Below are 144,179 nucleotides of genomic sequence, written 5' to 3'. Positions count from 1 at the left end.
TCCCACCCACTTCTCATCACTGTCTTTGTGCACCACCACCACCACCCCTCATTAGATTGAAAAAGCTAGACTACAACAAGTAGTGGACATAATGCCAATAGAAATCTCATGTAGCATACCATTGATCATAGAGTTCAGGTGCACTTTGAATGATTTCCTCACTTCCATTGGTTCTTATATCTCATCCAGGAAACTTGGACAATGTCTCTACAGTTCCTATGTTACAAAATACTAAGAACAGAGCCCCATTTGCATTCATGCAGGTCACAGTATGACGGGGGAAGGGGGATGGGGGGGGTCGGAAGAGGGAGGTTTTGTTAAAAGAAGGAAAAAAAAAAACCAGAATCCCTTGAATGAACAACCATTAGTCCCAAAGATCCATAATATAAATCACTTGTCCCAAGTGCAAACATTCCACCAATGAAGGCAGCTACAAAGCCTATCTTAATCAGCCTTTTTATGATGGTAGTGGACCAAGGCTTTCTGTCTTTGTCTCTGTGTTTAATCTGACTCTCTAACTTTCTCTTTTCTTTTTCTTATGTCTTTTCTCCTTTCTTCTTTTCCCCTCACTTTTTCCTTCTCTTCCTTCCTTCTTCCTTCCTTCCTTCCTTCCTTCCTTCCTTCCTTCCTTCCTTCCTTCCTTCCTTCCTTCCTTCCTTCCTTCCTTCCTTCCTTCCTTCCTTCCTTCCTTCCTTCCTTTCTTCCTTCCTTTCTTCCTTCCTTCTTTCCTTCCTTGCTTCCTTCCTCCCTTCCTCCATGCCCCCCTCTATTTCTTTTTGTCCTCTTTATCTCCCTCCCTCCAACTCCTTTGTTGCAGATCCTTGGCAAAACCACTTAGCTTTTCAGGCTTTGGGGTGGGAGAAGGGAATAGGGGAACCATCTAATGTTTGTCTGTTGTTGAGTGGTACCAGTCTAATGAAAGGAGTAGAACAAAATCATCAAAATTTTAACTTTTTGTCTGTATGGTACATCCCCTTTCCCTGCTTGGGTTCCTTCTAGGTTCTTTGGGTTATCAGTCCCTCTCTGTTAGCTGCTACTGTTCTCTTAATACACTTATGGAGAAAAAGAGGAGTTATACAACCAACTCTTTAGTATATGACTTGGCTCTGAATCTTGTACTAAAACTTCCTCTTATATCTAGAGTTCAGAATCTAAAGATTAAATGTAGAAAATTTGAGATTTGATGGTCTAACCTAGACTGATACCACTTTTACAGAAGGAGTGACTATGAGGAACTTCATTTGTCAGTTAGGATCTTGATCTAGAAAAGAAACAGACTCAGGAAAGGTTCTTAAAATCCCCCAAGGACAGATCATTAATGATTCACTGAAGAGCTTTGAGGTGATTTAAGAATTGTCTCTGCCCTAAGAAGATAATTTGAAAGATGAAATCCAAGACTCCTTGAAACTATCTTTCTGGCACCCATTAAAGCCAAGATCCAGGCCCAGAAGAAACATGGGGCTGATCTAGGAGATATATTGTTGTTTTCTCAGTGTCTTTTTTTTAACTTATCTTCCATCTTAAAATCAGTGTTGTGTATTGGTTCCAAGGCAGAAAGGTGGTATGGTCTAAATAATCAAAGTTAAGGGACTTGCCTGGGGCCATACAGCTAAGAAGCATCTGAGTCAATATTTGAACCAAGGACCATCTGTCTCTAGGCTTGGCTCTCAATTGTTATTAGATAGTCATCTTGCTATAGATCCAATAGATCACTACCACTGTACAAGAAAAGGTTATTTCATTCTCTGGATCCAGGTCTTTTTTTAGAAGTTTCCACGAGGCCACATACATGTCATGTGGAGATTAGAAGTGATGGTAAGGAAAAAACAAGTGTTCAAGTTTCTCACAAATACAATGGGACCTAAATATTTATTAAATCAACTCTTTAACCAGCTCAAGACTCTGAGGAATCTATGTTAAACTCCTAAGATATTAGATGAAAAAGAGCCAAAATTATGGAGAGAAATAGAGCAGAAATCACCACAACAAAAATTACTTCATAAAGATCTAGAAAATGCACTACTAAATATTGATCGGGAAATCATAGAGAAAAAAATCAGTCATATTTCCATCCAGGTTAGCATAGGAAGACAGGTAAAGAGGTCTGTTTATATTAGTGATGAGGTCTCTCTAGATATGAACTGTAATGGATATCACAGTAAATGATAACACATCTGTATACCATATTTTAAGAAGTTTATCAATAAATTGGAAAGTATCTAGAAGAGAACATCCATGATTAAAAGGACCTCAAGCACAAACTATATGTGGATCAATTGAGGGAAGCTGGGAATTGTTAGCACAGAAAAGAGAATGAGCAGAGGAGATATGATTATCACTAATCAAGTATTTGGAAGACTGCACATCTCTGTGAAGAGAGATTACAATGTGCTTTACTGGATTTCGGAAGACAGAAATAAGAACAATGGGTGGAAGATGGAAAGAAGCAAATTTATATTTGACATATGAAAATACTTTCTGAAAATCAGTTCTCTCCAAAAGGCTTACTTTAGTGAGCAGTGAGTTTCCTCTCATTGGAAATTTTCAAAGCCTGTCTGACCATGTAGAAGAGATTCTAGGTAGAAGTTAACCTAAATGGCCTCATGAATGTATGGGGCCACCAGTTCTATTCCTATGGATTACTAGATTTATAGATCAATACTGTTACTTGTATCAGCAAACCTGTAATAAAAGAAACTGTTCTAGTTGTTCTGACAAGCTATCCACAAATACTCTCTTCTCTGTGACTCATTCCATATAACAGAAAAGATTTTGAAATAATAGGACCATGAATATTTCTTGGCCAGCACAGTGTAGGAAAGAATGATTAACATGTCTTCCTGTTATCTAGATCACTAAACTAAAAAGTGAGGAACCATTCTTCTAGATAGCTATAACATGATCACAAGAGAGCAGGTACTTAGAAGATGGGAAGATGGATTTCATTTTATCCTCCCTATGACAGACATTCATGGGGCTTTCTTTCAACATAACCATATGCCCCTAGTCTATCTCCTGTGTAACTCGCCAATCTCTCCCTTTCTGCCCTAGAATTAGTCTGCTATACTCTACTTTCACTGTCCTCACCTGCTGTCCATTAGCTGCGTGGGTGCTTTTGGGGAAATTCCCCCTCCCACCCTCAGCATGCATTATGATTTCAACTAGCACATTAGACTTTGTGCCCTTTGGCACTGTGTTCTGGGACAGTGACCAATGAATAAAAGCTCCAGTCTAAATACCTTTTTTATTTTCAGCAAGTCACAATAAATTGCACAAGATGATCAAGCATGGATAGGTTATAATCTCTATTTCAGATCTCATTATTAATGAGGTAAAAGTTATAGAGTAAAAGTACTCTATTACTTTTGAGCAAACTACCAATCATGTAGATTTTCAACCTGTCATCCTCGACTTGCTAAAACTTATAGTTTCTCTCTAAATAACATCTCTTGCAACTGTTCCCTTCCCACTATTCATAAAGTCACCATCAAAGTTTAGACCCTCATCACCTTTTGCCTTGACTACTGCAATAATATGCTAATGGGACTCCCTTTGCTGAACCTATCCTCATTACAATCTATCCTCCATTCATCTGTCAAAGTGATTTTCCTAAAGGCAAAGGCTTACCATGGCCATTCAACTAACTAGAGCGACTCTCTATTGGCTTTGGGAATAGATACTATTTCATTTTTTTTGTAATATCTACTTAAGTTTTTAAATATACCTCATTATTACTATGATATATACATATGTGCATTATATGTATATGTGTACAGTAAATACAAATAGCATGTATATATATACACAAATGTATGTAATAAGGAACTAGATATACTCATATAGGATTTTGTTTGCTTTTATATGAGGTATGCAATCAAAGAAAATTCTCTGGATAACATCTGAGCTCTCTTTTGACAATTAAATTATGAAGTTCCATGATTTTATGCATGATTCATACAAGAACTTTTATTTTTTAATAAATTGTGTTATGTGATTATAACCCCTTAGTGACCATTAGTAATTAAAATGTTTAAATATCTGACAAGTCTGGAATTTAGTGGCAGGAATCCAAGCTAAGTTATTACTTTCTCCAAACCAAGAAGATACAGACAAACAAAATAAACATGAACTGTGACTTCAAAATATAAGAACTTGGAAAAATGTTGCCTTTATTTTTTTGCTCTTTTCTATTGTTATAATTTGTCCTGTTAAGACCACATCTTAATATTATATCCAGTTCTGGGCAATCCAGTTTAGAAAGGAAAATTGGCAAGTCGGAGTGTGCCCAGGAGCAAATGATTGCAATGATGAGACATAAAATTGTTCAATGTGAATATTATTAAAGGAAGAACTGAAGATATCTATGTGGAAGAAGATAAGAGATGTAGAAGAGGAACATTAGACACCTATTTACAAGTATTTGAAAGGCTTTCATTTGGAAAGGGGATTTCATTTATTTTATTCACAAAAATCCAAACTCACTCACCTCCAAAATATACTGAGGACCAAGAGGAATAAGTTGCATAAAGGTGGACTTCAATTCAATAGATATGAAATTTCCCTAATACTTAGATATGGTCAAAAAATCAGATGAGCTGACTTAAAGTATAATGAGCTCCGCGATATTAAAGGTCTTCATGAATGGAGTCAATAATTATTTATCTAGGGAATATTAGAAGCAATCCATGATTTCAGTAAAGATCAACCTAAAAGACTTCTAAGATATTGTTTTATGTTGGAAAATCTAGTCAGGATGATTTGAGCTCAAATCCCACCTCTGATGCTTGCTGTTTATTTGACTATGGGTAAGTCATCTAACTACTTACAGCTTTAGATTCTTCATCTGTAAAATGCAAACAACAGTGTCCATTATATAGAGGATAGCTATGATATTCAAAGGAGATAAGCTGTAAAATGTTTCGTGAGCTTTAAAGAGTTCCATAAATACGAGTTATTATGGTTCTATGTGGTTCTATTAGCTGACATAAATACTATATTTGTTATTCACAACATATATATTGTATTTAAAATTTGTAAAAAAAATTATCCTGAGTTTTACCTCTTAACTATAATCCCTTAAAGCAATGCAACTAATAGATTAAATCTACATGTCAATTAATTAATTAATTAACAGGCATACCAACTATGTTCTATGCCCTGTTGTAGACACCATGAAGGATAAGAGAAGATATAATCCATAACTTTGAGGAGCAGACAAAGTTCATGCACAGGGGAAAAAAATCAAGAAAATTAAGTGAATAAAGAAATCATTGTAAAAGTAGAAGTGAATAACCAAAGCTTAATTGAAATTATCTCAAAAGAACAAAAGGGAAGTGAGAGGTAGGATTAATAAGACCTTAATTAGTCAGAGAACTTTTCAGGGTAGAAGATGGAGTTGTAGATGACCTTGAAGAATGGGTAGAGCATGGTTAGATAAAGATGAAATTATTCCATAAAAGGGAAGCAAGCAGAATAGGCAAAGGAGTAATGTTGGATATGGAACTCATGTAGGAAGATTCCAATGATGATCATCATGGTAATGATTGTAATGAAGAAAATGATGAAGATATTTAACATTTTAATAATATTTTCAGATGCTTTATATATATTTCCCCAATTGATTCTCCCAACAGTAGAGTGTAGGTATTCTACTCATTTTATAGAAAAAATATGAGCTGAGAGATTTAGTGACTCTCTGAAAGTCACACACACACACACACACACACACACACACACACACACACACACACACAAATGTCAAATCCAGGATTTGAACTCAGAGTAGAAGATTTGAGTCAGGTAAAATGATGAAATGAAATTAAAGTGAAAGAGACTTTTAAACATCACTTAAAATTGTATCAAATTCAAGGCTGTGAATTCTTCCATCCCATGGGACAAAGAAAGGACCTATTTCCTTTCCCCCTGTGATTTGGAATTTCAATCTAATGCTTCTCAGTAAAAAAAGTCTTACACCCTCCTTCCTCCACCTCAGTTTTGTCCTTTGACATTACAAATCTTTCTGAGCCATCTCATTCACATTGTTCCCTTTGCAACTCCAGCACTTTCAGTAACAATCATTCAGCAAGCATTTATTTACCCCCACTATGTGTCAGGTGGGGCAGCTAAGTATCAGAGAGGATAGAGTGACAGGTCTAAACAGGAAGAGTCACATTCTGAGTTCAAATATGGCCTCAGATCCTATAGAAGCTGTGAGTCCCTGGGCAAGTCACTTAACTCTGTTGCTATCTTTTTCGTCATCTATAAAATGAGCAGGAGAAGGAAATTGCAAACCATTCCAGGAAATTTTCTAAGAAAACCCCAAATGGGGTCAAAAAGAGTCAGACATGAATGAAAATGCCTGAACAACAACAAATGTGTTAAGTACTGTACTGAACACTTAGGATACCAAGAAAGGCAAAATCACAGTCCCTTCCCTCAAGAAGTTCATATTCTAATGGGGTAGAAAATATGCAAACCATCGTGCATGCAAGATATATACAGTGTAAATGCAAGTTTTCTTTTTAATCATCAGAAGGAAGTTATTAGGTATAGAAGAGGGGATAAGGGTAACAATACCTTCTTCATTCTAGAACATCTCACTTCTTCCACTGTTTCTATCTTCTACAGCCTATGAATATCTAGCTTCCTTTGGAAAATACTATAATTTTCTTGTCCTCTCCAGTACTATGTGCTTTTTCTGTCATGCTTCTCTCTACTCTTAACCCACACCAAACACTGCACCAATGAATCATACAGTCATTTTCTTTGCTCGTCATTGTGACATCCAAACCTTCCTTTTTGCCAGCCTCACTCAGCAGCCTTTCCTGATTTGAGGGTCACACCATCTGTCTATTTCACCTGGTCTAGATCATTGCATAATAGTTTACTGGCTTACAGGTCATTCTCTCTCTTCACTCAAATGTTCTATTTCAGGCTTACAGTTTTCCTCATCACCCCAGTTGCTTCTATGTAGGGAGTTTGATATACATATTCATAAACACATAAACTTCCTAACCTCTTAATTCACCATATTCTCAGGCACCATTCTCTTCACCTCAGTCACCCCTAGATTGTTAGTCAGTCAATAAATATTTACTAATTACTTACTACATACTGTACACTGTGCTAAGTGCTGGGGAAAATATGAATAAAAAGCAAATCCCAGCCATTAAGGCACTTTCAATCTATCGGGAAAAGACAAAACACAAATGGAAGCTGGAAAGCGGGAGAAGGTACCCTATTTAGGGATATGACTGAGAAGTAAAAAGAATTTTAAATTCAGTGGGGGGAGTATAGTATAGTGAGAAAGGAGAAAGGTGTATTGGGAAACCTTCTGAAATGTAGGTTTTGGATTCATGGTTCTTCCCTTGAGTCATGGGGTCTAATAAAAGTTGGAGAGGGTATCGATGAAAAATAAGTACCAAAATTGATTTAATCTTAGAGGATAATGACATTTTCCTTTGACAAATTTCTGGTGTTTGAAGGTATGGAGCAGAAATCTAAGGAAGTTCAAAAATAGAGCAATTTATAGGAAAGAATTGGAAGACTATTATGGTTCTCCTCTTTTAATGAAGGTTTTGGAGTTCATGTCTCTGTCCTCAAATTAAAGGGTTACATCTTAGATCTCATCACGCCCAATTATACAAGCTCCTTTATACTGAACATTAGAATTCCTCTTCCTGATCCTCTTCTTTCATTTCTTCATGCCATTCTGTTCCCTTTGCCTCACATATGTAAAAGTTAGTTTCATCTTCAAATCCTTTCCTTTCCTTTCCTTTCCTTTCCTTTCCTTTCCTTTCCTTTCCTTTCCTTTCCTTTCCTTTCCTTTCCTTTCCTTTCCTTTCCTTTCCTTTCCTTTCCTTTCCTTTCCTTTCCTTTCCTTTCCTTTCCTTTCCTTTCCTTTCCTTTCCTTTCCTTTCCTCCTTATTCTTTCAGTCCATCATCCCCCCCCAACAAATTGACACCTACTATACTGAGAAAATGAAGATAATCCACTGTGAGATCCACATTCTCTACTGTAAATTTCAGAATTTCTGATTCTCAAATTCAGAATTCAGAAATATAAATTTCCCTTCATTCTCCCCTCCATTACCACACTCTCTGAAAAAGACATGCTCCTCTTCTTGGCTAAGGTAATCTTCTTTGCTGTTCTCTTAAGTCCTTCTCTCCATTTTCTCAGAAATCTTTCCCTTTTATCTTCTCTTCTCTCCCCATCTTTTCCTTTCAATCTCTCTGTCTATTGGTTCCTTCCTTATTACTAACAAACAGTAAAATGTTCCTGCCATTCATAAAAATTCATTCATTTGACCATGCCAACCCTTCAAGATATCATACTATATTTCTTTTTTCTGTTGTACTGATAAAACAGAAGCCCTAAAAAGTGAGAAATGGGATCTACTATAGACATTCCCAAGAGAAAAATCTAAACTTAATCTATCAAGTCAGCCAACAAACAATTATTAAAATTTAATGAATGGTGAACTTGTATTTGACAAGGGTAAAGATCCAAGTTCTTGGAATAAGAATTTACTCTTTGCTAAAAGCTGTTGGGAAAACTGGAAAGCAATTTGACAGAAAATTGATATAGATAAATATTTTACACCATTGGTCAAGATAAGATAAAAATAGATACATGATCTAGGTATAAAGGGAGATATTATAAGCAAATTAGAACATAGTATATATAAGATTTTTGGATAGGAGAATTTATGAATAAACTAGAGATAGAAAGCATTATGAAATGGAAAATGAATGATACTGAATATATCATATAGAAATTTTTGTACAAATAAAACTAATGGAACTAAGCTTATGAGGAAAGCAGTAATCCTAGAAAGTTTTTATTGACATTTTCTCAGATAACAATCTCAGATCTAAAATGTATAGAGAATTTTGTCAAATATGTAAGAATATGAGCCATTCCCCATATTGATAAATGTCAAAAGATTTTAATAGACAAGTTTTGGATAAAGAAATCAAAACTATATATAATTATATGAAAAATGCTCTTTCATTGATTATAAAAAAAAACAAATCAAAACTGCTCTGAGATATCTCACACCTATCAGATTGGCTACAGTGATAATAGAGAAAAATGACAAATGTTGAAGGGGATGTGGGAAATTGAGACACTAATACATTAGTGGTTGAACTGTAAACTGACCAACCATTTTGGAGAGCAGTCTGGAATTATATTCAGAGTTATAAAACTGTATATACATTTTGACCCAGAAATATATCACTATTAGGTTTATTTCCCAAGATGATTAAGGAAAAAGAAAATAAACTATATGTTCTAAAATATTTTTAGTAGCTCTTTTTATGGTGGCAAGGAACTAGAAACTAAAAAGATATTCATCAGTTGGGGAATGGCTGCACAAGTTGTAGTGTATGTTTGTAATGGAATACTACTGTGCCATAAGAAATGACAAACAAAATGATCACAAAAAACCTGGAAAGACTTATATTATGTGATGCAAAGTGAAGTACACAATAACAACAATTAATATATGAGCAGCTGTGAAAAACAACTATTATCAACAAGACAAAGATCTCAGACAATTCCAAGGGACTCATGATGAAAAAGGATATCTACCACCATAGAAGAAGACAGAGTCCAAATGCAGATTGAAATATACCATTCTTCACTGTATTTCCTCTACAATTTTTTTCTCTAAAGTAGCAATGTGTGACTTGTTTCACAACATGATGAACAGCAAAATATGTATTATGTGATTTAATATATGTGTGTATATAAAACTTATATCTCATTGCCTGCCTTCTTGGGGGCAAGGGTGGGATGGAGGAAGAAAACATGGATTATAAAACATCATAAAACAAATATTAATATTGTAATGTAATTTTTAAAAAACAACATGTGTTGGGCTCTATGCTAAGGGTTAGAATGTGAAGACATACAAAAGAGTAATGGCATGCCCAAGGAGGTAGTAAGTTCTTCTCTTTCATTAAAAGATTGGATTTCTTTTAGTACATTAAATGAGGATGCTTTTTTCAAACAAAGGTTTAATTATTGATAACTTTCAACTATATAATTCTGTATTTCTATGTTCTAGTTCACCTACCATTTCTGATCCTTGTTAGGCATGAAACTTTGGGCAAGTCATTTAATTGCTAACCTCTTAGTTTTGTAATATGAAAAAACCTAGTGTTTTCACCTTACTAGTTACCTCACATGACTGTTGTGATTTGTAAATTCCAAAGCATAGTATTAATATAAGTTTTAGTGTCATTGAAAGTAGATCCTGTGTCTTATTTCCCTGGTCCCTGGTTAATACTATCTTGAACACAGTTGTTTTACAGAGTTTGGGATTGAGTTGAAGGGTAAGGTGAGCAGATTGTGGAAGGCTTTTAATTCTAGTCAGGGTCTGATAGACTTGATCATCTATAAGCAATGGTGACACAATAGAAGTGAAATTGTAGAATCACCTTTACAAATTTCATATTCTTTTCCTCCTTGTTCTTGTTTAGGCTTCCCATGTTATGAAGGTTGCTACTGAGACCCCAAGGGAGCTACATTTTCCATGGAAAAGGCTTGGTGTGAACCAAACCTTGGCTTTTCCCCTCTTTTATATTAAATACTTTACTTGGGTCATTTGTTTTACATGTTAAACTCTGAAAGTAAAAGAAAGTATCAAGCCATCTTTTTACTAATCCACTGGCTGCTCCATATACTAGAAAGAAGGGAAGGCTTGATATCCATTCACACAAAGAAATGCCACTTCTTCATTACAGGAGAGATGGAAGATCATAGTCTACTTTATTATTCTAGCAAAGAAAGACTTCACTGTGGTATTCATCAAAATTCAACAACCAATCTCTACCCTTGTGTAGATTATACTCTAGAAATTTCTCCAGAAACTGTCTCATTCATCTTTGTATCTCACATTATGTTCACTTAATAACTGTCTGATGAGTGGATTACCAAATGACTGTGCCTTTGTTGAATGCCTATTCACAGATATGACCCAAAAGTCAAAGGCTTATAGTACAGTGTGAGGCTTGTCCTGAGGGAACTTAGTAGATTGTGAATAGTTGAAAAATAAGTATAATCTATTTGTAGGAAATCTAGAGGTTACAGGATGACTTTGGCATGAAGTAGAAGAGAAATATCATATAGCCAAAGGAGCCAGGGGCCCATTGAGCCATGAGTCAAGAGGAGTCAACTTCAAATAAAGATTTTCTTACTATTGCCTATGTATGGATGAGCTACAGTACTGCTTTGAACTTAGGTGTCCTCATTTGTAAAATGAGAAGGTTTGGCAAATTGGTTCCCTTTTGCTATGAGTTCTACATTTTAATCAAGAAAATATATGTGGAGAATGTGAGCTTTGAAATATCAGTAGAATTTGAAAAAGTGGGAAATTATAGATGAAAGTGTTTAGGAAAGCAAATTGTATGAATTGAGACAAAGGGGTTGAAACTAGTCAAGTATGTTCATGTGGAGGGAAAATTCAGAGGGGAGATCTCAGCTCTAACTACAGAGATTACTCATTGAATTGAGAGCCAGGTCCAGAGATGGGAGTTTCAAATCAAGTTTCAGATACTTCCTAGCTGTGTGACCGTGGGCAAGTCACTTAATCCCCACTGCCTAACCCTTACAGGTCCTCTGTCATAGAACCAATACACAGTTTTGATTCTAAGACAGAAGGTAAGAGTTTTAAAAAAAGAGAAATATGTTCAGAAAATAACTATACCTGTTTCTGCCATTATCCCCCACCCACAGCAATGTTAACTAGGCAAAAGGAATACATGAGGAGGACAATTTGACCTGGTCATCAAGCTAAAAGAGAGATCTCAAATTAGCCAATGAAGAAATGCCAACCAAGGGGGTGGGGGGAATGGCAACAATTGAATTGCTTTGCCAGGATTAATGTGAAATACATTTATTATATGACATCTATGTTCTTTTTAATAATCAGTGCATTTGCATAGAATCCAAGAAGCTTTTTCAGTAGGGATTGTTCTTTGTATTTTCTTTATGCCCTCAGAGCATAGCAAAGTACCTTGTAAAGAGAAGGTGACTAATAAATGCTTGACAGATTGTACTTCAAAGGCTACTGGTATTGCTTCCCCATTCATTTACTTATATGTGTCCTAGTTTCTTTTAGGTATCTTCATTTAGTTTTCATCATGAATTGGGCTCTCAAAATCTGTAAGTGATATATTTATTTATCACTCTGGACTGTTGAAATTTCCCTGTTAATGAACAAAAGTTTCTTTGGCCCTGTTGTTCTCCCAATGGCTCCTAGTTCTAAGGGTATAGTTTGCTTCCACTGCATTTGTATTGTAATGACTCTGTAAAGAATGTTCAACAAGTGAAATCTTTGATTTATCAACTCATTTTATAATCAAGGATCCAACTCTTTCCAGAGAAGAGTCTTTCTGAATTGACATTCTCCTTTCCTAACCAAAAAGGCTCAAGAGTTGGGGTTCCACAGTCGAAATCCATTGCTCTGCTCTCCATTCTGCCCCTCATCCTTACTTATGTGCTCACTTTCCTTTATATTATGCATCTTAGTCAGTGCTATAGCCTCCCAAACTCCAAACTCCCAATGTATGGCAGTTTTATTGTGCACCAAACATAGAGGGTGAAATGTCATAGCACATTACCCTGCATGAATTTCCTTTCCACTTTTTTCCACATTGCACTATACTTTGAAATCCCCAAGAAATGGGAACCACTTGCTTTCTTTTAATCAATGGCACTCTTTAAGATGCTTAAGTAAAATACTACTTTAAAATGGGCAGTTTTATAGAAAAGGGAAGCAAGAAAGTATGGCAGGAATATTCAGTATATCAAATTGAATTAGTTTTTCATGCCATAAGATGTAAACAAATCTGTTTAATTAGAACACCTTGTTTTTATTGCATTGTGAGCAATTTTTCAATGATGAGAGGGAAAAAGGCAATAGGGAAGAAATTTTGAAAGATTCCAGGGATCTCCTAAGCCCTCCCCACTTCTTTCTAAAGAACTCTATTTTCCATAGAGTTCCCCATCCATATATGACTTCAGAAAAAAAGGGGATCCTCCTTGTCCCCCAAATATAGATCTTTATAAACTTGGATTTCATGAATTATTTAAGCAGAGAATTTGTAAACATAGAGAAAGTCACAGATATGGCATGAGCCATGGAATTCTAAAGCACAGCAAAATAGAGAGACATCCCCCCCCCCCAGATGTCTGCATGAAATGGATAGTGTTCATTCTAATTGTTTTCTATATAGAGAATTAAGGGGAATATTTGTGTTGTCTATATTATTGTAAGGAAACAGATAGTTGCTGTTGTCTGTCTCATAAACCTCATTTCCTAAAGAGTTACTATTATTCTTTCCCTCAGGCACCTCCATAGTTTTCACTTACTGGAAGTTAATAAATACTAATCATATATAGCAATTCTTAGTTCTCTCAGCCTACTATAAATACTTCTCATATCTAAAGCATATATGTTGCTATTTGTTTAATTTCTTTATTAATTCACTTAGTTATCTATTTTATTTGTTATTTATTAATCCATTTATTTATTGATTTATTTATTCATGTTTCTGGTTTGATACCTAATGAACAGAATATTTAAACTTTTAATTCATCTACTGGATATAAAGCAGAACACAATGTAGATGTGTATTTGCAGACTCAATTTGGGAGATGTTTTTTTTCCAAACTAGGGATTTGAGGTGTGGTATTACTGTTGAATGTAATACTGATTTAGCTCTTTTTTCAGCGACTGTTCAAGAGGATACATCTGAGAGAAAAGACATTTAACTAAGAAAAGGCCAGTCTTAATCAAAATAATGAAATTGATTAAGTTTCCATGGCCCTTAGCCTCCATTTTATATGATCTCAGTCACTGCACACCAACTGATTCAGTTAATAAGCATGTATAAAATACCTACTATATATCAGACACTGTACTAAATTCTGAGCATACAGAAAGAGGCAAATAAGAGTTCCTGCCCTCAGAGAACTCATGATCTAATGAGGGAGGAAATCAAACAAATATATACAAGAGAGTTATATACAAGTCAATTAGGAACCCACCTGAAATTATGAAGAATGAAATGAGCAGAATCAAAGGGACATTATATACAGCAACAGAGATAGGTTTAAGAATGTCTTGTGTATGTCTACCTCCAGAGAAAGAACTGATAAATAGAAGTAACATAGTTTTATATGTATATATATATTTATGTATATATATATATATTTTTTTTTTGGTCAAATGATGCCTTCTCTAATGAGGGGAATATATGGAGAGAAGGAATTAATTAGGTATGTTAATGTAACAAATAGATAAATTTAAATAAAAGAAAACAAAGGAGAGACACTACAAATAAAATAAATTAGGAAAGTTTTCTTTAAAAGATAGAATATTAAATGGGACTTGTAAGAAATCCAGGGAAGCCAAGGAATAACAATGAGGAGACAGAGCATTCCAGGCATGAGAGTCAGGCAGAGAAAATTCCTAGAATGAAGAAATAATGTCCCATTCATGGAATAGGAAGGAGATTAGTATCAATCGGTTGAAGATGAATACCTAGCAGAAAATAAGATGTAAGAAGACTGGAAATAGGAGAGGGACATAGATTGCAAAGAGTTGTGAATGCCAAATAAAGGATTTTATAATTGATTCTGTGGTTATAGGAAGACTTTGAAGTTTATTGACAATGAAATTGGAAGTCAGAAGAGATAAGGACAAAATGGGAGATTTGTGAATTATCAGTATAGAGATGATAATTAAATATACATTAGCTGAAGAGATCATCATGTGAAATAGAACACAGGAAGAAGAGAAGAGAGCCTAGGATAGAGCTCTGTGAAGGCAAGACCTAGAAAATAATCTAGCAAAAAAGACTGGAGAGTGGTCTGATAGGCAGGAGAATCCTGAGATAATATTAAAAAAAAAAAAACTAAAGAAAAGAGAGCATCAGAGGAGAGTGATCAATAAGATCAATCAATGACTACAGGGAGGTCAAGAAGAATGAGAACTGAATACATAGGCCATTGGATTTGGCAATTTAGAAATCATTGGTAACTTAGAACAGGGAAGTTTTGGTGGAATGAGATCAGAAGCTAGAGTATAGAGGGCTTAAAACAGAATTACAGGAGAATAAGTAGCGAAACATTCTAGATGATCTTCTTGAGGAATTTAGCTACAAAGGGCAAAATAAAAGGTTCTAGTCCAATTCAGAGTATAATAATATTATCAATCTCTTTCTGTAAAAATATGTTATTAAGAAAGCATTTGAAACCTATTTAGACTGAGGCATAAATCCTAGGATTATAGAGTTAAAATATGAAAGACCCTTAGACATTATTTAGTCTACTTCCATCATTTTATACATATGGAAACTGAGGTTCAAAAAATTAAGCAGCTTGCCTAGGTTCATACAAGTAGGAATAACTCTAAGATATCATTGTGATGTCACCCTAAATCTTCTGTATCTAAAACTTATGCCATTTAATTACCCTTCCCAAGGGGGGTGCATTGGTATTTTTCATAGGCACAAAGTCTTAAGGTAAAGAAATCAAGTTGTAGTTCTGGGATTCCAAGAATAAATTAGCAGTCAGAGGGAGTGTTTTGAGAATATTTTAAATTATATCATATAATTCCTAATCAGCATAGGGCCAGCTTCAGGCTTAGGACATATATCACCATGATTATAAAAGGGATTAGTATCAGTTATGGCAGTAACTCAGTATGTAATCAGCTCCTTTTCCCTCTACTGTTCCATCTGTATTTAAGAGTGCTTGGAATAAAGTGGAATCAGGTGGAAGAAGTCATGTGGTCAGCCTGGAACAACAGAGAATACAAGGGGTCTTGAAGAAGTCTAAAATAGTTGAGTCTCCCAAGAGGTGTTATAGGAGATAAAGGACTACCCAGAAATCATAGGTCATTCTGTAGCACTTAAACAGCAAGCTCATAGTTGGAGTAGCTTCACTATTCTTCCAGTCCAAGTCCTTTATGGAGAAGGAGAAAGTTCCAGAGGGACAGTTTTTGATAAGACTATGAGTCAGAGCTGACTTCTGGGTAATCATGGCTGCAATCTAGACGCCACCGCTTCCTCTCCCTGGCACTGAACGAAATAGACTACATCAAAGGAGCATAAAAATCACCTTTGGAGGAACAGAAGGACTCCCCAGTACTCCCCAGTACCCCACAGAAGCGAAGGCACATGGGGTTTGAACATTTCCATACTATAATAAGGAGGAAAAGCTTGCACAGAAATGTGAACTGAGCCGCCCTTCCCCCCCCCCACCTCCCCCACCAAACCAGAGTGAGCTACCGGAGCACTCACTGGGACAGCGAGTAAGTGGGGAACGTCTCTGTCTGGGGGGGGGGGGCACTCCAGGGTCCTTGGGATCTGGGGACTGCCAGGAAAAAACGTCTCAGGGCAGTTGCACAGGAGAATCCTGCGCTGAACACAGGGGGGCCAGGGAGCTGTACTCGGGGCAGTTGCGCTGAGCATCTGGGTGGAGCTAAACACCAGGGGCAGACCACACACTGATTATCTGGGCGGAGCTGATCAACTGGGTGGTTGCGCTGAGAACAGGGGCCCAATGCTCTAAGAAACCTCAGAGGCAGGGAAGAACTTGTCTGAGGCAACCTAAATTCACAGAAAACCCACCCATATTACCCAGACCCCAGACCAAAAAGGAAAGGAGAATAAAACCACCAAAGGGATGGCTCACATGGCCCAAAATCAAGCCTCCAGGAAGAAAGGGAAAAAGGTGACTATCGAAAACTTTTATGGTGGGAGTACCCAAGGAAAAGAAGAGAATGAGGATGAAATCCAAAAAAAAAAAATCAGAACATGCCTCCCAAAATGGAAACTATGAACAAGCTCTGGAAGATCTCAAACTGGAGCTTACCCAAAAGATGGAAACCTGGAAATAAAAATGGGAGAAAGAGATCAGCAGTCTGACAGATAAGAATGCTCAATTGGAAAAAGAGCTCGAAGCATCCAATAGAAGGGCAGACAAAGCTGAAAAGCAAAACCAGTCCCTAACGACCAGAATTAAGCAACTCGAAGAAAGTGAGATCATAAAACAGCAAGAATCAATAAAGCAAAGCCAAAAAATTAATGAATTAGAAGAAAACATAAAATATCTCACTGACAAGGTCACAGACATGGAAAACAGAGGAAGAAGAGACAACCTCTGAATTATCGGTCTCCCAGAAAAACCAGAGAAAAACAATAAACTCGATGTTATTCTTCAGGAGATTATAAAAGAAAATTGCCCACATGTTCTGGAGCAAGGAGGCAAAATAGAAATAGAAAGGGTTCATAGAACACCCTCTATACTAAATCCCCAAAAGACAACCCTTAGGAATGTAATTGCCAAATTCAAGAGCTTCCAAGAAAAGGAGAAAATCCTACAAGAAGCCAAGAAGAGGAGCTTCAGATATAGGGGGGCTCCCATAAGGATCACATATGACTTAGCGGCTAACACACTAAGAGACTGCAAAGCATGGAACATGATATTTAGAAAGGCAAGAGAGCTGGGTCTCCAACCAAGAATCAACTACCCAGCAAAATTGACTATATACTTCCAGGGGAAAGTATGGGAATTCAACAAAATAGAAGATTTCCAAGCATTTGCTAAGAAAAGACCAGAACTTAGTGGAAAATTTGATATCCAAGCACAGAAAGCAAGAGAAACATGAAAAGGTAAATATGAAAGAAAGGGAAAAGAAGAGAAATCTTATATTTTTCTTTAAGTCAAACTCTCTTCTATAAGGACTACATTTACATCAAATTATATATATTAATATGTGGGGAAAATGTTTTGTGTAACTCTCAAAAATTGTAGCATCATAAGAGTAGTTAGAAGAAACATGCATAGGGAAAGAATGGGGCATTAAGAAGATTTGGGGAAAGTGGGGGCAAAGAAAGGAAAAGGGAGGAGGGATCCATCAATAATACTAAGATTTACTTCAAGAAATAGGGGGGTACTTAATAGAATAATCTTTCCCATATAAAGATACACATGGGAAGGGGAGGGGAAGAACTCTCATATGAGAAGGAGAGGAAGAGAGCGCGAAGTGGTATTATTTGAACCTTACTCTCAGAGAAATCAACTCTGAGAGGGAAGAACATCTAGATCCAGTGGGATCCTGAATTCCATCTTATCCATTAGGGCAAGAAAGAAAGGAAAATTAAGGAGGGGGAGGTGGAAGGGTGTATAAAAAGGGAGGGAAGGAGAGGGGGGAGGGGAAGGGAGCATAAAAAGGGAGGGGCTAGAAAGGGAAGCATATCAAGGGAGGGGACTAGGGGGACTGACCTAAAGTAAATCACTGGTTCAAAAGGAGATAGCTAAAGAAGAAAGGTCAGAACTAGGGGAGGATATAAAAATGCCAGCAAATCCACAAATGACAATCATAACTTTGAACATGAATGTGATGAACTCACCCATAAAACGTAGACAAATAGCAGATTGTATTAGAACCCAAAACCCTACCATTTGTTGTCTTCAAGAAACACATAAGAGGAGGGTTGACACTCACAAGGTTAGAATTAAAGGTTGGAGTAAGACCTTTTGGGCCTCAACTGATAGAAAGAAGGCAGGAGTTGCAATCATGATATCTGACAAAGCCAAAGCAAAAATAGACCTGATCAGAAGGGATAGGGAAGATAAATATATTCTGTTAAAAGGGAGTATAGACAATGAGGAAATATCACTAATCAACATGTATGCACCAAATGGCATAGCATCCAAATTTTTAATAGAGAAACTAGGAGAATTGAAGGAGGAAATAGACAGTAAAACCATATTAGTGGGAGACTTGAACCAACCACTCTCAAATTTAGATAAATCAAACCAAAAAATAAACAAGAAAGAGGTAAAAGAGGTGAATGAGATCTTAGAAAAATTAGAGTTAATAGACATATGGAGAAAATAAATAGGGACAAAAAAGAATACACCTTCTTTTTAGCACCACATGGCACATTCACAAAAATATATCACACACTAGGTCACAGAAACATGGCACTCAAATGCAGAAAAGCAGAAATAATAAATGCAACCTTTTCAGATCACAAGGCAATAAAAATATTGATTGGTAAGGGTATAGGGAGAGCCAATTCAAAAATTAATTGGAAATTAAATAATATGATACTCCAAAATTGGTTAGTTAGAGAAGAAATCATAGAAAAAATTAATAATTTTGTTGAGGAAAATGACAACGGCAAGACATCCTTTCAAACCTTATGGGATGCAGCCAAGGCAGTACTTGGAGGAAAATTCATATCCCTGAGTGCATATATTAACAAATTAGGAAGGACAGAGATCAAAGAATTAGAAATGCAAATAAAAGAACTTGAGAATGAACAAATTAAAAACCCCCAAAAGAAAACCAAACTAGAGATCCTAAAAATTAAGGGAGAAATTAATGAAATCGAAAGTGACAGAACTATTGAGCTAATAAACAAGACTAGAAGCTGGTACTTTGAAAAAACAGACAAAATAGACAAAGTACTGGTCAATCTAATTAAAAAAAGGAAAGAAGAAAGGCAAATTAACAGCATCAAGGATGAAAAGGGGGATCTCACCTCCAATGAAGAGGAAATTAAGGCAATCATTAAAAACTACTTTGCCCAACTATATGGCAATAAATATACCAACCTAGGTGATGTGGATGAATATTTACAAAAATATAAATTGCCTAGACTAACAGAAGAAGAAATAGATTTCTTAAATAATCCCATATCAGAAAAAGAAATCCAACAGGCCATCAAAGAACTTCCTAAGAAAAAATCCCCAGGGCCTGATGGATTCACCAGTGAATTCTATCAAACATTCAAAGAACAGCTAACTCCAATACTATACAAACTATTTGACATAATAAGCAAAGAGGGAGTTCTACCAAACTCCTTTTATGACACAAACATGGTACTATTTTCAAAGCCAGGCAGGCCAAAAACAGAGAAAGAAAATTATAGACCATTCTCCCTAATGAATATAGATGCAAAAATCTTAAATAGGATACTAGCAAAAAGACTCCAGCAAGTGATCAGAAGGGTCATCCACCATGATCAAGTAGGATTCATACCAGGGATGCAGGGATGGTTCAATATTAGGAAAACCATCCACATAATTGAGCACATCAACAAGCAAACCAACAAGAATCACATGATTATTTCAATAGATGCAGAAAAAGCCTTTGATAAAATACAACACCCATTCCTATTAAAAACACTGGAAAGCATAGGAATAGAAGGGCCGTTCCTAAAAATAATAAACAGTATATATCTAAAACCATCAACTAATATCATCTACAATGGGGATAAACTAGATGCATTCCCAATAAGATCAGGAGTGAAACAAGGATGCCCATTATCACCTCTACTATTTGACATTGTACTAGAAACACTAGCAGTAGCAATTAGAGACGAAAAAGAAATTGAAGGCATCAAAATAGGCAAGGAGGAGACCAAGTTATCACTCTTTGCAGATGACATGATGGTCTACTTAAAGAATCCTAGAGATTCAACCAAAAAGCTAATTGAAATAATCAACAACTTTAGCAAAGTTACAGGATACAAAATAAACCCACATAAGTCATCAGCATTTCTATATATCTCTAACACAGCTCAGCAGCAAGAACTAGAAAGAGAAATCCCATTCAAAATCACCTTAGACAAAATAAAATACCTTGGAATCTACCTCCCAAGACAAACACAGGAACTATATGAACACAACTACAAAACACTCTCCACACAACTAAAACTAGACTTGAGCAATTGGAAAAACATTAACTGCTCATGGATAGGACGAGCCAATATAATAAAAATGACCATCCTACCCAAACTTATTTTTCTATTTAGTGCCATACCCATTGAACTACCAAAATACTTCTTCACTGATTTAGAAAAAACCATAACAAAGTTCATTTGGAAGAACAAAAGATCAAGGATATCCAGGGAAATAATGTAAAATAATGACATATGATGGGGGCTTTGCAGTCCCTGACCTTAAACTATATTACAAAGCATCAGTCATCAAAACAATTTGGTACTGGCTAAGAAACAAAAAGGAAGATCAGTGGAATAGACTGGGGGAAAGTGTCCTCAGCAAGACAGTATACGATAAACCCAAAGATCCCACCTTTTGGGACAAAAATCCACTATTCTGATAAAAACTGTTGGGAAAATTGGAAGACAGTGTGGGAGAGACTAGGAATAGATCAACACCTCACAGCCTACACCAAGATAAATTCAAAATGGGTGAGTGACTTAAACATAAAGAAGGAAACCATAAGTAAATTGGGTAAACACAGAATAGTATACATGTCAGACCTTTGGGAGGGGAAAGACTTTAAAACCAAGCAAGACATAGAAAGAATCACAAAATGTAAAATAAATAATTTTGACTACATCAAATTAAAAAGCTTTTGCACAAACAAAACCAATATAACTAAATTCAAAAGGGAAACAACAAACTGGGAAAAAATCTTCATAGAAACCTCTGACAAAGGTTTAATTACTCAAATTTACAAAGAGCTAAATCAATTGTACAAAAAATCAAGCCATTCTCCAATTGATAAATGGGCAAGGGACATGAACAGGCAGTTCTCAGCCAAAGAAATCAAAACTATTAATAAGCACATGAAAAAGTGCTCCACATCTCTTTTAATCAGAGAGATGCAAATCAAAACAACTCTGAGGTATCACCTCACATCTAGCAGATTGGCTAACATGACAGCTATGGAAAGTAATGAATGCTGGAGGGGATGTGGCAAAGTAGGGACACTAATTCATTGCTGGTGGAGTTGTGAATTGATCCAACCATTCTGGAGGGCAATTTGGAACTATGCCCAAAGGGTGATAAAAGACTGTCTGCCCTTTGATCCAGCTATAGCACTGCTGGGTTTGTACCCCAAAAAGATAATAAGGAAAAAGACTTGTACAAGAATATTCATAGCTGCACTCTTTGTGGTGGCCAAAAATTGGAAAATGAGGGGATGCCCATCAATTGGGGAATGGCTGAACAAATTGTGGTATATGTTGGTGATGGAATACTATTGTTCTAAAAGGAATAATAAAGTGAAGGAATTCCATGGAGGCTGGAACAACCTCCAGGAAGTGATGCAGAGCGAAAGGAGCAGAACCAGGAAAACATTGTACACAGAGACTGATACACTGTGGTACAATCGAAAGTAATGGACTTCTCCATTAGTGTCAATGCAACGTCCCTGAACAATCTGCAGGGATCTAAAAAATACTATCCACAAGCAGAGGATAAACTGTGGGAGTAAAAACACCGATGAAAAGCAACTGTTTGACTACAGGGGTTGAGGGGATATGACTGAGGAGAGACTCTAAATGAACACTCTAATGCAAATACCAACAACAGGGAAATGGGTCTGAGTCAAGAACATATGTGATAACCAGTGTAATAGTGCGTTGGCTATGGGAGAGGAAAAGGTGGTGGGAGGGGGGGCGGGGAGGAAAAGAAAATGATCTTTGTTTCCAGTGAATAATGTTTGGAAATGACCAAATAAAATAATGTTTAAAATTAAAAAAAAAGACTATGAGTCAGAAGAGAGCTTCTCCATGTCAAAAACTATCTGCCCCATAGATATAATTTATACTTATATTTTCCTTATTAAATAATCAACAAATTAAACAAATTTAAAAAATCAAAAGTTGTACATACATATATATAATGTATTTAGAGGAATGCTTTTAGTCATTCCCATGATGGTTTTTTTACCATATCATCCTTTTACCACATCAATCTTAATGTCTTCCCTTCCACAGAAAAACAGTAGATGCCCAATCCATGGTAATGAATGCTTACCTGCCTTAGGTCAAGGTTTTCAGTATTAGAGCAAATTTTTTAAAAACTCAGAAAAACCAATATACCAATAAGAAGCATTGCCATCTCCCCTCTAATTAAATGAGGTGGAAGGGTTCCACTTGTAGATGAAAAGGAGCAACAGCAAGTTACAATCAAACATCAGTTCAACACTTCATCTGGCCTGCCTAAACTGACAAACATCTTTCTTGAAATCTCTTCCATCTCTACAGTTATTTATTCTAGCTGATCACAATAAAATGTCTCAGTCATGCAAGAGAATGGGTCAAATTCTGAAATTTGCCCAATTCTGGGAATGGTGGGTTCTGTGTGGGAGTCAAGAGAAGGAAAAGTTCTCTGCCCTTAGGGGTAATCTGGTTACAAAGGCACAAAGTGTGAGCATGAAGCGGAATGATACAAAAACATACATAAGCAAGGACTAAATTGTGTGGCTTGGAATAAAATTGCAGTAAAAATTTTAGAATTAGGAGATCTCTCTCAGAAGCTCATCTACCAATACTTACTTCTCCTGTCCTATGTCTAAAGAAGGGAAAAAAAAAACCCTAGCAAGCTTTTATTTCCCCTAATCCTTGTAACTCAAAATCACCACCTATTGGGGTCAAAACCATCATTTCTTATTACTTTTTTCAGCCTACTTATTCCTACCAAGCTCATATTTACCCACTTCCTAGCCTTTATGTTCCTCTACCATTACCATTCCATTGCACTTTCTGATTTGTCATCAACAAATTATTCTTCCTCCTAGAACTCCAACTCTTATACTTTTATCTTCTCATTCATTCAGAAGTCTGGTATTTTTTGGAAGATCATTCATCATTTTTCACCATCTCAAAGGCCATGAGCTCTTTCTCTCATGCTCCTCTACAATGGATTAGACCACGGAGTCAATATATTCTTTACTTCTCACCACCACTTCCAGACAATCCCTCTGCCACCATCACTTAGTTACTTCTCTATTTTCACTGTCTTTCTTCCTACCTGTGGACTTAAAGTTAATGAGTTTTAAACTAAACTCTCCTCTGCCCTTGAATTCCCTAGCCCTTTTTTTCCTTTTTCTGCTCATGCCTTACCAACCATCAAATCTGAGACTCTTTTTGCCATCTCTTTTACTCTAATTACTAATGAAAGCTTCAGAAAAATTCATGCAATTGTGTGAACAAGATCCATTACAAAAACATTGTCAGTACTACAAAGACAATCCTTTTAGTCTTCCCTAATTGGCCATTTATAATAATCTGGTGACTGTACCAAACCTTCTCTTCTCTCTTCAAGCTCCTAATAGCATCCATATCTGTCTCTTCTTTCAGTGGATCTCACATTCCCCTTTCTTAGTGAGAGAGATAAAGATTATATACAAAAAAAGTCATCTCTGTCCCATGGGTCAAAAGCATTATATCTCTTTATTCACTTTTTCCCCTAAGAAAGAAAAAGTTCATTGCCAAGAATTAAGCTCTTTATCCCATTGTCTCTTAAATTCTCTGGTAACTCCTCACTTTGTTCATTCCCTTTCCTCTGACTGTCAAACTCTTCCTCTCTATTCTTCTCTTCTTACCACCTATAAAGAAGGTAAATTTTCCCAGTTCTTTAAAAAGTCTTCACTTGACCCTGACATTCCCTCAAGCTATCATCCTACTCCTTCTTTTAGAAAGAACCGGTTGCATCAATTGACTCCATGACTGTCCAACAATAAATACACTCTGCTGCTCTTCTCAACCTGGCTCAACACTACCACTGAATTGAGAGTAATCAAAATCAAAGATTACCAGTGATGGCTTAATACATAGTTGAGAATATGGTCTTTTCTTAGGCATAATGCATCTTGACTCTAGATTTTTATATAACTATTCCTTTCCATAAAATCTCTCCTCCACTGGTTTCCCATATACCACACTCTCCTGGCTATTCTAATCGTCTGGCTATTCCTTCACAATCTCTTTTCTGGATCTTCATTTATTCCATCTCTCATTCATGTGTTTCCCACCAACATTTCTGTTTCTAGTATTCTAGTTATCCCAAATTAGCTGGTTCCTAGCACCTTGCATGGTACCTTTTAAACAAATGATTCTGTTGAGTGTAAAAATGGAATTATACTTAAGCTGTACACATATTTTGAATTGTATTCTATAGAAGAATCTAAGCTCCTAGAGGACAATTTTATTTCTGCCTTTGTGTCCCTTATGCCATTCACAGAGTAGATCCTAGGAAAAAAAAAAAACTTTACTGAATTAAATTGAATTTCTTAATTATAATTCAAGAAAACTGTAATAGAGCCAGGAAAGACACCTCAAACTAGCCTCTTCATCCAAGAAGCATGACATTCACCAAATCTGTCTCTTAAAAAAATAACAATTTATTTCCCAGTATTATTGAATAGGGGAAGAAGGTAGGGCAGGCCTTTGTGTTATAAAGGCTGAGCAACTAATTCTCCATCCTTGTTTATGAACTAAGCTAGTGGAGATTTAAATTCTCTATTTTCCATGATCCATGTTTGTGCAACATAGGGATGCATAGGAAATAGCTTTGAGTTCCATATTTAGAAAACAACGAACATCATTGTAACATCATTCCTTGAGTGGAAATATAATAGAAGAAAATGTTAGATAAACACTAATGCTAATGTTGTAGAAGAGACTGCCAATAAGACATTTATTTGATAATTTGACAGGAGAAAATCATAATGTAACAAATATCCCCTAATGGGAGTAAGGAATACCAACATAAAAGCCGGAAATACTTCAGCAGTTCCTTTGGTGACTTCCATCTCTATTGGCCTTCTCATCCCACAGCTTTCCCTCCCCCCATCTTCACTATGGTCAATCTCCTAGAATTGCTTAATAAGAGTAATCCATACCTGAAAGTTGAAACTTAACTCCTTCTTTGACTTGCAGCAAATTTCCTCTTGGCTTTTTTTTTCTTTTTAGATACATAGTTTTCTGAAAGGACCCAGTGTGAAGCATTTCATGTTGAGACATGAGCATGCTTTTAACTGAAATCAACTTGTTTCAAGAATTTTTAAAAATCAATCAACCAATGCTTATTCAATCAATAATTTTTATTGACTACTTGTTATTTACCCAGCTCTGTGTTGTGTGTTGGTAGAAGACAAAGGAAAGGCCATATTCTTTGCCCTAGTTTAGTTGAGAAGATAAGTCCTACACACATAAAATGATTACAGAATAGTCAAGACTGTGAGGTAATTACTGTCTCTACAGCAGGAGTTTTGAGAAGGGAGATATTAGTGTGACTTAAAATAGTGATGGGAAGTTTGGTGAAAAAAGATTAATGTGATGTAGTCCTTGGATGCTGAGACTAAATACTAGTTCTTGAATCCTAGTTCTCAGTCTCATATCCCATTTCCTATCCTCATATTTATACCCCAAATACCTGGAAAGTTTCCCCTTGCTTGCTCTCGTAAAACCACATGCTGATGGCCAATCCCTTCTCTAAAAGGAAGATACAAGCCCAATATTAATAGCTTCCATAGCTCAATTCTAAAAATATACAAGTCATTTTTGTTCTTTATCAAAACAATATCATGATGAGTCACTTATTTTGTAGGAATGTGAATATTCATGAAATAAAACATTTCTGATATTATTGCTGAACTTCATTTTTTAAGAAAACACAATTCAGTATGGTATGTTAAAATCTAAATTACCAACATAGAAAAAGTGGATAAAAGACAATGCATTTTTCCTGAAGGATTCACCACAGGGACCCTTTAAATAGCACAGTTTCCTTTCAGTGAATTTAAGTATGTGTTTATATTGACTTGATTTGACAGAGATGCTTGTAACAATGGCCAGAGAACTAAATGTGAAACTAAAGGGATAACAAACTGAACGAGTCATAGAAGATTAAGCTGAAGATGCCAAAGACCTATGTCATTTGGAAAACAGTATTTCACTTGTACTCTGGGGTCTCTTTTAATAAAGAAAGTAAGGCTCAACTGAATGCCAATGGAGAGGCTCTTGATCTTGACCTTATGAGATGAAGAATTCCGATCTTAGTCCCCATTGACTGTTTCCTACACTTCCCCCATCATGTTAGGGGGTATGATGTTGATGAGGAGCCAGCAAGGGAGATGGAGAAGAAATACTCTAACAGGTAGAAGAAAAAGTAGGACTGTATCAGAAAGGTTGGGATATGTGAGGACTGAGAAAAGATTATTAGATTTGCAGATTAAGAAATCAATAGTAACTTTAGAGAAAGTAATTTCTGATGAGTAATGAGAGTTTTTGAGTGAGTTGGAGAAGAGGAGAGGAAGCAGCAAGTATATTTAAGAATAGTCAATGGTATCATATCCAGAAATTGAGGGTGTCTTTTACAAACATTAATCACTTATTCTTTGATTTCTTTAATTAGCTATTCACATTTATCCTATGTCATTTCGTGTGAAAATAGAATATAGAGTCAAAAGGGATTCTGTGAACCTCATAAACTCCAACAACTTATCCATTGCAACAATAGTTTCTACAACATTTTCAAAGTTGTTGGTTAACCTCTGGTTTAACACCAATGGGACATCACTACTTCATAAAGTGAAACCATCCCACATTGCAGAAATTCTTCATTATTGGGTCAAATATAGGGACAGAATCTGCCTCCATGTATTTTCTGACTAGGGGCATACTCTGGTTTGACTGGAGAACAAGATCTAACAGAAAGATATAATATGAGGTTCACATTAAGATCTTTAATGAAAATCCTTGAGTTTATTACATGGTTCCCTATTCTGAATTTATACAGAAGCCTTCTACCTACACATTGTGCTCATTTTACAAAGCTCTACTGTATTCCTTGTGATTATTATTATTTACTCTATTAGCTGTTCTTCCGAGCTTCATATTATCTGCAAAATTGACAAGCATATCATTTATGCCTTCATTCAAACCCATGATAAAAATGCAGCCTCTATTCTTGTCATGTTATTTGGGTCAGGTTCTTTACTGTATCACTAAATAATATGTTTGTTCTACCCTTGTGTCTTTGTTCAGGTTTCTTCCCCACCTAGAATGATATCTCTTCCCACATCCATTTCTCTGCCAATCCAAACCTGCCCCTACAGGAATCCTTTGCTTATCACCCAGTCCATACCTCCTCTTTATCTTCTAAACTTTTATATTCGAGGGTCTAAACCATGTGCTGGAACATTTGACCACTCACTGGTTTCTTTCTGAGACTTCTCTCTTCAACCGTACTGTGTTTCTGAGATTAAGGACAATTTATTCTCCTTTTTCCTGTCTCCATTATCCCACATTATAGGTTCTCAATAAACACTGGTTGAGCAGGGTTAAATTGGAAGAGCTAGAGTTTAATTAAATTGAGTTATTGACAATTCCCTAGTCTTGCTTTTGAAGGCTGAAATCCCAATTTCCTTCTGAACTTTTTTTTACCAGAGTTAATGAATTATTCAACCCTGGCACAACTTTGGAAAATCATGGTCAATATGATGAGGAAAAAGAAACTTGCATCAATGGCAATGAGATATCTGTATATGGGTGGTTCTGGTAAGAAAGAAATGCCATAAAATCATTGATGCTACTCAGATAGTACAAAAAACATTCTCTATTTTTTGGTTATCTCTGAGGTCTATGTCTCATATGTAGCAGGCTACCTCTGTCATAGAATCTCCTGCCCCTTTTTGGAAAACTTCCATATCCCAGTGGGGAAATTTCTATACCTCATAACTATATAGCCAGGGCTTTGCTGACCAATTTCTATCTTGACCCTGTCTGTAACATAAAAATTGAGAAACCAATCAAGTGGCCCCGAATAAGAATCCACTTTCTTCCCATAAAGCCGAGAGTCCCTCCCTGCCTAAAGAAAGTACCCTAATAGGAAATGAGATCCCAGTTATCTCCCATATAGCCTAGGAGGAGTGATAAATAGCAATCAAACTGGTTGTGTCAAATTCTAAAACAGCCTCTCTTCAGAACCACTATTGACCTACTTTCTTTTTCTTGTTATGTCTTAAAGAATATTGCCCTGGAGATCCACTGACCTTTCTGGTTATATCCTTCCCCAATTCTACCACCACTGGACCAAAGCTCCCACCCCTTCCTTGGGCTTCATCACATTATTAGGCTTTGAAGTTTTCCCTCTTATGTGAATTCCTGTCTTTACTCCTTTGTAAAAGCTTCCTTTAAGTCACTGAATTATGGGGGAAAGACCATGAAAGTAGTGCATTGCGCTTATCCATCAACATTAAAAGCCATTCAGAAACAGAAAAATTCAATTCAATAAACATTCAATCATCTTTCAAAGGATCCTTGTGTTGGTAGAGTTAGAAAGAGAAATAAGGCTCTCATCCTTCAGAAACTAGCATTTTAGTTGGAGATCTAAGATGAATATAACTCTTGGTCATCATGAAATATTGTATTACATTTCCTGTCACATTGTAGATTTGAGTTTGTAGGACAATGTCTTCTCCTTTCCCTAAGTCTTTTGCCTTAGATTAGACTATGTTACTACCTTATTAATGGCTTCATGGTCTAATTCCCAGACCTAAAGTGATGCCTGAGTATTTAGATATAAAACATGGTCTTGCAAACCTTTATAAAGATATAATAAACACACATTAAAACAGGTAGCCAATATGTGTGACAGAGACAACAAATTATGAACAGTTATAAATAAAAGAAACAAGGAGGAGAGGTAGGAGAAGAAGAAGAGAAAAGGGAGAAAGAGGTGGACAGGGAAAGGGAAAGAGAGAAAGGGAGAGATAAGGAGAAGCATCACAGAGGAATTGGGTTTTATTAAATTCTATACATCTCATTCTTGGTGCTCTGCACACAGTAGGTGCTTGATAAATGCTTGTTTAATTAAATTAACTTGACACGTTTAGCTTGAAAGTACTTGAAAGTAGTACTTGAAAGAAGAATAAAGCAGCATCTCTTTTGTAATTCCTTTGATGAAGATACATGTTTTGTGCACTGAACTGCAGCTTATTTCTTATTCATTTGCCTTTGTCCTCTTTATTAGAACATCTTAGATGCTTAATGAAAGAAAACAACAGAGCTGGTTCTATTACTGTAATTACACCATGACTGGTTCCTGATTGAAGAGAAAAATACCTCAGGGCTAAGGAAAGGAGAGACAAATACCACCTGTTTTGCCCAGTCTGCAACAGGGCGAGTTACATTCATCTGCACACAAACAATGGATGTTCTAATATTGAAATTTCTCATCAGTTCATTATAATAGTATCAGAAAAGTTCTTATTTGACAACTAGATTTTTGTTCATCATCTTGTTTGTACCTGAAATTAATCAAGTTACATTTCTTTAACAATGCTTTAAAATTGGCTAGGAACTAACTTATATTGACTTCCCACTGTGGGTGAAGAGTGGGAATGACTGGAAGAGAATGAATTTCTATTTTCTTTCATTCACACTGGAAGATTTGCAACTGCCAAATTCTGTTTTGGATAAAGGTTAGAAGTCACACTAAAATAAGAGCTGTCTAGCCCATCTGATAAAGAATCAGTTAGCAGGAATGAGAAAAGGACACTGAAGAATCAAAATGGAACAAGATGAGAGGGCCCAGAGCCAAAGAAAGTTCCCTGTCTCCCCGAGAATTCTTTCAAATGTCTCATTCCCACTCTTTGTTTTCCATTCATTATGCCTTTACTCTGGCTGAATTCCCTGTCACTGTCCTCTTGGTTTACTGCAAAACCTTCCTACCTAACTCCTTTATTCCATTCTCTCCCAGCTCAAATCTGTGAAGCCCATTATTGACAGATTTAGGTTTTTTATTTTTGTTTTCACTTATGGACCTGCGGTTTCAGAAGCACAGGGAACACTTGAATGAGATAACTCCATCTACCAATATAGATGGACATCTGCTCTGCAATGAATATTTTACAGGGTAGCCTAGATCATTGAGAGGTTAGAAGACTTCTTAGCCAGTACATGTCAGAGGCAAGACTTGAATTCAGATCTTCTTAACTCTGAAACCAGCTTTCTAGCTCTTTTACCATTTTGCCAGATTTATCTTCCTAAAATATAGCATTAATCATGTTAATTTTCTTCTAAAAAAGACTTTTCAATATTTCCTTTATTGCATGCTTTAAAATACAAATTCCCTTATCAAATTTTCAAGATACTTCATTAGTCAATCAATAAATATTAATTAAAGGTCTACAGTTTGCCAAGTACTAGGACTACAGACACATCGATTGACAAAATTCTTTCCAAAACAAGCTTACTAGCACCATCTTCCACTACTACCATATATGAACCGTTCTGTCTGCTCTAGCTTAGACTCATCTTATGCTAAGGAACGGCCTCTTTTCTCTTTTTTAAAAGCATGTATCAATTCCAATCAAACTTCCAATTTTCATGGATCAGTTTAAGACCCACTTCCTCCATGGATTTTTCTCAAGATATGATAGCCTGAATTGATTTCTCTGTCATTTCTACTTGTACAACCATTGCAGTCTGAACTATATCTTCCATTTGCTCAGATACTATTCTGAATTATTCTTTAATTGCCTCTTATATGTAAATCTTGGCTTCTCAGAGATTAGCATTCAAAGCCCCACACAATCTGATTCCACTTTAGCTATCAAATCCAAAGTCCTATTCCTGCACAGCACACATATCCTCTTCTATTGGAAATCTCTTTTCCACAGCCCACTTCAGGAACTGTTAATGTTTAGAGAGAGTCATGCTGAGTCCATTCTGCCCTTCTACCCCAGATTTCTATCTCTCTCTCTGTTTATTAATTCAATATTCCTGATTGCTAATGATTATTATTATTAATTCCATATCCTAAAGACAAAAGTAAATCAATTTGGGCCACAGATCCTTTAAGAAAAATATGCAAAATGGAAAAGCAAAGGCAGGTACTTGTCTGAGCTCTCCCAAACTCCCCTCCAAATTATGATAAAATAATGCTTCATAAAGAATTTTTGGAGGCATTTGAGTGATTCAGTGGATTGAGATCCATACTTAGAGACAGGAGGTCCTAGGTTCAAATCTGACCTCCGATATTTCCTAGCTGTGTGACCCTGCAAGTCACTTAACCCCCATTGCCTAACCCTTACCACTCTTCTGCCTTGTGTAAGAATTGAGCAGAGACCCTGAAATAGAATCTTGCTCTCTGAGGAAGAGTCTGACCTGGGGGGGGGGGGCAGGGAAGGGGAGCTGAGGATGCTGAGAGAACAGGATCTGAGAGAGTTTTGAACCAATGGACAAGAACTTCCAGCCTGGGAAGAACGCTGCCAGGAGCACTTCCTGAGGGTCAGAGAGAGATTCCTGAAGCCAGGAGGACAAAGAACCTGATTTCCACCTTGCTATATACCTGTCTCCTGATAGAAAATCCTCCACAACCCCTCACCATTAGACTCCTGCTACTCAAGACTGACCAAAAGTCAGTAAGACTCTGAGGCAGTGGCCAATCTGCCCTCTCATTTGGGTCTCTCTCCCTTTCCACAATTCCCTGGTTAGATAATAAAGATATTAGTTTAAATTAGTGTAACATTAGGAGATAAGTTGCAGGGTATTTGGCCCAAAGGCTAGGGACACCACACCTCCAGACAAGGACTGTGGATTTCAACGATCTGTTGAGTTTAAATTGTTAGGGCTCTCCTGATCCCTCCATCCTGCTTCCTGATCTCTCTTGCCTTCATTCCCCATCCTTTTCAAGATAAATTTCCATTACTGTCAGAGATTGGTTAGAGTTTTCTAGAAGGATAGAGGTTGGGTGTGTTGGCACAAGACCAAAAAGTGAAACTTTTGTATCATCTGAGACAAGCAAAGAGCCAACTTGTCTCTGAGATTATAGAGAAGGGTCTCACAACAAAGACCCTTACCCCTGAAAGGGACAGTCTGGGATATCACATCCTCCCAGCAGTTTGAACCCACAATCAAGGGAATAGAAGTAGACAGATTCCTTCTCTTTCTCTCTGTATGATCCTTGGCTTTGAGGTCAGCTGACCTTGGGGAAGGACAGACAAAGCCATCTCTCCACAGACTTGCATCTTTCCTCACATCCCTTCATCTCCATATTTCCCTTCAACCCCTCAGTGGAGAAACACCTCCAACCAGTGAGATAAACTCTGTTTACGCCTCACCATCAGTAAGAGAGGAGAGAAACCACCCTCCATTTTCTCTCTCCATTTTCCTCCTCTTTTACCCTTGGAACCAATATACAGTATTGATTATAAGACAGAAGGTAAGGGTTTAAGAAAAATAATTCTGAAGTGTCAGAACCAACATAAGGGTGGGATAAAACCATTTCCAGCCCAATACAACTTAAAAAAATAAGTATGTAGTTGATCCTACTAGAGTGAGAGGAGAGCTCAGTCCAGTGCAAGCCATACACCAGCAAGCCAGCAGTGGGCCTTGAGGATATTTATTCAGCATTAGTGATGACTTTGGGAAGTCTCAGCTGATAGATCATAAAAGAGTTTGACAACTGGTCAAAAGAAGATTACAGAGGACCCTTTGTTGGAACTATGAGCAAAACTTTATTATATTGCCCATATGTGGTTTCAGGTCATAGTTCCAGAACAAAGAAGAGTAATATCAGGAGTAGAGAGCTTGGGCACAATTCCATTACAGAAAAGGATGCTTGTGGGGGTTCACAGATGAGAGCAGAAGCCAGGAGAGCAGTGATCATGACTCTTCTTACATCATACCACCTTGAAAGAACCAAAAAATTACAGACCCTTAGAACTATCTCTGAAAACAACAACACAAGAAAACATGAAGCTTGAAATAGTGGGTCTTCTACCTTTGGAGCAAAGCTCAATTTAAACCTGAAATTAAACATTAACAAATAGGCTGGAAAATGAGTAAACTTAAAAAAAAAGAACCTAATCTTAGAAAATTACTCTGTTGACAAGGAAAATCAAAATACAAATTCAGGAAAAAACAACAAAGTTAAAACAGCTACATACAAAGCCTGAAAAAATATGTTTTGGTCTCAACCCTATCCCCAAACTTTAAAAAAAAAAGAATTCCTAGAAGAGCTTAAAATAGATTTTTAAAGCAAATAAGAGAAGTAAAGGTAAAATTGGGGGGGGGGAAGAGAGTAATGCAAGAAAATTATGAAAAAAAGAGTCAAGAGTTGATAAAGAAGATACAGAATTTAGGGCAAATAATAAAGGAGGCAGAAAAATCCACTTAAGAGAAGAACTCCTTAAAAAGCAGAATTAGCCAAATGGAGAAAGAAGTACAAAAATTCACAGAAGAAAACAATTCCAGAAAAACTAGAATTGGACAAATAGAAGCTAATGACTCTGAAACATTAAGAAATAATAAAACAAAATCAAAAGAATGAAAAAAAGGAGAAAATGGGAAATATATCATTGGAAAGGGAACTGACAGAAAATAGATGGAATAAAAATCATTTTTTATTTGGTCAATTTCTGAATTGTGATCACTTAAGAATTATTGTATTTCAAGTCAGTATAAAAAAAAGAGCCTAGATATTATCTTTCAAGAAATTATCAAGGAAAACTGTCCTAATACCTTGAAACCAAAGAGAAAAATATAAATGGAAAGAATACACTGATAACATCCTGAAAGAGATTCCAAAAGGAAAATTCCCAGTAATATTTTATATATATTCCAGAGTTCCCATATTTAAAAAGAATAAAATTGTAAGAAATCAGAAATAATTCAAATATCATGGAGTTTCAAACAGAATGACATGAGATTTAGTAGTTTCAACATTAAAGTATTAGAGAATTTAGACTAAGATATTCCAGAGGGCAAAGGAACTATTATTTGAACAAAAAAAAATGCTTACCCAGAAAAACTGGGCATAATCCTTCAGAGGAAAAAATAAATATTTAATGAAATTAAGGACTTCCAAGCATTTCTGATGAAAACAGAGAAAAATAGAAAATTTTACTTTCAAATACAAGATTCAAAAGAAGCCTAAAAAGATAAACAGGAAAGAAAAATAATAAAGATTCAAGATTAAACTGTTTATATGACTACAGGAGATGATGATGCCTGTGAGTCCTAAAAACTTTGTCATCATAAGGGCAGTTAGAAGTAGCATACATAGAGAGAGGACATGGATGTGACTTGATTATGATGGTATTATATTAAAAAATAAAATTAAGGGGTGAGAAAGAGGGAAGCACTAGGATAAGGGGGAAAGGAGAGTTATAATGGGGTAAATTATGTGACATAAAAGAGGCACAAAAGAACTTTACAATGATGAGGAAAACGAGGGTGAATGGACAGCATTTGAACTTTATTATCATCAGAATTATTTCAAAGAGGAATAATATACCCATTTAATTGTATATAGAAATCTATCCTACCCTATAGGGAAGAGGGAAGGAAGGAGTATTAAAGAATGAGGAAGCTGATAGAAAAAGGAGGTTTGGGAGAGATGAGGATCAGAAGCAAACCACTTTTGAGGGGAAACTATATGAAAGGAGAGAGAGAAAAAGGATAAATAGGAGAGCAAGCTGGAGAGAAATACAAAGTTAGTAATTGTAACTATGAATGTGAATATTATAAACTCATGCATAAAACAGAAGCAGAAAGCATATTTAAACATAAAAGGTAATATCATAAGTGAATTAGGGGAGCATGGAATAGTTTACCTAACAGTTGTATGAATAAGGGAAAATTTTATGATCAAACAAGAGATAGTGAACATTATGCTATCTAAAATGGACAATTCAGATTACATTAAATTAAAAAGGATTTGCACATACAAAACCAAGAGAATGAAAGCAGAAAACTAGGGAAATATTTTTCAGGAAATTTCTCAGAATAAGACATCATTTCTCAAATATACAAAGAATTGAATCAAATTTATAAGAATATGTGTCATTCACTGATTGATAAATGGTCAAAGGATGTGAACAGGAAGTTTTCTGATGAAAAAATAAAAAGCTATCTCTAGTCATAAATTTTTTTTCTTTTTTATTGATTGGATAAATACAAGTTAAAACAATCCTGAAATGCCACAGCCTACATATCAGATTGGCTAATATGACAGTAAAAAAACAACAACAACAGGTGTTGATGTGGGGGGTTAAATAATTGGGATAATAATGCACTGTTGTTGTAGTTGTGAATTGGTCCAACTATCTTGGAGAGCAATTTGAAACTATACCCAAAGGGCTATAAAACTGTTCATACATTTTAGCCCAGAAACACCATGACTATGTCTATCACTAGTATGTCCATACTCCAAAGAGAGTCAAGAAAAAGGAAAAGAACAAATTTACAAAAATAATTTTAGTTACTTTTAAAAATTAAGTTTATTTAATTAATTTAGATTATTTTTCCATGGTTACATGATTCATGTTCTTTCCCTTCCTTCCTCCCACCCCCCTCTCATAGACAATGAGCAATTCAACTGGGTTTTACAAGTATCATTGATCAAGACCTATTTCCATATTATTAATATTTGCACTATGGTAATCATTTAGGGTTTAAATAACCAATCATATCCCCATCAAATCATGTGGTCAAGCAATTGCTTTTCTTCTCTGTTTCTACTTCCACAGTTCTTTCTCTGGATGTGTTTAGTGTTCTTTCTCAAAAATCCCTCAGAATTGTCCTAGAACATTATATTGCTACTAGAAGAGAAGTCCATTACATTTGATTGTGCCACACTGTATCATTCTCTGCGTACAATGTTCCCCTGCTTCTGTTCCTTTCACTCTGCTTCAATTCCTGGAGATCATTCCAGCTCACATTGAATTCCTCCAGTTCATTATTCCTTTGAGCACAATAGTATTCCATCACCAACAGATAACACAATTTGTCCAGCCATTCCCAATCAGAATCCCTCATTTATCATTTTTTTTGCCACCACAAAGAGCATGGCTATAAATATTTTTATACAAGTCTTTCTCCTTATGATCTCTTTGGGTTATAAACCTAGAAGTGCTATGACTGGATCAAAGGGTAGGCAGTCTTTTGATGCCCTTTGAGCACAGTTCCAAATTGTCTTCCAGAATGTTTGGATCAATTCACAACTCCACCAATAATGCATTAGTGTCCCAGTTTTACCACATCTCCTCCAACATTTATTACTTTCCTTTGCTGTCATGTTAGCCAATCTGCTAGGTATGAGGTGGTACCTCAGAATTGTTTTGATTTGCATTTCTCTGATTATAAGAGATTTAGAACACTTTTTCATGTGCTTATTGATAGTTTTGATTTCTTTATTTGAAAATTGCCTTTTCAAGTACCTTGCCCATTTATGAATTGGGGAATGGCTTAATTTTTTGTACAATTGATTTAGTTTCTTATAAACTTGAGAAATTAGACCTTTGTTGGAAGTTTTTTGTTATAAAGATTTTTCCCAATTTGTTGCTTCCCTTCTAATTTTGGTTACAATGGTTTTGTTTGTACAAAACCTTTTAAATTTATTATAATCAAAATTATTTATTTTACATATTATAATATTCTCTATCTCACTAATAAGGAAAAAGACCTGTACAAGAATATTAATAGCTGTGCTTTTTGTGGGGGCAAAAAATTGGAAAATTAGGGGATGCCCACCAATTGGGGAATGGCTGAAAAAAAATTGTGTTATCTGTTGGTGATGGAATATTATTGTGCTCAAAGGAATAATAAACTGAAGGAATTCCATCTGAACTGGAATGACCTCCAGGAATTGATGCAGAGTGAGAAAAGCAGAAGCAGGAGAACATTATACACAGAGACTGATAACTTTGGTACAATTGAATGTAATGGACTTCTCCATTAGTGGCAATGCAGTGATCCTGAACAATTTGGAGGGATTAACAAGAAAGAACACTATCCACATTCAGAGGGAAAACTCAGGGAGCAGAAACACAGAAGGAAAACAATTGCTTGATTATGTGGGTTGAGAGAGATATGATTGAGGATGTAGATTCTAAATAATCATCATAGTGCAAACATCAATAACATGAAAATAGGATTTGATCAAGGACACATGTAAAACCCAGTGGAACTGCGTGTTGGCTACAGAAAGGGTGGGGGGAGGTAAGGGAAAGAATATGATTCTTGTAACCAAGGTATAATGTTCTAAACTAAATAATTAAAAAAAATTTTCAAAACAAATATTCTCTATCTCTTGGTTGGTATTAAAATCTTCCCTTTCCCATAGATATGACAGGTATCCTATTCTATGTTCACCTAATTTACTTATAGTCTCCTTCTTTATATTTAAGTCATTCACCCATTCTGAATTTATCTTGGTGTAGGGTATGAGATGTTGATCTCTCTAATCTCTCCCATACTGTTTTCCAATTTTCCCAGCAGTTTTTGTCAAATAGTGGGGTTTTGTCCCCAAATCTGGGTTTATCATATACTATCTTGCTGAGGTCATTTTCCCCAAGCATATTCCACTGATCCACCCTTCTATCTCTTAGCCAGTACCATATTTTTTTGATTACCACTGCTTTATAGTAGAGTTCAAGGTCTGGTACAGCTAGGCCCCCATCCTTCACATTTTTTTCATCATTTCCCTTGATATTCTTCATTTTTTGTTCTTCCAGATGAACTTTGTTATAATTTTTTTCTAATTCAGTAAAAAAGTTTCTTGGTAGTTGATATGTATGGCACTAAATTAATTTGGGTAGGATTATCATTTTTATCATGTTAGCTCATACTACCCATGAACAATTAATATTTTTCCAATTGTTTAGATCTACTTTTAATTGTGTGGAAAGTGTTTTGTAGTTGTGTTCATATAATTTCTGTGTTTGTCTTGGCAAATAGATTCCTAAATATTTTATATTGTCTATGGTGATTTTAAATGGAATTTCTCTTTCTAATTCTTGCTGCTGAGTTGTGTTGGAGATATATAAAAATGCTGATGATTTATGTCGGTTTATTTTGTATCCTGCAACTTTGCTAAAGTTGTTGATTATTTCCACTAGTTTCTTATTGATTCTCTAGGATTCTTTAAGTAGGCCATCATATCATCTGCAAGGAGTGATAGTTTAGTCTTCTTATTGCCTACTTTAATTCTTTTGATTTCTTTTTTCTTCTCTGATTGCTACTGCTAGCATTTCTAGTACAATGTTAAATAATAGTGGTGTTAATAGGCATCTTTGCTTCACTCCTGATCTGATTGGGAATGCTTCTAATTTATCCCCATTGCAGATGATGCTTGCTTATAGTTTATTATTTTTCAGAAAGGCCCTTCTATTCCTATACTTTATAATGTTTTCAATAGGAATGAATGTTGTATTTTGTCAAAAGCTTTTTCTGTATCTATTGAGATAATCATGTGATTTCTGTTGGTTTGGTTGTTGATTATATAGATGGTTTTCCTAATATTAAACCATTCTTGCATTCCTGGTATAAATCTCACCTGATCATAGTGAATAATCATTGTGATCACTTGCTGGATTCTTTTTGCTAGTATTGTATTTAAGATTTTTGCATCTATGTTCACGAAGGAGATTGATCTACAGTTTTCTTTCTCTGCTTTTGACCTGCCTGGCTTTGGAATCAGTACCATATTTGTGTCATAAAAGGATTAGCAACTCTTTTTGTAGTAGCAAAGAATTGAAAATTGAGGGGATGCCCATTAATTGGGATCACTGAATAAGTTGTGGTATATGATTGTGATAATTCTATCTATTGTGCTATAAGAAATGATGAACAGGATGCTTTCAGAAAAATCTGGGAAGACATATGAACTGATGTAAAGTGAGCAGAATCAGAATACTGTTCACAGTAACAGCAATATTATAGGATATTTATCTGTGAATGCCTCAGTTGTTCTCAGCAATATAAATATCAAAGATAATTCTGGAAGAATTATGAAAAATGCTATTCATCTTCAGAGAAAGAACTGATGGAATCTGAATGAAGATTGAAACATATTTTTTTTTTGCTGTTCCTTACATACAATACTAGATTTCCCAGGATTCTATTTTTTCACCGGCTGTCCTTTGTGCCTAGAATATCCTCCCTCCTCATCACTACTTTTTGGAATCCCTAGTTTCATTCAAAATTCAGGACTAAAACCCACCTCCTTTCAGTTTTTAGAACAGTGATTAGCACCATTTGATTAACAAAAGTTTTGATTAATAAAAGTATTGCTTAATTAATGCATCGATTATTAATTAAATTGAATATTCATTCAAGTTAATAAAATTATGTATTACCTAATGTTTTTAATATTTGATATTAGATATTGAAATAGAATTGGTGGGATGAACTATTGATATCATTTAGCTTTGGGAGTTGTCAGACAATTTGGATTCTCAGGGTCCAGAACATTCTTTTTCAACTGTCTTCCCAATATCATTCAAGTTTTCTCCCAGTATTCCAATTCCCAGTCTTACAGATAAAGTCCAAAGGAAGGCTCATTGCATTCTGTAAAATATAAATATAAAATTAAGTTTGCCACTTTCTTTTCCATCATCTTCTTCACAATACTTACCCCTAATCATCATTGTCATCACTCATCAGCAATATCATCTTAACTATGATTTCTTAAACCAGCATCACCATGATCCTTATTGGAATAGCCACAGTCACTGACATTGCCATATTCATGATATTTCTCCTCAATGTGACCATATTCACCAATTTTCTCATCATTATCACTGCACCTACCACAACCATTGCCTTCACTATCAATGGGATGATAAGAATGGTTGGCAGCAGCAGCAGCATCACAATCACCACTCTCCAACTTTGACCAAGGCCCATCCATGTGCCTGGTCCTATTCTCAGCATTGTAGAGATTGTCATGTTAAAAATGTATGTATAAGAGACAAACCCTCCCACGCAATAATGCTAGGTTGCTATGTTAAAGTGACCTCTGCAGAAGTCAGTAGGAGGGTCCTTGTGGCCACAAAGGGAAAAGATGACCACAGTCCTCTCCAGAAATATCCAGCAAGCATCTGCCAGAGCATATCCACCCATGCTTTGAACTCTCTGAAATTACCTTTAGTCTCTTCTAAATCCAGGACCTTCTTCATGCAGGGCTTGCTGTTTCCAGATAAATCCTTGGCTCTGGTTCAAAGCCTGGACTATGTCAGGATGTTCTACAGATGCCAGCAGGAAGGCATTGCTAAACGAGCTTTTCCAGCAGGTCCCCCTTCTGTGTGACACGGATTCCAAATCTCAGCCCAGAGTGTCTGTGCTTAGCAATACAATGAGACAGCTGAAATTGCATCCTCATTTCAACTCCCATCTTGAGGGTTTTTTTTTTGTGTTGAGGGTTTTTTTTTCCCTTTCTTGAGATAATCGTCGTCTGATATTTTCTTTCCTGAGGCACTCTATTTTCAGCTTCATATGATATCACGGCCTCTCTTTCCCTATGGAACAAGCTAGTGAAACATTTTACCTTGCCTAAGCATTTACCTCATATCTTACTCAAATCTTTAATCAGGGGAACAAGTAAAGAGCACATGGACCGGACACCAAGGAGAAGACATTCAGCTCTGAGTTCTAATTCATGGACAACTTCCCCTTCCAACTCCTCCTGAGTTGCTATGATATTCGCTGAGCTTTTCCACCCTCTGGTATTCCATCTCTCCATCTATGGAATTGGGAAATAATTATTTTTATTAGTCTGAGAATGATGTAAATGGCTTTTTCCCTAAATGTTTTATTAAAATAGCCCTTAATTTGTATAGAATTTTTTTTGAAGCATTCTCCACATAAATTATTTCACTTAACAGACCAAACAATCCTGTGAATGAAGGAGGAAAGTTATTCTTTTCCTTGTTTCACAGATAAAGAAAATGACTTGCCCAAGGTCACATGAGGTTAATGGTATCGGGAGTTCTTGGTAAATCTGTCTCTTGGAAAGTTCTCTCCCAAAAATTGTTTTGTTCATTTTATTGCAGTCTTAACAAGGACTTGAATTCCCCTCCCTCTCCCTTCCTACCCCCATTTCATGTTACTGTTCCCATTAGCTAATGGGTCTGTTTGAGGAGCCAAGCTGGGCCCAAGTGTAGGCAGAGTAGGCAGCTGCCTCTGTGGTATGGTCAGAGATGAAGAACTCCAAATAAAAATTCTCTACCCACCCCAACCCAAAAAATCTGTCACAGAGTTTCAAATTCTTTCATTTGGAATATGTTCCTTTTGGTTAAGGTACTGGAGGCAGCTATAAAAACACAAAAATATTCCTGGAAAGATAATGTATTCATCGCATTTTAGCTATTCACACTTTAAGGTGAATTGGTTCATCAGAATAGCCTCCTCAAATAGTGGAACCCTAAGAAATACGTAAAGATGGGGTGTCTATTAATACAGAGAAAGGACAATTTTTTTTTTTGCCAGACATGGAGCACTGTCCAAGGAAGGAAACTATAATATGGAGGCTCTGAGCAATAAGCAAGGGCTACATAAAGTCCCTGGATTGGGAATGGAAGAAAGGTAATGTAAGAAAAATGGGGACCAAAAAACAGCTATCCATACTGAGGAATAATAGGAGGTATTCTTACACTTATGACTTAAAGTCTGATTTATTAAAGCTGTTAGTCTATGCACAAGACTGTATAGACACTTCCCCCACAGTAAGGTGGAAAGAATCTTTAGTTCTCCAGAGGGAGACCCAGACTGACCTGATGCATGGGCATGGTCAGCCATCCCAACATACTTTTATTTGAGGGACCCTGGAAGGCTGATTATCTAAAAATATCTCACTTATACTCTTATGTCATTAATGACTATGATAAAACAATCCCTTCCTCACTGTTCGTAGGGATTAGAAATTGTTCTTACTATATATGTAAAGAATTTGAAATATTATAGAATTATAAATTGGCCTTCCAGAAAGGGACAACAATCAAGGTTCGAGAAAGTTAAGGAAAGATTGCTTAGATCAGTTATCAAGTCAATATTTTTTTTTTTTGTCAAGCGTCTACTATTTTCCAGACATTGAACTATTTCCTGGAAATACAAAAGGAGGCAAAAGACAGTCTCTGTGCTCAAAAAGCTCACATTATAATGAATGCAGGAATTATTACAACTCCCCCCCCCCCGTCTTTGATGCTCTATTGGGACCTATGGATCTCTTCTCAGAATGATGTCCTTAAACGAATAAAATAAAATACATAGGGTTACTAAAGAAGTCAATTATATTGGAATATAGTGGTAAAAATTTTTATTTTAAGTTCCTGAACACCAGGTTTAGAAATCTTGGCCAGTCAGGCAGCATGATAAGTGAATTGAGCACTGCCTTTGGAATCATAAAGCGTAGCTTCAAAACTCAACTCTGATATTACCTGTATAAGTTTGGGCAAGGCAGTTTACCTTTCCAGACTTCAGTTTCTTTCTCTGTGAGGTGATGCCTTTGAACTAGGTGGCCGCTAAGATTCTGTCTAGCTCCAGAGCTATGATGCTCTGTGAACCCAGTACATAGCAAAGGGGGCAGAACTAATGGCCTGAACCACAGGGGAAGATGTGAATATGGAGTAAGATCTTGAAAAATGGAAAACATGTAAAATCGGTTTGGGACATGGGCCAGAGTAGGTCACAAATGATGGCCATCTTCAGGATCAATACTGTCTCACCATGTACTAAATTCCAGTCAAGATGCTAGCTAGAACAATTGATGAAGAAGCAAAATTTTACCTAAAGGTAACAATAGTAGTAATTGACTGATAATATTGGCTTAGAGAGAATAAAAAACTAGGCTTAGGTAACATGAAGCCAGTTAACTTCTTAGATTCTATGACAATCATCAATGCATGATCATGAGGAGCCTTAAAGATAAGAATTTTACTATTCATAAATTCTTCATTTCTAAATATCATATGATTGATCTCTCAATCTCTTTCTCCTTCTCCTCTCCCCCCCTTTTTGGAACAAAGTGGTAAAAAGAAGAAAAATGGACACCCCCAAAAATCTGGAAATCTGGGGCATGTCTAGAAGTGACAGACAATATAACAATGATATTTCAAGTTCAGCATAGCTGATTTTTCCTGTCTCTTAAAGTGTTTTATTAGTTTGTTTTATAGTGGGCTATTCAGAGGATTTAAGTATGATAGATTTATAATTGAAAATGTATCTCAAGAAGCCATATGATTCAGTCCCCTTAGTTTAAATAGGAAAGAACAAAAACTCCAGGAAGATAAGTCAGTTAGCAAGTGTCCAATAGGATTTGAACCCAGATCTTCTGATTCCAGAACCAGTATTCTTTTCCACATCACTTCCAGTTAAATTTCAGAGAATTTACACCTTTTTGACATAAATGAATTGTCAGTCTCTAATACCTCCTATAGCAGTACTAGCCAGAATGGGCAGCTAAGAGGTATAATGACTAGAGTACTAGGAAGACCTGAGTTCAGATGTAGCCTCAGATACTTACTAGTTCATATGACCCTGGGCAAGTCACTTAACCTTGTTTTCCTCAGTTTCCTCATCTGTAAAATGTGCTGGAGTAGAAAATGGTAAACCATTCCAGTATCTTTGCCTAGAAAGTCCCAAATAGGATCACAAAGAATCTGACAGACTGAAACAAGAGAAAAACAACTGCCAACCACCAGCACACAGAAAATTCCAAATGCATTTCAAGGAAGAGACTGTTTCAGAGCAGAAAGTACTGCTGATGAAAGGAAAACTCATAGTGAACATTCTATGTGGAGTTAGAGTATGGAGAATATTGAGCTATGGAGTATAGAGAGGTTGGACAGCTGGCAGCATGAGAATATAAGACACCATGGGATGATGAGAGGAAGGAGAGAACCAGGATGAGAGAAAAGAGCAGAAAGAGAATATGGAAAGAATTTGCTAATTTTAGAATTTTGTCTAGGATTGATCATCTTTACTTGGATGAGTGTGATGCTGTGGCACAGGTGTTAGTTAGGTTTGGAAGTAGAATCATGCTTCTAACATTTCATAGCTACGTGTCTGAAAGAGTCTACTGACTTCAATGAACCTTAGTTTCTTATCTGGGAAGTGATAAAAGTGTTTTTGGCTTGGGCTTGTTGTGAGTTTCAAAGGAGATCACATGTGTGTGAACCACTTTTGTCAGGGTTGAAGTACTATGTAAGCATTGTTGTTGTTTTTTAGGGGGTGGTTAATTCAGTATTTGAGGTGTTAAGACTTTCAGTATTGAGAGGGGAAAGAGGAGATCCCCTTTCTCAAAGTGGGGTACAGGGGAGACAGCTGAAGTTTAGTTTTGGCTCAGAGAGAGGAGAGGAGGTTTGAAGATTTTCCCCCTTCTGCCTTCCCTCTTTAGCTAAAGCTGCTCTCCCCAATTTGCTCTTGTCCCTCTTGTCCCCCACCACCACTCACGACCAAAGGGTCTCCCCTTGATCTGTTCACTCACACTCAGCTTAGGAAACAGATAACTTTTAATGTCAACTCAATCAGGTAATACAAAAGGAATAATAGGCAGGGAAGGATAGGAAAGGAATATGGGAAAAAGGGGTCCCTGTCTCTATCTAAACCCTTTTCCTCCCTCCTCAAGTTTGGGGAAACTCAGGCTTTGGCAGTCTGAGCTCCCTGAAAGAAAGTCAGATTGACTCACCCTGGGTTTGGCCTCTTGGCCACAGTTCAGACTCAGGGAAACAGGAGCTAAGGTAAAGTCTGCTCAGGTTTCTCTTCAGAAAGTCCCTTCAATTGGGAAGTATTGGGGGAAAAGAGTTCCAGTCACCAGCAGGAAAAGTGGGTAACTCTCAGGAGAAAGTCTTTTTCCACTTTCTCTTTTCAGCTTCTCAAAACTAAGAGACCAACTCCTCTCCAAGCCAGAGTTTTCTCCTCCTCAAGATTCTAATCTTTTGGGGCCCCTCTCCCATTGAGGTGATCAGTTTCACACACTCTTCAGCCTGGCACTTTTTCTTTAGTGCCAGCCTCTGTCACACTTCTATTTAATCTAGTTTTCATTAGATAATAGCAAATTTTAATTTTATGCTATTTTAAAATGTAGATAAATTATATTTACAATTTTTTTCTTTTTTTGCCAGGGATGAAGTACTATATAAACTTTGCTGTTCAGTCGCTTTTGAGTCCTGGCCAACTCTTCATGACCCCATTTAAGGTTTTCTCGTCAAAGATATTGTAGCATTTTTGCCATTTCCTTTTCTGGTCCATTTTATTAATGAGAAAATTGAGGCAAACAGTTAAGTGACTTGACCAGGCTCATACAGCTAGTAAGCTTCTGAGCCTAGATTTAAACTCAGGAAAATGACTGGCACTAGGTCCAGCACTCCATCCACTGCACAACCTAGCTATGCTGTGTAAGTAACCTCCCTGGGAAATTTATGGAATGTGAGGAGGTTCCTTTTCCCAAATATAGCTCTAGTCAAAGGCTTTTATCAAACTCTATGAAAGCCTGTGTCTGTATTCTGACTCCCCCAGCTCTAGGGTAGAGTTGCCTAGCAACTGTAAATCCTGAAAAGAGAAAATCAGAGAAGTTAAAAGGAAAGAATAGGGGGAAATGAAAAGTAAGAAGTGGTGAGGACTCAGGAGAGGACAGGGAAACCAATCAGGAACAGAGATATGTTTAAGTTTTTACCAGAAAATCTTTCCACTCCTCAAAAAAAAGTAAGCAAAAGCTAATGAGACCAGATAAGATACAAATGGTAATACCTAAAATATCACCCTTCTTGGCTCAAGGCTGTGAAAATGCAAACTGGGATGGAGGAGATTCCTTTACTTAGGAAGGCTAAAGCTTTTACTTGTTATTAGTTACTTAAGCCTCACTATATAGGAACTAATTAGGGTTTTTTTTTTAAGAGCAGATTTTGAAAGGAGAAAAGGGTAAGAACTTTACAATCTAGACAGTTCTATTCTAGTACATTCTTGTCTAGTTGATTCTCCTCTCTGCTCTTGCTCATTTTCTTCCTTTATTTCCCTGAATCTCAGCCTCGGAACTGTAGAGAAAAGTCATGAGTGTGAATTTCTGTGAGTGGGAGAAGTAACACTCAGTCATAGGGAAAAAGGATGGGAGAATGCCTGAAAGGATTACTGCTAATTTCCACATGTTCATCAATGAATGTGTTGGCATTTGTATATATGAACATGATGCCCTAGAACCCCTGCAACATTTTTTCTTTCCCAGTATTAACTGTACATCCACTGAACCATTCATTTCTTTCCATTCTTTCCACTTCCTAAAAGATCTAAAGGAAGATGAAGGAGTCTCTTTAATGTCGGGCCCCTACATTTTCTAAAAATATAAGCCATGGTTTCTTCTTCTATTTTCCCAGGAGCAGAATCTAGCTGAGTCCAAGGTAAGGAGCCCCTCATCCTGGAGAGTTGGGTGAGTATCTAACAAGAGTGCTCTCTAAAGGGTGATAAACAATGAAGGATGCAGGAGAGAGGAGGGAAAGGGCAAGAGAGCTTTTGGTGTCTTCCACATGCTACCTGTTGGGTGTCTGATTAACAATCTCACACATCAGCTAGACCTTGCGTATCCTTTCATTTTCACTCACCAATGAAAGCAGGGCTAACCTCCACCTACATGGGATGCTGATGTCTGGGCACCAGGGTCTCTGCCTCTGTGTGTTGTTTCAGTGAAGGTTGCATATTCAGTGTAGATTGTGCTGGCATGGGGAGGAAGGAGAAGGATTGTTGGATGTTCTCTGCATCCGTTTCAGTAGTGTTTGTACAGTATGTATGCCCAGGATGTGTCTTTTGGCTTGAAGGGGGAGGGCGGGGGCAGTGCTCTGCAAGTGTTTTGAGCTTGCCTGGGGAGCAAGAAGGAGGCTGCATCTGTGTTTGTATAATATGCATATTGTATGTATTTGGCTAGGATGTGGGAGTGTGTGTGTTTACAAAGAGAAAACCATGGTGATAAAAACAAAAATTGACCTGAAAAACTAAAGCCTACTGAAACCTTTTTGAAATAACTGAACAATTAGCATTTTCTCTTTTTACTGGTATATTTTGCATTCTCCCCTCCTTCCCCTATTATGAGTGTCCTGGCTGATCCTATCTGACAGCACAGGCTGGGAAATCATAGAGAAGGATTGCTGGAAGGACTCCTCTCTCCAATCCTTGACTGGTACCTGGGGCTGCCTTGTTACTTCTCACAAGCATCTAGCTGATTGTTGTGATCATACGACACATATAACCTTGTGGGCCTCATCTCTCTGCCAGGGTGACCCACTTTTAAGGCTAAAGCTACACTGTTGTTGTCAGCCTGTACTGCAGCTCAGGGTAGAAAGGGCTGAGAAGCAAATGCTGATCTCCTGGTTTACCTTCTCAGATGAGCCATTTGGTTCCCCAGATGCAACAGGTCCCACAAACACACTCCCCCCTCAGCTTCTAAGGACTAAAGGGATGGAGGGAACAGAAATGGAATACAAGACCTTTTTTCCCTCCTCACTTAAAGAATAATGTTCCTGAGTATTTGAAGATTTCTCACTATCTGGCTCCACCCTAACTATTGGGCTTTACACTTCCAAACCTCTGCTCCAAAACACCTATTATTTGCTTCAGACAGATTGATATCACTGACTCCTGAACTGATGCTGATCTCCAAGATTATGCTTGTCTTCTCTCTTGCAATGCTAGCTTTCGTTTATTTCTCTCCTTAGATAAGAGGTCCTTAGCTTTTTGTGTGTGTCATAGACTCCTCTAGCAGTCTGCTGTGTCTTCTTAGAGTAGCATTTTCATATGTGTGGAGTAAAATACAAAAGATTACAAAAGAAATTGATTTCAAAATAGTTCTCTCTACATATAATATCTATGTACATGTGTATATGTGTATGTGTATATACGTTTATGTATATATATGTGTGTATGTATATCTATCCATCTATTCATTCATCTATCTATATATCTATCTGTCTGTCTGTCTATCTGTCTGTCTATCTGTCTGTCTGTCTATCTATCTATCTGCCTGTATATCTATCTGTCTGTCTATCTATCTGTCTGTCTGTCTGTATATCTATCTATTTGTCTGTCTGTATATCTATCTATCTATCTATCTATATCTATCTATCTATCTATCTCTCTATCTAGTTGGTGGACCACAGGGTAAGGATCCTTGCTCTTCTGCCTACCCTTCAAGTTTCCGCTTAAGTCTTGCCTTCTCCAGAAAATGTTTCCTTACCATACCAGCCCAGAATAATATTAGATGTTAGTGATATTATTATGTTAGAGCTGGAAGAAATATTTCAGAGTAGATGCTATCTAATTCAAATCTGTTTTTGACAGATAAGGAAACTGAAGTCCAAAGAGAAGTTGTGTATATAAGGAAACTAAGTCCTGAGGGACTTGGCCAATCAGTTTAGGTCCTAATAAGTTCAGGTTTCAATTCCACTGTACTTTGTACTGATAAGTTATATTTTTATTACATGTAGGAAAAAACCTTTTATTGTCTTAAGTTGTCTTAAAAATCACTTGATGGAAAGGGGTGAAGCACTGATGCCTGGGCTAAGAGTGGGTAGAGATGAGGGGTACCAGGTTCTGAACTAAAAGTCAGGCATAATGGATCACAAGTTAGGGTGCCTGATATAGCAACTTTGAAGAATGGGGCTGACACTAAGACCTATGTAAAAGCAATTATTTCTTTAATCCAAAACCTTAATACTTATACCAGAATGTTCACAAAAACCTGCTAAATTCATGACTTTTGCCAAGTATTTAGAATTAAAATTATGATTATCTCAAGATTACTAATAACATTAAAATCTAATCTTCAAATAAGGGAGTAGAGGGACTTTTTTCTTACAGGACTCCTTAAAGATGTTCTTGACTTGGGTCTTGGGAACTTCTTCTTTAATCCTTTGATGATGTTATTTCAATATAATTAGTTGATTTTGTGATTATATGTATTTTATTTTATGCATTTCAAAACATGTTTCTGAGAAGGATTCATCAGACAACCCAAGTGGTCTATCACAGGCAGGCACACCAGAGCATGGATGAGGTACACACACACACACACACACACACACACACACGCACGCACGCACGCATGCACGCACGCACGCACTCATGATTTTAGAGCTCCTTCTTGGAGAATGGCAATGTCCAAGGATTTTGGTAAATATTTCCCCACTTGCTCACTCATTCTCTCATATTCCTATAACAGAAGAGAAAGCATTTTACTCCATGACCAGAGGAAAAAAAGAAGACAGTACAATTCACCTACCTTTACTTTTAGATATTTTCCTCTGCCTTGTTATACAAGGGGCCAAGAGCCCAGTCTCTCAGAGGTCCTGCCATATTCCTGCAGTGAATTTTAAATGAATTACCTCTAGCTGAGGGGCATCGTTACTAGTAAGTAAATTCTCAAAAATGCTTAGCTATTGGATTTATTCATGGACTCTTATCCTGGGCATTGGGATAATTCTACCTAGAAGTGAGGGTTGGGTTTATTTATACAATAATGACTACTATACTGGCTTTATAATTGGGCAGTCTGGAAGTTGAGAGAGGAAGAGTAGTGGGAGTGGGGGGAGCAATGGTCTTAGAAAGGGTCAGAGAAGGAACAGCGGCAGGTGGTCTTTGAGGTTACTGCTCTGGCTTCATGCTCCTGTTTCATTATGGCAGGCAGGGCTTAAACATAGAGAAAATAGTTCCCCTGTGGAATGAATTGAGGATGTACTAGAAGATCCTATTTATTATTCAGAAACATGTCTCTCAATCACTAACTTACCACTAATCTTTAATCTCCCTAAAATGGACTAATGGGAACCTGTTATCAGTCATCACCACAATGGAATGAATGAGTTCATTCTTCTAGTGTGGCACAGAACTTAGAATAGAAACCTGGAATACTGGAAAGATGCAAAGGCTAGAAAGAAACATTGGAGAGATCAATGGGGAAATCCACAGTACTAGGTGGCAATCAAACTCCCTGGTCCTTGGATAACCATAAGACAAAAGAGGAAACTGAATTCCTAGAATTAAAAAAGCTACAAGAAGTGCTAAAAGAAAAAAAAATGAGAGGACATTGAAGGCAAAGTTTCTTGACTGGCCAGCACATTTTGATCCCATTCTATCCTGTTTCTTTTTTGCCTTGTGGGGCCCAGTCCTTTGCTAGGTGCCATAGGAGATATCAGAACCTGCCCTCGGAGGGGCTCATAGTCATCTAGTGATAGAGAGAAGATATGTGAGACACTCATGGAGAAGTACAAGACAGAATAGAATTAAGTGCTAAATAGCAAAAGTCATGAATTTAGCAGGTTTTTGTGAACATTCTGGTATAAGTATTAAGGTTTTGGATTAAAGAAATAATTGCTTTTACATAGGTCTTAGTGTCAGCCCCATTCTTCAAAGTTGCTATATCAGGCACCCTAACTTGTGATCCATTATGCCTGACTTTAGTTCAGAACCTGGTACCCCTCATCTCTACCCACTCTTAGCCCAGGCATCAGTGCTTCACCCCTTTCCATCAAGTGATTTTTAAGCCATGGTCAAAAGATTTCTTTTATCAAATAAGGGTTGCTTCATAGTTGACTTAACTTATGGACAAATAAGGAGTGGTTTCCTAGCTGACATAACCAATGAATATTACTTCTGGGTGTCTATTTTTTGAGGGGTATAAGTATTTTGTACCATTTTTGTACTGACATAAAAGTTGTTTAATTCTTTGGGATATAAAGTAAGGCCTCTCATAGTGTTTAGGATCCTCTGATCATGACCAGGGGTCCGACTTTCTTGTGGGAACACCCTCACCACAAGAAAACTATCTTTCTTTATGGGTTGGATATTTTGCTATCATTTGTATATATGTGGTTAGAAAAAATTATGCAACAGCCCTGGACTTGGAATCCAAAGTATCCAGTACCACTAATGGTTCCACTGCTTACTAACTCTCCATGTATATCCTTGTGCAATTAACAATTAACTTTTGGTTCTTAGTGTTTCCATCTATAAAATGGGAGAGTTACATTAGATCTGCAGAAACTCTTCTATTTTTAAAGACCTGTGACTCTAAAGGCAAATTACACTGATAATGACCTATTCCATCCTAATTACATGAGAGGTTCCAGCTCACCCTGATAAAAGACTTCTGAAGCACTAAAGCAGAAAAAAAAAAGAGATTTGTTAGCATAGTGAATCTGCTTCATATATTGCCCTTAGAACTTACTAGCTACGTGACCATGGGAAAATGATCTAACTATTCTGAGACTTTTAAAAATATATAAATAGAGGATAATAATACCCACAGAAGTTTTCCCACAAAATTGCTGGTGGAATTAAATGAGATGATATAAGTAAAAACCTTTGTCTATTTCAGAGAGCCACATAAATGTCAGTTATCACTAAAGAAACTCAAAATTCATACAAATCATTATGGACACCTCTAATGATGGCAGAAAGTAGCATAGATATCCAAAAAGAAGGAAGAAAGAAGAGGAGGAAGAAGGAGAAAGAAGAAGAAAAAAAGGAAAGAAAGAAAGAAAGAAAGAAAGAAAGAAAGAAAGAAAGAAAGAAAGAAAGAAAGAAAGAAAGAAAGAAAAGAAAGAAAGAAAGAAAGAAAGAAAGAAAGAAAGAAAGAAAGAAAGAAAGAAAGAAAGAAAGAAAGAAAGAAAGAAAGAAAGAAAGAAAGAAAAGAAAGAAAGAAAGAAAGAAAGAAAGAAAGAAAGAAAGAAGGAAGGAAGGAAGGAAGGAAGGAAGGAAGGAAGGAAGGAAGAAAGAAAGAAAGAAAGAAAGAAAGAAAGAAAGAAAGAAGAAAGAAAGAGAAGAAAGAAAGAAAGAAAGAAAGAAAGAAAGAAAGAAAGAAAGAAAGAAAGAAAGAAAGAAAGAAAGAAAGAAAGAAAGAAAGAAAGAAAGAAAGAAAGAAAGAAAGAAAGAAAGAAAGGAAGGAAGGAAGAAAGGAAGGAAGGAAGAAAGGAAGGAAGGAAGGAAGGAAGAGGAAGGAAGGAAGGAAGGAAGGAAGGAAGGAAGAAGGAAGGAAGGAAGGAAGGAAGGAAGGAAGGAAGGAAGGAAGGAAGGAAGGAAGGAAGGAAGGAAGGAAGGAAGGAAGGAAGGAAGGAAGGAAGGAAGGAAGGAAGGAAGGAAGGAAGGAAGGAAGGAAGGAAGGAAGGAAGGAAGGAAGGAAGGAAGGAAGGAAGGAAGGAAGGAAGGAAGGAAGGAAGGAAGGAAGGAAGGAAAACCTGGTTCACTTTGGAATGGAGCAAAGTATAGTGGAAAGGGTCAGAAGAGAGATTCTGGTCTCACATCTGACTTCAACTAGTCTTATGTACAGAATGGATACATGGCATAGTGGATTGAGAGAACTGCCTAGAGATGGGAGATCCTAGGTTCAAATCTGAACTCAGATACTTCCTAGCTATGTTACCCTGAGGCAAGGCACATAACTTCCATTGTTGATCCCTTCTGTTCTTTTGCCTTGGAACCAACATAGTATTGATTCCAAGACAGAAGGTAAGGGTTAAAAAAAAAGCAAACAAAACAAAACAAAAAACTAGTTGTATATATTTGGCTAGTTACTTAGCCTTCCTAGGTCTCAGCCACCTCATCTGGAAGTGAGTTATTATTATCTGTAAAATGAGGGGCTTGATTATATCCCTAAGGTCCTCTCTAGTTCCAACATTCTATGTGACTTTTTAAATAGCAATAAATTTCCCTTGCTAACTGCTGATGTTAAGAAGAGAGCATATTTCCTGGTTGAGGAGCAAGTGATGCCCCATGTAGCAGTCTGAGGTGTGCTCAGGGCAAGGGGAAATCAGAGTGGACATTATTATGTCTTCCCCAAATTCCTCTCAGATAAAAGAGAAATGTTTTGATCGTTTTGACTTTTTCTCCAGGGTGAGGTGGGTGAGGGGAAGAAGGGTATTTGTGTTGAAAAAGCTTATCCCAGTCCCTGGATGGGGAAGACCCGGTGGTCTTCCTGGCCCGAGTCCAGTTTCTGAGGAGGTAGGGGGCAATCAACTGCTTACATAGCCTTCCCAGCAAAGGGCTCCCAGCTATCTACCCCCCACAGCTAAACCTCAGAAAACCTCAGTATTTTAACTTATCTCTAATGGTGATGCCCTAGCTAATTCCAAAGACTTGGAGCTGACATAGTTCACACTCAGAGGTTTACCATGCATCATTCTGGGAGTGTTTTGGACAGAGAAGGAAAACAAAAACATTTTAATGCTATTTTCAAATAAAACCAGATCTCCTGAGACCTCCAAGAAGGTAATAAAAATCTTCACAAAAATCTAAAGCAAGTAGCCAGTCCCTCACTCTGAAGAAGTGGAGGTGTGGAAAGAGTGTCGTTTTCTATATTTTTTTTAAATTGCATAAATATAGTCAAGGAAAATAGAATAAAATATAAACTAAAAATAAATGGTTGAGTCAACTCATCTCTAATGCTTTGCTGTGTAACATCTATTTTGTATAATGGAATACGACTTTCATACTCCAACTGCAAATTTAACCTTGGCCACAAGTTATGATGTACATTACAATACACTTTTATTATGTTACACAGTATTGTGGTAGTTTTTTTTAATCTATTGCTAAGCCCCTAACAGTATGTCTGCGTCAATGAAGCCCATCTGTCACAGCCACAGTGGAGACATTATTATGTAAATAGTTCTAGGGCCTCCTTTTGGGGGAATTTAATATACTGTCCTAATATCCCAGCCGGAAAAAAAAAATGTTTATGAAAAAACCCTTTTTTGTTGTTGTTTGTTTCATCTCTAGGAAAAGGCAGGTAGAATTTTCTTTAATAGTCCAAATCTCTTTTCTTCCTTCTCTCTCATGTCTTAAAAGCTAATGATATGGTTCCTAATAAAATAAAATAAAATACATGAGAGACTTCTTTTAAACACACCAGTCGAGGTACAAGGCATTAATATCATGCAGCCAAATGCATTAGCCATCTTTTCTATATTACAGTCATATTTCAATAAACTAAGTTTTCTTAGCAGGTGCCATCTTGGATTATTTCTTTATTAGACTGGGTTATAAAATATGCAGAATGGTATGCAGATTTTTTTGTTATTTATTACAGGTTTTAAACCTTTGCCAAAATCCATACATCTAAATCTTCTCCCTTGGAGGTGGATTAGCACCACCTGGAAGGGAACAGAGACTGCTCACTGCTCAACGGTGGCAGGAGTCAGGCTGGCTGGTAAGGGAGAGCAAGCTGGCTTAAACAGAGTCTATTTTGTAAATAGAAAGATGCCAGCACCCAGGGCTTCTGCCTGAATTCTAATTAACAGACAATGAATGCTTACATCCTCCAGTGTACTAGAAACAAGAGGGTCTAATAAGGAGAGGGGAAAGGGAGGCCTTTCTTGCCCCCATTCCTTAGCATCTCAGTGTTTTTCAACAATCCCATCCATCAGTCAGCCATAGGATCATATGATTTTAGTTTTAAAGCTGAAAAGAGATCAACTAAGAATCAATCTCCAGCTTTGCAAATCAGGAAACTAAGATGCAGCTGCAATAAATGTCAAAAATGAGCTTTAGAACCCAAGTCTTTGGACTCCAGAAACAAGGTTCTTTCTACTGTAGTCAACCAGGATCTATTGAGTACCCGTTCTATGCCCAGCTCAGTCCACGACATTGGAGGACGGCGTAAAGGTGGAGAGGTAAAGAAGTCTATTACACACTTCTTGACCTCAAGCAGAGTGCTGGTTAACTGGAAATAAATACTCAATACCCAAGAAACCATTCAAAAAAGGGAACGGTTCAGACAGTGAGATGTAAATTCTTAGAGGTTAGCATAGGGTACAGTGAATAGGGAAGGTTTGAGAGAGAGAGAAAGAAAGAGAGAGAGAAAGAAAGAGAGAGAGAGAGAGAGAGAGAGAGAGAGAGAGAGAGAGAGAGAGAGAGAGAGAGAGAAAGAGAAAGAGAGAGAGAGAGAGAGGGAGGGAGGGAGGGAAGGAGAGGGGGGGATGGAGTAGAAAGAAAGAAAGAGAAAGGGAGAGAGACAAAGACAGAGAGAGAAAGAAAAAGAGGTAAGAGGGAGGGAGGGAGAGGAAAAGAGGGAGAGAAAGAATTTGTATGTGGGAGGGAGGACATGTGGAGAAAGTCTTGAAAGATACCTGAAAAGCAAGGATTGGGTGGAAGATTAAATAGAGACAAGAAAGTTTTCTATGCAAGAAAAGAAGCACAGAGGAAGAAATTACTATAGAGGTAGTGCAAAGGTAGGGAAACAAACCTACTTGGAATGGAAGGTACCTGTATGGAGAATGGATAAGGTTGGATAGATAAGGCAAAGTCCATACCTTGAAGGGTCTTGAACAACAGGCTGAATGTAGGCAATTTTGTCTATAAGCACAGTAACAGTCTTAAGGGTAAGCAGAATGGGTTTAGGAAAGTCTTTATGCCATATATCTGCTCAATTTGTTGATAAATACTCTCATATTCAGGGTCAGAGATTCACCCCTTTAGCTTAATACATTTATAACCATAAAAATATTATCTTATACCCTTCTCCCCAACCAGAGGATATCACTTTAAGTTCATTTGTCTTTATGCCCTAGATGTGAATGAAGGATCTGAGAGCAAGTTTTGATGGGGAAATGAAGAGGGTTAAAGAACACTTGATATTTGAAGGTAAAATAAGAAAGAAATCCCACTGAAGAGAAAAAGATGAATAGAAAGAAGGGGGTAGCATGAGAACCCAAAGAAAAATGCTACAGTTTTGCCTGTGAGCCAGCCCTGCACGTTGGTATTTAGTACTATAAATTACTAGAACAGTAAATGAAAGACAAAAGAGTAATCACTTTCCAAATGGTCTCTTCCTAACCCCTAAACTCTGACTGGATCCCACAAATCACAGACCTCCTGAAAGTAGACATAACCCATCCTTTTTTACAGTTTTCATCAGAGGTTGCCATATTCTGGAAGGAGGAATAAAAGTATCTTCAATTTATTCTCCACTCTCTGTCAAAGTGAAATTCCTAAAGTAGAGGTCTTAGCCTGCCATTCCACCATTCCACAAACTTCAAGGACTCCCTATTACCTCTAGAATAAAATACAGACTCTAATATTTGAAGACGTTTACCACTTTGTTCAAACCTACGTGGCCAGTATGTTTCAAAACCCTTTGCATAATTCAAAAATCATGCATAATAGTGAGTCCCATTATTTAATAAATATTTCTTATACAAATATATCTACACATTTTATGACTTTTCTTTGGTTTATCATTGCTGCTTTGTACTTTGTACTTTGGGGGCCAGTATTAATAACCAAATATCATTAATGAAACAAAGAGTAGCACTGCTCTGACAAAGACACAATTTGTTACAATCTAAAATTCCAAAGACTGATGCAGGAGCTAATGTTTGGCACAAAACAATGTATTGACTCAGACCAAAGCTTCAAGACTGAGAATGAGAGGGACTGGTTGAACCACTGCAAAACTTTATGTTACTTGGGACATTGAGAGGGACTGAACATATAATTAAATTTTTTATTTTATTTTTTTTCTGAATTTATTTTTTTCAAATGCCAGTTGTATATACCTAAATTCATGTATATTGAGTTTACATAAAACTCATCTTCATTCATTTTCTGGTCTTGTTGCTCCTCTGAATGACATCCCATCTCCCATCTCCATGATTTGTTATAAGCTATAGCTAGCATCTAGAATATACTACTTTCCCAATGCTGCCTGGTAAGATTTAACATTTATTTTGTATTTTAAGGTTGAAGACTGAATTGTGTAAGTATTTTTTCATTTAATCCTCAAACAACCCTGGGAGGTAGGAACTATTATTATCCCCATTTTAAAGATGAAGAAATTGAGGCATGTAGTGGTTAAATAATTAGTATAAGGCCACCTAGTTAATGTCTGAGGTACATTTCACATTCATGTTTTTTCCTAAGTTTAAGTCCCGCCTTTCTATCACTATGACACCTAGTGTCCCACTTAAACATAATTTGTTACTTGAAGCCCTTCCTGATCCCCTCCCCCCAGCTGCTGGTGCCTGTATCCAAAATTACATTGTTTATATTTTGCATATATTTTGATATATGAATCTTGCCTCCCTCAACAGAAAATAAACTACCTGAAAGAAGAGACTATTTGATTTTTTCTCTTCATATGCCTAGCACCTAATATGATACTTGACATATAATCAAGTTAATGAGCTCTTATTAATCTAATAAATCCAATCCAATAAATGTTTTTAAGTTATAAATTAGAGTCTATGCTAAATACCAGGGCTCCAATTAATTAAAAAAAAGGACAGTTTCTGCCCTCAAAAAGCTTACAATCTAAAGGGAGAGACAACACACAAAAGGAGGCAGGAAAAGAACACCTAGAACAACTTACCTGGAGGCATCTAATCCTATGGAATTGAAGCCAGACAGGACAACAGATGCACAATGGAGTGCTCTGAAAGTCTAGTTTCTGTCCTTTATAAAGGAAGACATTGGGAGGAGTTTGGTATTCTATCCTTCATCTTCCCAAAACCAGGAGAAAAGAGGCTGGGAGAGGTAATGTCAGGGAAAGCTTGAGTTAGAAAATGGTGGTGAGTTTAGAAATGATGAGCTTATACTGAACCAGGCTCAAAAGGCCATAAAGTTATGCATACCCTTTGATCCAGCATTACCACTACTGGGTCTGTGTTCCAAAGAGATCAGAGATAAGGGAAAAGGACTTACCTGTACCAAAATATTTTAACAGCTCTTTTTATAGTGGCAAATAATCGGAAACTAAGGGATTGGCTATCACTTTGGGAATGGATAAACAAGTTGTGGCATATTATTTTAATGGGTTACTATTGTACCATAAGAAATGATGAACAAGATGATTTCAGAAAAACCTGGAAAGACTTAAATGAACTGATACAAAGTGAAATGAGCAGAACCAGGAAAACTATATATACTACAACAGAAATATCATACAATGATCAATTGTGATGGACTAAACTATTATCAGCAAAGCAAGGCTTCCAGATAACCACTGGGGATATATGTTGAAAATGCTATCTACAGCCAAAGAAAGAACTCTTGGAATCTGAGTGCAGATCAAAGCATGTCTTCTCCTACAATATTTCCTTTATGAGATTTCTATTTCTTCTATAATATTTCTATTATATATGATATGTATCTTTTATCATAACATGAGCAACATGGAAATATGTATTACATGAAAGTAAAAAGAGAAAGTGATGAGCTTATCCTGGGAGGGGCATCTGGTTTTATAGTTAAAATCAGACACAGTAGCAGGTGTAAAGTAGAATGCTTTATTAAGTACTTGCTGTGTGCAAGGAACTATGTTAAATGCTGAGGGTATAAAGAAAGGCAAAAAAGTGCCTGCCCTCAAGGAGCTCACTATCTAATTGTAAGAAAATATTGACACTATGTTCTAACAGGATATAGAAATATATTGATAAATAAATATAGATATATTTATATGTACTTTTATATATACACACATATAGATGATAAATTCGAGATATTCAACAGAGAGAAGGCACTAGTATTAAAGGGAGATCAAGAAAAGTTTCCTATAGGAGTTGAGATTGTAGCAGGAACCTCAAGGAAATCATGCCAGCAGAAAGAGAAGGGAGAAAACTCCAGGCATAGGAGATAACCAGTGAAAATACAGTCAGGAAATGAAGTTATCTTGAGTGGGAAGAAAAACAAAAATACTAATGCCACTGGATTATAGAAATATGTATGAGGAGTAAGGTAAATTAAGACTAGAAAGAGAGAGAGGAGACTGGTTACTGAAGACTTGAACACATAGTAGGTGGATAATAAATATGCATTGATTGACTTAGTCATTCTTTTGGAGGAATGGGGAGTCACCTAAAGGTCCACTTCCCTTCCAATAAATCTCTGTTGTGTGAGGTGGTCTAATTAAATATATCTGAACAATTGTAGTCAGGGATATTACTCTGGAATCCTTCTGGGGACCTCCAAATCCTGGTACTAAGGTAACTGAGGACAGGAAGAATAAGGGACAAGCTAAACCCATAAACTCACCCTTTAGAATGAAAATACCTGTGGGAAAAGATAATACCTTCAGCTCTTTACAGCTGACATTTAGATAGCAGTAACACCTTAGTTAAAAGTTGTCACCTTAGCAAGAATTGGGTTATATCCACATAAAATAAGACAGGGAGATAAGAAAATTAGGACACTGAGTGGGGACAGAAAGCCCCAGAATTTAGGAAATGGTCACTAAGAGAGGAAATAAGAGTTCATAAAAGATAGACTTTGCAATTTTGTGGAATCTTGGCCCTAGCTGTGCAAATTCCTCTCGAATTCCTGCTTTAGCTCACATGACATAGGCTAAACCTCTAGAGTGCCACACTACAGGGATCTGAAAAGCCTTGGAAACGTAGAGCCCATTTGATGTAAGATATAAGACATCATGATTGTTTGTTTTATTATTATTAGCTGCCTCCTCCTCCTCGTCATCATCATTATGTTGGTCATTTAAAAGCACTGCATGCTATCTGCAAAGCCATTCAATTCCTGTGGTGACGGAAGTCATGGCCTAGAATGCCATACGTTCTTAGTCTGGCTGACCTCAGAAAAACCACACCTGGCCTAACCCTTTCTCTCATTCAGGACAAATTTAGCAGCTCCCCAGATGTATAGCTCAGGATGCCAGCAGCTGATGAGTAAGGGGAGAAGCACCGTGGGAGGGGGACAGTGAAGCAGCCATGTGAAAATGCGAAGGGAAGGAAGCCAAAACAAGTGACAGCTCCATTTGGAAGCACCCCTACCAGGGTCCAGATGTTCCACCAACCTGTCTCGTCCACAAACCTGACTGGAGATATCTCCAGGAGTTTATCTTCCTTCCCACTGTTCTCTCTTCTCTTCCACTCCTTTGCTTTTTGTTCTCTCTCTCTCTCTCTCTCTCTCTCTCTCTCTCTCTCTCTCTCTCTCTCTCTCTCTCTCTCTCTCTCTCTCTCTCTCTCTCTCTTTCTCTCTCTCTCAACCCCTGTCCTCCTAACTCTTAGTCTTTTTCTCCCTCTTTCCCTTTCTTTCCTTTCTCTCCATTTTCTAACATTTCCCTCTTCCCTTTGCTCCACTTCTCCAATATTTCCCTTCTGCCCTCTTCCTTCTCTATCCTTTGGAGGCAAGATAGAACTCTGGTAGGACTTCTGTCCTTAAAGTCAGTGGGGGTGGGGGGGTGAATGCATATCCTCTCTATGACATTTACTTTGTAGGAGACCTTGGAGTAAATAGCTTAACCTGACTTAGCCTGAATTTTCTCATCTCTACAATGGAAGAATAATAGGACAAGATGACCTTAGAGGAGAGCTCTATGTTAATGATGTCCCTTTCCCCCTTCTGCTTTCTCTTTCCCATATGTTCCTCTCTCATAGAAAGAATGCCTATTTTGGAGTAGGGGAACTAGGTTTGAATCTGTCTCCATGGATTACTACTTGTGTGACCTAAAGCAGATCACTTAACCTCTAAAAATCTGTTTCCTTATATGTAAATAAGTGAATGTGCTCAAATATAAAAATCTCTTGTTTGCTTATGAAGTCCAGCATACCTGGGCTCCTTCTTACCTTTCCAATATTCTTACATCTCCCCCAATCCCTCTGCCATATACTCTATAATCTTGTCACAATGATCTCCCTGTTTTTCCTCTCACTCAAAACACTGTAGTATTTCACTTCACTTCAGTATATTTTCTGACTGTCCCCAATGCCTAGGTTGCTTTCCCCCTCCCATCTCCAATTTTTAAAAAATTTCCAGGATTCATTTCAAGACTTTGTCTAAAATCCTACATTCTTAGGGGGCATTTCCTAGTCTCTCATAATGCAGTGTCTTTCCTTTATGATTATTTCCATTTTATCCTTTATATATTTTATTATACAAAACTGCACACATTATTTCTTCAATTAGACCAGTGGTTCTCAACCTCTCAATTTGTAGCAATGAGAATACATAATGCATATCAGGTATTTACATTCTGAATCATAACTGTAGCAAAATTACAGTTTTGAAGTAGCCACCAAAATAATTTTTTGGTTTGAGGTCACTGCAACATGAGGAACTGTATTGCAGGGTCACAGCATTAGAAAGGTTGAGAACCACTGAATTAGACTGTAAACTTCTTGAACATGGACTATTTTTGTTTTTCTTTCTATACCTAGTGCTTAGTTGAATGCCTAGCATATAGTAGGTACTTAATAAATATGTGTTCACGTAACTTTAAGGTCCCTTTCCATCCCTTAAAATACTATGCTTCTCTCCCTCTCCCATCTATACCTCTTCCCCTGAGTCCCTCTTCCTTGTCATTCTATATTTATTTCCCTTCCTTCCCTGTTTTTTATTCTTTCTACTCCTTTTATTCTCTCCTCCTCTTCCTCTTCCTCTCCCCTTTGAAATAAAATGGCTCTTTCCTTCCTTTTGATAGAAATAGAGTTTATTACTCTAACTAGAATTTAATTGTTTTAAATAAAAGGTGTTTTAAAACTTTAGGCACTTTGAGGTTGAAGCTGGACCAAAGCTCAATTATGAAACATAGAAGATCCTTCTACATCTAGAATTGGACCAAGTTGGGGTCAGCCTTTACCAGATGTAAGAATCATTAGAAAATCAGTGGCTCTAGTGATGCAAAAAGTCCAGATTCAGTTGTTTCTAAAGAAAATGTTTGAGAGGAAATAATTGCAGCACCCTCCACATGTTGGGCTTAACTGAGTAGAATTCCATGGATGGTTTTTGACCAAGAGAGAAACATGATAAGAGTAATGTTTAAGGATAACTATTCTGACAATAGTAGGAAGAATGAATGCAGAGACATAGTTAAGAAAGACCCTCTTTGACATCATGTTATACTCTCTGTTTTATTTTTTCCTTTCCTTTTCTATGCCTTTTCCCTCAATCTTCCCTAATATCCACCTTCTCATTCTTGATTTCTCAAACCTTGTTGGATCTCTCCTGGTGGTAGTTGGTTCAACATTGAGGACAATGTGACCCTTGCATTGTCTAGGCCTTTCTCGTTTTTGCTTCCTCATTTCAGGCTCTCCATGACTCCATTTGGGGTTCTCTTGGCAAAGACACTAGAGTGGTTTACATCTCCCTTCTCTAGCTCATTTTACATATGGAGACAAATAGGGTTAACTGACTAGTAAGTGTCTTAGGTCAGATTTGAACTCAGCTCTTCCTCATTTCTCTGCTGTTTTCTGCTTTAAGCCAAAATCAGGGAGTATAAGCATAAGCAGAAGCTCCTAGAGAAGAAAGGAGAAGAGAATGAATCATTTCAAAAGGCAAATTATTTATGTGACATGTGTTATACATAACACATATATGACATGTGTGTGAGTCCTAGTCCAAAAGGAGCAGATGTTGAGTCCATATTCTTTTTGTTCTTCTTAATTGCTTCAATCAAAAATCCAGACTAGTAGAGGTAATTTTACCTTAACACAATACCTGCCCAGGCCCTGTGTCATCTTAATAGGACCAATTGTGTTCACTTTGTCACACAAACTATGGACTCCCTACTGTTTCATCCCTCAGTGGGATGCTAATCCAGAGCTGACTCTCAAGCCCTCCATAAGTCACATCAGCTTTTACAATTCCTTTTATAACTTTTTTTTATATGACTGGAGATATATGTCTGTGTGTCAAGCAATTTGGTGCCATAATTTGGTTTGTGTCTATGTTAGAAGGCAGTTCTATGATTGAGCTTACGGACAGCCTATGGATAGTGTATGGTATATATATGACTCAGATTCAGAGTCATTGGATCCTGAATTTTCAGAATTGAGAGATATCTGAAATACCATCTAGTTCAATTCCATCATTTTTATAGGTTAGGAAAATAAAACTAAGAAATGGGGAAATGTTACAGTCACACAGTCAAAATCAGGCTAGAATTGGAGCTATAGTCTTTTGATTCCAAATACAGTGGTCTTTCCCCTATAGCACAAACCATTTATGACACAAAAACAGAACAGTCTTTACAAATTAATTGATCTTCATGGTCATTTACTTATTCTTTCATCCATTAATTTGCTTATTTAAGTATTTCTTGAGTGCATACCCTTCTGGTAAGCATCTTGAAGGCCAGAAAATTGAATGTGATATGGTCGATGTCCTCAATGAGTGTATAATCTTTGTAGGGGAAATAAACCATGCACACACATAATTCTAAAGGAATAGAACAAGATTTTTTTTCATGTCCAAAATATAGCACCAAAAGTGAAGATTTTTTTTTTCTGAACATGATAGGGGAAAAGGGCATTGATTCCTTTACTCAAAGATTAAGTATTTATTAAGGGCTAAGCTTCATCTCAAATTCAATTTCACAATGAGTCAGAGAAGATCTTGGGAATATCTAATCCTATATCAGATATCTGTCTGGGAACATAGACAGTGATTTATCCCCAGATCCAGGAAGAGAAAAGAAAAAAAGGACTCATTAAGAAAGTCTTCACGAAAAAGATAACTAGTGATTGGCCTGTGAAAGACTGGACAAGAAGAACAAAGGTGCTGAATCAAGTCAAGGAAGCTCAAGGTTTGTGAAAGCAGGAGCTAGTATTCTAATTTGGCCAGAGTATAGGAAATGAGTGAGAAATTAGATTGGAAAGCTACTTTGAAGTAAGTTCTTACGGAACTTTAAAACTCAAGATTTGAAAAGTTTATTCAGTAAACAATACGAAGCCACTAAAATAATTTTTTTGGTTTTTTTTATTATTGTACATTTGTTTGTTTTTGCAATTTTTTAAATGATTCAAGAGATATTTTAGCAGGTTTCATCTTGGGCTAGTGTACTCACCCCTTTTTACAGTCTATATCCAAATATTGTAATCTCCCTTTGTGATACCTCTTTTAAATTCACCCTTCCCTTCAAACAGATTCTATCCTAGTTCAGGCCTTTATCGTTTTTCCTCTAGAAAATTACAATTAAAAATCTTATAATTCCTCTACTTCTCTCAAGTATTCCTCATTCTGATTCATCCTCCACTAAGATGCCAAGATGAGCATATAGCTTGTCATACAACCTCCCTGATGAATGAGCTTCAATGAGTGTCTTTGGGATTGGATAATAGAGTTAAGGAAAATAAAGAATCAAAGATAACTGAAATTTTGGACTAGTTTAACTAAAATAATGGTGCTGTGATGGACAGGATTTGGGTAATCAGAAATTCATTTGAAGAAAGATGAGTATGACTTTGGGCATGTTGAGTTTAAGGCAACACTAGGATGTTCAATTGGAAATATAGGATTTGAGATTAAGAATGGAGGTAAGCATCTCAAAGTTATTGACAGAAGTAATAGTTGAAGATATGGAAATGAATGAAATCTTCAAGTGAAAAGAGTGTGGAGATAGAAAAGGAAAAAAAGAAGCCTAAAAAGAGTTTTGATAAATTCTTGTATTTAGAGGATGGCAAGATAAAAGTAACTAATAAATTATGTAAAGGATGAACAGAGAGATCAGAGGAAAAATAGTAAAATGTCACAAAAAGCATAAAGAGAAGCTACAGATACCACAAAAGATAAAGAGGATTCAACCTAAGAAATAGTCATGACCTTTGAGACAGCAAATCCAGTCAAGTGAAGATGGTGAAAGCAGTGCATCAAGGAGAGTGCTGAGAGTGAAGAAGAGGACACAATGATTATAAACCATTCTTTGAAGAAACCAAGGTAAAAGAAGAGCAGTAATCACAATGGGGTCACTGGAAAACTTTTTAATGGTAACACACATTTGATTATGTTTGTAGGTGATATGAACATAATTATTATTTCTGGTAGTAGTTATGGCTGTATTTCTATTAATCAGATTGATCAATTAAATATGAAAAGCACAATACTGAATAAAGCAAGGCCTTATAGAAAGTAGGAAAAGAGGGTGACTAGAGCACAAGTAGAAGTGTTAGCTGTATAAAATAATAGTGATACTTCCTTCCCTGAAACTGAAGGGAAAGAGATAAGAATAAGTGAAGATGGAGACATTTTGAAGTGGAAAGAAGAGAAATCTAGATGGTTCACAATAGAGTACATTTAAGCTCATAAATTAAAGAGCTCATTTGGAGAATGGAGTTCCAAAAAAGATTTCATTTTGGAGAATCATATTATTTAATTTCCAATTAATTTTTTATTTGCTTCTCCATGTACCCTTACTAATTATTCTTTTCATTGAATTGTGATCTGAAAAGGTTGCATTTATTATTTCTGCTCTTTTGCACTTGTCTGCAATATTTTTATTCCCTAGTACATGGTCAATCTTTGTGAATGTACCATGTGCTCCTGAAAAAAATGGTGTATTCTTTTTTGTCCTGATTTATTTTTCTCCACATATCTACTAATTCTAATTTTTCTAAGATTTTGTTCACTTCTCTTATCTCTTTCTTATTTTTTTGTTTTATTTATCTAGTTCTGATAGAGGAAGTTTCAGGTCTCCCACTAGTATACTTTTTCTATCTATTGCATCCTTGAGCTCCACTAGTTTCTCCTTTAGAAATTTGGATACTATGCCATTTGGTGCATACATGTTGAGTACTGATATTTCCTCAGTGTCTATACTACCTTTTATCAGGATGTAATTACCTTCCCTATCCCTTTTGACTAGATCTATTTTTATTTTGGCTTCATCAGATATCATGATTGAGACTCCTGCCTTCTTTTTCTCAGTTGATGCCCAATAGATTTTACTACATCTGCTTACTTTTACCTATGTGTACCTTCCTCATGTGTGTTTCTTGTAGACAACATATGGTAGGATTTTGGTTTCTAATCCACTCTGCTCATTGCTTGCATTTTATGGGTGAGTTTAGTCCATTCACATTCACAGTTATGATTACCTGCTGTGTATTTCCCAACATTTTGGTTTCCACTCCTAGCCCTGTTCTTTCTTCTTTCACTATTTCCTTCAACACCAATGTTTTGTTTTTAATCAGTCCCCCTAATTCCCACCTTTATTTTACATCCTTTTCTACCATTATTCCCCTCTTATTTTCTTTACAGTCTTTTAAAACTACCTCTACCCTCTTGTATTGCTTCCTTCCCCACCAGTCCATTTCTTACCTTTCTACTTCTCTGTAGGGCACAAATCAATTCTTTGACCCAATGGATTTGATTGTTCTTCCTTCTTTGAGTCAATTTCAACGCATGTAAGAATTAAGTATTTCCTATCTCCAACCTCTTTATCCTTCCAGTTTTTGGTGTTCTCCCCCACTCCCACCATGTGTTTCTTTATGACATAAATTTACCCCATATTGTTTCTTTTCCCATTTCTCTTAGTATTAACCTCTTTTTTTACTTCTAGTTTTATACATACATATATATGTATATATGTGATATATATACATATATATATTTATGCATACATATATCTATATACATATGTATTTCTTGGCATTTCATCCTATACAGTTTGTTACTGTTCCCTCTAAGTATAATTCTTCTAGCTATCCAGGTGATAATAACAGTTTTTAAGAGTTACCAATATTCTCTTTTCTTGTAGGGATACATATCATTTTAACTTACTGGGTCCCTTAAAAAAGTTTTTTTTTTGTTTTTTTTTTTGTTTTTGAATTTTTCCCCTTTCTTAATTACATTTTGGCGATTCTCTTGAGTTCTGTATTTGGGCATCAAATTTTCTGTTCAAATTTGGTCTTTTCTTTATGAATGCTTGGAAGCCTTCTATTTTATTAAATGACCATACTTTCCCCTGCAAGATTATAGTTACTTTTGCTGGGTAGTTGATTCTTGGTTGTAGACTTAGTTCCTTTGCTTTCCAGAATATCATATTCCATGCCTTTAGGTCCTTCAGTGTAGATGCAGCCAGATCCTGTGTTGCCTAACTGTAGTTCCATGGTATCTGAAAGACTTCTTCTTAGCAGCTTGTAAAAATTTTTCCTTGGTCTGGTAGTTCTTGAATTTTTCTATAATATTCCTGAGTGTTATCAGTTGGGGATTAAGTACAGGAAGTGATCTGTTGGTTCTTTCAATCTCAACTTTTCCCTCTTGCTCTAGAATGTTGGGGCAGTTTTCTTGGATAACTTCCTGTAGAATGATGCCCAGGCTTTTTCTTTTGTCACGATTTTCTGGTAGACCAATAATTCTTAAGGTTTCTCTCCTGGACCTGTTTTCTAAATCCTCTGTTTTGTGAATGAGTTGTTTCATAGTTTCTTCAATATTTTTATTCTTTTTATTTTCTTTTATAGTTTTCTGCTGCTTTATGAAGTTATTTAGTTCTAGTTGATGTATTCTAGTTTTTAAAGACTGAATTTCATCCTTGGCTTTTTGGTCATCCTTCTCTTTCTGATCTGATTTTCTTTGGAGGTCATCTTCATTTTCTTTGCCTCATCTTTCATCTCCTTTGCCTCAATTTTGACACTATTTTCTGTTTCCAGATGACATATCCTGCTTTTTAAGTTATTTTCCCAGTTTTCTTCAGCCTCTCTTAATTGTGTTTTGAATTGTATTTTGAGTTCTTCCAAAGCCTATGTCCAATTCGATGGAGTTTCTGTGTTTTTGCTTGCTGTTCTTTGATCCTCCTCTGTTTCATTTGCTCTTTGTTCATTGCCTGGACAGAAGGTGTCGATTGTAATTTTTTTTCTTTTTCTGTTGTTTACTCATATTTCCCCCTTATTTACCCCCATAGTTGCCTGTAGTCCTGCTCTTCTCATTTCATGCTGGATCTGTGAGTTTGGGCTTTTCTGTCCTGAAGGGATTTCTTCTCTGTTCTGCTGTTTGATCAGGTAGACTGATCTTCCCCAGGTGACAGCAGAAGTTGAGAAGGAGCTGGGCTTCCTGCCCTGTGGTCAAGGTTGTTGCCTATAGTTTGTTGCAGCCTTTGCCCCTTGGAGCTCAGTTAGCAAGACTCTCAGATCAGACTGTGGAGGATGGAATGTTGAAGCTTGAGCTTCCTTTCTCTCTAAAGGTTCCTTATCTGCTTTTATTGATGATATTCAGTGAGGGCAGAGGAGTTGATCTGTAAAGTTGGCTGTGCCCTGAAGTCAAAACCTCCAGAAAGGGGTGGGCAAGATGGAGTGGTTTTGGCTGAGACTCAGCTGCCTACTCTGTGCTTCTCCTCCAGCTGCCTCTACATCACTTGTGTTCTAAGCCCTGAGCCTGGTACAGCTTTGCCAGCAAGGTTCTCCCTCCAGACTAGAGCCCATGCCTGCCCACAGATTCTAGCCACTTCTGGAGGCTCAGTGCTGTAGGTGGGGGAGGGTCCTGGGGCCTTCCTTCTTCCTTCCCCTTAAACCCACATGTTCTAGAATTCAGGATTTGGGGGGGGGGCATACCTTTTAAGTTGGGTCCATGAGGAGGGTTTCTTAGCTCTGTCCTATTGTATTTTTGATCAGTGAAGAAGGGTTTATGGAGGTCTGAATTTTTGCTGCCTCTAAGTCACTATCTTGACTCCACCTCTCTCTCCAAAAATGATTTGAATCTGTATGAGGAGGAAGCCCCTAATACAGGAAGTCAGGGGTAAGATACAAGGATTTGCTAAGCAGCAGTGGCATTCTATTTGAGATTTGATACTATGAATTTTAGTGGAGTTAGTCAACAATGACTTTCTCCAGATAATCATTTTGTCACTTTATACTCTATGTAAACTTGACTCCCATTCACCTCTAATTTGTAGCTACTACAAGTAATACTAAGTAGTCTTAGATGGAAAACAGAGAAATGGTAACTGGCAGGTTGGTGTTGAAGAATTAACTCAGTAACCATCATTTTTCTAGCGCAATGAAGAATTTTTTGCTACATTTGTACACAAAGGGAGAATGTGAGTGCAAGCAAGTCCCATAGCAATATTCTATAACAAAAGTTAGAAACTGTCCAATTTTGAATCTTACAATGGAGCTAAAAAGATAAATTGGAGAAGGTATAGAGTTTAAAGATAAATGAGGGTTAGGAGGCAATAGTACAGGAAAAAGAAGGAAATATAAAGTAGTAAATGGAACTCTTAAGAATAAGTACTGTCAGTTGAGCTGGAACTGTCCATTGTCCTGCCTAGATCTAGACTTCATTCTCTTGAGAACACATTTCACCATAATTTCTTCAGGTAAGCAAAATCAAGTCCAAGTACAGGTTCTATCAGTAATAAGCTCTCTCGAAACATAACAAAATAAGACATAACAAAATAAATCTTGATTTCATAGTAGGCATAATCAGCAAAGAAGAGGCACATGAAGCAAGCAAAGACTAATTGAATAAGAAAATAATGAATCCAATAGAACAGATTATGAAAAGGGGTAAGGAAGAATAACAAAGAAGCAGTTCACAGATTTAGAACTGTAAATGGCTTTAGAGTCTATCTACTCTAACCTCATTTTAAAGATGAAACTGAGGCCTAAGAAGTTTTGACTTAATCAAGGTCACTCAGGAAATATGTGACCTAAATAGGATCTAAATCCACACCCTCTGGTTCCAAATCTGTTGCTCATTCTCAAAGGTGTGAGGAAGTAGAAAAGATCAAAGACAAGGAGGCCATGGCCAAAGAGAAGCTCTAAATTAGAGATTTAGAAGATGGACTAGATCTGATAGATGATTAGGTCTATGAACTAATAGATGGATACATTTGTCTGAAAATCATTGGAATGAAGGAAATTGGAGAAATGTCAATTAGGTTAGAAGGGTTTTCATTGTAACTGTACCCACAAGTTTAGCTTCTTCTCTAACTAGAAGAGATTCCAACATACAACTTTTTAACACGTAAGCTTCTCTTCTTATTATTGAACTTCACAGATGTTATAAGTCCATCCCACAACCCCTTCTACTCACTTGACACTCATAATTGCATAGACTTTCAGAACTAAAATGTTCCTTGGTGCTAATCTGTTCTAATCCTCTCATTTTAAAGATAAAGAACCTGGACCCAGAAAGATTAAATGTCTTTCTTCACAAAACTAGTAAATAGAAAAGAACTTGAACTTAAACCCAGAAATTCTGCATTCAAATCCAGTACTACTTCCAGTGACAATTAAATCGATTTTGATTTGCTGACAGTGAAATCAATCAATATTTCCTGAGTATTTTCTGTATGCCTGATCCCATGATAGATACTCTGGGAAATACATGGTCCTTGCCCTCAAGAAACTTAAAAGTAGGCAAAGGGGTATCATCATATTATGATAAAAAGATACCTGGAACTTAGAGATGCAGGTTTTAGTCCCATTTCTGCATTAGCTCATTGTTTGTTAGGGACTAGATTTTTCATTCCCCTTTTTGACTCCAGGTCTCCCACACTGAAGAAAATGAAGCAATCAACAAGAGGAAAGAATATATTGGAACAAGGTCCATGTTTTTGAAGTCTGGGGAATCCTCCATACTCCTCACAAGTCTTCTATTTCCTGACTCATAGAATTCCAGTTAGAGGATCAAGATAACACATCCTGGCACAAGCCAAAGTCCCTTTCAGCCCAGGGTAGATGCTCTGTGTTGATGTTGGTTACCAATATTTTCCAGAGAGAATCATCAGTATAATTGAAGGAAAGAAGTGACACCCCCTCCCTTGAAACTTGCATGAAAGAGAAAGGAATAGCTGAAGATGCTTCCCATTACCTCAATCCCAACAAAATGAAACAAAACAAACTAGTTTTCACTTTATAGCTATAGTGCTTATTTTGATCTTAACAACCTTGTCGATCAAGTTTAGTTTCATATTCCATTTTTTGGAATCTATGGCTCACAAACCAAATAATCACTAAGCCCTCCAATTATAGGTCAGCAACCCTATCTTTGCCTTCTACCAGGACTACTGAATGGCAATCAGAAGTGTTTGCTGATCTGTCCTGCCCATCCTATTTTTTTCTTTTCCAAGCACTCTGTAATTTCACTCAAGTTATTTCTTTTCTATACCTTAATTAATTTAAATGAGAGGGTTAGACAATCACCTTTAAAGTAACTTTCAGTTCTAATGTTCCCTTACTGATAAATCTCTTGAGACTGTTTTGTGATGAACTATCCTTTGTGATATATACAAAAAAAGGAAGAAAAAAGGAACATTTATGAAGTCCAATCTTCCCCACTCCTTGATACTGACAGTGGTTCTTCTTTCTAGAATTTCCTCTCAGTTTACTTTGTTCTAGGTACTCAATTTTGCTGACCAACTGAGACCCCCTTGAGGCTTTCATCCCACAGATTTGTTCTAATAATTCCCTGGAGAGAGCTCTGAGGTGCTTCCTAGCTCTGTAGGGAAGGAACTCATGCTAATAGCTTTGGGAACCCAATGAACCTGGTCTAGAGAAAGACAAGGTGTCATGAAATGCATACTTTTGTTGAAAAAGCTGGCTAGTAAGAAAATGATCATGACTGCATCTGTACTGAGTATACCTTTTCTTAAAAAATAGCTTCTACTTGATCTGCTCATGGAAACCACTGGTCTTCATGGGCACCTTACTGGATATAGATATTTTCTTTCTTTTCTCTTAGTAGAGGTTTAAACTTAGGAAGTGTTCATTCTATTTCAACATCTCAAAGTTGCATGTCTCATCAAAACATTCTTGGAGTAATCTCCCCATATCCATGCTTACAAAAACTAACCCACAGAGGTAGAGTCCCCATGCACATGGGCTCTAGATTCCAGACAAACTGCCCATCCCTAGTTTGTAGCATGACTTCTTTTATCTCAGTGACTTTGATCATTCATATATTCTCTCCCAGAGTACATCTGATGAAAGCTCTCTATTCCTTCAAGTTTCAACTATAATCACATGTAATCCATAAAATCTTCAGAAAGTCTTTTCTTCCTCTGGTGAAGTGAAAGTGTTTCTTCATTCTCACATTTCTCACAATACTTTCCCTGGCTCTTCTTCTATTACATTCAATATTCTATAATATTTATTTATGTATATGGTATAAAACCCCTCACCTCCATTAGATTGTGGACTCCCTGAGTAATTATGTAGTTTGTTATCTTTGAAACCAATGCTTAGTTCGATGTCTTGAACACAATAGTTGCTTAGAAAAAAATAATACACTTATACAGATCTTTAAGGTTTAAACGTTTTCCCTTAAAACAATCCTATGAAGTAGATAATAATAATAATAACTATCATTTATAAAATGTTACACATATACTTAATTAGTAATTTATCCACATTTTGCAGATGAGGAAACCAGTCTACCAGGATGTAAACCCTTGTCCATGTTCATAACACTTACAAATATCAGAAACTGTATACAGACCCAGTTTTCATATCTCCAAGTCATATATGATCTTTACTATGCCACTCTGCCTTAATAAATACTTGTTGAATAGAACTGAATTACTTTTTTGTTTAATCATATGCTGGGCAAGGCCAAGGAAATCAGAGAAGGGGAAGAAGGCACAGTCCTTGTCATCAAGGAATTGAAGTTTTGGTTGAGGTGATGACTTATATTTTTGGAAAAATAGAGAATATTATCAGATTGGATATAGTCAAATGTTAGTTTTTCTAACAAAAGCTATAAAAAATGGAGATGATGATAGCAGGGAATTTGGATTAATGATATTTCTATGTCCCCCAATCCCCAGACCAGTGCTATGTACATAGTAGGTATATAATAAGTGTCTGAATTAATTGATTAATGAACAAATGGAGTATAGTTTTGGTTTGTCAGTGAAGGCTTCCTGGAGGAGGTTGGAATGAAGTTAGACCTAAAAGGAGAAGTAAAATGCCCTTCCTGGAAAGTTATTAGCACCCCCTGAGGGAGTAATAGATGATGACTCAGTGAATTTTATCTCTACTCCTAGGAAAAAGACCTCCTAGCACATGCCTTAATGATAGTGTGCCAGGAACATCACCTGCCTGTAGGGAAAATGACTTCTGTACTATATGTATCACATTTATTATATAATCCTACATTCCATGTAAAAATAGTAACACATTTCTGGGGCCTTTAAGGCTTATACAGTACTTCTTCAAAGCATTCCTAGGGGTTAGGTAGGTTCCCTATTATTATTCCAATGTTATAGATGTGGAAACTAAGACCCAGAAAAGTTAAAGCAAATAAGTGGTGTCATGAATTCCAGGCTCTTCATTTTGAGTCCACTGTGACTTCTAATGACACTCACTGGCTGTTGATGTCACTCATACAAGCCATTTCTGATGGAAGAGATCAAAGATAATACTGTCAACTTTTTTTTTTTGAGATGGAGTAATTGAAGGATCAAAGAGGAATACATTGCTCAAGGTCACACAGTCTTCTGAATCCAAACTCTGGCATTGTCTCTCCCAAACCCCAACTTATTTCAGAAACCAAACTGTCCACAGAGCACTTTGCAATCCCTCCTGGGTCTTCCTAGACTGGCTGAGAGCAGGTAAATGAGGCCTGAGATCTTGAGGTTGACATGGACTTTGATGTCTTTCCAAGTACAGCAGGTACTGGAAACCACTAGGGCTTAGGGAAGGCAAAGGAGAGATTTGCCAAGTTTGGAGCCAACTCCAAGTCCAGGGACTCTTTGAGGTCAAGTCTCCCCAAGTTCCAGTACTGGGCAAAATTCCAATGACCTGAGTCACAAGAAAGAAATTAGGAGTGAGATGGGTGGTGTTGTTGTTTTTCTCTTAAGCTCCTGGAGGTCCATGGACCAAGCAAAGACCTCTTATCAACGGCTTTTTGATGAGTTCAGTGTAAATGGATCAGAAACAGATGGATTAAGTTCCCCTTCAAATATACATGTGCTGGGGAGTTAACAAGGAAGAAAGTGCTTAGGCCCATGCATTTCTTGGGATTGGCCAACCCCAACACAGTTGCAAAACAGTGTGGGCATATTTGCTGAGTCCCAAACACTGGCCGATTCTCCCAACCCTAAAAATAACCAAGCTGTCCAGCTGCTGGATAGATATTTTCACGTTTGTCTGTTTTGTTTTTAGTTGGGGGTTTTTTTCTTTCCAAAGCATTGGCTGATAGCTGGGTAGGGAACGAGTCTGGAAATTGAATAATTCCAAAGAAAGCTGATTTTCTGGAATATGCTCTTCTCCATTTATTTGCTGACAACAGTCTCCTTACCTTGAGTGCCCTCCGAGTACTTCCATCTTTCTAGATCTTACTAATTCCTCAAAGCTCACCTCAAATTCTCTCAGCTCCCTATATCAGGTCCCTGACTGTCTCAGAATAAAGCTTCTCTCTATCCTCTGAACACCAACAGCAACTATAATCTTGTACTATAGAGCTGGGAGGGACATCAGAAATTATCTAGTTCAATCCTTCTATTTTAGAAATGAGAAAATTTAGGGCCATAGGGATAAAATGATTTGCCAAAGGTCTTCAATGTAATAAGTAAAAGAGCTGGGATTCAAACTCAGATCTTCTGATTTGAAATACAGATTTTCTGAGATATATTCCTACCTTTATTATTTGTATAAATTAATTGTTTTCATCCTATAACAGTATGTACTGTCACTGTTTTGAGTTTTTAACAATTTTAAATTGTTATTCAATTCCTTAATAAGTTAATAGTAGGCTGAACCATTAGTTGAGAGGGTATCATAGGTTTATTTGAATCCTCTTCCACTGTCATCAGGCAACCTAATGGCCTACATTTTGTAGGTATTCAGTGAGTATTTGTTGATTATAAATCATCAACTCCTATAGCTTGAACTGTCACTTCTATAAACAAATCCTAGATTGATATCTTTAGCTGTGTGTTGAACATTTCTACTAAGGTGTTGTTACCTCAAACTCATTATGTCTAAAATTGAACTCAGCTTCCCTTTACAGCGTCTCTTCCTGACTTCCATCTTTCTGTCAATGGGTTCTCAGCCTTCTGGTTATCTTAGAATATTATCCCCTTCACCTCTATATAAACACAGAATGCATTACCTCAAATATTAGTAAGTCTATTTTAGAAAAGTTTTTCATATCTATCCCATAGACATTTGCCTAAATATGACCCCTCATATAGTGTATGTACCCAGGCAATTCCCATGGATCTCAATTTCTTTATTTATAAAATGAAAAGTTGCATAAATGACCTCTGAGATCTAAAATTGTGGCCCTATGACATGGTCTCAATTATAGATGATCCTACTCCCTGCCTTGTAGAGGAAAAAGGACTAGCATCCACACATGGAACTTTTGAAGAATAAGAATAGACAGAGGGTGATGGAGTCTGAGGTTGAATGAAGTATGCGAACTCTTTTCTCTGAGCAGAAAGACAAGACACCAAAAACAATTGTCAAAGCCTTCCCTTTCTCCTCCTTGTGTATGTGCTCCTGACGCTATCTGAGCCATCCACAATGTATTTATGTACCCTGTACCTCTAATGGGATTCTGTGGCTTGTTCTTATCTGAACATGATATATGCATGGAGAGAGGGAGCTTAGTTTTGAACAAGGAACAGGGGACTGAAGCAAACTTGTAAAGTCAATGAAATTCACCACTTATACCTTCTTTCACCTTCCTCTATTTTACCCTACAACTTGGCCCAAATGTCCAGTGCCCTCTTGCCTTCCGAGGCTCCTCTTGTCAGGAAAGAAAGCTCTGATGAATATGTGTGCAACAAAGTATTCCGAGCCTGCAGTGTTTTATTTTAAGAAGGAAGTATGTAACAGATAATGCTTAATCTGAAGGATGATAATAACTTACATTTATGTGGTGATTTAAAGTTTACAAAGTATTTTCCCCAAAACAATCCCATGACTTATATAGATATCAGTGTCCCTATACTGAGATCAAATAATTTATCTGTAGTCCTGGAGCTAGTATGCCACAGAATTACAACTTCAGAGACAAAAAGGAACTGAGAAATCATCTAGACCAGCCCCCAAGAAACTTAGACTCCCAGGGTTAAGGAATTTTCCCAAGGTCACACAACTAGTAAATGTCCACAGTGGGATTTGAACCCATATCTTTCTAACTCCAATTCCTACACTCTACCTAAATGGGACTTCAGGGCATCTGACTCTAGGTTCAATATTCTTTTCTCTTCAATTACCTTTGAATAAAGCAGTAGGATTTCAGCAATAGAGAGAATATTTTGTTACATGGGTGCTTTCAGGTATTCCATAAATCATACTGTATTTGTGTCTTCCTATCCCCCCTACTCATTATTAGACCCTAAAAATATTTGGACCTTAGAAAGATTTCCAGAATAGGAAAGGGTGTCCTCCAATTGTCCCAGCACCATCACTACTGCCAACAACAAGAAACATTGGAAACCCATTTCATCCCAGAATTCATGCACGAGGTTGTTTTTTTTTCTCCTTCTTGTAACTGCACTATTTTTAAGGAGAAAGGACATAAATAGAACCCCAAACCCAAAATGGGAAAGTATCCATTTTTCCACATCACAAGGAACAATGAAAGGAATGGTGCCCTACATATAAGCCTGAGGGTGATGGGCAATTCCTGTCAGTTCTTGCTCCCTGACACAGGGCCCTCTAGGACACTCATCTGTTGTGATGGTCTTTGAAAGAGATGTCTAAAAAAAATAACTTTTGAGGAAGCTGTTTGCTCTGTTTCCTTGAACTCTCTCGGAGAAAAAGACAGTGTTAGCCTTTGGCAAAAACTATGAAATCCACAAAGTTTTTCAGCAAAGTCAGTAGAGTTTTTGGTCCACACCCGTCTCAATGTATCTCTCCTCTCTTGGTCCTCTTCTGCTCAGATTTTCTCCAAGTTCCAAAGCCTGTCCTTTCCTGCAATGCTTCAAGTTTTAAAATTAGCATGCCCTACTCTTCCCTCCCCCCAATAAAAAGTTTCATTCCCCCATAGTAGCTGTTCTCATCTAAGTGTTAAAAGGAACTTAACAGCAGCTAAACTAATTGATGTAGATGTATGAATGACCAAAACCACAGAGTTACACTTTTATTTGCCTTTTAAAAGAGTAGTGTGTTAGCCTAAGTAAAACTATAATTGGTAGAGATTCTGGCGTGGTGGCACAGTGGTGTTAAACATTTTAGGCAAGGTAAGGGAAAGGTTTGGAAGCAGAAGTTCTCAAACCATATCTTATGAACCTCATCTTACTCCATTTACAGATATGTATTCAATCCTACATTTCACATTTTAGGAAACATTCAAAAGAGGGTAACCTGTATGGTTGGAGGTAACAATGAACTTTGCCACTTTGCCAAGAATCAGCTGAAGTTAATCAGTATATTTAATTAAGGGCAAGTAAATTATAGGGAGAGTGGGATTATAGAGCATTTGCTTCGTTCCAAAGGGAAGAATTAGAAACCAATAGTGAAAGCAGATTCAAACCCAATGTAAGAAAACCTTGTGAATACTTAGTGCTGTCCAAGTGTGTAGTGGGCTACTTTAAGGAATAGCATTCCTCAGTTGATATACAATCAAAAGATATGAATAGAAAATTTTTGAATGAAGAAACTATATATATATATATGCATGTATATTACTAGATAAAAATGTTCTAAATCATTGTTGATTGGGGGAATAAAAATCAAAATAATTCTTTGATATCATATCCCACCTATCAGATTGGCTAAAATGACAAAAGCAAAATGACACACATTGGAGAGGATGCAGGGAAATGGCAATCTAATACAATGGTGGTGGAACTGTGAACTGATCCATTATTTTGGAGAGTAATATGAAATTATACTCAGAGTTACAAAACTGTGTATACCTTTTTTGCCCAGCAAAACCACCATCAGTTTTATTTCTTAATGAGATCAAGGAAAAAGGAAAAGAAACTATGCATTCTAAAATATTTTTGCAGCTCTTTTGTTGTGACAAAGAATTGGAAACTAAAGGGATGTTCATCATTTGGGGAATGACTGAACAAGATGTGCTACATGCATATAATGGAATATGATTATGCCATAAGAAATGACACACAAGATGATCACAATTAAAAAACCTGGAAAGACTTATATGAAGTGATGAAAAGTGAAGAGAGCAGAACCAGGAGGCAATAACACAGTAGTAACAATAATGTATAACAATCAGCTATGAATGATTTAACTATTAGCAACAAGGGAAAGACTTGAAGGGACTCATGACAAAAAGGAGATCCACTGCTATAGAAGGAACAGAGTCTGATTACAAATTGAAGCAAAACTGTAATGATTATCTTGAGGATGGTGTTTATTGGTCTAGAGGAGGCTATTTGTGAGCAGCTGATGTGATGAAAGGTAGAAGTCTAGGTGGAGTGACTCCTACTGTGCTCATACATTCACTCTTCCTGGGTGAATACAAGGGGTGTACCTTAGGAATATGTGATTCCCGGGTCATAAGTAGGTGATGGAGAGTTGAAGGAAAGTCTCCCCTTTCAAGATGATGGAGGGAGTGCCCCCAAAATCCCATGCATGAACCCACCAGGGAGACCAACCTCCCCCTAGTCTGCTGACCCAGATGGGGTGGGGTCCTGACCAGCACAATTGATGGCTGATCAGTACCTCAGAGAATAGCTCCTTTAACGCTGCTTTGAATAATTCCCCCTTGCTATCTGACTGCATTTTAATAATTTAATAAATACTGGATATTAGGAAAGTGGGAAGTTTGTTTGAGGGTATTGGGGTCCCTATTTTCCTAAATCCCATGAGGTCCTTTGTTCTGCCAGTTTCAGGTACAGGTCAGAATTTCACCTCCCCTTCCCTCTATCTCTCACACTAAATTAAATACTAGAAGGGCCAATGTATAAGTAGAGCAGATGCAATCAGGCTGAGAGAGGGATCAGGCTCTTGGGCCATGAGTCCGAGGACCCACACAGGTCTGATGAAATCAAAATCTCTCTATAGATGTTAGAGTTATTAAGATGTAGTATCACTCTTCTGGAGAAGTTCCAGGGCTTGTCACTTGGAAATCCTTCAGTTGGCTCTTGATAAGATCTCTACTAAGGTAAGGCCACCTTGAGATCCCCACTCAAAGTCCCAGAGTTTCTCTCTGAGCTCTCTGAGGTCTGTTCTTCTCTCCTATGATCCTCTGCTACCAACTGTCATCCTTACCTTTGCATCCTACTCTTACAAACCCCATCTTTGTATTTCCTCCATGAATTTTTCTCCAGTGTAAACAATATGTGTTTCACAACACGATGAACAGGGAAATATGTTTTTATGGCAATATATGTACAACTTGTAATATATTAACTTATAATATATTTCCTGACTGCTTAGGTAGGGGAAGAGGACAGAGGAAAGTAGAGATGTGGATTGCAAAATGTCAGAAAATGTATTGATATGACAAATGTATTGACATGTAATCTGGAAAAAAATAAAGTTGTTTTTAAAAGGAGAAATCTTACTCTTTATTAGTTATCTTCAAGCAAAGTCTATATGATGACTTGACAGGTAAATTGTAGGAGGGATTCTTAGGTACTGGATGAAGTGGATGACCCCCTCCCGCCTTATCTTTCCAACATGGAGATCTGGTGATTCCTTACTTAAGGAAGTAAATTGCTTCTCTCTACAGGGAGATACTGGGAAACCTATAGTGATTTAGCTCTTCTTTATTCATTTGTTTGTTATATTAATGTTTTCAGGAATCTCACTCCTTCACTCCTCTACCTTCACTAGATTAGACATGATTTGTTGATAGAGAAAGAAAGAAAGAAATAAAGAAAGAAAGAAATAAAGAAAGAAAGAAAGAAAGAAAGAAAGAAAGAAAGAAAGAAAGAAAGAAAGAAAGAAAGAAAGAAAGAAAGAAAGAAAGAAAGAAAGAAAGAAAGAAAGAAAGAAAGAAAGAAAGAAAGAAAGAAAGAAAGAAAGAAAGAAAGAAAGAAAGAAAGAAAGAAAGAAAGAAAGAAAGAAAGAAAGAAAGAAAGAAAGAAGAAGGAAGGAAGGAAGGAAGGAAGGAAGGAAGGAAGGAAGGAAGGAAGGAAGGAAGGAAGGAAGGAAGGAAGGAAGGAAGGAAGGAAGGAAGGAAGAAAAAAGAATGTCTTGCTAGTGTCTACTTATTGGCCCTTTCTTTAGAGGTGGACATATACAAGTTATTCTTCAATTCTATTGCTGTATATAATGCTCTCTTAGTTCTGCTTGTTTTGCTTTTCATAATTTCATGTAGGTTTCTTGATGTATTTTTATTCCTTATGGCACAGTAGAATTCCATCACTATCATATGCCACAATGTGTTTAAACATTCCCCTGTTGATGGGTATCCCCTCAATTTCTTTGGAGAGAAATCTGGAATTATGTCCAATGAGTTATAAAACTGTGTATACCCTTTGACTCCAGAAAGACCACTATTCATTTTGTTTTCTAAGGACATCAAGGGAAAAGGAAAAGAACCTTTATGTTCTAAAATATTCATAACAGTTCTCTTTGTGGTAACCTATGGTGATTGAAAAGAAATCTGGAAGAACTTCTCTGTTTTATACAAAAAGCAGAAGAAAAGCTGCGACTCTCCCCATTTCTGTTAGAGGGGGTAGGGGAGAAAAAATAACAGTCTTTCTTGACAAAACTGGGAAGTTGGAAAAGTTTGTCCTTAGTGCCCCCTCTCCTCACATCATAGCCTTCATTTGCCTTACCTCCTGGAATTAGCTTTCTGACGCTCTTGCCACTTTCTAGCTCTATTCAGCCGAAATCTTGCATCCTATCATCTGTCATAAACTGATAATTTAATAAAATACTCTGAATTAATGAGTAAGGACTAGAGGGTGCTTTGTGAGTGAAGTCATGAAAAAGTTAACCCTTTTGAAAACAAGCCCTGGACCTATATTGAGAGAGCAAGCTGTATGATACAATGGAAATACCACTGTATGGAAAAATCAGAAATCTGTTTCATTACTGCTACCCACTCATCATGTGACCCTAGGAAGTCACTACCTCTTTCTTGACCTTAGTTTGCTCTCCTGTAAAATAAAATAATAGGATTAAATGAACTCTAAGGTCTCCTTAAACTCCAAATGTCTATGATCTTTAAAACCTAACTCCAACCCTTAGCTAGTCAGGCAATCTTTCACAACATTGCCTCAAAACGTGGTTCTATCACCTGTAAAATGTTACATAATTTATGTTGCCACTAATATTGACTATCTAGCACATTTTCAATGTAAAGTCAGAAAAAGAAGGGAGATACAGGACCAATTTAGGCCAAAGATTCAGGACTGATGGGATCTCACTCATCATTCTATTCAAGCTGCCACTAACTCCACCTATATACCAAGGGGGTCTTATATATATGCAGTTCATCTAAATGCAGCCAGAGAGCAAAAGTCTAAGCAACATGGGGAGACACTGCAAGCTTGAGATGGCATTATTGGTTTGGCAGATGGGAAGAAAAGGTATCTAAATGCTCTGCATGGAGGGAGGAGCAGTAGGGGAAAAGTGGTGAAAAGGAGCCAGCTATTTTTCTTTCCTCCTCCCACTGGCACTAGGTACCATAAATGCCATTTCTCCAGATAAAACAAGTGGGAAAATGCTGTTAACATAAGTGAGCTAAAGCTTTGCCAGCTCTGCCTCCAGCAGGCTGCCACAATATACCCACAGAGCCCTGACTTTCTCTAACTTCTGAGTTATTCAGCATTAGTGTTCCTATGGAGAAAGCCTAAGAAGCCTGGGTAAAGGAATTTTGATCAATAATAATAATAGTTCCCATTTGCATGTGTGCTCTGTAGTTTACCACATGTTACCCACAACATTCCTATGAGATACCAAGTGCACATAGTATTATTATCTTTATGTTGATGAGAAAACTGAGGCTCAAAAAGGATTGAATGACTGTCCATGGTGAAAGAACTAAAACTGTCAAAGCCAAGACTTTGGTCTATAATTTCTGACTCCAAATTTATGACTCTTGTCATGCAAAGAAAACCAGTGCAGAGAGATATTGCTACCCTAACAATAAACTTCAACAATTAGGGTATGTTTATGGAGCAACTAATGGAGTTACATGGGAAAGGAAAGAAAGAATAAGGGAGGGAATAAAGAAGGGGAAAAAAGGACACAAATATTTACTAAGGGCTTACCTTGTGCCAGCTACTGTGCTAAGTGCTGAGGCAACAACAAAAAGAAAAACAGTCCCTGCCTTCAAAAAGCCTCCATGCTTTTTAAAAATATTCAAATATCATAATTTATTCAGCCATTTCACCCATTCATTGTATTTGTATCATTTCCAGTTATTTTGTCATAATAAACAAAGTTTAATGAATATTTTCATACACATATGGCTTTTTACCCTCTCAATAATGCCCTTATAGCCTAACCTTAGTAATGGAATCTCTAGGTCATTGAGGATGAACAGCTTTATAACTCTTAAAATGTAATTCTATTTTGTTTTCTAAAAAGAAAATTTCTCAGCTGCTCTGGCAATTTAATAATTTAGTCATGTTTTTCCATGTTCCTATCAGCATTTAAATAGATTACTTTAGCCCATCAGGTTCTCATTTAACAGATTTCCAGGATGGTGTTTTACTAAATTGGCCCTTAGGCAGCAAACACAATCTGTTTCCAGAAAAAAAAAATACTCTTTCCAAAACAAGTTTTTCTAGCTTGGTCATACCCAGTGGAGCTTTAGTTCCAGTGCCACATTCCCTAGGATTACCTCTATATTGTTTTGAGTTACCTTCATAGTGATGAGTGTTAAGGTAACACTTTTGCAGAATATTTATACTCTCTACCAGAAACTATATCTGGATTATGAGTATGCTTATGTAAACCTCATGCAAGTGTAGGGGAGTCTCCATACATCTATCTTATTTATCTTATCTAAGGTTCTATTCACCTCCTTAGCCTCTTTCTTATTTGTTTTTGTTTGATTTTTCTAGTTCTGAGAGAGGGAAAATTAAAGTCTACTACTCTGGTTATTTTGTTATCTATTTCCATCTGCATCTCATTTAGTTTTTCCTTTTAAAATTTGAGTAGTATAACATTTGGTGCATACAGATCCAATATTGAAAATGCTTGATCATCTATAATAACCCCCCAACACAATATAACCATCCTGTTAATCCCTTCTAATTATATCCATTTTAGCCCCAACTCTGTCAGAGATCACAACTGCTGCCCCTTGCCTTCTATGTATAAGCTAAGACATAGTAACTTCTAGGAACTTACATTTTAATGGAGGAAGATAACACTCAAAAGGGAACTTAAAAAACAGATGTGTATGTGAAGGGTAGATGAAAGTATCCTTTCACAGGTGGGCCCTTTTACAAAATGAAGGCTCCAGGAGAAATCCACCAAAGGAAAAGGAACACCTTGTGGGGAGATATTCTATACTGTGTAGACCCCAGGAACCACCTTATTCTAACTACTAATACAGTAATCAACTTAGCCTATTTTTCTCATCAAGCCCATCATATCATCAGTCATAATTGCCCAGATTAACATATTAATTGCTCTCCCATTCTCAATTGACTTCCCAAAATCAATCTTCCACATGATTGACAAAGTGGTTTTTCTCAAATTCAGTTCTGTCTCTGTTCAATAAACTCTCTGGTATTTCTTCATTGCTTCTAGGATCAAAGAAGAGGGCAAAATAACAAATATTGGAGGGGAGGTAGAAAAATGGAGACACCAATACAATGTTAGAAGAACTATGATACGACCATTTGGGGGAATAATCTGGAATTATGCCCAAATTGCACATACCTTTCGACCCAACAATACAACTATTAGATTTGTTTACAAAGGTAATCAGGGGGAAAGGAAACTAACTTATATGTTCTAAAAATATTTATTTCTGTGGTAGCAAAGAACTAGAAGTTTAGAGTATGACAATCGTTTGGGGAAAAACTAAACAATTTCTTATTTGACTTCCAAACCCCTTAACAACTTGCATCAACACTTCCTTTCTAGCCTTATTAGACATCACTCTCCTTCCCACACTCTAATCCAGCCCAGTGGCCTAATTGCTATTGCTCATACATGTCTCTCCAGCTCCCATATCCGTACATTTACACTGTCTCCTATGCCTCCCTTCTTACTTCTTCCTCACAGCATCCTTCTTTTCTTTCAAGGCTAAGATCAAACATTACTTTCTACATCAAGTTCTCTTAATCTAGGACTCACAATGGATCTGTGGACAGAATTCTGGGCCTGGAAGTAGGATGTTGTGAACACAAAGCCAGCCTCAGAAACTTTCTAGCTATGGGATCTTGGGTAAATCTCTTAGACTGCTAGCTTCAATTTCTTCAACAGTAAAATGGAGATAATAATAGCAACTACCTCACAGAATTGTTGTGAAGATCAAATGAAACAGTATTTATAAAGAGTGCTCATATAAGGGCAGCTATATGACTCAGTGGATAGGGGATCCATCTTGGAGATGGGAAGTCCTGGGTTCAAATCTAACCTCAGACACATTCTAGCTGTCTGACCCTGGGCTAGTCACTTAACCTCAATTGCCTAGTCCTTACTGCTCTTTTACCTTGGAAGTGATACTTAGTATAGATTCTAAGACAGACAATAAGGGCTTTTAAAAGAGTGCTCAGCATAGTGCCTAGCACATAGTAGGAGCTATACAAATATTTATTCCCAGGTCTCCCATCATCTTAGATGGGAAAAATTACATCTCTTTAAACTAAAATTTTGTTTTCTTTGTAATATGTATTTTATTTTATGCATTTAAAAGCATTTTTTGAGGAGACTGTAAACTTCAAAAAACTGGTAATGGTTTCCAAAGCTAATGATACAAAACTGATGAAAAACTTCTTTCCCTCTTCCAACTACTAGTGTCCTCAGTTCCTTACTGCCTTTCTCTAATTTTGTATTTTTTTTAATTTTCATATACTTTTTTCTCTTTTGTTATTTTTTTTTATACAGTGCTTCCCTAAGGGGATTTCAGTCCCCTCCTCACACCATAGAAGATATCATCTGGCAGAATATATAGAGAGTATCTTTTGGGTTTCCACTTCTCAATCCATTCTCTGGAAATGAATATTCACCAGCAATTCTTCAAATATTAAATATGTAGCTATGTATAATACTCTCCTGGTTCTACTGGATTTACTTTTCATTGTCTCATGTAGTTCTTTCCAAGTATTTTTTAATTAATCTGCTCAACATTTCTAATGCGAAATATCATCACAATCATATACCACAATTTGTTTAGCCATCCCCCAGTTAATGGACATTCCCCCCATTTCTAATTCTTTGCAATAACAAAGAGAGCTGCTAAAAATATTCTGAAACATATAGATCCTTTTCCTTTTCCCCTGATATCCTTAGGAAATAAATCCAGCAGTAGTATTGTTGGATCAAAGACTACACACAGTTTTATAGCTTTCTGGACATAATTCTAAGTTGCCGAGAGCCATCAAAGACCATGCTGTCTGACATGGTCACAGTTAGAAACTGAGGACTGCAAGGTGGTCCCCAGGAAAGATGAGACACCCACTGAACCCTCTCTCTGTGACTTCTCCCACTAACTTCCCTTACTGGCTTGGATTGTTGTTCTCTCCCCAGTTATAGAAGAAGTAATATGGGAGCAAATACTCACAGGATTTATACATATGCCCACTTTTATCCCCCTAGAATAATACCACAAAGATCATATTCACAGAATTAAAACCTAAAGACCATTACCCACTACCCACTCCTTTCTCTCTCAGCAGAGGCACACTCAAATGCCCACACCCTTTGCAAGCCAAATCACATCAATCACTCCTCTAAGCACAAGCTGCTGCAATACAGTTCACTGATTCTGTTTGTGTATGATTAGCAGGCATCATTGCTAAGGTGCCTTAATGAACCACAGAGAAAAATGTAACATGGAAATTGAGGAAATTCCTGATTCTGGTCTGTCTTAAGTTACCCTTTAACCCTGTATCTAGCTGCAAAATGTTTTTTACCCATCTCCTAAGTAACTCTGATTGATTATGAAAGCTGATCAAAAGCAACAATGATTCTCTTAGTTGGTCATCCCACAGGTCAGGGGGAACTGACCCCTTGATTACCTTGCCTATGTCATTTATCTCTATCACATATTCTCTCTGTTGTAGCAACATGGTATATGATCACAGAATGTTGATTAAACAATTTGTTAATGTGTGAAATATCCATCTGTAGAAGATCATGTATGTTGAAAAATGAGATTGTGTGCCAGAAAAGCATGTACTCTCTGAACTATATAATAAACATGAACTCTGTGCTAGACAGAACAGCTTTGTGACACCTGAGTATCAGGTTCTGAGCATTCAGCTGTCTTCCACTCCTCATAATTCACCTGAACTGTCACACCTAGACAGAAAACGACTCTCAGCTTCAAGAGACCACTGGTTGGTTTTCGAAATCCTGGCACCTGAACGAGAATTTTCTGACTAAGTAAGCTCCTTCCCCCAAAATATAAAAAGGCCCTCCAGAACAAGACAGCTCTCCCCAAACCTGCACAGGTTAGGATCCCAGGTCTAAGAGTTCACCAGACTCGCTTGTGAGGAGCCACAAGTTTTGAATAGGCGGGAAATACAGAACTTTTGAGAAGTTAAAAAGGATTATGGGGCATAGTGAGTCTAAAGAAAGAAAGCTGTTCACTGGAACAATTAAGTACACCCTTTTAAAAGGGGGCATAAAAGTAAGCAAAACACAGCTAGCCAAGTTCTTGGATTTTATTCTAATCTGTAGTCCATGGTTCCCTGATGAAGGGACGGTAGATTTAGACACAGGAGAAAAAATTGGCCTTGATCTAAAATCTTATAACAATTCCAGTTGGGGCTTTCCCATTGGGGTTAGGCAGCCACTGACAACTCCTCCTCCTAAGAATTTCCCGCCACCTGAGGAACAAAGGAGTAAATGGATGGGAATGAGGGGTCCCCTTCCTACTCCACCTTCATGACCCCCAGATCCTCAGTTCTAGCAGAGAGGAGTCCATCTTTCAATCCTTTGTCACCTGTCTTTTCAAATGTTTACACTTAAGGCTTGTGGAGACAAAAACTTTTTATATATCTTCATATGGCTTGGATTTCTTCATCCAAAAACTGTCTATCCATTTCTTTTGTCCTTTTGTCAATTGGGCCTGGCTCTTATTCCCACAAATTTGACAAAGTTCTCTACATATTTTATATATGAGGCCTCTATCTGAGAGGCTTTGAAAAATTTATCTCAATTTTCTGCTTTCCTTCTAATTTTTGGTAACACTTATTTTATTTGTACAAAAACTTCTTTTTAATTTAATGTGCCTCAAATTATCCATTTTACATTTCACAATGTTCTCCATAATTTGGTTAAGAAAGTTAGTTTGATTATAAAAGATAGTCATAAATTCCTCTCCTAGCCATATACCTAATAGATAATGTATTCCCTCTCGTAATTTGCTCATAATATCTTCTTATCCATTTTGATCTTATCTTAGTAAATTATGTAAGATATTGGTCTTTACCTAGTTTGTGCCAAACTAATTTCCAGTTGTCCAAGATATTTTTAAGAAATAGTAACTTCTTATCCCAATAAGCTGGATCTATACTTTTGTAAAATACAAGATTACTATAATCTTTTACTACTGTTTGTTGTAGTGTCTGTTTTGTTCACTGATCTACCTTTCTATTTCTTAGCCAGTACTACCTGTTTTTGAAAATTACTGCTTTATAATACAATTAAAATTCTAGTACTACAAAATCTATTTCCTTTACATTTTATAATTAATTCCTTTGCTCTTCTTCATCTTTTATTTTTCAAAAAATGTTGTTATTATTTTTCTAGCTCAATAAGATTTTTCAGTAATTTGATTGGGATGGCATATATTTTGTATTTATTCAATAAATATTTAAATGTACATAATATTTTCACCATTAGAATGGAAGATCCTTGAGATCAGGGACTGTTTCATTTCCGTCTCTGAATTTCCAGTTCTTAGGATCTGACACATAGTATGTCTTTAATAAATATGTAATTGATTCTAAATTAATTAATTGATTACTTGTTAATTGATATGAGATATTAGGCTGGGAATGAAGGCAATGTGATTCTAATCCTGACTTTTCTCCTAACTAGCTCTCTATTTAAGTTACCTGATATCTCTGAGACTCAGTTTCCTCAAAAGTAAAATAAATTAGACTATAGCCTTCCAAAAGGTATGGGAAGCCATAGGAAATATGACTTCAATCTCAGGCAGAGAAGAGAGAAAGCTCTTAATTCCTTTCTGATAAAAATAGAAGTGTTTCATGATATATTTAAGATTCAAAAGACCATGAAGTTTTACTTGAATCAGGATTTTCAAAACTCAGGAAATTAAAAAAAAAATTAGTTAGTATTTCCATGTGCCAAGCACTGTACACAAGATCATTTAGGCCAGATTTTTCAGACAGGGAAACAAAGACCCAGAGAAATATGAACACTTCTTCAAAGGCACAAAGCTAGTTAGTGGCAGGCTCAAAACTAGAATTAGGGTCTCTTTACTTCTAGTTTGGGATATACTAGAGATAATTTTTTGTGAATATCAATACCTCAGAAATAGGCAAATGCTATTAAATTTAATCAGGGTTTCATTTATTGTTTCATTTATTGCCTAGATATAAGAAAATTATGAAAAAATGTTTTTGTTATTATTTACTCATTTCTGACTTTTTGTGACCCCACTTGGGATTTTCCTGGCAAAGTCACTGGAGTAGTTTGCCATTTACTTCTCCAGTGCATTTTACTGATGAAAATAGGTTTAAGTGACCTAACCAAGGTTACACAATTTTTATGTGTCTGAAGCTGGATTTGAACTCAGGAAGATAAGTCTTCCTGACTATAAGCCTGGTACTCTATCCACCTAGCTGACACAAGGAGAAAAAAAGATACCTTAGAAAATTAACTTAGAAGTGTGTCATATAAACTTTTTTAGGACAGCTGTATGTTAAACATTTATCAGCATATACCTGCTAAAAAAAAAAGGTTTAACATACAGCTGTCCTAAAAAAAAAAAGTTCATCCCAAATGTGTCCAGACAGTTTGCACATTTTACAACGTGACTGGTCTTAGAGATCCATCTTATTTGCAAACATTCCAGTACTGCCTGGACGACAAGCTGTCTGCCAAGGGGCCACTCACTGGAAGCTCAACCGAGAAATGGAACCAGTTCAGAGATGCAGTAAAGGAAACATCAAAAGCAGTCCTAGGCCCCAAACAACGCAACCACCAGGACTGGTTCAACGAGAACAACACTGCTATTGAAGACCTATTGAGCAAAAAGAACAAAGCCTTTATGGAGTGGCAAAATAACCCAAACTCTGCTCCTAAAAAGGACAGATTCAAGTCTCTCCAAGCCACGGTGCAGTGTGAGAACAGGAAGATGCAAGACCGATGGTGGGAAAAAAAGGCAGAAGAAATTCAGTGCTTTGCTGATACGAAAAACTACAAACAATTTTTCAGTGCCCTCAAGACTGTCTATGGGCCACTAAAACCCACTACCACTCCCTTGCTATCCTCTGATGGTGACACTCTCATAAAAGATAAAAAAAGCATCAGCAACAGGTGGAAAGAACACTGCAGTCAGCTTCTCAACAGACCCTCTTCAGTTGACCAAAGCGCCCTTGACCAGATCCCCCAAAACCGCACCATTGAACAACTTGACGTCCCTCCTTCAATAGAGGAAGTCCAAAAAGCCATTCAACAAATGAGTGCAGGCAAGGCACCCGGTAAAGACGGGATCCCAACTGAGGTGTACAAGGCCTTAAAGGGAAAGGCACTCCAGGCATTCCACATAGCGCTGACCAGCATATGGGAAGAGGAAGACATGCCCCCAGAACTCAGAAATGCCTCCATCATAGCCCTATACAAGAACAAAGGCTCACGAGCAGCCTGTGACAACTACAGAGGCATCTCACTACTCTCCACTGCTGGAAAGATCCTCGCCCGTGTTATACTCAACAGACTCCTGTCATCTGTTTCAGAGCAGAACCTGCCTGAATCACAATGTGGCCTCCGACCAGATCGCAACACCATCGACATGGTCTTCACAGTGAGGCAAATGCAGGAAAAATGCCTTGAGCAGAACCTGAGTCTCTACATGTCAGGTCTTCATAGATCTGACAAAGGCATTCGACACAGTGAACAGGGACGCATTGTGGGTGATCCTCAGCAAGCTCGGTTGCCCAGCAAAATTCGTCAAACTGATCCAGCTCTTTCATGTTGACATGACAGGGGAAGTCCTATCTGGTGGAGAGACTTCCGACCGCTTCAACATCTCTAATGGCTTGAAACAAGGCTGTGTCCTCGCTCTGGTACTATTCAACCTATACTTCACCCAAGTATTACAACATGCTGTGATGGATCTAGACCTGGGCGTCTACATCAAATACCAACTGGATGGCTCACTATTCGATCTTTGCCGCCTGACTGCAAAAACAAAGACAACAGAGAGACTCATCCTGGAAGCTCTCTTCGCAGATGACTGTGCTCTCAAGGCCCACCAAGAACATCATCTCCAAACCATTGTGGACAGGTTCTCCACCGCAACAAAACTGTTTGGCCTGACCATCAGCCTCAGCAAAACAGAGGTGCTGTTCCAACCTGCACCAGGGAGGCCAACGAACCAGCCGTGCATTACAATCGACAGTACGCAGCTTTCTAACGTCAACACTCTCAGGTACCTGGGCAGCACCATCACCATCGACGGGTCCCTAGACCACGAGATCAATGCCAGGATCCAAAAGGCCAGCCAGGCACTCGGGCGGCTGCACTTCAAAGTCCTCCAACACAGTGCTGTGAGCACTGCAACGAAGCTCAAAGTGTACAACACAGTGGTCCTCAGCTCGCTCCTGTACGGTTGTGAGACATGGACACTGTACCAGAAGCACATGAAGCAGCTGGAGCAATTCCACCAACGCTCCCTCCGGTCAATCATGAGGATCCGATGGCAGGACTGAATCACCAACCAGGAAGTCCTCGACAGAGCCAACTCCACCAGCATCGAAGTCCTGGTCCTCAGAACCCAGCTACGATGGTCTGGACACGTCATCCGCATGGACCCACAGCGAATAGCAAGACAAGTATTCTATGGTGAACTGTCAGCTGGACTCAGGAAACAAGGCTAACCAAAGAAAAGATTCAAGGATGAACTAAAGTCCAACTTGAAGTGGGCTGGCATGACACCAAAGCAACTAGAACTCACTGCCTCTGACAGAAGCAGCTGGCGTACCCACATTAACCATGCCGCCACCACCTTTGAAGATGAGCGACGTCGACGTCTTGCCGCTGCGCCGACACCAGGCCACAGCTGCACCTCCTGTAACAACCGGCGTCCCAGGCCCCATGTGCCACAGACTCTGCACCTCAGTCTTTGGACTTCAAAGCCACATGAGGGTACATCAATAGATGATAATGCACAAAAACAATTGTCATTCTCGGTCACTGAGAGACTACCACTACCTGCTCTTTGTGCAGTTGTTTTTCCACCACCAGATAGTGTGTGGTGGCCTGGAAGAACCCTAAAGACTTCTGGAAATTCATAGTTGGAAGAAACTTCATCATGAACAAAGGGAAATTTGGAAGTGTCTTACTAGAATCTTAGTAGCATTAGGAAAATTATTTGATTCCTTCTGCCTTCTTCTTCTTCAGGTATGTAAAGCTATATCCAGAATTATAAACAAATCAGTCATCAATAATATCTATAAAATGATCCAAAGAAAGACTTCCAATCTGGTTGAAAAGACCAGAAAGATCCATGGTACAAAGATATGCAAACAGATATTGCAAGCATCAGATGTTGGGCTGTGCAGTTAAAAAGATAAGTGATGTAGAAGTTCAGGTAAGGAAGAGACTAATGTAGACTGAGGTCGTCATAGGTTCAGGGAAGGCGTCATAGAATAGGTAAAGTATGAGTTGGATCTTAAAGGAGAAGATTGAAATAAATGGAGGAGGTTGGCGACAGCTAAGAATAAAAAAAATGATAATGCTTTTTTCTTTACATTTTGGAATTGATAAATATTAAGAAACATGGGGGCAACTAGGTGGTGGTCAATAAGTATGTACGTACAGTGAATTTTGGAGCATAGAGTCAAATTGCATGATTGGACATGCATGATTGGACAACTTTACAGCTCTACCAAAAGTGCATTAGTGAGGTAGTTTGGTAGCACAGAGGATAAAGCACTAGACCTAGAGTAGGAACAACCCAGGATCAAATCTGACCTTAGACACTTTGCCTAGCCCTTTCTACGCTTTTGTGTTAATAATCATACTTAGACAGAAAATAAGGGTTGTTTTTCAACCCTTAGTACATTAATGTTTATATCCTCTCAAAATTGTCATTTTCCATTTTTTTATCTGCATTGCCATGCTGATAGGGGTGTGGAGAAACTTTATAGTTAATTTACTTTTCTCCAACTATTAATTATTTCAATTAATTAAAAACATTTTTTCAAATGCTTTTTGGTATCTTGCTTTTGTTCTTATAAAACCTTTCTGATCATCTTTTTAACCAAAAATGCATTGAGCAATGGATCCCATTTACTTTTTTTTATTATTAATTGCTTATATACCTTGGTTATCAAACTTCTATCAGAGAAATTTACTACAAAGATCTTTTACCAAATTGACTGTTTTCCATCTAATTTCACCACAGTTATTTGGGCAAAATGTTTTTCAATTTTATGACATCAAGACTTCCCATTTTATCTCCTGTGATCCTTTCAATGTCTTATTTTCTCAAGAATTTTCTCCCATCCATAGTTGTAAAAGGTCATCTCCTTTTATGTTCTTCGAATTTGTTTATGATATGACCTTTTATATCTAGTTCATGTATTTATGAATCTAGTGTGAGATGTTGATCTAAGCCTCATTTCTTCCAGACTGATTTCCAGTTTTCCCAGTAGTCTTTGTCAAACAATGGGCCCTTAGCCCAGTAGCTGGCATCCTTGATTTTATTGAATACAATGATGGTATGTTTGATTGCTTCGGCATCTTATGTACCCAGTCTGTTCTATTGCTCATTTTTTCTTTCTTTCTTTTTTTTTTTACTGGTACCAAAAGAGGTAACTCTAGTATACTACATAGATAAGTGACCTTAGATTCAGGAAGACTTGGACTAAAGTCCTGACTGCCACACACAGACAATATGACTCTGGGCAAGTCATTTAAATTCTCAGTGATCTAGGCAACTCTCCAAAACTATATATTACAGAGAAAGCTGATGCCCTGCATTGAGAGTGTTTCCTCTTCCAAAAAGCCCCTTTTATCAATGAAGTCACAGATGTAGTCATCATCCAAATCAATATCTTGGGGGGAGATATATCTTATTATCTCTTCTTTGGGGCCAACCTTGTTCTTTAGATAACTTCTTATAATTTATTTATCTTCATTTATTATGAATTACATTTTCTTTTTTTAATTAGTAATCTGTTTTCCTTTCCTTAGTTGGAAAATAAGATTATCTAATGAGTTATCTATGGGTTTCTGCTAAATTCCCCCCAGGAAAAAAGTTCCTAGTTCATTTATATCAATTAGTTTTCCATTCCTATTATATTATTCCACTGGTTTTCAAAAATTTTAATTTTGCATTTAGTTGAGTTGATATGATAATGATCACGCTATCAGTAGGCATTTCTTAAGCACTGACAAGTTTATGAAGGGCTCTTTTCTTTTTGATCCTGTAGGCTACTAGATTAAGGAAATGGTATGGTCAGAATTGTGCTTTAGGAAAATCGCCTTGGTGGCTGAATGGAGAACGGATTGGTGTAGGGAGAGACCTGAAGCAGGCCAACCTGGCAACAGACTATTACAATAGTCCAGGCATGAGGTGATGAGAGTGGTGTCATACCCGAGTGGTGTCAGTGTCAGAGAAGAGAAGGGGGTGTATTTGACAGATGTTATAAAGGTAAAAATCAGAAGGTGTTGGTAATAACGTAGAGACAGGACAGATGATAGGAAGTAGTGAAGAGTTTAGGATGACTCCTAGGGACTGTAGGATGGTATTGCCCTATATAGTAATAAGAAAAATAGAAAAAGTAGGGTATGGGGGAAAGATAATGAACTCTGTTATTGACGTTTTGAGTTTAAGGTGTCTAATGGACATTCTGAAAGGTAGCTAGAGATGCAAGGGAGAATCCTTTCAAATGCCCGCTGGTGATTTCAATCTGTATTTTGTTCTGGTCAGAATAGAATATATTTAATATGCCTGTTTTAATGCATTAAAGAGGTTTTTAAGCCTTATACCAGTATCAGTTTTTGTAAAGATGCTATGCACAGCTGAGAAATAAGTATCTTCTTTTATTTTTCCTTTCAATAACCATGAAAAATGTATCATATATATGTATATATATTATAAAATTATATTGCAGGCCTTAAATTCTTTTTTTGTTTGTCGATCTTCTTGTTAGATTTATCACCTCTAAAAGTGAGAATATTGAAATCCCTAATAGTTTGGCTATTCATTTTTCTTGTGTTTTTTTCCTTTCCTTTAAAAACTTATATTCTATGTCATTTGGCATACACACATCAAGTATCAGTACAATTTCACTTTCTATAATACCTTTAAGCATACACTGATTTCTCTGCTCATTTTTTTCCATATTTATTTACTGTTGCCTTTTCTGAAATTAAGATTGCTACACTTACTTTCTTAAATCCATCTGAAGCATATTTAATTTTCCTCCAGCCATGTGAATTCTATGTGAATCCTTGTGTTTCTTATGAATGCCATATTATTAAATTCAGCTTTCAAATTTATGATGTTACTTTCCATTTCATGAATGAGTTTATCTCATTTACCTTAAATTATTTAGTATCCATTAAAAGTTGATTTTTAATGCTTATTATTGAATATTCACATTCAGAGTTGTAATTATTAATAGTTTATTTCTCTCCATCACATTCTTTTTTTTACTTTTTTCTCTCCCCCATCATGCTACAAAAAAGGAGTAGAGAATCTGAAGAATGCTTATAATTTTTAAATTAAGTATTCTGATCCTACTCCTCTGTCCCTCTTCTTTCTTGCCAAGTTCAAACTCTGATTCTTATATTTTCTTTCTTTCAAATTCTTCTTTATGTCCCATCTTCCAACACTAAAAGTTATTTTATTTGTGACTTTTCGATCTTCATTTCTATTTTCTTTTAAAATCCCTTCTTCCCTCTCCCTATCCCTGTCTTTTCCCATATTAATTTTTTAAACACTTATGTTCTCTCTTTGAATTGATAGTAAGTTTCAGTTCTAAGGCAGAAGAGAGATAATGCCCAGGCAATTGGGGCTACATGACTTTCCCAGGGACACATAGCTAGGAAGTGTCAGGCAAGATTTGAAACCAACACTTCCCATCTCTAGAGTTGGCTTGCTATTCACTGAGCCCTCCTACTTGCTCTCCCCCATTAAATTTTATGTAGGCCCATAACAAAGTCTCTGCGTCCAAGTCTATGTTGTCCTGCTTACAAAAGAATGAGGTTTAAAAGATACGTATTTCCCCTATGAATATTTGTTCACTCTTCCTCACATATTGTCTAGTAATGTGGAATTGTTACTTCTTTCCTTTCTTCTCATTTCTTTTTTACATATTCTTTTCCCCTTCTTTTTTATTTTCTTCTTTTAAAAATCAACAAAATAGAATAAGACTACAATTTGTGGTATTTCTCTTAATTCCTTCAATGTCCCTTTAACACAGAAGGATTATCAAGAGAAATCATTCTGCTCCCCTTATATTAGTTTTTAAGTAATTCATCATCATTTAACATCATCCAGTTCTTCAAAAGTATTTACATTTCTAGGCTTTTCTAGACTCCTGTGTTTTTATTTCATACTTTCTACATCACTGATTATTTTATTAGAAATTCTTAGGAATCCATGAATAGTCTTGCTTTTTCCCCATTTTGAAAGATAATACTCAGTTTTGAAAGGTAAATTATTCTTGTTTATAAATTTTTATCTTTTGGAAAATCATATTACAAGATAGTCTCCAAAGTATTGAAATATAATTTTGGATTATCCTGATTTTGTTTTTTGTTTTGTTTTTTTGCCAATTGATTTCTTTCTGGCTCTTTAGTTTGTTTTTTTCCTTTGACTTGAAAATTCTGAGTCTTAAAAGGAAATATTGAGGCACCCAACTACTATAATTTTACTCTGAAATTTTTTTAAAAATCATTATTGTTTTCGGTTTGAGATTTCTTTCTCAAGATAATCAATGGGTTCTTTTTCTTTTTGTCTTCTAGTGCTAATAAATAAGGGAAGTTTTATGATTTCTTTATATAAATAGTGTCAGATTTTTTAGAGGATTGGGCATGATTTTCAAGAAGTCTGATGATCCTCAAATTATTACTTGTTGACTCATTTTCCAGGTTGATTGTTTTTTCCTAATAGCTAATTATATGTTTTATATTCTCTTAATTTTAACCCTTTTTTGTTCTAATATTTCTTGTTATAGAATCATTGAGTTCTGGTTACTCATTTCTATTTTTCATGAAATCCACTATTTAAGTAAGATTTTACACCTCCTATTTTGAAGTATGTTTTTCTCTTTTGAATTATTCTTTCCAAATCTCTATTTTACAATCTACATCATATTTCTGTGAATTTTTTAGTTCACTACTTTCAGCCTATCTTTTGGCTTTTTACAGTTCTTTTGGCCAAGCTTTTTTTTCCTCTGATGTTCTCATTGTTTTCTCTTCTTTAGGTTTACTTCTCAGACTCCTAAACCTATTCTATTTCTTCTTTGTGCTTGGCATTTTCTATTTATTCATATTTTTTTTTTACCTAGGTTCTTGGATTGGGACTCCATACTAAAGCCAGACTCCATTCTCTGTGGCATTCTTGGATAGATTGAGTCAACCCCCTTTGATCCTTTCCTTGCTGTTTATAATACAGTGCACTGCCAATCTCACTGGAATAATGGAAATTGGGCTTTAAACTCTGACTCCTTCCCTGACTGCTATCTATGTATCCTTGTAATCCACTGTGAATGCTGGCCCAAGCCTGACTTTGTCTCCTCCTTACACAACCTCCATTAAGGAAATTACTCTGTCCCCTATGGTAGCTCAGATAGGTTCTAATTCAGTGTTGGAGATCAGGAGATCATGTCTCTATTCTTCAGCAAGGCCCCCTAGCACAGATATCCAGGTGTCGATTGGTTCTGTCTCCTCTGACTCCTAAAGATCTGGGGAGTGCACAGCCAGACAAGCTGTCCTTGTTAAATGACTAACAGAGCCTGAGTCTTCCCCCTACTTCTATTTTGAAAGGTCATATCTGGGATCAGAATTGAGGACCTTATTACCTGAGCTCACAATGTACTGGAACCTTCCTACACTCCATTACCTGTAAAAATAGAGACTTGAATCCAGGACTCCAGTCCCCAGGAGTCCTTGCTCACTTCCCAGAATGCTTTGTAATCACACTGAATTCTCACCTGGACAAGAACACAAATTATTATTTAGAGGAGTTCTCCGCCTACTGAGACCTTTTTTCTACTTCCACTTCGGAGCAGACGCGTCTCTCATGATGTGAGTGAAATTGAATTGGGCCTCTCGGCCCACCTGGCACGTGCCTTTCTTACTTGTATTTTCTTTATATTTTAATCTTCAATAAACCAGTAAAAATATAATACTCCTTGCAGAGAGAAACTAATTTCTACCTTGCCTTCAGTTTCCAAAATTTTAACTATTACATACCCAATATCCTTCTTCAGAACTCTATCCTTCAAAACTATTTCTTGGGGTTTGCAGTAGCATCGTTAGCTCAAGAACTTAACTCAAGTCATCTTCCATTCTCCATAGGCTTCATGCCTATGTATTGGGGCTCATCCTGTCTTCTTTGACACAGGCCTTCTCCCAAATTCCATAAAGGTTCTCTAACTAGAACACATATTAACTTCACTGATGGGATCTATTTCCCAGCTTCTACAGGTTTCTGGCTACCTTTAAAAAGTTGTTGAATGTAATGGAGGAGGTCATTTCTGTTACTGTTTGGTGTTCTTTACCATCATTCTATCTGGTGTCTTTTTTGTATATTTTGTATCTATTTCATGTACATTGCCATATATAACCCCATTTCATAGGATTCTTCTGCTGTCTTTTATGGAGTAATCTTCACTAGAAATACAAATTTTTTGTAAGGATGAACTATTAATGAGGAAATATGATGTGACTTTGAAGCTTTTCCAGGTGAGAAAAAAAAAACTGAAATCCATGGTGAGCAATAACACAACAGGGATCCTAAGAATGCAAAGAGGTAAGGAATATCTGGATGGATGGGTGGATAGATAGACAGACAGATAGACAGACAGACATATAGACACTGACAGACCGACAGGCAGACAGGAAGATAGATAGATAGATAGATAGATAGATAGATAGATAGATAGATAGATAGATAGATAGATAGACAGACTGACAGGCAGACATACAGACAGAACATTTATTGAATTTGTGCCATTCTTTGTACTAAATGTTGGAGATACAAATAAAAATTTATTTTTTATAAGACCGTTCTTGCCCTCAAGGATCTTATATCCTAATGGGAGAAAACAACACATAAAGGTGCACTAAAAAGGGAGGAGAAAAAAGGAACATGGCAAGGAGATAGGAAATGGTAATGGTATAGAGGTCCAGTTCTGAGTAAGATAAAAAAAAATGCCTAACCTGTCAGAGGAGATAGAAGAAGCCAGTAGTAGAGATCAGGCTTCTGGTGGAGTGGAAATGATCAGAGAAAAAGCCTTGATAAGGAGACTTGAGGAAGTAGAAATGGCATAGAGATCTAGTTCCTGGCAACATAAGAAAAAATGTTTGTCTCTCAGGAAAGGAGCATCTGGGAGTAGAGTCCAAGTTTTAAGTGCAATGAAGATGATGAGTCCAAGAAGGCTAGAGAATGGTGAAGATATTGGAAGAAGGGGCAATGCTGTGAATACTGAGAGAATGAAGATTTTTCACTTTAGTAGTTTCTGTGGTCCTACAGTGACCAACTTCAAGGAAGACTCAAGGACCTCTTAGCCTGACTCAAGGAAAGAAATAACTAAAGAGAAGTTAGACTCAGGCCACTGAGAATACAAAAAAAAAATAGGGTTATGAATAGGAAGGCCTTTGTGTCTGTGCAGAGGCATTCAGGATCAAAAGGTCTTTATGGATGAAAAGAGATGACTTCTGTTTCTGTCGCAGGTCCATAACTTAGGCTAATCCTCATCCATTCTCATCCTGTTCTGTTAGGATAACTGACCTGAGCCTTTGTGGCAATCATTCACTCTGAGGAGGGAACATAGAGCTCATGAATCTAGGTTGGAGCTCCTCAGAAAGGGACAAGGGAGGAGGTCACAGGGATATTAACTCCACACATCTCATCTTGAGTCTGCTCTATCCCTGGAACTTAGAGTTATCCTAGGAATCTCCTGCCATCCACTTTCCCTGTCTTTCATGCCAATTTCTTGTGCTCCATGCTCTGTTATTTGGGTCAGAGAGAGTGGGTGGGTGAGAAGGAACAGAGGTGGGAAATGGCAACCTTGAGGTGAGGAATGTTGTTGTTGAGTCATTTCAATCATGTCCAACTCTTTGTGACCCCATTTGGAGTTTCCTTGGCAAAGATACTGTAGTGGTTTGCCATTTCTTTCTCTTCACTTTAGAGATGAGGAACCTGAGGCAAACAGGTTTAAGAGACTTGTCTGGGATTGCCTAGCTAGTGAGTGTCTGAGGCTGGATTTGAATTCAGGAAGATGAGTCTTCCTGATTCTATGTCCAATACTCTGTTCATTACTTTCCTCTTGGAAAGATCTCTTGAGGGTTAGACTGCTCAGCTAAATGAAGACAATGCAAATTCAACTCATATTTTAGAGAAATATCCCTGTGTGATGGTATTTTTTCCTTTTTTCAATGGGAAAGTTAGAGAGGTTGTAGAAAATGGAGGTATAGACATTGCTTCTTTTTCCCCTACTTGCTTTCCAGACCCCTATATCCCTATACAAGCACCTTGTAAAGGAATATTCTTTTGTAATTTTCCTTAGCTGCAATTTGTGTTGATCAATAGGAATCATTTCTCAACTAATGCCCTCAGTGTAGCAGTCTGTCCCCCAGCCACTACACAAAAAGGGAATATCTACAGGCTTCCTGGAATCCTACATTCAGGGATAGGGATCAGTTCCCCCTTCTTCTGATACTTAAAATGAAAGGAATATTAGAATTTATTCTTAAACCCTATACAAAGACAAGGCCACAATTAAGGCACAAGCTGCTCTGCTTTGCAGAAGACTGAAAATGCATGCATCCTGTACAGTGATAAAGAAATGAGTCAGAGAGATTTCTGGGTGTATGGAGTTCAAAGACATTCTTTTTGATGGAGTATCGTTGATCCCCATGCCTATTCTTTCTGTGTCCCATTTGAGCCTAAGGCTCTAGCAAACCCTTCCCATTACTGAGACCCATTTGTATTCCATTCTACCTCTTCCCCTCCAAATCCCAAGGGACTGAAAGCTGATTGAATTCTTTGCGCTAAACTTCTCTTTCCTTCTCCCTTATTCCCTTCTGTCTCAACCCTTTATGCCTTCCCTTGTGCTAGCAAAATGTGGACTATTGAAGGCCTTTTGCCTGAGTCAATGGTTCCAATAGATTCTAGAATGGTACAAGGACACTTGGAGATCAAAAACAACTCTGGTCCCAGTAGATTTTTCCCTCCTTGAAGATCTGAAAAAGTGGGAAAGATGCTGTCCTTTTTAGACAAGCCTCCTGAAGGATTATGTTGACTTACCAATTACTCAATTCAAAGCCATAAGACAAAGTAAACTCTGATCTATCTCTTTGAACAACCAGCCTGAAGGGGAAAAAATTAGCAACAACAATTTTTTTTTTATCCTGTGGCATTGTGAGGAGACTATTGGCCTGTAAATCAAGAGACCTGAATTCTAATCTTGTATCTGCTATTAACCATTCAAATGATTTTGGACATGTTATCTTACTTCTTTGGTACTTGTTTTCTTCATCTGCTAAAAGTGTAGTGGGGTAGGATTTATTAGTAGGTCACATGACCAGAAGGCAAAATGAAGATTGCCTCTCCATAATGACAAAAAATTGGGTTTTTATGTGATTCACAGGAAAGCTGATTGTGGTGACATGTGGCAAAAGATTGGGGGAAGGAGAACCTGAAGTTGGCATGTGAATTATAAGGACAGGAGCCTGTGGGGACAGATCTCATATGCATGCAGATCTCCAGAGTATGGAACACAAAAGTCATCTTTATCTGTTTATTGGTTATCAGGGACGATTGGATCCTGGAGGCTCCACATTCCCAAGGATTTCCCCTGATTGAGCTTCCATTTTTACAACTTGCTTCCTAGGAAAATCTAATCCAATTATCTAGACATGCTACTATCATACTGCCTCCTGCCTGCCCCACCTGGTACTACATTTTCCAAGTAGTGTGCCATATTTAACCATTCTCTCCAGTGAACTACAAGATGGCTGAAACCAGTCTGAGAAGGTAATTCATCCTGAGGCACTCATGGCCAACAATTCATTCTCCCTTCCAGGAATATTTGCATTTGAATAGGGTACTTTGGCATCTAGACAAAAGGCATAAATCTGTAAAGGTGAAATCTTTAAGCCAAAGTGCAAAATTGGGGGGAAGAGGTTGGTGAAGAATGAAGCAAAGGGATGACATCTCTCTGAGACTCCTTGAATCATACTACATAGGAAGCCCCCAATTCTGTAGTGTTGCCAAGGAAAAATGTAAGCCTGTTGGGGAGGTGGAGTGTTAAGAAGAGGAGAAGCTATTTTTTTCTTTGCTTCTATATCTCTAGCACCTAGCACGTATATTAGATGTTTAAAACACTTTGCTCAATTGAGTTGAGTTGCATTGTGACTATGCAGAAAGGCAGTCCTAGCCTAGGCTCTTTCTTCAAGGAAATTCCTTGTTGTTCAGTGAAGTTTCCTCCCCATCCATGGCCATGCCCTTTCAGCCCAGCTCAGGTAAAGGGAAGAAAAAGGCTGAATTTTTAGGAACTATGTCCCCCTGAGGCATGACCAGGCCTGGCTCTTGGAATTCATTTTCTAGCTAAGCACTTTAGAACTGTGTTTCTTGTGGTTATTAGCACCAGTGACAAAGGCCCTTTCCTCCCCGAGCCACACAGATTAAGGAAACCGAAGACTACATTTCTAAAATTGTTTCCATTTCAACCCACAGAGAATCGATATAACAGAAGAGCATAGCCCTAAACGCTAATGTTATCCAAACTAAAATTCATTTTTGATGGATTGGTGGCTGCATTTTCTTTAAGTCAGGCCAGGATAAATATACACATTTCCAGAGATTCTTCTCCTTCCCTCCAACCCATGGAGAACACAGTGAATAATACACTCACACCAGGGAACCCCACCAGATACAGTCTGTGGGGGGGGGGGGCCAGAAAACTCCCAAAGCCTGGCCTGAGGATAGACTAGGGACCAGGCTGGCAATCATTGTAAGTCCTATTCCAATAGGTACATGGCTCCTGCTCTTTGACTGAGTCCACTCTGATAGGACAAATACCTAAATTTGGGCCTTGATAGCATGGTTAGAGTAGAAAGAGCTTTAGATTTCTGATGGGAGGATCTGGGTTCTAGTTTCACTTCTCTTACCCACTGTGTAACCCTGAGCAAATCTCTTAATTTCTCTTGAATTTAGTTTTGTGTATTAAATGGAACGGGAGAAGTGAGACAATTGGACTAAGTGATTGCTAAAGCTCTATGATGTTCTGAAACTAGAGCTAAAAGCCCTGTCCTTGGGGACATTCCAGTCTTTTGGAAGAAATGCTAACTTCAGTTTTCAAGACTTGTATTATAGACAAATTCTCTCCTTCAGTCAAGGGTACATAACCAGACATCTGTGAACTTTAGAAATATATACATATTTCTAATATATAATTTAATATCTAATATAAATATATATATAAATATATATATAATCTAATATAAAATAAATATATATACATATATATATTTTTAATACCTGTATTTCAAATAATTAGTTTCCTTTGTAATCTTTTATATATTTTATTTTGTTCATTTAAAAATATCATAAGTGACATCAGACTAGAGTCCATGACACAGACACACAAAATGTTCAGAACGCCTATGCTTAGGGAGGTTGGTTTACCAGGAGAGATGGTCACATGTGTAACTGGTATCCTACAGTTTAGAGATCAGATAGCACAAAATCACACAAGTAGGCAAAATCAATTTTAAAAATTATGATAGCACAGTAGCTAAGAATTTAGCTTAAGGCTTAGACTTGGGAAAACCCAAGTTCAAATCTTTCCTTGGACATTTATTAGTTGTGTAACCTCTTTCTGATTCAGTTTCCTCATTGGCAAAAATGGGTATAAATAGGGCAGCTGGGTGGCTCAGTGGATTGAGAGTCAGACCTAGAGACAGGAGGTCCTAGGTTCAAATCTGGCTCCAGACACTGCCCAGCTGTGTAACTCTGGGCAAATCATTTAACCCCCATTGCCTAGCCCTTATCACTCTTCTGCCTTAGAACCAATACACAGTATTGATTCTAAGATGGCAGGTAAGGGTTTAAAAAATGGCTATAAAAATGCACCTAACATAGGATTTTCAGGAAGATTAAGAGGGATAAAATATATATGAATGCTATCAAAATGCTAGCTTATTCTATTCATGTAGAGATATCTATTTATCTAGAATTGCATATACCCTTATGAGACTGAGGAGCAAAGGGATATCAAAATGACTGGTAAATGAGAGTCAGGAATGATTAATCCCATTGGACTGCTTGGAGGAGACTGATATAAAGTATTGTTCTAAAGGAAAATGGAAAGAAAAAAGAAAAATGTGAAGAGGGGAATTATGGCCAATACAAAGAATGATATTGCAATGATGGATTAGTAAAGTCTTTCCTCCTTCCTAACCCACAGGGCCAGGTGACTTGGGTTTGGCTTAAGGATGCTGAAATTTAATGGTGCTCATAATCTTGAAACAACTGAGCCTAGCACCCACTTAACAAGAAAAGTTAGTTAAATTAAGAGCTATTTCATATGTAGCCACATCCCAGGTGAGCTCTTCAGCGGTCCACCTCCCAGCCTAACAACAGCCATAGGATAGGATGGGAGGGGATGTTAAAAATGCATTTTGAGGTGCTTACTTGTACAGAGGAACATTTCATATTGTTTAATCCCAGTGAGGGCACAGAAAATGCAAATTATACCTCTGGAAAAATTCTGTAAGTATTAAATGATCCATCAAGCAGAGGCCACACCTGTGTCAGGTGCTGGGGGAGGGAAAGAAAGGGAAAGCCAAGAACAGAGGAAACAGTCTCTGCACAAGGTGAGCTCATAGTCTATTTAGAGAGAGATGAGTCACACATGAGAAAGCTACATCATGTGACCCAGACTATGAGTGAATTAGGAAAGGTCAATGTGAGTTGAGGTGATCAGGAAAAGCTTCATGGATAAGATTCCACTAAATCTATACTCTGATGGTTCATAATTTGGTATGCAGGTGACCTTGGGTCTGAGAAAAACCTTTTTGGCAAAACACAAACCCAGGCATGTCCCTACCAAATTGGAAAGACTTAGTTTATGAGTTTGTCAATGATCCATGCATTTGTTGCTCAAGAATGAACCTAGCTATGATGAGAGTCTCATCACCAGAAGGATGGCCATTGCAGATCATTTTCTTTTTTCTCCTACAGCAAGTCATAAAAAAAACATCTATTACAGGACAGAGAGCTGACAATATGTGCCAGTGGAGGGAGTATGTACACTAACAAAACAATAATAATAGAAAAAGCATTTATACCATGCTTATTATATGCCATGCAATGATCTAAGTACTCTACATTTAACATTTTCCTTGATCCTTACAACAAAACTATAAATACATAATAAACATGGATATTATAAATTCTAGTATAGTTGATGTTTGAATTATGTGATTATGATACATCCTTCTAGTTCAGAGACCATCCTATCTAAAATGAATATTTGTCATACTGACTTGCCAACTCTGAAATTCTCAAGTTTAGACTATATTCCTTCCTTAAGTTGGAGGCTAGAAAAAGTGACCTTAAAGATTCCTTCAAACTCTGAAATTCTAGTATTCTGTGAGGTAAGGGATTCAAGTTGAACCTTGAAGGATGTGACTAGGTGGAAAAGGAGTTTATTTTAGATGGTGAACACACAAATAGAACCCAGAATGAGTATAGGATGTGGGAAAGATAATAAAGAAACCAGTTTCACTGGAGAGGTAAATACTTAGAGGGTTAATGAGACTAGACATGTGGGATAGGGCTTGGTGTCAGAATGCCCTATATCTCTGCTTATTTGGAAAAGACATTATAGTATGTGTTATTGTCCAGAGGGTGATGAAAATGATGGAGGGCAGATAACCAACTGGTGGGAGTCTGGAATCACTCACTGTAAGATGCATATTATTCATCATTCCCAGTCTTGGATTCTGAGCTGGTCGGGTGGAAGAAAGTCAGTTCTGGTGTGACATCACCTTGATCCCAGGGGGAAGAGGAGCCTGTTCAGACATCACAGCTGAGCCCAAGAGCAGAGATGGGGCACTTTGCCTGGCCTGGTTTAAAAGCAAATCCATGTCACCCCTGTATTTGACATGAAGCTCAACACACTCTGGATTTTTCTCCTGAATCAGCAACAACCAATTTGTGAGATGCTAATCAGTGGGACTAAGCCCTCAGTGGGATAGAAAATATTCTCCTCAGCATTCATAATCCTAACCCTTCTTTCTTTTCCTCCCTTGCCCTTTGGACTAATTCAGACTCAGATGCTTGCTTGCTTTCTTCTTCTCTCTTCCCTGTCCCTTTTGTCTCTCTGTCTCTGTCTTGTCTGCTTCTACCTTTTAATTTTAAAATTATCAACTAAGCTTTACTTGGAAGTGGAGTTTTTACTGGGATGCCTGGCCATAGCTAACATATCCTGTACACCTGCTGTTGTCTTCAGATTGGAAAGGGAAGAACCAGAATGGGTAATAGAAAATGAATATCCAAGAGAACTAGAGAAAGAAGAAGAGAACACCTAGCTGCCCTTGATAAGAACAGTTGTCATGTTCATATGAACTACATCCAAAAGTACTAAAAGAATTAGCAGAGGCAGTTGTCAAAACTTTTCCAGTGACTTTTGAAAGATCATGGAGAATGAAAGGGACCAGAGAAGATCAAATGTTTTCTGAAATCCCAGATAAGGAAAGAAAAGAGATTCTGCAAACTAGGTTAAAGAACCAGACTTCAATTTCTGGCAAATTCATAGGTGGCATTATTAAAGGTATGGTTGATGACCATCTAACCTTCTCCCTATCCCAGAAATCATTAATTAAAAGGAACAGTAAGCAAAAAGAATTAGCATAGTTTCTTCAGAATACATGCAGAACTAATCTGATTTCTTTTTATTTCCTTTGTCAGAGGGATTCTATAGAGTTTACCTAGATGATAGCAAAGCATATAGACAAAATTATATAGACAAGATGGAAATTGGAGAGCTGGTGGATCATATGTTTAGATGAATTGACAGATTAAATAAATAACCCCCCCCAAAAGAGCATCCACTAATGGGTTAAACAGAATATAAAAGCAAGTCTCCAGTAGATTACATGTACTTGTACTTGGCTTTCTGTTGCTTAACACTTATATCAATGATGTAAGAAGGCATTTTTCAAATTATATTTTTGAGTCTTGATGGTCAAGCAACATGTTATAGTCAGAATTCAAAAACTTTTAATCAGAATAAAATGGTGGGCTGAATCTAATAATATTAAATTTACCAGGGATAAAGATAAAGACTTATCATTGTATTTCAAGGTTTCACTTCATAAATACAAAATGGAGGAAATGTTACTAGAAAATAGTTTGTCATTATTTCTGAAGTTTAGTGTGCTACAAGCTCAGTATGAATCAATACTGTGATATGAGCATAAAAAAACTGTCATCTTAGGCTATGTGAGAAGTAGCAGTATCTGGAACAAGAAAGATCATGGTTCTGTGACTCTGTTCTAGAATGTGACTCAGTTCTGAAAGCCATGTTTAGGAAAGATACTAAGAAACTAGAGAACATTCAAAAGAGGACTACCCAAGGGAAGGGAATTTTTGACCTCCAGCCAAGGACACTTAGAGTAAACATAATAAGTATCATCAGATGATGAAAGGACTGCCATGTGGAAGCAGGATTCAACTCATTCTGATTGATAGCAAATTGGTCTGATTGACCAGACAGCAAAATTAGGAACTATAGGAGGATGTAGCAGAAGGACAGATTTAATTCCAATAAAAGGGAGGGAAGGGGAAGGACCCTTCTTAACTACTAGGGCTGTTCCAGTGCATAATGTGTTCAAGAGATAGTGGGTTCCCTTTCATTGAAGATCTCCAATTAAGGGCAAATGGAATACTTGTTATTAAAAATATAGAAGGAATTATTTTCTTCAGGTACAAGTTTGATCAGATGTGCACTAAGGTCCCTGACAAATCCAGGATTCCGAAGTTCATTTATTTGATAGTTCATCAATCATCTGTCCATTAAGTGCCAACCTCACCCTGTCTCTTACCTAAGCTCTCTTCTTTTTACTTTTTCTCCTTTAGTGATCTATTAGTTCACATGAGTATAGTTATATGTACAAAAGTAACTCTCTAATCTATATATGCAACCCTAATCTCTCTCCTGAGAGATTTTAATTTATCAAAGATTAATGCTGCACTGACTTTGGGGACACATCATATGATATTACATTGCCTTCATCAATGCCTTCACTCAATTATATCCTCTATGGTTTGGAGTCTCTCCCTACTTCACCTCTGGTTCTGTTAAAGGTTCAGCTACAGTATTAATTCTTTTATGAGAGCTGTCTTGATTCCACTAGTTGTTGCTGTTCTTACTCCACCCCAATAATTCATACTTATTTGGTGTATTGAATACAGTGGTTTTGGAAGTCTCTGAGTAGTACCATCCTCATCCCCTTTATCACTGGGAATTTAAATGGCTACTCACTTTTTATAACAATCAGCTTGATTTGTTTAGCCTGGGGAAATATAATGCACCCTCCAGTCCATTTGGTTTCCTCCTCTGCTGTTTTACAAAGTTTATGTAAAAAGAAAGTTAGATATACAATCCAAATAGCTCTGAGCCCCCAATTAAATAAATTCCTAATGTTTACCCTGACATATAGCTTTTTACCCACTTTTAAATCCATGTTTATTTCTAGTCATTCCACCACTCTTTTTATATGTGAGGTAAAATCAAAATTCAGGAAATGATTAGCCCAATAAGCAAGGATAGTATATTACATTGTCTATTACTAGACTGGATGAGACAAGGGAAACTGGAGAAAGAGATTTTTTAAAACTTCCCTTAGAGAGTCAAAATAGTGGCTTAATAACAGCAAAAACTGAAACTCCCTTGACAATCCTTCCAAACCAATCTTTAAAAAACACCTCAAAACAACAGAAATTGAAGGAATTAAAGTAGGCAATGAGGAAACTAAGCTATCATTCTTTGCAGATGATATGATGGTATACTTGGAGAATCCTAGAAAATCAATTAAAAATTAGTGGAAATAATTAATAACTTTAACAAAATTACAGAATACCAAATAAATGCACATAAATCATCAGCATTTCTATACAGTTCCAACAAAACTCAGGAGCAAGAGTTAGAAAGAGAAAGTCCATGTAAAATCACTCTAGACAATATAAAATATTTAGGAATCTATCTGCTAAAACAAACATAGGAATTAAATGAACACAACTACAGAATACTTTTCACATAATTAAAACTGTCTCTAAATAATTGGAAAAACATTAATTGCTCATGGGAAGGATGATCTAATGTAATAAAAATGATAATCCTACCCAAATTAATTTACTTATTCAATGTGAGGCCTATCAAACTACCAAAAAAGTTGTTATCAAATTAGAAAAAAATTATAACAAAGTTCATCTGGAATATCAAAAGATCAAGAATATCAAGGTAAATAATGAAAAAAAAAGTGTGAAGTATGGGAGTCTAGCAGTACCAGATCTCAAGCTATGTTATAAAGCAGTGGTCATCAAAACAATATGGTATTGACTAGAGATAGAAGAGTGTATCAATGAAATAGACTAGGGGTAAAAAACCTCACCAAGCTAGTATTTGATAATCCCAAATATCCCAGAAAAAAACTACTATTTGACAAAAACTGCTGGGAAAAATGGAAAACAGTATGGAAAACAAAGGTTTATATGAATACCTCACACCCTATATCAAGATAAGGTCAAAGCAGGTATAAGATTTAAACATAAAGAGTGATATTATAAGTAAATTAGGGGAATGTAGAATAGTTTACCTATTAGATCCATGGAGAAGGCAAGAATTTATGAGCAAACAAGAGACAGAAGGAATAATTTTGATTATATTAAATTAAAAGGATTTTGTAAGAATAAAACTAGTGTAAATAAGATTAATTTAACCCTTACCTTCCATCTTAGAATCAATACTGTGTATTGGTTCCAGTGCAAAAGAGTAGTAAGGACTAGGCAATGGGGGTTACATGATTTGCCCAGAATCACAGTTATAAAGTGTCTGAATCCAGATTTGAAACCAGGACTTCCCATCTCTGGGCCTGGCTCTTAATCCACTGAGCCATGCAGCTGCCCCCATAAAGGTCTAATTTCTTAAATATATAAATAACTAAGTCAAATTTATAAGAATCCAAGCAATTCCCCCAATTGATAAATGGTCAGAGGATTTGAATAGGCAGTTTTCAGATGAAGAAATCAAAGATAACAATAATCATATGAAAAAAATGTTCTAAAGCCCTCTTGATTAAAGATATGCAAATTAAAACAACTCTCATGTATCACCTCATACTTTTCAGATTGGCCAATGAGAAGTAAAGAAAAATAATAAATATTGGAGGGAATGTGACAAAATTGGGACACTAATGAAATGCTGGTGGAGTTGTGAATTGATCCAACATTCTGGAGGGCAATTTGGAATTATACCCAAAGGCTCCAAAAGAATGCATACTTTTTGATCCAATAAGACTACTACTAGGTCTGTATCCCAAAGTTATTAAAAAAAATAGTGGGAAAATTGGATTTAGCTATCTCCTGATTGTAATAATGAAGGTACTTAGCTCTTCCTTTATTGGAAGATTGAATTGTAATCAACAATATATTCTTAGATTTTAATCCTAAAAAAACTGTTAACTCAGTATTTGAAGTAGATCTACCCATTTTAACTACTAAAAGGCGTTACTAACTACAAAAGGTGAACTAGCCAAAAAAGGTATTAACTAACCACCAAAGGTATAACTAACCACGAATAGGTGTGAACACCTATTTCATGCACTGAGTGGGAGGTCTGTGACCCACATGTGAAAAAGGGGGCAGTCCTGGAGAGGAGTATCTGCTGTGATTGGTAGACATGAAATTTAGGGGAAAAGGTCTTTTTAAATAGAGGAAACAACTACTGAAGAGAACAGTGAGTCACTGGGGCTTGGAGTGAAGGATCAATCACTCAGAGCTGGAGTGAAGACAGACACTTGAGGAGAGACTGGAAGATGGACACTCGGAATTGACTGTGGAACTAGACCCCTGGAGGAGTTCGTGCAGGAGACCTCAGACTGCTTTATTTTTAGATGGTCACTGTTGGTGAGTGAAAGGCTGACTTAGTGACCCTGTCTTTCTGGAGGTGTGAACCGCCAAGAAAGGCCCATCATCTTGAAACTCTTTTCCCTGATTAGGGACTTAGAATTTCTACCTGGCTCAGAGGAAGCCAGAGTTCTCTCTCTCTCTCTCTCTCTCTCTCTCTCTCTCTCTCTCTCTCTCTCTCTCTCTCTCTCTCTCTCTCTCTCTCTCTCTCTCTCTCTCATTCATTAATATCTTCTCTTTATTGTAAACAAACTATCATAAATTCCTTTTAATTTAGTAATTCATTTTGGGATTTAAAAATCAAATCTGGAGACCACCAATTAAATATATTTCAGTCTCAACCACAAATAAATTTTAACAATAGGATAGGACCTATTTGTACAAAAATATTTATAGCTGCTCTCTTTGTAGAGGCAAAGAATTGGAAACTAACTGGTTGTCTCTCATTGGGGAATGGTTGAACAATTGTGGTATATGATGGTGATGGAATACTATTGTGCTCTGAGGAATGATGAACAGGATGACTTTAGACAGAACTGAAAAGACATACACAAATTGATGCATAGTGAAATAAGCAGAACCAGGAGAAAATGATACATAGTAACTACAATATTGTGGAACGATCAAATGTGATAGACTTTGCTACCAACAGCAATACAATGACCCAAGACAATTCTGAGGAACTTATGAAAAAAATGCTATCTACCTGCAGAGAAAGAACTTGGAGTAGAAACACAGATGAAAATATATGATTTATTACTTGTTTATTTGGATATATGATTTGAGATTTTGGTTTTATAAGATTATTCACTTCTAAAAATGAATATTTTCCTCAAATTTTAAATTTTTAAAAATCTTCCCTCCATGTTTAGGAAGATGAGGAGGTAATCTAAACCTGAATTTTCTACTCCTAGATATCTAAAGATAGACCAAGTACCCTCTTCAGTATCTCCCTTTTCAGCTATTGCTCATCTCTTTTCTCAATCTCTCCTTTCAATTTTTCCTTTCAGTTTCTCTTTTTGCCTGATTCTTTCTGGCTCAGTTCATTCAATCCTGGAGCTGGGGGGCTCAGGATACTATTACCCCTCGTTGATGCTATTTAGATCTCAAAGTCCTCACTCCTTCTTCTTAGTCTGTGACTTACAGTCTCTGTGTGTCCCTTTAAGAGCTGCACATGACTCAAATCCACCTTCAAATTAAAAAATAGCAATACTCCTAAATCAAACTCAGGGCTGAGAGAGGATTGTCCTTCTGAAATACTAATCCATAAATGCCAGGAAATTCTCTAATTCTTTATTACATATCTATTTTGTTATTATTCATTTGTTATTATGTTGAATCTCCCCCTCCCCAAAGAATGTAAGCTCTTTGATGTCAAGAACTGTCTCATTTGAATCTTAAGTCCTCAGCACAGTGCCTGGTCTATAGTAGATAGTAGGTATTCAATAAATGTTTGCTATCCAACCACCACAATATCATGAAAGCTACTATCTGGCCTTCATCATTATCTCCCTTTTGCTGGAACTCTGGACTTTTCTTTTGGTACCCCAGTTCTGAGAGGTGAGCTTTTGACTTATCCAGCAAGGTCCCATATCACTCCCTATCCATCTCCACACCATGTCATAAGAAATGTTTCTCTCTCCTCTCCATTATACCATTTTCTATCACTACTTTGTGTTGGCTACTTCTGCTGGAAAATAAGCTCCTTGAAGCAGGATCCACCGTGCTTGCTTGTATTTTTGTAGCATAGTGTCTAGAAAATAATAAGCACTTTATCTATATTTCCATTAATCTTGCTAAAAGGATGAATTAAAATGTGAGTGAAGAATGATCACATAGAAACATGAGATAAAGACTTAGAGTAAGTACTGGAAGCCCATTGGTGCTATATGTAGCCCTGTCTTGTAGTCATCAAAATCAGAATGTTCCAGCATTCTTCCCCTACTACCTTCTCTGGAAGGTGTTTTACTCTAATTTTGGAGCTGTAGAGAGCTGAGTGATATAGTTGCCCCACCACATATTAGGGCATAGAAAAGAGTCTACACAGAGGTGGAGAATGGAACTCATAGAAGAATGAGAAAGTAGAAACCCCAGGTCCCAAGAGATCATCAATGTCAGATTCTAGGACTGAGGCTTTGGATTATATCAAGATAGAATATATATGCCTGATAAATTCCCCTAGGACTTTAAGTTTAAGACACTGATTTCTTTCTCCCCTTGGATTTTCTCCTTTTCTCCTTGGAGAAGAGAGGCCAATGCCTTCATATACCAGCACTGGGGAACATTTTTTTAATTATTTCCTTACTTCTCTGTGTTTAATCAATATTTTATGCCATTATTTTGTGGATTTCTTTCATGGAACACCTCTTCCTCCAAAGAACTAAACATAAGTATCTAACAGAGGATAACGGAAAAGTGTATCATGAATGTGAACTGGCAGCAAGGAAGTCCAAAAAGAGCAAATAACCAATATACTAAAATCTATTTTAGTAGCTCATTTTTTGGTAGTAAAGAATTGGAAAGAGAGGGGATGCCCATGAAATGGTGTATGGCCAAATACGTTATACTGTATGAATGTGTTGGAATACTATTAGTCTATAAGAAATGATGAAGGGGATAGTTTCAGAGAAACCTGTGAAGACTTGTATGAATTAATGAAGCATGAAGTGAGCAGAAGCAAGGGAATAATGTATACAGTATAAACAATATTGTGAAGCTAGGCAACTTTGAAAGACTTAGCAACTCTGATCAGCACAATGACCAACTAGCATTTCAGGGAATTCATGATGAAACATGCTACCTCATGATAGAGAGATAATCCACTCAAATTGCAGGATTTGATTTTTGTTTGTTTGTTTCACTTTTGTAACACATTTGTAACAGCGTTTATTTTTCTTGTTTTCTCAGTATAAGAAGATGAAGGAGGTTGGATGGACAAAAGGCAATTTTTTTGTAAAAACTAAAATTTAATTAAAAAACAGGGAACCCCAAAGTTCAAGAACAAAGTGTGTAATCAAGAAATTGTACTACAAAGAGAAGATGGGCTGAGATATAGGAATAAAATGGTAGAAAGTCACAGTTCTCCACTGATACACTTATGCCTGGAGAAAGAGAGGAAAACATCTAGATTGTCAATTGGATGTTACTCTTCTTCCCCCACCCCTCACCACCTTTTGGGAGGACATGAGAAAAAAAGACACAGGCACTGGGTAGGCATGGATCGATTACTAGCAGAGCTCACAGGTGAAGCAACAAGATCACCAGTCCCTGAATTTGTCCCTAAAGCTGTCAATTATGATAAAAATATAAAACCATTACATTGGCAATTTACATGTATCATAGCAATTTAGGAGAACATCTTAGAAAATAAGGAGAGAGTAGACTTTCATTCTAGTGCAAACATCAACAACATGGAAATAGGTTCTGATCAAGGACACATATAATACCCAATGAAATTTCTTGTAGGCTATGGGAAGGGTGGGAGAAGGGGAGGGAGGGAAAGAATATGATTCTTGTAACCAAGGAATACTGTTCTAAATTGACTAATTAAATAAACTTAAAAAAAAAAAGAAAAGGAGGACTTCCGGTCAAGATGGCAGCTTAGAGAAAGCTAAAGTTCAGATCTCTGGAAACCCTTTCCTACCGAACTCAAACCATATGCTCCTAGGGCACCGGAATTCAAAACGATCAACTGCATAGACCCCGGAAATCCTCCTCCTGGACCTGGACCAAAAGGTAACCCCCCCAAAGCCAAAACCCGAGAACACTCAGACCTAAGGGGTAGGCAGAAGGAAGGTCCCAGGACCCATCCCCCCAACCCAGAGCACTGAGTCCAAGGCAGCAGACGTAACCTCAGAGCCTCAGGGCCGGCTATTCTGAAAGCCTCTTCCTGAAAACAACCTGACTCAGATGAGGGGGCACCCAACACAGACAGCAGGGAAACAGAGAGAGACGGGGGGAGCCTGTAACCCCCTGGCTGGATCCTTCTATCCCAGTCTCATGGAAGGTCCCTGCCTCAAGGCATACTCAGTTCAACCCAGAGAAAGCTAATCTTATCAGGAGCCCTCCAAGCTCCAGGAAGCCGCAGCCCCTTCCCCCTCAGAGTGTAGGCTCTTCTAGCCGGCCAAGGCACTGAAAAACCTTGCAGAAACGGCCAAGCCAGGCTCAGAGCATGGAAGTAAGGCAATGGAGAAGCATTGGAAGGGAACCGAGGAGGGCAGTAACAGGGAAACACCAGCAATTCCTGGCTTCCCCGGGAAGACAGAACAACAACTGCATAGAACGGACAATCTGCCTAGGGCTAAAACCTCTGAACACCAGACAGAGATAAGAAAAGCTAGTCCTCCCCACTCAGATAGAGATGGCAAACTCCACAGAAGCACAAAAGCCCCAAAATTCCAAGAAAAACAAGAAAAAGGGGGTGACTTTGGACACATTTTATGGAGCAAAAATACAAAATACAGAGGAGATAGAAGAGGAAACACAAGCAAATCCTCCAAAACCTTCCAAAGGAAATGGAAACTCTCCACAAACCCATGAAGAATTTGAATCAGAAAGGATCAAAAATATGGAAGCCCTCTGGGAGGAAAAGTGGGCAATAATGCAAAAGAAATTCACGCATCTACAAAACCAGTATGACCAAAGTGAAAAGGAAAACCAGGCTTTAAAAGTCAGAATCAGGCAACTCGAAAACAACGAGCAAGAATTAATAAAGCAAAGCCAAAAGACCAAGAAATTAGAAGAGAACATAAAATATCTCACTGACAAGGTGAAAGACTTGGAAAATAGAGGGAGAAGAGATAATTTAAGAATAATTGGACTTCCAGAAAAGCCAGAAATAAACAGCAAACTCAACATTGTAATACGAGATATAATCAAAGAAAATTGCCCAGAGATTCTAGAACAAGGGGGCAATACAGCCACTGACAGAGCTCACAGAACACCCTCTACACTAAATCCCCAAAAGACAACTCCCAGGAATGTAATTGCCAAATTCCAAAGCTTTCAAACAAAAGAAAAAATCTTACAAGAAGCCAGAAAAAGACAATTTAGATATAAAGGAATGCCAATCAGGGTCACACAAGACCTTGCAAGTTCCACTCTGAATGATCGTAAGGCATGGAACATGATTTTCAGAAAGGCAAGAGAGCTGGGTCTTCAACCAAGAATCAGCTATCCAGCAAAACTGACTATATACTTCCAAGGGAAAGTATGGGCATTCAACAAAATAGAAGATTTCCAAGTTTTTGCAAAGAAAAGACCAGAGCTCTGTGGAAAGTTCGATATCGAAAAACAAAGAGCATGGAATACCTGAAAAGGTAAATATGAAGGAAAGGGAAAAGGAGAAAAATGTTATCTTTTTCTTTTACTCAAACTCTATTCTATAAGGATTACATTTATATCAATCTATGTATACTAACATGTGGGGAAAATGTAATGTATAAATAGGGGGAAAAGAAAGACCAAATAGAATAATCTTTCTCACACAAAGATTCACACAGGAAGGGGAGGGGAAGAAAACTCCTATAAGAAGGAGAGGAAAAGAGTTTTTACTTAAACCTTACTCTCAGGGAAATCAACTCTGAGAGGGAAGAACACCCAGATCCATTGGGATCTTGAATTCTATCTTACCCAACAAGGGAAGGGAGAAGGGAAAACCAAGGAGGATAGGGGGGAGGGAACACAAAAAAGGGAGGGAAGAAGAGGGGGGAGGGGGAGGGAACAAAAAGGGAGGGACTAGAAAGGGAAACATATCAAGGGAGGGGAAAAGGGGGACTGATTTAAAGTAAATCACTGGACTAAAAGGTAGAGCTGAAGAAGAAAGGTTAGAATTAGGGAAGGATATCAAAATGCCAGGGAGTCCATAAGTAACAGTCATAACTTTGAATGTGAATGGGATGAACTCACCCATAAAACGTAGACGAATAGCAGAATGGATTAGAATCCAAAACCCGGTAATCAGAGGTAATTTCCTATCCCTGAGAGCATATATTAACAAACTAGGGAGAGCAGAGATCAATCAATTGGAAATGCAAATAAAAAAACTCAAAAGTGACCAAATTAAAACCCCCCAGCAGAAAACCAAACTAGAAATCCTAAAAATTAAGGGAGAAATTAATAAAATTGAAAGTGATAGAACTATTGATTTAATAAATAAGACAAGAAGCTGGTACTTTGAAAAAACAAAATAGACAAAGTACTGGTCAATCTAATTTAAAAAGGGAAGGAAGAAAAGCAAATTAACAGCATCAAAGATGAAAAGGGGGACATCACCTCCGATGAAGGAGAAATTAAGGCAATCATTAGAAATTACTTTGCCCAATTATATGGCAATAAATACATCAATTTAGGTGATATGGATGAATATATACAAAAATACAAACTGCCTAGACTAACAGAAGAAGAAATAGAATTCTTAAATAATCCCATGTCAGAAAATGAAATCCAACAAGCCATCAAAGAACTTCCTAAGAAAAAATCCCCAGAGCCTGATGGATTCACCAGTGAATTCTATCAAACATTCAGAGAACAGTTAATCCCAATACTATACAAACTATTTGACATAATAAGCAAAGAGGGAGTTCTACCAAACTCCTTTTATGACACAAACATGGTACTGATTCCAAAACCAGGCAGGTCAAAAACAGAGAAAGAAAACTATAGACCAATCTCCCTAATGAATATAGATGCAAAAATATTAAATAGGATACTAGCAAAAAGACTCCAGCAAGTGATCAGAAGGGTCATCCACCATGATCAAGTAGGATTTATACCAGGGATGCAGGGCTGGTTCAATATTAGGAAAACCATCCACATAATTGACCACATAAACAAGCAAACCAACAAGAACCACATGATTATCTCAATAGACGCAGAAAAAGCCTTTGATAAAATATAACACCCATTCTTATTAAAAACACTAGAAAGCATAGGAATAGAAGGGTCGTTCCTAAAAACAATAAACAGTATATATCTAAAACCATCAGCTAATATCATCTGCAATGGGGATAAACTAGATGCATTATCAATAAGATCAGGAGTGAAACAAGGATGCCCATTATCACCTCTACTATTTGACATTGTACTAGAAACACTAGCAGTAGCAATTAGAGACGAAAAAGAAATTGAAGGCATCAAAATAGGCAAGGAGGAGACGAAGTTATCACTCTTTGCAGATGACATGATGGTCTACTTAAAGAATCCTAGAGATTTAACCAAAAAGCTAATTGAAATAATCAACAACTTTAGCAAAGTTACAGGATACAAAATAAACCCACATAAGTCATCAGCATTTCTATATATCTCTAACACAGCTCAGCAGCAAAAACTAAAAAGAGAAATCCCATTCAAAATCACCTTAGACAAAATAAAATACCTAGGAATCTATCTCCCGAGACAAACACAGGAACTATATGAACACAACTACAAAACACTCTCCACACAACTAAAACTAGACTTGAGCAGTTGGATAAACATTAACTGCTCATGGATACGATGAGCCAATATAATAAAAATGACCATCCTACCCAAACTTATTTATCTATTTAGTGCCATACCCATTGAACTCCCAAAAAATTTCTTTACTGATTTAGAAAAAGCCATAACAAAGTTCATTTGGAATAACAAAAGATCAAGGATATCCAGGGAAATCATGAAAAAAAACACAAATGATGGGGGCCTTGCAGTCCCAGACCTTAAACTATATTACAAAGCAGCAGTCATCAAAACAATTTGGTACTGGCTAAGAGACAGAAAGGAGGATCAGTGGAATAGACTGGGGGCAAGAGACCTCAGCAAGACAGTCTATGATAAACCCAAAGATCCCAGCTTTTGGGACAAAAATCCACTATTCAATAAAAACTGTTGGGAAAATTGGAAGACAGTGTGGGAGAGACTAGGAATAGATCAACACCTCACACCCTACACCAAGATAAATTCAAAATGGGTGAATGACTTAAACATAAAGAAGGAAACCATAAGTAAATTGGGTAAACACAGAATAGTATACATGTCAGACCTTTGGGAGGGGAAAGGCTTTAAAACCAAGCAAGGCATAGAAAGAATCATAAAATGTAAAATAAATAATTTTGACTACATCAAATTAAAAAGCTTTTGTACAAACAAAACCAATGTAACTAAAATCAGAAGGGAAACAACAAATTGGGAAAAAATCTTCATAGAAACCTCTGACAAAGGTTTAATTACTCAAATTTATAAAGAGCTAAATCAATTGTACAAAAAATCAAGCCATTCTCCAATTGATAAATGGGCAAGGGACATGGATAGGCAGTTCTCAGATAAAGAAATCAAAACTATTAATAAGCACATGAAGAAGTGTTCTAAATCTCTTATAATCAGAGAGATGCAAATAAAAACAACTCTGAGGTATCACCTCACACCTAGCATATTGGCTAACATGATAGCAAAGGAAAGTAATGAATGCTGGAGGGGATGTGGCGAAGTAGGGACATTAATTCATTGCTGGTGGAGTTGTGAACTGATCCAACCATTCTGTAGGGCAATTTGGAACTATGCCCAAAGGGCAACAAAAGAATATGTACCCTTTGATCCAGCCCTAGCACTGCTGGGTCTGTACCCCAAAGAGATAATGGAGAAAAAGACTTTTACAAGAATATTCATAGCTGCACTCTTTGTGGTGGCCAAAAATTGAAAAATATGGGGATGCCCATCAATTGGGGAATGGCTGAACAAATTGTGGTATATGTTGGTGATGGAATACTCTTGTGCTAAAAGGAATAATAAAGTGGAGGAATTCCATGGAGACTGGAACGACCTCCAGGAAGTGATGCAGAACGAGAGGAGTAGAACCAGGAGAACATTGTACACAGAGACTAATACACTGTGGTATAATTGAATGTAACGGACTTCTCCATTAGTGGCAGTGTAATGTCCCTGAACAATCTGCAGGGATCTAGGGAAAAAACACTATTCATAAGCAGAGGATAAACTGTGGGAGTAGAAACACCGATGAAAAGCAACTGCCTGACTACAGTGGTTGAGGGGACATGACAGAGGAGAGACTCTAAACGAACACTCTAATGCAAATATTAACAACATGGCAATGGGTTCGAATCAAGAACACGTGATACCCAGTGGAATCACGCGTCGGCTACGGGGGGTGAGGGGGGGAGGCAAAGAAAATGATCTTTGTCTTTAATGAATAATGCTTGGAAATGATCAAATAAAATATTATAAAATTTTAAAAAAAAGGAGAGAGAGAGAGACAGAGAGACAAAGACAGAGACAAGAGACAGAGACAGAGAGAAATTGTGACTTAAAACAGATATTTTGACAGAGTTGAATCTCTGCCTAGCAATTCTGAGCTACTGTGGGCAATAAGATAACCAAGTGGAGGACTGTGACTGGTTATATACTAATTTAGGAATTCCACCAACTTCTCTGACTTCCTTTGAGAGGAACAAGCTTCCAGAAAAGAGGAACAGAAGGTATGATTGGAACATTGTGCCCAAGGGAAAGTCTCCTGATTCTCTTGGGGAGAAATAAGAGTTTCTGCCAGCTTGCTACACCTCAGAGCCACCCTACTCTGTCTTAGACTTACCCATGTATGGACATGTGTCCATAGGCAGAAACAGCAGAAACAGTATCCATAGGCAAGATATTTCAAACCAGGGTGATAGTATGGACAGAAGGGAACATAGTTTAAGGGCTGTCGAGGCCAACAGGAATATCAGCACATCAGATTTGAGTAGGCAAACACTGGTTTACATACCTGAGTCAGGGTTTATAGAGAAACTGAACCAAACAAACACTTAAAGAATTAAAAAAAAAAAATCTGCTATGGGAGTCACATTGTAGCCAAGCAGAATTGTTCTTCTCAGGAGCAAGTGGGTCTTTAAGATAAACTCCCTCTAAAGGTTGTGTGCCCACAAGCCAGGGGAAATAATTAAGATGGAAAACACCCAAATCCAAAGATGAACAGAGGCCCCTGGAGGTTAGAAAGAGTAAAAGGGCCTTCTTTCCCCCTGTGGCTCTAATCTGGAGAGCTCTCCACTAGCAGAGTTGTTGAGTGGAAGTCAGAAAGTGTGTGGGAATGCAAATGCAAGGCATATTCAAAAGGCTACTTCACAGCATGGTGAAGGGAAGAACTTGGATTCTGCCTGCTTGTACCACAATAGGAGGACTGGGCACATAGGCATCCCTTGCTCTAAATCCAAGAGGACAAAGGGTTCCCACAACTAATCACGTCTAAAGAGAGGACATCCTTACATCCCCACTTGCAAAAGGAAGACCAGAGAGGGGGGCAACTGGGTGGTTTAGTGGATTGAGAGCCAGGCCTCGAGATGGGAGGTCCTGAGGCCAAATCTGACCTCAGACACTTCCTGACTATGTGATCCTAGGCAAAATTGCCTAGCCTTCCCACTTTTCTGCTTATACAATATTGATACTAAGACAGAAAGTAAGGGTTTAAAAAAAGAGAATCAGAGAATAGGAGACAATAGAGTGAGCAGAATATCCTAGGATTCTTTTACTTTTACTTTTAAAAGACAGTTAACAGGTCTTTTGTATCACTCCCCCAACCTCCCATTTTTACAGATAACTGAGTCCTAGAGAGGGAAAAAAAAATCTTTTCAACTTTTTCAACAGCTCATAAATATCAGAGCCACTCAAGCTTCCTCTGTTCCACTGCTGTCCTCTTGGGGTTGAGAGTGGCTTCCTATGTGTAAACAACTACTTTATAGTCCCCTACGCTCCCTTTCCTAATTCTGGAAGGAATAGTCTAGAGACTGGGATCTTTCTACTGCCCAGCCACACATGAAGGATCCAGCCTTGAGCCTTATTCCTTGCTCATTCAAGTTTTCTTCCTAGGGCATTCAACTCCTCCTTGGAGCTACTCTGGGAACTAAAAGGTCTGGCTGGGCTTTCAGCAAAGGTGAAACCAATCAGCTTACAAGGTTCTTGCCAGTTCTTCCACTTAGAATCTATAGGATCTGTTATTCCACCTGAGGGATTTCACTTTCCACTACTTTCTAAAATCACATGATAGTTGAACTCAAATTTGTGGCATTGAGGATCTTTGTCCATCCTTCATTCCTCAAACCTCCTTGGATTCTGAGATTCAGAGGTTTGTCTATAACCTAAATTCCAATGAGATATATACTGTATTTCCCACTTCTGCCATGGTATGATCTGCTCAGTCCCAGCATTTTGATTTTTGTTACTGAAACTATAACTTTGTCTCACTCACTACTCCACACATACTACTGACTATAAGAGTAGTTTCTCTAAGATTTATTTACAGGGGCAAAGAGAACCTACAAATTATAACATAAATACCAGAGTAAGGAAGTTAGAAAGGAAAATTATCATTGTTGGTGGACTTGTGAATTGAAATGTAGAAATCAATCTAAAATCATGTGAAGAACAAACTAAAATGTTCATGTCCTTTGATCCAGAGGAACCATTATAAGATATATGACCCAAGAAGATCAAGGATGAGAAAAAGATCTGCATATCACAAAATATTTATAACAACACTTTTTGTAGAAGCAAAGAAGATTATAGACTCTATAGTCTATTGATAAATGGCTAACAAATTATGGTAGATGAATATAATTGAATATTACTATGTTGTAAAAAAAGAGGGAAATAAATTCAGAAACATGAGAAGACTAGAATGAAATGATACAAAGTGAAATATGCAGAACCACAATGATATTAATAATGCACATAAGATTCACTAAAAATAGAAAAATGATAATAATATAAATTAAAAGAATAACTAAATAACAACAACATATAGAAATATAATCCTATGAAGATGTCATGCTTGGCCACAAATAAGTGATTTGAGAAAGCGCCACCTCCCATTTCTTTAAAGAGGTGGGGAGTTATGCTTAGAATAGGCATATCTCAGACTTTTTTACATATGTTAAATAGTTTTGCTAAACTGCTTCCCACCCTCTGCCCACCTTACTTATTCTTCTTTAAAAGTTGTCTCTCTAAAGAGGGAAAGGAGTGAGTCCAGATAGGTGATATTCATTATACTGTTGAAAAGAAAATTCTTTGTTTGGACTTTTATTCTAACCAATGAGGCAAAACTCAGAACGAAGATAATTGCAAGGAGTTTATTAAAAGTACATCAAGATTGCGGAACATTGGCTGGCTGATCATTGGGAAATAGCAAAAGATTTCTTTGTGTGGCCAATTTATAATGGTAACTTTCAAAATTAGAAAAAGACATTTCCGAGAGGCTCATATCAACATCAAGTTGGGCCCTTGCATCTCATTTCCTCCCCAGGTGGGAATAGTATCTGTCATTTCCTAGGTAGGAGTACAACCATCATGGATAAATACATGAAAATGAGATTGAAATGCAAAAAGCTACAGACTCTATGTCACCATCCCCAACAGAATTTTCCCCAACACTGACTGAAAAGCAGAATTGGGAACAATGGGTTGGTGAGTTAACATAAATTTTGATAATGCCCTCCACCTTTCCATCTTACTATTCCTAGTCATTTTATTTTATTCATCACAGTTTTAACTATGCCAGAGGTATTTAGACTATGGCTAAATAAAGGAATACCTTAATCATAATTAATAAAACACCATTGTGAAGTAACTTTCTATGTAGAGTGGTTATATTTGTGAGGAAATAAAAAAATTAGAATGAGATTAGTATTGGAAATATGGTAGAAAACATTTGGGAAAGGATGAATGGAGCTAGAAAAAGAAGAAATATGTGATAGAAGTATATTATAGACCATTGAGACAGAAAGAAGAAATGGATGATAAGCTTAGTAAATAGGCCACAGGCAGGACCCAAGGTTATGATTTAATAGTGATGAGGAACTTTAGCTGCATGCTTATCCATTGAAGGTTTTTCTTTTTTAAAAGGAGATAATAAATGCCTGACTTGACTTAATGATAATTTTATTCTTCAGAAGGTAGAGGAAGTAAAGGAGGGAAAATTATTATTATTATTATTACCTTTCTAAATATTAAGAGGAAAGGGCTTGCTTGAGTAGAAATTATGTGAAATTTGGGAAGAATACCTAGCAACAATTTGATAAACCCTCTGGTTTGGGGGCAAGCAAATTTAAGAGATCTGAGAAAAGATAAGTAGGAGAAGAAAACAATATAGATATAAGTGAGCTCATCTGCCAAGTTAGATTTTTTAAGATAAAAGCAGCTGACCACGTATTCACATGAAAATATAGAATCATCCTGTAAAAATAATGCCATAAGCATTGATGTTAAGAATGGCAATGAATGTGGAGTACAAAAATTATTGTTGATGACATTTTCTTTTACGTAAGAGAAGATTTTTTAAAGGGCTTAATACCAATGAATGTAATGAATGAAATTAATGAATGAATCAAACAAATATAGCAAATAATAAAAGGAAGACATTACTACCCAATTCTTATTATCCTCTGTTTTTTTCTCCCCCAAAGAGAGGAACTTTCAAATTAGGAGAAATAAACCAAAATGGTTTGTAAATAAGACTCAAAATAAGTGAGGAAGACAACTTAGTTGTCTCCACCAAGTTATCATCAAAATCAGAAAAATACTTATATGGTACTAAATAGATGTGATGGTAATCCTGGAAAAAACATGTAAAACAAAGAAGATACCATTCTATTTGAGGGGTTAAATTAAATTCATTTTGTCAGAATTTCTGGCAGAGTTTTAAAGAGAATAAGGGGAATGTTAAAGGGAAATACAATGTGGCGTAATACTTACCCCAAAGAATAATATATGGCCCATAAGGACAGCCTACTTATCAATTATGACCAATCCGTACATTGCTCCCATGAAGTTTCATCTTACCCTATCTGATTTCTCAGCTTCAATTCCCTACCAAAGCTTCTTGGACCTCTTTTTGGGATCACTCTACTCTTGGCTCATGTGACTATCTTCTGATTTGTAGAAGACAGCCCCATCTTGCCTTTTGTCATCAAACTGGTTCAAGTGTTGTTCATGTGATCAGTGAGTTCCCCAGAAAATTGTGCCAAATACATCCTTATTCAGGAAATCATTCCATAGTGTAATGGGAAGAGCACTGGATTTGAAGTCAATAGGCCTGGATTGAATCCTGCTTCTGTTACTTTTGACCTGCTTGATCTTAGACAAGTCACTTAATGTCTTTGAGCCTCTATGAAATGGAAATATTGACACTTCTGCTCCCTACCTCAGAGGATTATTATAAGGAAAATTCTTTGCTCTTCATTAAGTACTTTATTCAATAGGTGCTTTTACTATTATTCTGAAGCTACTGCTAAATCCAGCAGGAGCAGCACAGCTGAGGTAGTAGAATACAACTCCAGCATTGAAAAACTTGTAATTTGTGTTCCCCAATGGACATTAGGAAAGAGAGAAAGAGGGCTGAAGGTGTTTAAAGTAGAAAATCCTGCCACATTCAAATCTCTCTCCCCCAGTGACTTGTGATAATACTGCAGATTCAGGTTCTATACTTTCCTTAAAGGAAACCACCTACTTGGAACTTTGACCTGCTAATTTAACAGAATCTTTTTCTGGTCACTAAAGAATTCAATTGTTCACCTCAAAGCCTTGAATTTTATTGACATTAAGCTAATTAAAAAGATCTCATAGGATGGACCACAAAGACTCAGAGAGTACATTAAGCATTCCTTCTTTCTCTCTCCCATATATAATATATATCTGTAAAAAGATACATTTTATATATAGCATATTGTTCATCTTTCTCTATCCCCCCACCCACATGAATTAGCCACTTCCCTCCATAGCTCCTTCTGTTCCTTTCTGCCATTCTGCCCTTCTTCTCTTTCTCTTCCAACACTACGTAAGCTGAAGCATATTATAACTATTTAAAGTATAACATTTTAATGGGAATATGTTTTTTTTGCAAATATAAAAAAATGAATTGGCCGTTCAGACAGGCTTTGATGGATGAAGAAAGAAAAAACCAAAAAGGAGAGATAAAAGGAAAAGAAAGAAGAAATAAAAGGAGGAAGAAAGAGAAGAAGAGAATAAAAATGAGGGGGAAAGCACAAAGATGAAATGGAAGAGATGGGAAGAGGAAGAGAGTGATAGACAGGTAAAGACAGACTGAGTGAAGAGGATTCTACCCTTTGGTGCATTTGATATACAACTGAATTGTCAGACCAACAAAGTACCTTCATGTCCAGGCTCTCTCATTCTTCCCTGATTGTTCACAGCAATTCATTAGCTTCTTATAGAGAATCCCTGGGACATTCCGCTATAGACACCACCCCCATCCCAAATGTTATGGAAGTTTTGTGATCTTATTATTTAAACATTTCTGAATCAACCAACCATATAATCAAGATGCCACAGATCTTCAAGTAAACTAAGTCAGCAGCTCAGCCCTGTGCTAGATAAAAGAGGAGAGATCTTCAACTACCGTAATTCACATTCTACTTAAGATAATAAAACAGACAAAGGTATTGAATGTGATTATCAGCAAAATGGGGCTGAATCCAACAAACTATATTAGACCACATCTTTCCATGTTATCCACAGGAATAGTATGATAAGCTTTTTAAATGTTTTATTGAATTTAGATATACATATAATAGGCAATTAACAAATGCTTACTTAACGTGTTGTTGTTTAAGGCTTGGAATTCTAATATTAGAATTTCATTCCTCTGGGTCAAGCACATCCTCCTCCCACCACTAACAAAATGTCAGCCTAATTCAGCTCATTGGATAAGATCACTCCTAGTGAATTGTTATAGTTGACATCAGGGAGTGACTAGACATTTGGATGATTGACAATCAGGAGAAAGACAGTTTCAAACAAAGATCAACAGCTAGTTGGGAAAGGCTTGAGAGTTCATTGCCCAGTGAATAAGAGGTGATTATTGAGAGTCTTGAGAATGAAGTAGTGGTGGACAAAGGCAGACGTTCAGAGAGTGGGAGAACTTTAAAGAATAGCTTCCAAATTTCAAGCTTTTTCATATTTTATAATGAGTAGAGACCTGGAGTTGGAGTCTGGAAGATCTGAGTTCAAATATAGCATCAGACACTTATTTCTGTAGCTATGTGATCCTTGATGTCATGTAGTTACAATCAGTCTCAGTTTCTTTCAATAATGAAGATAATAATTACATGCACTTCCCAGGATTGCTATGAAGATCAAAGGAAATAATATCAGCAAAGTGCTTTGTAAATCTTAAGGTATTCAGATATAAATAATTTTATAATTATTTAGAAATGTTACAAATTAAATTTTATAAATTTTTAACTATTATAAAATATAATTATTTATAAATATTATACATGGAATTATATGTGTAGGTAATTTTAAAATAAAAATAAATTTTATCATCATTAGTGATTAATGTTGACCAGAGATTTCAGATTCTTAGGCCTTTGTCAATCTTACCCACCAGAGTAGCAAATCTTTCTTGTCAGTAGGGACACAGTTGGGTAGGGAAGGAAGAGAATTGAGCTTTTTCACACACATACATATACACCTTCAAAATCCCTCTGCCTCTTTCCCTGGCTTCCATGATGCTATCTCCTAATTTTGCTCCTTCTCTAATTTCTACACTGGCTACTTCTGCTGGCTTAACATAGTTGTTCCTTAAGATTCTATCTATATCTCTCTTATTTTTCCTTTCAGTAGACCCTCAGTCTAAGTGATCTTATTCATTTCTACAGTGGCTTCAACTATCATTTCTATGCTGTTGGTTCACAAATCTATCTAAGCCTGATCTTTTCTCTCTCAACTCTGAACTGCACACATTCTTTACCAACACCTCAAACTCAACCTATATGAAACTGAATTTTTCTTTTTTCTCCCCAGTCTTGTTGCTGTTCTTAACTTTCATATTTTTATTCATTACAGTATAATCCTTCCATTCACTAGGGACAGTCTGGATTCAGGTTGGGTTAGCAGTTCAAGCTTAGGAATGGAGCCAAATGGGACTCTCATAGATCAGATAACATTTAATAAAAGGAAAAGAGGAAAGGAACAAACCTTTATATATTACCTGCTCTGTTCTGGGCACTGTGATGAATACTTTTACAAATATTATCTCATTTGATCCTTACAACAACCCTGCAAAGTATGTGCTATTATCCCATTTTACAGTCAAGAAAACGGAGACAAATAGCACTTAAGTCACTTACCTGATGTTCACAAGCTAGTAACTGTCTGAAGTAGGATTTAAACTCAGATCATGCTAATCCCAAGCCCAGTGTTCTCTCTCTACTGCTGTAATAGAGAGAGTTAGTCTGGTGGTAAAAGAGAAAGAATGGAGACCTCCCCTCTTAAGGCAGGGTCCAGGAGAGACAGCTGCTATTTAACTTGGCCAGGGGAGAGAAGAGGGGAAGTGAGTCTGTAGTTGCCCCCTTCAGCCTCCCCTCAGCTATGGCTGCTAACCCAAACTACCTCTTGACTTCCCTCTAATACTATAATATATAGAGCTTCCCTCCTCAGAGAGAAGTTACTCTCCCCCTCAAGATGAAACTGTTTCCCCACTCACATTAGAATCAGTGGTGGAAAACAACAAACTTTATTCTAACTGATCAATTGGAGATAACACAGGGAAATGGCTGCAGAAGGGGTTTGTGAGGAAAGAGGAGAAAAAAAGGTATCCCTATTCTAGCTATCCCTTCCTCCCTCATCAAGTTGGGGAACCCAGGTCTTGGCAGCCTTGGGCCCTTGAGAGATTTAGGCTTGGATGGCCCTGGTCTTGGCCCCACTGGGCACAGTTCAGACCCAGGGCACCAGGAACATTGAGGTGATCTTAGCTGCTTTGTGTCTTCTCCAGCTGGCCACTTCAGTTGGGAATTGGTGGGGAGAAGGGTGTCCAGTCACCAGGAGAAAGATGTAAGTCTTTTCTCAGGAGCAAGTCTTGACCAGACCTTTTCCTCAAACTGTCTCAGGATTAAGAGAGCTAACTGCCTTTCCCACAGAATCTCCTGCTCTCTTAAGATTCTAGAATCTCTCCTGGGGCACCTCCCCCATTTTGGCTGAGGCTCCAGCAATTTCCCAGACTGTAACTCCAGTTCTTGGGTTTGAAACCTCTATCACAATTGTACCACTAGCAGCCTCTAAAGGAAGATTACTCAACAATAATATCAAAATATATTCAACCAAGTATAAGAATGGTTCAGTTGGGTACAATTCCCTTGGCCTCTGAGTTTTCCATAATTATGTATCTGTTCAGAAGATGTTGATTAGAATGGCTGTGGGAAGTCCACTACAATTGAAGAACTTCCACTTTGATGATGAGGTTTTATGACTTTGGGGACCGGGAAACTAACTATGCCAATTTTTCAAATCTCATGCTTTTGAACTAATTAAGTGTCAAGCCTAGTTTTGTAGTCTTTTTTTAGGGGAAAACTAGCATATAACATAGATATCTTCCAGCCAATGGTTGTCACAGTCCTCAATCGGAAGAGTAGTAAATGCTATTCCTACTACACATAGACCTGGCACTTTGGAATCATCTTTAATTTCACCTTTTCCTTCAAGCTCCATATATTCAATCAATCACTAAGTCTTGCCTGGAATAACTTTTGTCAGTCATCAGCACTCATACCATGTCTCCTTTATCTCATACTTGGGCTTTTTCAATAATCCAAGACTTATGCATATTTATGTATATATATATACATATATGTAATATATTTTCTATATAGATTTATATTTATATATATGTATATCTCATTTGATCTTACATCATAATGTTGAGCTTCTTAAAACATAGCTCTGACTTTGTCATTATTCTTCACAAGGCAGCAAAGGCTTTCTCTTGCCAGATAGTAGTATAATGCCTAGCATTTAAGGTCCTCTAAAATCTGATTCTGATTGAGGCTTCTCTCACAGTACTGCTTTTCATGTTCTGCACTTTCTCACAAAATCTTTACTTTTGTTCACACCATCCCTTATATCTGAAATGTCATCCACTTCAATTTCCACCAGTTTAAATCCTATCCATATTTCAAGGTCCTGATCCATGGCTATCTCTCCTTCATGCTTCTTCTTTAACAGAAGCAATTTCTCCCTGAATTGAGTCCTCATAGCATTTTGACATATGTACCATGTCTTTGTTTTTATTTGTAAAATAATTATTTGCATGCACATCTTATCTTCCCCTCCTAATATTGTATACCCTTTGAAAATAAAACAAAAAAACTATTCATCTTTTTCTTCTTGCACTTGAATAGTCTATTTGTTGCACATAGTAGGTTAGATGTTTGCTGAATTTTTGGTAAAAGAAACTGCCATTGAGATGATCATCAAGTTTGACTACATTTTCAGCCACAAAGCCAATGACGAATGAGAAAATGGGGGTTGGGGGAGAGATTGAATGAATAGTAGAAGGAGGTAAAAAATGAGATCCTCTTCTAAGAGTTGTTTAAATAAGGAACGCAGTCAAGCTCAGCCATCGTCACTAGAGGTTTGTGATAACCTGCAACTGCATCAGATACTCCTAAGCCCAAAACCAAGTGAAAACTCCCTTGGGCACTCAGACAAAGTAATTTTTCAATTGCTTCTAAATCTGTTACTTTTTAATTTTAGATTTTTTTCTTTTGTTTTGCATTTAGCCTGAAGATGCTTGCTCAATGAAGACTGGATATAAATAATGTCTGGGGAAATAAAATCCATTTTTTTCATTATTCATGAACCAGGAAGCATATACTTTGTGTTCATCATCTTCCCACACTGAATTTCATGATGGTGGGGGTTACAGGAAGAAATTTCAGGTCCAAAGGGCAAGGTTTATTTTTATTCTCTCAGGTCTCTGAATTCCTCACTACTTCTTAGTTTCCTTAAATATTCTAATACCAGGTATTTATTGAATGATAAAATCACAAATATGGAAAATACCTTAACAGGCATATAATCCAACCCTCATCTATATCCATATAATCTATATCCATCTATATCCATGTAATCCAACCCTCACCTATAGGAATCATCATAATCATTTCTTTCATGGATGTTTATCCAGTCTCTACATGACCATATTATTCTTTCCCCTTGCTGGACAGCCTTTTAATGTTAGGAATATCTTCTTCCTATCAGGCCAAAATTTATCTCCTTATAGCTTTCTCATATCCATTGTTCCTAGTTCTTTCCTTTGGAACAAACAAATTAAAATGAACAAATTGTTTTATACCACATTCTTTCATATATTTGAAGATAGCCCTCATGTCTTCTCTAAAGTCTGTGTTCTCCAAGATAAGACATCACCCGTTTCTTCAGTCTGTTTTCACGTGATGACAATCTTTACTATCATGGTCAAAGTCTTCAGACCTAATCTGGTTTTTTGTCAGGTTTCTTAAGATGTGACCTACAGAACTCAACCTGACTTACATATGGTCTGACTAGGATGGAGTACAAGATGACAATTGTCTATTATTTGAGGTATTCTATCTCTAATATTGCTTATGATTTTTAATATGTTTAGTGGCCTCAACATTTCAGATCTTTTCTCTTTCGAAGGACTTTCATACTATATCTTCCTTAGCCTACACTTGTGCTATTAAAGTCCTGAATAACTTAAAAAGTTTAAATATAAATAAAATAATAAATATATTAAATCTTTATATTGATATCTGCTAAATTATTTGATTCATTGTTTCAACTGGTTTTGACTTTCTGAATTCCTAATAGTGGTATCAAATATAAGTTCTTTCCACTTCATGCCAATCACAAATTTCACAAATAATGCCACTAAGCCTTTATCCATTCAGCATTATTATGTACCCACTACTGTACCAGACTTTGCCCCTGGCATTCTAGTGGGGTTAAGTCAAAGCATTTGTACTTCCTAAACACAATTTTCTTTCTTAAAAGAGTAGTTTACTTGAAATGGAGCTACAGCAATAGCAATGCAATTTGACTTATCACAAAAGAAATTCCACTTTCCGGTAATAATATACTGTGTACTTATAAAAAATTAATATGAAAATAGTATCATTCATTGTATTCTTTCTTACTCCAGGCCCCACTTAGCTCCTGATCATGTTTGCAATTGGTTGCATCTCAACTTTTAATGCATTCTTCCTTACACATCAGACTAGTGACCACCAGTAAAGGTCACTATAAATCTTGTGCTGTTGTAAAGATAGAATGAGATAATATGAGGGAAAATGCTAGGTTAACTTTAAGACACTATACAAATACAAGTCAGAATTTATGGAAAATACTAATGTCTTAAATGTGTATGTTTTTTTCAAAAGTCTGTGTAGTGAAGATATAAATATTTGCATGGTTGTCCTCCTAGTTTAAGGGCTTGGGAGCTATTGAGAGTTGTACCCTTTTACTTCTTTTATAGCCTTTTTGAAAAGCAGCCTGCCTCATTGCTACCCTGGAAGAATTTTAGAGCCAAAAGGACAAATTCAGCAGGAATATCCCTCTCTGACCCCAAAGATACAGTTTTCCCTGAAGACTCAGTAGAAAAAAGCCTTGGCCCAATCAGAAAATGTAATACTCAGTAACTGGGGGGAACTAGGAGAAAGTCAGCCTGAGTAGATGAAATAAAAGACTCATTTGAGCAGTCCATAATGGAGGTATTCCCAAAGTCCCCTAAAGATACCCTTTGTGTGAAAAATGAGGATATGGGATCCAGACCTGTTCTGTTGTTTTGTATTATGGTTTTGTTTGAGGGTAAGATTTCAAAAGACTGCAAGCAATCTGGCCTAGAAAATAAGAGTTATTACACCATGACCCTCTCTCCATAGGCCAACTGCTCAAGAGCTGGTACCCTGGAGAGGAGATAATGAACACCATCTTGCTGGAAGAGAGCTAAACTGTGAGGAATACTGGAGCTGAGTGACAGCAACAGCAAGAGGACCAGCAACACCAGCTGGGCATAGAAGATAGTAAAAGTGGAAAGATGGAACACCAACAGAAACAGTGACTGGAGAACTACTAATGAAAGAACTCTGAATTCAAACAATGGGTGCCGGGAGCCATCAAAGAACAAGCTGTTTGACAAGGTCCACGTGGAAACTGGGGACTGCAAAGCAGCCCCCCTCCCCCCCCCCCCGGGAAGGATGGGAACACCCACTGAAACCCCCCTAAGTGACTTTCATTATTAATATCCCCTTATTATCAAAATTGCTATGATTATCATTCTTACTTAGCCCCAGGAAAAATAGATGAGAGTAACATGCTTGCAGGGTTAATACAAATGTCCCACTCTGTCCCTCTAGGATATTACTAGGAGATCCCACTTACAAAATTAAACCTAAAGATTCTTATATACCCATTTAGATAAACTTCTGGCAAATCTATGCTCTGAATTTCCTAACCTATACCTGGGTCATGTTGATTCTACCCTCTGATCCTGCACTTAGCAACAATGTTTCATTGACTCTCCCTAGGCTTCCTGTCTGTTGTTAGGTTCCATGGAAACATGTATGTTGAGAATGAAACTGTGTGCCAAGTAGATGCATGATCATGAGGGTATAAAATAAAGCCAGGCCTCAGCCAAGGTAAAACAACTTATCCTGTGAAACCTGTGCTGCAGGTTGAATGTGAAAGCTGCATCCCATCCATCATTCCACCGACACTGTCCCACCTCCAAGACCCAATCCCCTGAGGGAAGGTGGCCCACCCCACAGAAAATGGGGACTCAAAGGGGGGGAACTAGTATACAGAAATGCACACTTATGAAATGTGGTAGTCAGGTTATATAATTTAAAGGGGGCCTCTGGGCCTGATAGAAGTAGTTTTAGACTAATATAATACCACAATAAGCTCAAAATGGATATACGATCTAAGTCAAAAATATCATAGCAAAATATTTTTAATAAGAAAAAGAATGAGATTGGGTACCTGTCAGAATTATAGCTAGGGCTACAATTTTTAATCAAAAAAAGTAATGAAGGGAGTCACAAAAGAGGAAATTGGGTAATGTTGATCACATGAAATTAAAAAAAAGATATTGCATGAACAAAATCAATGCAGGTAGAATAATAAGGGAAACTATTGAATAGGAGAAAAAACTTTACATGAAAAAATCTTTGGATTGAATCTAATATCCCATATGTAAAACATGAAAAGATAATCCCCAAAGTGGGAAAAGGATGAAAGCATATATTTCTCAAAGAGATTGTTTCAAAAGAAAAATCATAAACTACAAATAACTGTAAAAACATTCCAAATCACTAAAGAGAAATGCAAAAAAAAATACTCACTAAGAGATGATTTCCTATTCACAAAATTGGCAGTGATAAAAGTTGGAAATTATCTATTGCGATGTGGCTAAAGAAAGACAGATACACTAATTCACTTCAGATTTGTCAACTGGTCCAACCATTCTATCAAGTAATTTGGAATTATGCCAAAAACAAAACAAAACTAAATTGTCCATACTCTTTGACTCAGATATCATACTGCTAAGATTAAGCTCTTAAAGACTTCAAAGACAGAAAATTTCCATATACACTCAAATCCTCAGAACAGAACTTTTTGTGCTAAAAATGAAGTAAATTTCCTTTCCTTTAAAATATATTTGTTTATTTATGCTACACCTATAGAAATAAAGGGGAAGAGAAGGGAAGTGAAGATTAAGTGACTTGCCTAGTATCACAAGGTTAATAAGTATGCAAGGTAGGATTTGAACCTATGTCCTCTTAATTCCAAGTCCTAATGCTCTATCCCTTACGCCTTGCTGCCTGAGATTTTATGCCTCAGTGACTAAGAGAATGATGATTCCAATGAAAGTAGTGGGATATTCCAGCAGTGGATGTGGCTTGGAGAAGGTATTGGGATTTTTCTTTGAGATCTGTTAAAACTGAGATGATGCCAGTCAGAAATGTCCAGAAGGCAAATAGAAATATATGACTAGGACCAAGGGAAGAGCTCAGAACTGAAGAAATGAATATGGGAGTGTAAAGGATGAAGCTGTCTTCTAAACAATTTGGGGTAAGCTATGTCAGATTTACTATTCTGATTGTGAAGTATTATTAATAGTTCCATTTGTATAGTTGTGTTTCCTTATTAATCCTTTGGCACAGACTATAATAATTAGTGTCTATATAATGCTCTGGGGAGAACTTCACGAGTTCATCAAGCTTCCTGACTGACAGAATGAACTTGAAATTGGGAGAATGGACTAATCTATTTTATCCAGAGAGGTTCAGGGGAGACTAATTCCAAATTCAGCTCCAATAACTCCTGAAAGGGGGAAGAAAGTCATTATCTAGGGCCAAAAGTAGAGTACATGTGGTAGTGAGTCACTTATCAAATATAAGGTCTTTGAGAATAGGGATTGTTTCATTTTTCAACTGTGTTTCCCCAGGATGTATCATAGCTCCTGGTACAGAGTAAGCATGCAATAAAGGTTTACTAATTGATTAATTCTAGCCAAGGAGAAATCCAGGTGTCTAGGCCACACCTGAGGAAATGTTAATGTAGAATAGCTAGCTAGATTTATTTTCTGTCCATTTCTAATTTTCTCACACAGATATATTATTTTTGAATGTGTATATTCTCTTCTGTTATAAATAACTCTTAAGAAGGCATTTCATGGCTAAAGACAGGACAAGCTAGGAAAGGAGGGAAGTGGGTTCTAGGAAAATTCACCAACAGAAGCAATAGAAGGGGAAGAAGGGCAAGAAATCAGGTTTTGGTGAAACAGGCCTCTGAACTCAGGAAACCAAACTAACTAAAAAGTAAAATAAATCCAGGGAGCTCAGTAAATACCTCAAGTGGGAATTTAGGGATCAAGGAAGTTTTAGAAAGGAGTTCAAGGCAAAAAGTCAATGGGGTTGAGGGCAATACCCCTTGTTTTTGTTCCTAGAAGAAATATTGGTGACCTAGGAAGCTGATAACATATAGGTCTATGAGGCTTAAGGCCTAAGCCTGGATCTTTTACAAGGAGTCATGTGAATGTAGCTGAGAGTTAAAGCTAAGGGAATTGATAATATCTCTGAGGCAGAAGGTGCAGAGAGAGATGAGAAAAGGTCTCAACCTGGCAGAATACCAAGAATTGCAGGGTGAGAGGAGAAAATAAAGCCAGAGGGAGAAACAGATACCTACAACATTTCCATGATTTACACTTGAAATATAACTTCATCATTACTATAAAAGTTCACCAATATTAAGATAATAACATTAGAAAATGACTTGTCCATTGAAAATTAAAAAAAAAAAGATGAACAACTAGGACAGGATTTTGTGAAGGGAGTGGGTGATCAACAGTACCAAATGCTGAAGGTTCAAAAGGGAAGGAAGGGTAAAGAAAGACTACTAAACCTGGTCCTAAGCAAATTACTAGAGACCTTCAGAAATGCTAGTGTAGGGGATAGAGGGCTAGAACCTGAAACCATGTCTGAGTTCAAATTTGACCTTAGACTCTTATTACCTATGTGATCTTGTGCAACCGCTCTCTGCCTCAGTTTCCTCTTTTGTAAAATGAGACAATAAATAATACCTGCCCTTCTGCACTGTTGTAAGGATCAGATGAGATGATATTTGTAAAGTGCTTTGCAAAAACAAAGTTATTCAAATGCAAGCTACATAAATACTAGGAAACGCCTTTTCAGCAAAATGGCAAAATTATTATCATAGGATTTACAGGTAGAAGAAACTATGTAAGGTCATTTTACTGATGAGGAACTGGAGCCAAAATACAGAGTATAAAGAGTAATGAATTGATTTCTCTAAGGAAACACAGGTAAAAACTAGCTAAGCAAAGGTTCAAACCCTGATGCCAAAATTCATTGTACTTTCCATGGTACTTAACCAAACCACCACCTCATTAATACCTTCTGACTTTGGGAAAGTGTATGTATTTTTGTTGTTTTGTTTTGTCTTGAATGGTGTAGGTAAAGATGAGTAAGCAGGGAGAACTAACTGGTCCATGCAGAGATTAAAGCCTTGACCTTGGACTCCTTGGGGCCATGCCCTGGACCTTCAGTGAATCAGCCAGAGGCTGCACATCCACATCCACCTACACATTTGGGCACACCATAAACTAGAGGGATGTAGGCACTCACCAGCTCTGGGCTCTGACTGGCAGGAAACCAACGGCCTTCCTGAATGTATAAAAGTAAAACAAACACTTTATTTAAGGAAAAGGCAACTTGAAAAAAAGAAGCCTAATAAATAACTCAGTATGGCTGGCTTAAGCACTTTAAAGCCAGTGTCTGTGATAAGCAATGGAAGCATTAATATAAAATGCTTCACCATAAATGAGTACAATTCAGGCTGATATATTGCAGCCGAGCAGACTGTTGGATGACATGCTTTTAAAGTGATGTTTACTATCAGGTTGGTGCGGTTCTTTGGTAAGAAGAATGAAACAGAAATGGCAGAGAACCCTGGTGCTGTCTGAGCAGGTCTTCATTAGCCCCAGGGCTCAAGATCAATAGAAATAACGATGGCATACAGAGCTAAAGCTAAGCAGAGGTAAAATTCTCTTCCTATATATACATAATGAGGCATTTAAGAGATCATTAAGAGGGAAGTGTGGTTGCCCATTGGCTACAGCACCAGGACTGGAATCTGGAGGAACTGAGTTCAAATTTGGCCTCAGACACTTCCTGTCTATGTGACTCTGGGCAAGTTACTTAACCCCCCCCCCCCCCCCCCCCCCCCCGTTGCCTAGCCCTTGTCACTTTTCCCTCTTAAAATTGATACCAAGACAGAACAAAAAGATTGAAAGAGGAAAAAAAAATGTGTAACTAGCAAACACTTATTATTATGATTATTAATTTATTGTAGAAAAAAGTTCTACACCAAAATGCCCTTCACCCAATTGTTAAACATTTCCAAGGTGAACACACTTCTCAACCCAAATTTCTTTCCCCCAGCCCCTTAAGGCAATTCTAGTTTCTCATCCCTTTTCCCTTCCAAGCCTCCTCTTCCTCATCCCCACTCCCATGAGTAACAACTACCAAAAGCAAAAACAGCCACTTGGGCTATAACATTTTCAACTCCACTCCATAAGGAAGATTCTGATTACATCTGGGATTGAGTTCCCTCCCTTTTTCCTAACAAAAAGTACCTGAGTCCAGTATTTCCAAGATCACAACACTGTTCCTGTGCTATCTAACAGCATTAACTACTCTGTTCAGATCTTATGTATATATCCATTTCCCCATATATTATATCCTCATTAGAATATAAGCTTCTTGGGTGCAGGGACTGTCTGCTTTTACTTCATTTCCCCTAGAGTTTAGCACATAGAAAGCATTTTAAAACATGCTCATCAGTTGATTAACTGAGAGAGTCTTCATTTCTAGTGCAATTCTGTCAATAATTAACTGTTTGACCTTGGGCAAATTACTTAACATCTCTAGGGCTCAATTTCCTTTTTAAAAAGTGGGAATAAACACCACCTGAAATATAACCCAATGTACCTAATCAATCAATTAACCAATAAACATTTATTGAGGACACACTATGTGCTAAGTGCTGAGGATACAAAAAGAAGCAATAGAACATCCCTACCTTCAAGAATCTATGATCTAATGGTGGAGTCAACATGTAAATATACAAATAAGCTATATACATTATATACATCATAAGTAGTTAACAAAGGAAAGGCCCTCGAATTAAGATGGATTGGGAAAGGCTCCCTGTAAATCAGTGTTATTATGAAGATTAAATTAAATAATAGACATGAATGTGCTTTGTACTTCCACACAAAATGTAAGTGCAAAGTCCAATGCAAAATCAATTACTGAGTCTGATCATTCAAATAATTTAAAGCCATTTTAACTGTACTAACATCCAATTCTTACACCTCAATCTTTTGTACATGAATAAGTTTGTCAAATATGTTGCTTATGTTAAACTATAGTTTGCCTGGCAGTTCCCTGATTATTCTATTTAAGAAAAGAAATAAGATTAATTTGGTATTATTATATGATAGAAATGGAAGAAATTTATCATTTACCCTATCTATCCTCTACTGTTAAAGAACCTGTATTGGGTCCTTAACTCCCTTGAGGAGAAATGGAAAGAAAGGGATTAATCATTAATTGAGCACCTACTATGTGCTAAACACATATTACCTCACTTGGGTCTCACCACAACCCTGTCAATAACCCAGCATAATGAAAAGAGCACAAGTGTTAGATTAAGAAATTCTAAATCTCTGTCTTAACTCTTATCTTTACCAGTTGTGTGAGCCTAGGCAAGTCATTTAATTTCTCTGAAACTCAGCTCAGTTACCACACCTGGGAACCTTGGTTTACATTGTCTCTGGGGGGTAGCATGTGTGTGTGTGTGTGTGTGTATACATACATGCGCACAAATACACATGCATATATGCATATATTTACACAAAATCTACTGAAAAAGATACACAATATCATAAATAATTTGGGAGGTCTCTCCACCAATGCAGATCCCAAGAGATCCATTCCTTTCCATCCTGTACTCATTCCCAGAGTTGGATTTTCACATTATTCACCATTTTCACAGTGCATGGAGGCTTATCATCTGTCATCCCTTGCCTTTGCAACCTGACCAGCCCTTCTTATCTCATTAGAATATGATGCTTCCATAATGTTTTCTACACCTATGCTTGGAAGTTCCCCAATAATTCTGTGTTGAAACCTTTGCACATGCCTAGCACCCTCTCTTTGAGATATTCGTTTAAAGAATTCTTTAGTAACTCATACAAAATGAATAGATGGTTATTTAGTGAGGTAAAACACCAGCCGATTGGGGAAGGAGGTCATGAATATTTTCATGTAGACAGTGGAACTTCAGCTTAGCCTCGAACAAAACTAGAGATACAGATGAGGAGGGAGTTTGTTACTGGTATGGGGGATAGATATTCTACTGCTTAGACATGAAGACTGTGGATGGAGGATAAAGGGTTATTCATGAGGAACAGCAAGAAGCTTTTACATAAGGAAAAGAATAATATATAATATGGCTGAATGTGTTGTTAAGGATTTTAGTACCAAACGGAGGAAATTGTACTTGATTCTAAAAGCAACATGGAACTAGTAGAGTTTATGGAGGAGGGCAGTATCACGGTAAGAGCTGTCCTTTAAGAAAATCATTTTGGCAGTTTTGTGAAAGATGTATTAGAGAGGGTAGGAACTAGTCATTGAAAAAGTTATAAACACATGCATAGTGGCTATGTGCAAGTAGAGAGGGGAAAGATAAAAGAGTTGTTTTGGAGGTAGAAATGGCAAGATTTGGGCACCTGATGGGATATGTGAGATGATAGAGAATGAGGAGTAAAAGATGCCTTTGTGGTTGTGAACCTGGAAGCACAGCAATAGCATCAGTAAAATATGCTCCTCCTATATTTATGCAATCGATTTTTAACCCAAATGTTAAGATTTTATATTTACCCATGTTCAGTTTCACTGCATTGTCTTTGAGCCATAATTCTATCCAGTCAGGGTATTTTTAGATGTTGATTTTGTAATCAAAAATATTAGCTAACATTCTCGTTCACAAATACGAACAACATAAAATCTTTTCCGTCAATTCCCTGATAAAAATGTTCAGCAAAGAGGGTCAAGGAAAGAGAGCTATGACATTCCACTGAAGACTTCCCTCCAATCTGACAAACATTACTGATTACTGAGTCTACTCATTATAACAGTTTAGATCTATTTTAACTGTACTAGCATCCAGTTCTCATGCCTTGATCTTTTGCATAAGTATAACACAAATACTTTTGTCAAATGTCTTTTCAAACTATAGTTTTCCTAGTACCCTCCTGATCTACTTGTTTAGGAAGGGAAATGAGGTTAATCTGGTATGTTAGTATTAAGTCATAGCAATAACTAGATTCCTTTTAAAATTATCACAGACCATTCCTTCAGCAAGTGCCCTAGAATTTTGCAATAAAGAGCCCTGATCCAATATTCCCCTTTGCCAGACAAAGCCTGATGATACATAAATTCAAAGTGAAAATTATTTGATGTAATTGAATAGTAATATATTATCAAAGATTTAAATTAAGCAGGAAGTGTTTGGAGCACTCACCCCTGGGAGTCTATCTCCTTTACCTCTAAGTAAAACTATGAACCAATTGCCCATTGAACCATCATCCCTTGCTTTTCTAGCATAGCAGAAGAAAAGGAAAAACTAGTTAAAGTCACAGAAATTGTGCTCAGAGCTTCCTAGTTAGCTATTCTTTACTCTTAGTCTGGCAGGGTACAAAAGCACTATTTTCCTTGAGTACTGATGACTTTCACCATGAGCTCCACCATCAGAGTATAGATATCATACTAAGGTTCAGAGAAACCATGCGAATTCAATCAGAATCTTAGACATTTGACTCAAATTTAAGAATACCATATCAACATATCAGGTCCATCTCTCTGTCTATCTCTGTCTATGTCTCTGTCTCTGTCTCTCTCTCTGCCTGTCTGTCCATCTGTCTCTGTCTGTCTCTGTCTGCCTGCCTGTCTTCCTTTCTGTCTGTTGGTCTGTCTGTCTCCTCTGCAGCCACTTCCCCTGTCTCTCTCTACTGTCTTTCTGCCTATGTTTACTAGCCTTAGCAAGGTCTTGATGAAGTCGGTTTCTGTCTTTTCCTTCTATCCACATTGCATTTGCTATCTTCCCAAAAAACAGAAACAAAAATTGCTCATGTCTCACCTACCTCCACTTACAAGACTTCTAAAGATTGATTTTCTTTTCCAATCTTATGCACTACAAAACCCACACACAGCCTTTTAGGATATGTAGTTCAGAGACTGTCCCAGTGAATGCTTTCTGGCCCCAGGAGTCACACTGTTCCATGGGCTGCCTCCTACAAAGTTTCTATGAATACTTAAATGGATTTTGGGTAAGTGGATATTGCCTCCAGTGATGTAGATAACAATATATCCATACATAACATTCTGCAACACTCTTGTCATTGTCTTCCCCTAAGTTTGTCCACAGAGTATCACTTCCTCTAGATATCACAAAGGTAACAAGAGGATACATGAGCCACCCACCAGATATCCATCAGCCTTTCCATAGGATCAGTTCTTCTTTGCACTGATTTTTCACTCTACTCCCCTTATTCTTAGTTCCTTGTTTGTTGTGTGCCTACTAGCAGTTACCTTGGGCCTTCCCTTTGCCCTGTGGGTGATACTCGTTTTCAGTTCTTCTGAGACTTTTGTGTTCCATGCCTCACAGTCATACAATGCAAGAAGAATGCTAGCATCAAAGAATATGGGCCTTTGTTTCAGGGAAAAGCTCAGGCTTATTAAAAGGGCTTTGCAGTTTCCCAAGGGCAATCCAGGTGCTTTCCTCCTCCCCTTCTCTCCTGGGCCTAGCTCATTGTCCATTTACCAACAATAATTTCTGTATCTAAATCAACCAAAACTAAACCCCAAACCAAACCACACAAACAAATGAGCAAATATCCAACACAGCCAAACCCCGAGTCCTCACAGCCTGGAGTGCATTGTGTTTGACAGGCACTAAGTTTCCTCCCAGGCCACAGTTGTAAATCTACAGTGAACAGATGTACTATATGGAAATGCTTAAAAAATTATTAGGAACAGCTTTTGAATTAGTGGTAATAAAGCCATACCTGCAGTCCCTGCTTATTTTGCCAAAGTGTTTAATAACTTTAAAAAATTGAAATCTGTTCCAGTTATAAAATGTAAATTTGTTGAGACCCCACCTCCAACCAAACACACACCCATCCACACTCCCCTGCATGTGTATGCTCACCCACACACCCACAAACTTACAACTCCAAATGAGGTGGGAAAAGCCTTAATCCTAGTTTTAATTCTGCCAAGGACCTGTGGTAGGAGGTTGTAAGAACTCGTTTAATTTTCCTGCCCCATAATTGTCTTTTCTCCAAAACCAGCCAATCCATAAGCATTTATTAATATCCTACTGTATACCAGGCAATGGGGATACGAAGACATAAAATGGAACAATTTCAGCCCTCAAGGGACTTCCATTCTAGTGACACAGACAAGTGCATAAATAGAAACATACTAAAACAAAACAGACATGGTCAGTTTTTTGTTGTGGTTTTAATTTATTTTTCTTGGAAAAGGGGCACTAATGGATGGAAGGCAATATCAGAAAAGATTTCATGTAACAGAGGACACAAACAAATTTTTGAAAGAAACGAGATTTTAAACAGCAGAGCTCAGAGACCGTGAATCTCCGTCAGAGCAAAGGGACTTTCTTTGAGGCTTGCAGGAAGAAAAGAAATGTTAGTCTCTTACTGCTGAAATAAGATCCTAGTAAAAAGTAAGAGCGTTTACTCAAGAGATGATGACTTTTTCAGAAGTTTAAGGTATAGGGCAGCTTGGTAGCTCAGTGGATAGAGAACCAGACCTAGAGTCCAGATTTGAACCTTTGTTCAAATCTGACTTCAGACACTTTCCAACTGGGTGGTATTGGGCAAGTAACCTAAGCCCAATTGCTAGCTCTTGACCTTCTGTCTTAGAGTTGTTACTAAGACTGAAAGTAAGGGTTAAAAAAAAAAAAGTCCAGGGTACACTTCAGTGGCTGAAGTGAGATAGATTTAGAAAAAGGAGATTGTACTTTGAAATGAATTCCCAGGGATCTTTTGGAAACTATTCTTTGAAATCTAGATATCATGAAACAATAATCACAAAGTCTCATTTGAGTTCCTCCACAATCTCTTCGCTCCTCTCTATCTCCAGCCTTCATAATACATTGCTTCTGACCTAGACAAATCCAGCTTTCCATTTGTCTTGATTCCTGCCTCTATACTTTCATCAACATTGTTCCCTTACTGGAATATCCTGCACCCTCCCCTCCACTTAACCAAATCTTGGCCAGCCTTCAAGGGCTTTATCGGGTCCTTAATCCTCTATTCCTCCCTGAAGTCTTCCCTCTCCACCACAATGAATTTTTCCCTTTGTCTTAACTCCTATAGAATTTAAGAGTCTAGGTCACACAGAAATTGATGACACTCTCTTATATTCTATTACTTCTCCAAGTGAGTCTCCCCAATTCTTCTGTGAGGTCTCTGAGGGCAGAGACTTTGTCTTCTTTTTATTCCATCTACCCTAGACAACCTAGCACTGGACACAAAGAGTAGCTCTTTAAGTATTTGTTGGCTGAGTGATTAAAATGGCTACTGTGGGATTACTCTTTTTTAGACCTAGGAAGAAATGCAGAACCATTGGTATTTAGAACTTGAAGGGTCCAGAGAGAACACCTCATCCAAACCCTTTACTTTACATATGAGGAAACTGAGTCCCAGAAAGGGGAAGTGATTTGTCCAGAGTCACACAAATAGTGGCAGAGCTAAGATTAGGACTCAGGTGTGTTGATATAATTAAGAGATCTTTTCCTTATGTCACATGGTCAGTCAACCAATAATCTATCAATAAACATTTATAAAGTGCCAGGCACTGGGCTGAGCACTTAGGGATGCAAAAAGAGGCAAAAGAAAATCC

Source organism: Monodelphis domestica, chromosome 3 (genome assembly GCF_027887165.1).
Source record: "Monodelphis domestica isolate mMonDom1 chromosome 3, mMonDom1.pri, whole genome shotgun sequence".
NCBI classification, from domain to species: Eukaryota; Metazoa; Chordata; class Mammalia; order Didelphimorphia; family Didelphidae; genus Monodelphis; species Monodelphis domestica.
This window is presented reverse-complemented; position numbering follows the sequence as displayed.